The sequence below is a fragment of the Pantherophis guttatus genome, chromosome 1 (genome assembly GCF_059756535.1).
Source record: "Pantherophis guttatus breed Tessera chromosome 1, ASM5975653v1, whole genome shotgun sequence".
In the NCBI taxonomy this organism is placed as follows: domain Eukaryota; kingdom Metazoa; phylum Chordata; class Lepidosauria; order Squamata; family Colubridae; genus Pantherophis; species Pantherophis guttatus.
In genome coordinates, this window is record NC_142063.1 from 184,931,466 (window position 1) to 185,073,048 (window position 141,583).

Here is a 141,583-nt window from a genome sequence, read left to right on the forward strand (position 1 = left end):
TGTGACTGAAGAATTAACTAAAAACTAACTGTTTTACAACACTCCATATGTTATATATATCTGCATTAATATGTTCCAAACAAGCTTTGCACAATAATGAATACGACAGTGATATCAAAGAAATTCAGTGTACTACCTACACAGAACTTCCTCTTCTAAAGCCAAGTGCTACTAGCATGAAGGCATTCCAACAATGAAGTCAATTTGTATGTTGCATTTGATCAAGGAGGCAAATAGGTTTGCTGGATAGAGAAAGAAGAAATATTGTCAAGGAAGCCCACAGCTTACAGACAGTGAATTTCACATTCTTTTGCTTACAGCAATGAATACTATAAATAAGTTTGTTCTTCTGTTGCCCAGCCCCAAGCACATTTTTAAAGAAAAAAAACTAATTTAAATGTCTTCTGCTTCTCTGTCTGGACTCTTTAAGATCTAAGGAATAACCAGTTCAAAGTATTGTGAATTTCCTATTCCCTCCTGATTTGAAGTGCAGGATCTAATTTCATTCTAAAGATAAATCAATGCAATGTCTGTATTAATTATCCTGCACACATTTACTTATTCAAAAGAATGTTGCAGAATAATATTGGGGAAGGTAATTTTCCATACCTTTACATCCAAAGAAACCTGTGCAGTGTGTCACTTGCGTGGAAACAATCTGAGAACTGGCTTTGCTGTATTTATATTTTAAGGACAGAAGTTGGTGCAAAGAAAAGTCCAGGATTCATCTGATCTAACATCCTGTTTCCAATGTGGGGCAATTGGATACTTCCAAAAATTAAAGCAAGGCATGAAGGACTAGTCTCCCCTGTTGTTTTGTTCCAGTAATTTATATTCAGAACTGCATCGTCTCTGAATAGAAGGTTTCAGTAATCATCATGACCTTTGGCAGGCTCACCCGTATTGCTTTTTCAAGTTCCTTTCTAGTAAAACAACAAAATGTTTCTTTTGCAAACCCTAAGCAAAAATCCCCTTTGGATCATACATACAACCTCTCTGCAACCTTAACAATCGTTTTGTGCAAAACGACTTGCCAGCTAGCCATGCCCAATGGCATTTGGGGGGAAACGTACAATGCCGGGCAGCTGATTAACCGCGGAGCTGGGCCCTCCTGCCGCGTTCTCTGCAGAAAGAGGCAGTTCTGCAGGAAGTTCACGCGGAGTCAAGTGCTAATCGGACCATGTGATCGCTGTGCCCGATTAGAGGTTTGTTCTGGGGAGCTCCAGGCTAGAAGAGAAGATCGAAGTAGTCTAGTGTGGAAAGCATGTGATAGAAACTTTTTGTGTGCGTGTTTTAACAGGATTCGCAGCAGGAAAGAGACAGAGGTCTTGTTATTCCCAGCCAACAGAGATTAGCACCAGGTAAGAAAGAGAATCAGCCCGTGTCAAGTTAAAATGTTGTTTGTTAAACACGTTTGCCCAGTAGAACTGACCGTTGAGCGGCCGGGAGCCTAGATGCGGGGGATCGAGTGAAGGCAAGGCTCTGTGACTGAAAGTAGGTGGCGGGCAAGGAACCTTTGTAGGTAGAGGCTCTGCACCCTTCGTGTCCTTTTTCCTTGGGAACCGAGGTTAACTCTGAAATCCTCGCACCAACTGCAGTATTACACTTGGTAACTAGCATTGTTTTGTAATTTTAGGATCAGAAAAAGGATTAGCCCCTTTTACATAGTAGATTTCAGCTAAACGGGGGCATTGCGAAGAGTATCCAGGAGATCAAAAGTGGCATGTGAAAGGGTCTTTCTGCTCATTTTCTTTTCCGGAAATGAAAAACATAAATTAACTATTACTAAATGTTCATTGTATCAGCCATTTCTAATGTCTCTTGATTAATCAATGCAAAGCATGAAAACAAATCTTTCCCAAGTGCTTTATCTGAAAATCTGACTAGAGTGCTTGGAAAGGCCATCAGCAGGCCCCTGCCTATTTACAAATAAACAAGAAAACTGATCTTGCAAATACATAGCCTGCAAACAGAAAATTGAGATCTAATAAGTGTTTGCAAATCTGTCCAAATCCAATAAGTCTGAACAAATGGCCTGCAGATCCAGTACTTTTTAACTATCATAATAATACTAATTAAAAGAAAATTATTTTACTAAAATCCAGTAACATTTTGTTTTGATTATGAGTTGCAAGTGGAATTCAGCTCTAGAGACACATTCAAGTAGTTTTCTTGGGAACAAGATGGAAATGGTTTGCCATTGCCTTCCTGTGTGTTGTGGATTTTGTTTTTCTTTGTTGACTTGCGGAGCCCTAAAGGCTTCTCTCTGGAGGGACTGAACTGCTAAATTTTCTCATGGTCTCCCATCCTAGTGCAATCAAGAATAGGCTACCTCTTACTACCTAACTGGACAGAGGAAATCTTTGGCATTTTGAGTTGAAGTGTCAGTGGCATGAACTCATTTCTTCTATTCTCTTTTGATCAGCAGAGAAATGGAGTAAAATGAAGGGTTTCCTAGACTCCAGCCTAGTTAGCACAGTCTCAATATGCGTGTGCTTTATTAAACATTGCAAGGCTCTATCCTGAACATGGTTCATGTGAGTGTAGAAACTCCCTCTGTATATAGCTTGGAACAAAAGAGATGCTCATTGCAAGTTAAAGAAAGAGTTAAATGGTTAAGTGTAGTTCACTTACACTACAGTCTAGACTAAATAGAAGTGAGTAACTACATCTTTTCCACTGTAGTTATAGGATGACTTGGCCAATTCCTGGCAAGGAACAGGTTTGTGTGTTTCATTGCATTGAATTATGCCTCTGAGCAGAGAGGACCATTGATCTCCTTCTGTTACATCCATTTAGAAATGGGTATTTAAGCCATCTTTCTCCATGCAGACCATTGAAAATAAACAATGAAGATGAGTATAACACTAATCTAATCCCAAAGTCAATCTGGTGTGTAAATAAACTGTGGATTGATCTTTTCTTTAAAAAGAATGGATAAAATGTCAGCTAGTCATGATAGCCATGACAATGTTTTTATTGGATTTAAAATGATCTGCTAAAGCTCTAAAATGCCATTCTTGGGAATACTGTGTAGAGTTTATATTACAAGAATCTGCAAATAATGGCATAGTACCCACATTTTAATATGCTGAATACTGCATGGCAGAGGTACCACCAAAAATCATATTTAATATGTTTTGTGGAATTTGGACCCATGACATAACTTCTCTTATCCATTATTAACTAATTCTTATCTTCTGTGATGGGAAGGCCACATCTCCCCCCCCCCATACACTTCAACAAAACCAAAATGTTAAATCCCTTCTAACAAATAGAATATCATTGTGGAACATTTAGAATCTTAGGTGTTAAAAGATGCAAAGGAAAATCTGCAACATATGAAATGAGCTTTCCTCTTTGGGGGAAAGTTCTGTTCTATGATAAATAATTGCTATTTAGTTACTCCATGTAGTGTTCAGGTCCAGAAATGCTCATCAAATTAGGAGCAAACTCCTGATATACAGTATATTGTCTGAAGACAATGGTATTACAAACCATAATGATTATTTATTTGATGGTTTGTATCCTTTATTACTTTTACAAATAATTCAAGGTGGTGAACATATCCAACACAACTTCCTTCTCTTATTTTCCTTCCAACAACAAACCTGTGAGGTGGGTTGGGCTGAGAGAATGACTGACCTCAAGTTATCCAGCTGGTTTTCATGCCCAAGGGGGAACTTGAACTCACAATCTCTCACTTTTTACTCTGGTGCCTTAGCCACTAGACCAGTGGTTCTCAACCTTCCTAATGCCGCAACCCTTTAATACAGTTCCTCATGTTGTGGTGACCCCCAACCATAAAATTATTCCTAAAACCATTGAAAATATGTGTTTTCCGATGGTCTTAGGTGACCCCTGTGAAAGGGTTGTTCAACCCCCAAAGGGGTCGTGACCCACAGGTTGAGAACCACTGCACTAGACCAAACTGGTTCACCTTTGCTGTGAGAATGTATTGATGTAATGCAAGAAACTGACTGAGAGCTTTGGAGTTTGCCTGATTCACTTTGGACTGATCATTTTGATTTTCAGCATTGGACAATGGCAAATGTCTGTATTTTCTATTTGGCTTTATTCAGAAAAATTGAATTAACCATTTAACCATGGGATTTTTATGGCAGTTGTTAAGCTATGGGCCAGTTTCCCTGAAAAACAGAAATGCCAGTTTTTTGCAAAACCATCATAAACTGCAGTCATTGACTGTGTATGATGATAGAAACAGATATAAGTGCAATCTGGTTGCCAAGTGTCCAAAGTCCGATCATGTGACTATGGTGGGGTAACCATTGGAGTTTTAAATTTGGGTTGTTAATACCCTCCCGATATGTGCATTGAAACTTCGAACGATGGCCAAGTGACTGGTTTTAAGTTGAGAACTACCTGTAGACAGACTTAACTTTTATGAAAGATCCATTAATTGGGGGTGGGGGGGTGTCTTCTGAGCTTCTCACCTCAAACCTTTTTTTAATGTATCTGAATTTGGTTATTTTAGGAGAGAATTCAATAAAATGTGCAGTCATAGTATGATGTTTATTTAGCCATTTTTTGTTTGAAGACTTTTTGTAACAAGAGTCCTCTTTTGTGGGGAATACCCTTGCTATTGTTTCAAATAAATTATGAAGACTTTGGCAAAATAAATTACAGCTCATTTAAGTGACTGTTTGAAGGTACAATTGCACTGTAAAAAATGATTTATGACCATTTTTTACACTTACAACCATTGCGGCATCTCCGTCACATAATCAAAATTCAGATGCTTGTATGATGGTTGCAGTATTCCAGGGTTATGTGATCACCTTTTGTGACCTTCTGACAAACATAGTCAATGGGGAAGCCAGATTCTCTGAACAACTGTGTTACTAACTTAACAATTGTAGCGATTCACTTAACAACTGTGGCAAGAGAGGTCTTAAAATAAGGCAAAACTCACTTAACAAATGTCTCAGTTAGCAAGAGAAATTTTGTACTACTCTGGAGTGATACTTTACCCTGATTGTAATAAGTTGTATATGTACAGGGCACACCCTAAAAAGAATATTTGCACTATCCAAAATCTGGATCACCAACTAATACACATAGCACAATAGAACTGATTACAAATGAAAATATAATGGAAGCACACAAATATTAATGAGTTAATGGGCCTGCATAGATAATTTGCTGAAGGCTTGTAAAATCATGGAGATGAATTTCTTAGTCAGTGGCCATCTTTCTCCACAATTCTGGGAGTCTTACAGTTCCATTATTTAATATAATCTGACCTAAAACAACAAGGCTTTTAAAACATCATTGCTTTATTAGGTCTGGTTAAGCAGAGAGTGTATTTAATAAATGGCAGAAATTGAAGAACACAAAAGATGGAATTGATATATTTCTCTCTTCGTATCTAAATACAGCTGTTTGGAGTTGAGATGCAAACATTCAACTTTAAATTACTCACCAGCCATGTGTAATATCTCATCAGAAGATCCATTATGGTCTTTATTATGTGCTGTCTAATGAGCAAAAATATATTACACATAACTGCCAGCAACATCTGGCTTCCTGTTGATAAATTAGGTAAATAGGTTTCTTCCTAATCATATCCAAGTAAACAGGTAGATTGATGAATCTAAAAATCAAATTTCATGTGACATTATTTGCTCATTCAAGCAGAATGTTACATATTTATTTGTGTAGGGGCAGCTCCATATTAATAGGGGAAGAACACATGAGTGGAAAAAAATATTTCATAGATATGGTCTCCAAATAATTGTTTATACAGACTTTTCCCCCTAGTACAGGTAGTCCTCGAGTTACAACAGCTCACTTAGCGATAGTTCAAAGTTATGTCACCCCCCAAAAGTACTTACAACACAGTCCCAAAATTACAAATGTTGCAGCGTACTGCACAGGTACAGTATATGTGGTACCTCACTCAACAGTAGTAACTGTGAGAGGGATCTCAGAGTCCTAATGGACAATCATTTAAATATGAGCCAGCAGTGTGCTGCAGCTGCCAAAAGAGCTGTTAGCTTAGAGTTCTAGACTGCATAAACAGGGATAGAATGAAGATCACGTGAACTGTTAATACTACTTTATAATGCCTTGGTAAGGCCACACTTGGAATACTGCATCCAGTTTTGGTCGTTGAAACTCTAGAAAGAATGCAGAGAAAAGCAACAGAGATGACAAGGGGACTGGAGGCTAAAACATATAAAGAATAGTTGCTGGAATTGGGTATGTCTAGTTTGAAGAAAAGAAGAGCTAGGGGTGACATGATAGCAGTGTTCCAATATCTCAGGGATTGCCACAAAGAGGAGGAGTCAAACTATTTTCCAAAGCTGCTCAGGGCAGGACAAGAAGCAATGGATGGAAACTAATGAAAGAGAGAAGCAACCTAGAACTAAGGAAAAATTTTCTGAAGTTAGAACAATTAATTGGTAGAACAACTTGCCTCCAGAAGTTGTGAATGCTCCAATACTGGAAATTTTTAAGAAGAGATTGGATAACCATTTGTCTGAAATGGTATAGGGCCATTATGGTGAACCTATGGCATGTGTGCCACAGGTGGCACACATAGCCATATCGGTGGGCACGCAAGTTCAGCTCCAGCACACATGTGCATGCCGGCCAACTGACTTTCGGGCTTTCTGGGCCCACCAGAAGTTGGCAAATGGGCCATTTCCGGCCTCCGGAGGGTGTCCGGGGGGGATTAGGGAAGGCCGTTTTTGCCCTCCCCAGACTCCCAGAAGGGCTCTGGAGCCTGGGGAGAGAGAAAAACAGGCCCACTGGGCCATTGCTTTAAAGAGAGATAGTTCTCTCTTTAACTCGTCCTAAATAAAAGCTAGTTTCTACATTATTCAGAGAAAACACCATGGATGCTTCCTGTAAATCTAAACAGTTTTAAACAAAATCTAAATGTGAGACCTGCCCCAATCTTATCCCTTAGGAAAGAAAGACCCTCGATTCCATTCGATTAAAGCAAAGGGTTCTTTTACTAAAGGTGTTGGTTGCATGTTTTGAGAACGATGAGATATTTGGGGGTAATCCACATTTTTTTTCAAGGTGCCTGGCCTTGGGATGCTGGTACAAACTGGATCTGGCTGCTCTGGTCTTTATTACCTGTCATTCCCACTTCCCGATTTCCATCACATACACACACAGCTTTATTGCCCTTCCATCTTCCCCCCCTCCTTTCTAACCTTAGATGGTAGGATGCCTGTGAGGCACCAAGCCGAACCAAGTAGAGCTGATACTAAATGTGCCTTGGAAAAAACCCAAGTATCTCAAAATATAATTGTAGGCATGTCCGATTTGATTACATTTATCTTACTTTTATTTCATTTTTAGGGATTTTACTTTCTAAAAATGGGAAAGAAGCTTGACCTTTCCAGGTTAACAGATGAAGAGGCCAAACATATCTGGGAAGTAGTTCAGCGGGACTTTGATCTGCGCAAAAAAGAGGAAGAACGTTTAGAGTGAGTATTTAAAACATAGTTATTTGTCAGATGAAAATGCAAAGTGGGTGTTTAATATGCATTTTCAAGCTGGTTTTTTTATATTGAACCATATAAAAATAATATTAAGGAATATAATCCAAATTATACCATCGCAAATAGTTTATTCATATTTATAATGTTGCTCGTTTAATAAGCTGCTCTCCATTTATTTATTTATTTATTAGTTTTTTTGTTCGTTTACATATACATACATACATACATACATACATACATACATACATACATACATACATGAATCATGCAGTTGGGAAGAACTTTTAGCCAAACATGAAATACTCAACACATTTGAATGCTAGAAAGATCTCTAACAGCCATTGCTTTTTTGGTTTGTTTGATTGTTTTCTGAACCGATAAAAGAAGAATATGAGGGAGAGTGGAGAAATATTTGAAGGACGTCTTATAGTAAGGTTTGATGTGTAAAAGCGTTGTTTGGTTTGATAAAGGCTTTGGCTAGACAGGACACATTGCCATACACCACAAAATATATGTTTTTCAGTGTTGGGCTTTGCCTTGAAAATCTAATGTCAGTATGGGAAATAAGAGGGACAAATATTAAGGAGACAGGAAAGCCCAATTCAGCCTTGTTAAAGATTTTATTTATTTTGTGGGAAGAGTCTGGAAGTGACTCATCAAAATGGGAGGCTCCTTAAAGTATACATTTATATTAATAACTCTACAGTATCCATAATCAGAAAAATAATATTTTCCTATGTCCATGGTGAGCAGACTGTACTCTGAGTGGTTCAGGAAGAGGAACATTTTGGCAAAAAAAATGAGAAATCATTCTCGTCTAATCATTCTAAATCTCCCTGGGCAATTTAGACTTTGTATGTTCACATTGCAGAATAATTCAGAATGGATTCTTGTACTTAGGCTCATAGGCCTTTCTCAAAAAACCAATGGATTATTCTAGCTATCTAGAACTGTTTGGGCCCCTGGAAAGCTGCCCCTTTTGCTTCTACTGTCCACTGACTTTCAGTATTAAGATAGGCTTCTGTTCTTCCTCACATTTTTTGAGAAAAGTAGCAGCCTGAATTATAGACCCTAGATCCTGTATGGAATGCAGCCAATTTATTGATTTATTTTTGTTTGTCTCAAGTACCAGAGCCAACAAAATAGCTTACTGTATAGAATAAATATATGCAATAAGATCATAACCACAATGTCACAGTTTAGTATTAAAGAGCCAAGAGATAATACCAGTGCAACATGTAGAGTACAAAATTAAAATAATTCAAAAGTCTGCTGAAATAAGAATCCTTTCAACTGTTGGCCAAATGTCTTGGCATGGCTCCTACACACAGGGTCTGCCTTGCTTCTAAAAACAAACTCTGGTAGTGATCACTTTTGTGAGAGAAGATACTGTTTTCAATACTCTGATCAGAAATAATTGTGTTTTAGGACAGGGGTCCCCAACCTGTAGACTGCAGCCCATTGCCAGGCCGTGGCCTATTCACAACTGGGCTGCATGAGTGGTGGGCTGGCGCACATGCAACCCCAATCACACAAGTGGCGGTTGCCAGCGCTCACAGCCCTACTTATGCAAGCGACAGCACTTGGAATGTCAGGCAGCTTTGGTGAGTCTGAAGGAGCACAAGACCACAGCCCCAAAGACTTCTCGATGGCAAAAGCTTTTGCAAAGAGGAAAAGCTTGGGGGATGGGGGGGAGAGTGATCTCACACTGCTTCAGGCCTTCCGTCCTTTTGCCATGGAGAAGCCTGAAAGAGCTGTGACTGCACCTCAAAGGTTTCTCTTCTATCTTGTGTGAATGGAGCTGCGCATGTGTGAGCCAGCCTGCTGCTCATATGGCCCAGTTTCCCCCTCCTCCCCAGCCGGGCCGCCAAGTCACAAAGGTTGGGGATCGCTGTTTTAGGAAATAAGTATCACTTCAGCTGTGCCAAAATAGATTTCCACAAAAGCTAGTTCTGATAACTGAGATTTCCAAATACCTTCTACTCAGAGTATGATGTATCCAACCTGAATTAGTGATTGCAGCCAGATCCCCTCTTAATTATTTATAAGCAATTAGAGGCTGCAAATAACAAGAGACTTGCAAATAATCCAGGCCTTCCAACAAATGGCATAGCTAAATGCACCAGCCAAAGAGGAAGATTTTCTTGGCAGGAATAATGATTTGTACATTCAGATCCAACCCTGGAATAACCACAATTCCAAAATTAGTTTTGGAATCTGTATCTCTGCTTTTGTCTTTTTCCTTTCCAAATTAGGTCTCTTCTATCCTTTTTTGTCATTAGCTGCTACCTGTTGCAATTTCTGTGTTGCTGCTCCATTCATGATCTGTTATAGCAGAATATGGAATCATAGAATCAAAAAATCATAGAACTGGAAGGGATCTTGGAAGTCTATTGGTCCAACCCTCTGCTCAAGTTAGGAGATCTTATACCGTTCCAGACAAATGGTTATACAATCTTTTCTTGAAAACTTCTAGTGATGGAGCACACACAACTCTGGGACACAAGTTGTTCCATTGGTTAATTCCTGCCAGAAAATTTCTCCTTAGCTCCAGGTTTGAATTCCCTCTGATGAGCTTCCACCCATTGCTTCTTGTCCTGCCCTCGGGTGCTTTGGAGAATAAGTCAACCCCCTCATCTCTGTGACAGAGCCTCGTGTATTGGAAGATAGTTAATAATGTCACCTCTAATCCTTCTCTTCATTAGGCAAGATGTACTTAGTTGCCTTAACCTTAATTTAACTTAATCTGAATTTGAGAACAGTTCTCAATTGTGCTGAAATATAAAGAGGCTATAGTAATAATAATTTATTAAACTTGTATGCCATCTCACAACAATCAAACAAAAAAATTACAATAAAAGCAATAAAAGATAAAAAGATGGCTAATGGGTTGAAGCGAGGGGTCTCCCTTTTCCTTGCCAAAGGCAGCAATGTGAGGAGCTATCCAGTTCTCAGGGAAATCTCTTACAGGGCAGTGCTGTTTACAGAGGTGTGCTTTCAAAGTCCCAATAGATGACATTGTTAATCAGAGTAACCAATAGGATGCCAATCTTGCAGGATCAAATTGGCTGGCTAGATTGTTACCAACAACAGGTCCTAGGCCATGTACTTTTTCCATCCTAATTGTAGCTATAAACTTGATAAAATGAGGCAAAAATAGTGATGAAATGTGAGATGTGAAGTACCAGATTCCCCTACATAGAAGCAAGATTTTCTTGCGGCTGTTCAACCAGACACCCCTCCATCCATGCCCTGATCTACCAGAATTGGGTAGATGTAATGAATAAACAAACGTGGTAGTTTCCATCATGTTTACTTAAGATGCAGAAGGTCTTTTCCTACCATCTAATTATGGAGCCAGTTAAATCACTAGCATGAAATGAAGTGGGTTTCATGAGTAGACAGATAGTAGGAGCTTTCTTGAGTTACTCAAATAAGTTATTTTCTATACTATAATAAAACAGAATGTAACCTCCTCAAAGCAAAGCCCCCTTTTTTCATTGGGTTCTTTTATGGCTGTAAAAAGTAGATGCAAATGATTTGATAGATGTTACCTTACTACATGGAAAACGTACATTTTAAAGTTCAGCAAAAAGTTAAAAGTTAAAGTAAAAGTTAAAGTTCAGCATTTATGAAATTATTCACATGTAACTCTTGCATACTTACTCTCCCAAGCTGCTCATTATGTAAATGTTCTGTAGAAACCTAGGATTACTTTATTGTGCTGATATCCATAGTCGAAACAGAGTTTCAAAATATCAGTTATTTAGGCACTGATATTTTTCATATGTATAAATGCTTAACTTCTATATTTGACTTGTTGAGCCCCTAAATTAATCTCCCTTTTTGTCTGTGTACACAATGTATTTACTTATTTATTTGGTCATACCTCCAGACATTTGCGAAAACAGAAAAAGCAAACATCTCAATGCACTGTTGCTGGTTAATATACCACAGGAGCAACATTAATAACTATGTATATGAAAATTTTCCAGTTATACTTTCCAGTCCTACCCACCTGGAAATAAGTCATCAAGGACCTGTCCTACAGTGCAAATACTACATTCCTTAATCATTGCCTCAAAGGCAAACAAAAGATGGTGTGTATTTCTAACTGTGCTGAAAGCAAGCAGAAGTCTATCAGACAACCTGGCGGATCTGCGCTGGTAAAATCCAGCTTAAAAGTGTTCATTTATGTGAGATGTTGATTGGAATATATTTTTAGTTCCTACAAACTCAGATGATTATTCCATATTCCTTTACAGGGCAAAGATTTTGACTTCAGCCCAGGGCGGGAAAGGAAGATTTAAAGCCCCCCTCACTTAAGTGCTGTTGACCCTTATCTACCCTGTTTCCCCCAAAATAAGATATCCCCTGATAATAAGCCCAATCGGGCTTTTGAGCGCATGGCAATAAGGCCAAGCGCTTATTTCAGGGTTCAAAAAAATATAGGACAGGATCTTATTTTCAGGGAAACACGTTAACTCTAAGCAGATGCTGATTGTTAGTTGAGTAGATTCCTGTACATAGGCTTTTAACAATAAATCAGTTTAATTGAACCTTCATATGTGGACCTGCTCTTTCATGCCTGACAGCCACTGTGCAAGACTCTTCTGGATTTGCGCTGAATATACTCTGCAGATGCCTAAATCACTATAAGAAAGAAACAGAGCTACCCATGTTATTCTTAGTGGGTCTAATTACCGTTCAAAATTTGTGACTCAGGCATATTCTCATTCAGCAATTAAGAACCTTCAAGAGGAAGCCCCTAATTTGAATCTTACTTCTGCTAATATGACCTTGGAAGCTGTATTTTTTTACCCTTGGCCACCCACCAACTTAGTAAACAAGACAAAATTGATGATGATGATGATAGTTTATCACATAGGGCAATAATGATATCAAGAAAGTTTATGAACTTCTAAGTATTTGTTTTACAGGAAAATGTCACAAAAGATAGATTCACCAGATTTCTTCAGAGGATGTCTGCTTTATACTTTGAGATCTGTGGATTTAGAGTATGATGTAGTTAGTAATCATGTTCCATGGGAAACCCAATTTTCTCTCCTTTAGTCTAGATGACTAAGCTAAATAAATGAATGTCATTTTAAAGTAATACCCAAATGCAGTCTCTTGTTCCCACACATTCTTTGATGTGCTAAGCTACAGAGTTGGTACCTAACAAGTTAAAAAGCAAATGTAAATCTCAGGCCCAAGTGGAGGGATTGTTTCAGTGGCTTCTGTCTAGGTGTTTCTCACTCTTAGCAATTTTAAGAAGCATGGATTTCAACTCCCAGAATTCCCCAGCCAGCAGGAATTAAAATCCACATATTTTAAAATTGCCATGGTTGAGAAATACTCATCTGTCTGGATTAGTCTCCCTTTCCCTTCTAGTGTACTAAAGCCAACGCTTAAAAGTAATTCAAAATCTATGCAGAATTACATCTATGGAGATTCTCTGTGATTTTGAGAGTTCAGCTTTACATGCACAGCTCGGTGGTATCTGCCCAACCTTTGCAAACCTTAAAAACTTAAATTGAACCTGTCTACAACTTCGGGGATGACTAGGAAATGCCAGGCTTGTACACTATAAAAAAAAAATCCAGAAGGAAACTATTCTTGTTTTCTTATAGAAAAAAACTAGTTAGATATAACTATTAAACCATTAGGAGTATAGTATTTGGAGAAACAATATGAAAATTTTAAAGTGTTCTTGCTATAAGAAATATGGAGTGTGTGCTTGGAATGATTATGTTGTTGTAGGATTCTGTGGAATATTTTAGGGGAAGTCTCTTTATTCAGTTGATACCACAGAATAACAATAACCCAATTAGTGTAATTCCTGAGTCCCAAGAAATCAGATTCAGTCAGTGGCTTTGTTTACAAATTAAACAGTATGAATATAGAAGTTCAACTGTCATGAAGGCAAGAAAGGATGATTCTGTCTGTCTTCTGAAAATGGCTCATAGGTGGGACGGAAACTACTGCATTCCTGTGTTGTGCCTCCAGATGACAAAGCCATTCCAAAAATGATATTGTAGGGTCTAGAACTACTCGCCGTAGCCGGCTCATTGCCGCCAGTTGCCATTGCCAGCAGATCACTAAGTGTTTTTGGTAGTACTGACTACAATGGGACAATTCGACGTGGCCAGCTCAGCAGGGTCAGCTTACCGCAGCCAACTTGTCAGCACCAAGTCGCCTCTGCCAACTCACCACTGCCAAATCACCATATGACAACTCCATATTGCCAACTCGCTGCGGGGACAATTCGCCGTGGGCAGCCGGAGGGAGAGCCGAGCAAGTGATGGACAGAGCAGTGGCCTTTTTTTTTCCACACCCCCTGCTGCCACTCTGCGCTCTTCCCTTCTGCTCCCTCAGCCACTTGCCCAGCTCTGCCTCCAGCTGCCCACAGCGAGCTGTCCCCACGGTGAGTTAGCTGTGTGAGTTGTCCTACAGCGATTTGGCAGTGGCAAGCTGGCAGAGGCAACTTGGTGGTGGCAAGCTGTCTGCAATAAACTGGCCCTGCCGAGCTGACCACACTGAGTTGTCCCATTGTAGTCAGTATTATCAAAAACAATTAAAGATCCAGCAGGATTCACAGATTTGTATTTTGGAAGAGAGAAGTAAGGAAAGTACTAGATCACGGGTGTCAAAATCAATCACATTACATTTTTTGCTTTTGCGGAGCCGGGGTGGGCGTAGCCTGCGCAGGGAGGGAGTGTGCTTGGATGGTGGGTTGGAGATGGTCCTTGATGTCGTGGGTTGTCAGTGTCATCTCCCTTGAGCTCTCCTGAAGCCTTTAGTTGGACTGATGGTTTCTAACATCCCCCTCCCCCCTCCAAAGAGAAAGCAACAGAAAGTGGCTCCAGAGCAGGGGCTCAAACAGAAAGACAAGGTAAAAAGAGAGTATTTGGTGAATAAATAAAAAGGTGTAGTTTGGGAGGGAAGTAAATTTAATAGGGGGTAGTATGAAATTGATTTTTAGTAGAATGTTTTAATTCTTTTTTTTTTTAAGCCTTCTTAGGTAGATATAATATGTACAGTATACCTTCATATACAGAAGCCGGAAAATCCTGGTCCTATCAATGTATGAAAATTCTGATCCTTAAGGAAAAAAATTAACAAAATTTAAACTGTAGGTTGCAGAAAGCTGTCCACTGCTGCTCTGTTTCACATAAGGAATTTGAATTTTAAGTGCCCCATTATGAATGAATAATTCACCTTCTCTCATATTTTTATCTGATTAAATATCAAAAGCTTTTTTTGATACCATTTACTTAAATATACAATATGGATATTATTAATGTTATTATTACCGATTCCATTTATTATGGCCACCCACTCTAGAAGACTCTGGAGGGCTTGCAGTATTCAGAAATGCATGCCTATATGTGAGTGTGTGTACTGTGTGATAAACAGATGACAGTGTTTATTTATTTCTACCCAAAGGGATCTAAAATGCAAAATTGAAAAAGAAAGCACTAAGCGGGAGCTATTGTCCAGTCAATCCCACCTCAACGAAACACTCTGTATCCATTGCCTGCAACCCTTTAAGTTTCTATTAAACAGCAAACGCCAGTGCTTGGACTGCCACTTGTACATATGCAAAAGTTGCAGCCAGTACAACAAAAAGGAGCAAGGTTGGATGTGTGATCCATGCCGCCTAGTTAGGTAAGTGGATTAGACAAGAGTTTTGTCATCTCCTTTCTTTATTACAGTTCTGTCTACATATTAAGTGGTAACTTTGTTAAACTTTTTTTTTTTTTAATTTGATTTATATGCCGCCCTTCTCCGAAGACTCAGGGCGGCTTACAATGTGCTCAGCAATAGCCTTCATCCTTTTGTATATTTATACAAAGTCAGCTTATTGCCCCCACAACTGGGTCCTCAATTTACCTACCTTAGAAAGGATGGAAGGCTGAGTCGACCTTGAGCCTTGGCGAGATTCGAACCCTGCAGTAATTGCAGGCAGCTGGTCTTAATAACCAGCTTAATAACAGGGTGCCTTAAACCCCTTACTACCAAGGCTCTTAACTTTTAAATTTCTCATGTGAAGCATAGCTTTCATGACTTAGCAAGTCTTACAAGAATATTGTGTTTAGTTTGGTTAGTTTTGGTTCATTTGAACCAATTGAATCCTGTTAGTAATACTGTATATCCAGAACTGAGAACTAGTCATGATGAGAGAAAAATTATGAAACCTGCATGGTGATGGATTGCAAACTATACCCTTTTATCCTTGTGGCCCAGTGCTGAATGCAACTATATAAAATTTGTGTCATGCTGTTACAACGTATGTTTCATCACTTGTTATCCCTTCTCTCTCTGGACATCTGTGAGAGTAGAAATTAGAGGAAGGAATGGACGGCGGGGGGGGGGAGATACTAATATCAACATCTTCCATTATTAAGAGGAGACTCTTAAACTATAATTATCCAAAGGACACAACACATAGGATTATTCCTTGGATGTTTATTGTAATAGCCTTATAAATATGTTATGCTGAAAGATAGTGATCTCTGCAAAGATAACCGTAAATTGAGACATTGTTTTCTTTCTTTTTTTTAAGCTCCTTAGCTCCTTGTACTCATCTAAAAGCAAATTAGCTTGAAGCTGCTTTTTTTTCCCATTCTTAGAATATGAGAGTTTGATCTACTTTCTAGATTGGCAAATTTATTTATTTATTTTATTTTATTTTATTGAATTTCTATACCGCCCTACTCCCGAAGGACTCAGGGCGGTGCACAGCCATGAGATAAAACACATAAATATACAAAATTTAAGATCAAATAAAATGAATTAAATAAATTTGGCTGAATTAATACTAATTAAAAACCCATAATTTTAAAATACATTTAAAAATTTTAAAATTTACAGTTTAAAGGGAGAAGAATTAGGCGAGGCCGGCTTGATAAAATAAAAGCGTCTTCAACTCGCGGCGGAAGGTGCGCAGATCCGGAATCCTCCGTATCTCTGGGGGGAGCTCATTCCAGATCGTCGGGGCCCCCACAGAGAAGGCTCTCCCCCTGGGGGCCGACAGCCGACATTGTTTGGCCGACGGCACCTGGAGGAGCCCCTCTCTGTGGGAGCGTACTGGTCGGTGGGAGGCTGTTGATGGTAGTAGGCGGTCCCGTAAGTAACCAGGTCCTAAGCCATGGAGCGCTTTAAAGGTGGTAACCAGCACCTTGAAGCGCACCCGGAAGACCACCGGGAGCCAGTGCAGCTCGCGCAGGAGAGGTGTTACATGGGAGCTCCATGTTGCTCCCATAACCACCCGCGCGGCCGCACTCTGCGCCAGTTGGAGCCTCCGGGTGCACCTCAAGGGGAGCCCCATGTAGAGAGCGTTACAATATTTAACACTATGTTAAAAAATGTTTTAAAAGATATGTTTAATGCAGTATTTTTAAAAGTTAAATGTGCAAAGATAAGAGCTGTGCCTTGTCCTTTTTTTGGTCTTTTAAATTGCTAAAACAATAAACATTTAAAAATATTTTTAAAACCTCTATTTTTCATGGATTTTCCACTGTTATTTATGGACAATACTTCTGTTTTATCTGCCTCTTCTGCTATACTTTAGCAGCCATTTTCTTTTTGTTTCTTACTTCCTTGACCATCAAAAACTAGTAATACTAAGTAACTAATCAGATTTACCCTAATTCCTATAGCAACATCATTGCCATGATAGGCCTTAATTGATGAGTATTATTCATATGATCTGTATAGAAACACACAGGACTATTCCTTATTTAAAGAATACCAAATGTGGGACATTAGAACTTTTCTGAACAATGGCTCCTACTTTCTGACTCAATACCACATTATCTTATTTCAAGACTAAAGGCAATTCTCTTTACCTAGAATAATTTTGAGAAAATACAACCTTATGTTTGCATTATTCATACACAGATAACTAATGCATTGTATAAAAAAAAAACTTTAATCTGGATGCATGTACCTTGAGCCAAAAGTGTGAAGAAAAATGCGAGTAGCTCGTTCTTTAAAGAGTTCCTTCTTAAAATGAGAACAGTCAATATGTGAATTGTATTTATTTATTTAATTAATTAATTACTTTTTATGTCACCATCTCCCTTTTAAGGCAACTTCGGGTTGCCTTGCAGGTTATTCAAGAACAGCAGGACCCTGTTTTTTCTATTTAGATGACTACCCTGAATTTTCTATTTAGATGACTACCCTGAATAGGAGTAATGTATTGACAGTGCTCGGGTTTATTAGTTATATTTGAAAGCATTATCATTTTCTAGAATATTTTCAGTCTTCCTCACTGAAACCAGTCAGGATATTTTAACTGATAGAAAATTTGGAAGAATCGATCCTGGCTAACGTGTACTGTCTCTCATCTCTTGGGCAGGATTGTCAAAACTGGATCACTGGAATGGTATTATGAACATGTCAGAACTCGGTTCAAGCATTTTGGAAGTGCTAAGGTGATGCGATCTCTATATGGAAGGATGTCGCGTGGACAGAAAACAAATTCTACTTTGCTTGGTATGAGCTATGGTCTTAGTGAGATCTTCTCAGTAACTTTCTTTAGAGAGTTTGGAAAATTCTATAAACCACTGGATACCGAATTAAATAACACATCACTATAATTATCTCTGAATAACTGCAGTCTATTTCCACATATTACATTACTCTCAGGCCAAAGAATGTGGTTTTCCAGCTGGTTTGATCCCCATCAACTTTGTTTTAGAAAGTTAATCACCACTGGGAAATGATTTGGAAATAATGAGTTGGAATGAGTTATTTGATAGTTAGTTCATTCTAAAATTAGGGATATCCATTTGAAAGTAAAAAAGACCCACTATTCTAAAGATAATAATATGAAAAAATTGAAAGAATAAGTTGTAAAAGTGAAAATACCAACTAAGTGTTTGATGGTCTTTCATGTTTTCCAACATTCAGACTTGGTATGCCGTGCTAGGAGAGATAATGATAATATATGGAGAGATAATACAATGTCACTTTCTTGATTGCTTCAAATAAAGTTTGTGACACAATCATACTGCCTCTAATATAGTAATTGAGAGTGTCTAATTACGGTATGAGCTCCAGTGTTTACTCTTACCTATCCTTTTGATTAGTAAAACTAGGAACATTCTGTTCTAAAGAATCACTGATTTCTACCATCCTTTTTTCTCAATGACCACAGAATAATTACCAGAAATAATACAACTAAAAATTGTATCAAAAATATACTTGATTGATAAGCAGGAGTTTCTAATCAACAACATTGCAAACCATAAGAAGTTATCATTATGACGTTATGCTTTTTTATTGAAGAGAAGCATTCTTCTGTTGTAAATATAGTAGGCCTGTATATGATGGCAAGGGAAGAAAATGCTTCACTTGAATGTGACATTGCATATATAGCTCCATCAGAAAAGCTACACAATTCCAGGGAAATGTATTTTAATTTAAGAAATTTAAAATAGGTCTGTGCACTTGAAAGCATGTTTTCCCTTGAATCCAAAGAATTGCACAGCCCAATTGATAATATGCATGTTTTTAGAACTGTGGTATGGTTTTAGAACTGAAAATGTCACATTGTTTTACAGATAATCAGGGCTTAAACTGGGTGAGAGGGTGGTAGGGATATAACACTGCTAGTAAACAACCTAGTATCATGGAGTTGGATTAGAGTAAATATGATGTACTTCATACTATAAAAATATCTGCTTCTGTAAAAGCCTTAAGGATTTGTAACAGTGGTGAAAACTAAACTAAAACTTGCTACCAGTTCGCTGGCCGTGCGCCAAGTGTGTGCGCATGCACAGTTTGCACCAAACACGTGCTGTGCGCACATGCATAGTACGCACAAAAGGAGGCTTGGGAAGGTAAGTAGAACAGCGGGGGCGGGGGAATCAGGGGGCGGGGGAATCAGCTATGGCGCATGATCTTGGAAACCTTTTTTAAAACTTTTTTAAAGCATTTTTTGCTACCGGTTTGGGTGAATAGGTAGTAAAAAAAATGCTTTAAAAAAGTAAAAAAAAAAAAGGTTCGGACAATCACAGCTGTGCCGCGCAATCATCCGAGCCTTTTTTTTTAAAGCATTTTTTAACTAACTAAAAAGTAAAAAAAAAAATTCCAATGATCAGCTGAGCAACGCATGATTGTCTGAACTTTTTTTTTTTTTTTTTTACTTTTTAAAGCATTTTTAACTTTAAAAAATGTAAAAAGTAAAAAAATGCTTTAAAAAGTAAAAAAAATGTTCTGGCGATCGCGCGTCGCTCAGCTGATTGTCAGAACTTTTTTTTTTACTTTTTTTTTACATTTTTCAGTGAACCAGTAGCATTTTTTACTACGGTTTGGGTGAACCGGCCAGAACTGGTAGCATTTCACCTCTGATTTGTACCGTTTTTTGTTTAAATAGCCACAAAAGAATGGTCATATGTCTGTGTACAATCATTTATGGAACTTTGCTTGTGGTTATTTTTTTCCCAATTATGGCTCTTTGGATCCAACTTAGAATTTCATTCTCTTAGTCAAAAGGCACTGACTTTCTGCCGGTTTCTTGGGACACATTAACTTCCAATGTCTTTCCTTTAACACATTCTTCAGTATGGCCAGAGTTTTCTCAAAGCTACCTACTGTATTTGTGTTTAGTGAATATCCTATTTCTTGTTTGATGCTTGTTGTATTCATCACCTCTCATGCCACAGAGAAGCTTCATGAACATTCTGATAGTTTTCAGACACCATTTATTTTATTACTAGCTGATAACCCGGTGTTGCCTGGGTATTTATTTATCCCAATCCTGTGTTAGACAGAAAAAGCAACTTCACCCTGAGCCCTGATTTCGACGAGAATTAAATTAGTTAAAAATGTTTTCCCTGTGCCCCCAGAAGTGTCAAGTAAAACCACCTTGTTGTTTTGCTAGCTGATCCATGATCATTTGGTATGGTTTTTTCTGATCTTGATTTAGAAGTGGCTTCTTTTCTGTGATATATGCACTAAGCTGTTCAATGTTGTAGTTCTTTTCTCGCATGCAATCTGTGTGAAGTACATCATGTTGGTCTCGTAATGATGATCATGGCCATACATTTGTTCTCAAGAATAATCAAAGTCTTGTTGAAAATGTCCAGACCAAAAGTAATTTCTAATGTTGGCTTCTCCCTTGCGCTGTTTAGAGAGTCCATTGAGTGGGCTATCTCCTGTCCGATTGGTCCGAGACTGAGTAAGATGAATAAACACGCCTCCTCTTCCTGTTATCCCAGTTCTTTACTCAGTCTGATCCAAGAGACTTGTGTTTTCCTTGTGCTCCATTAGTGGAGCTTTTCTTTACAATCTGCTCTTTCTCCTCAAGGCGGGAACGGCAGTCAGGATGGGTGGTGATCGGTTGCGAGTTGTTAGGACCAAGTCTGCAGAACAAGCTTAGCCCCGCCTCCTTGCCATAGCCTCCAGTTTTTCGACTCGGTCGAGTAGGACAACGTGTCTAGGCTTCTCGCAATTCTCTGCTACAGTTTACTACCCTATTTTTTCATCTCAGACCGCGTTCCCAGCGTGAACGGCCTTTGCCTGTCTCTCCTGAAGACCGCTGACGAGTGTGGAGCGGTTGGGCTGCCGGCCGGCAGACCCTTCAGTGTGCACGAGCCTGCTCTGCCGCACTTCCTGGAAGTTTAGACCTTTCTCAGTATCGGCTGCGACTCGCTCTGCAGCTGTGAGGCGCTCCGTTTGTTTTTCGCACTTATTTAGATCGCGCTAGTGCCTATTCGGCTAGCGATCTTGTCCTTGCCGGAGCAGTTCAACGGATTGCGGAGATCCAGGCCGACTGAAGTCTTCGCTCCAGCATTTCAGCGTTGGCCATTTGGTGAGGTGCTTTGTGGACGGCGGCCTTTCTCCGGAATTCAAAATGGCGGACGCCATACTGCCGAAGGCTTCCCGCTCCTCTGGTGGCAAAGGGAAGAGAGCCCACGAGCCTGATCCTCAAGAAGGGACTTCGGGCACCCCGGGAGGGAAGAGTCTAGGTCCCAACGCCCTCCTAAATCATCTGGGAAAGGGTCCTCCTCGTCGGCCAAGTTTACTAAGGAGGACGAACGCCTCCATAAGGCTATGGAGCGTGCCTTTAACAAGGCAGCTCCTGACCCTAGCGCAGTGGCCAATCTTCCATCTTCGGTGGCTATCTCATCTTCCTGCCTTGATCCCTCAGCGCCCTTGCCTAGTGGCTCTTCCCTTCCGCTTAGTTTGGCCCCCCTGTCACCGGATATTTCCATCCAGGGGGATAATGGGTTGGGTACAGAGATTGCCACAGTATTCCCCTCCCCCCAGACTGAGGCAGATTCTAGGCCCCAAGATCAACTGGGTGGGGGCCCTGTTTCCACCGCTCAGATCCCACAGGAGGCTCTACCTGCGGTTTCTCAAGTTCCCCAGCAGGCTATTACCCCAGCCTTAGCTCAGTTGATTGCGGATTCTATCCGTCAGGGCATTGCCCAGGGCCTACAGGAAAGGGCTTCCTCTCGTGTTTCCGAATACCTTAATGACCAGGCTCTGTCCGCTAAGTCTCAGCCTTTGGTCTCTGAACCCCCCCCCTTCAGGAAGGAGACGTTTTTCCTTCCAGGGACAGCCACGAATCCATTTCAGGGGAGGAGGATGCCATTATTGAGCAGGATTTGTCGGAGGACGAGGGGTTAGAACCCGACCACCCCTCCTTTGTGGGTCTTTTCCGCCCCCAAATGTTTAGGTCCCTCCTATTTAATTTATCGCCGATTCAAGATGCAATCCCTGCAGACAATTCTTCTTTCCATCCGGGAGGGGGACCTTCTACCTTCCATCGATTTAACAGAGGCGTACCTTCACGTCCCTGTTCTCCCTGAACACCGTAAATTCCTTCGGTTTTGTTATGATGGGAACCATTATCAGTATCGGGCCCTGCCCTTTGGGTTATCATCTGCCCCTAGAGTTTTTACAAAGATTATGGCTTCCCTCATGGCCTATCTCAGTGGGTTGCCCATTAGAGTTTTATTTTACCTGGATGATATTTTAATTTTGTCCCGATCCCCTAGTCAGGCCCAACAGGATTTAGCGGCTACCCTGCACGTCCTTGAAGACCATGGGTTCTCTGTCAATTGGCGTAAGAGCCATCTGACTCCCTCCACTAGGCTTCAGCATCTGGGGGCTATAATAGATACGGTTAGTTCGGAGGTCTTCCTGTCCCCTGAACGCATTTCCAGTTTGGTCACGTTGGCTTCCCAGGTGCGGTGCCAGAGCTCATCTTCTCTCCTCACCTTGTCTTGTCTTCTTGGCAAAATGGTGTCAACGTTCGGGATCGTCCCTTGGTCGTGGCTGCACAGCAGGGACCTCCAGTGGTTCCTCCTGCCCTTCCAAAGTTCCCGCAGGGCGGCCTCGGCTACGCGAGTGGTGTTGACCCCGGCCATGCTCCACTCCCTGGCTTGGTGGTCCTCCGAGGTGATCCACAAGGGCAGCAGATTTCGCGAGCCCCAGCGTTTGATCCTAACGACAGACGCCAGCCTGTCGGGCTGGGGCGCTCATCTCGGACACCTGCTGGCTCAAGGTCGGTGGTCGCTCCGCGAATCTCGAATGAACATCAACGTGTTGGAGCTCCGGGCCATCTTCCTCGCTCTGAGACATTTTCGCCCTCACATCCTCGGCCGGGACATTCTGGTCCTAACCGACAATGTCTTGGCCAAAGCACATGTAAACTGGCTGGGCGGCACTCGCTCTCGAGCTCTCATGCACGAGGCCCGCAAACTGGGCACGTGGGCGGAAACCAACCTCGCCTCGATCAAGGCAGCGCATATCTCGGGGACGGAGAACTGGGCAGCAGACTCCCTCAGCAGGTCTCAGATCGACCACGCGGAGTGGAGTATACCCCCGGAGCTGTTCCAGGAGCTGCAGGCTCTCTACGGCCCCCTGGCGGTCGACCTGTTCTCGGCATCAAATCACCACCTGCCAAGATATTTCACCAGATTCCCTTCTCTGGGGGCGGAGGCCGTGGACGCTCTGCGGAGTCCTTGGCCCTCGGGTCTCCTACTGTACGCCTTTCCCCCGATCCCCCTCATTCCTCACGTCATCAGAAAACTCCTGGAGGAGCGACCGGAACTAGTTCTTCTCGCTCCCTGCTGGAGCCGCCCCCATGGTTTGCAGACCTGAGTGCCCTCTCGATTCAACAACCGTGGCTGATTCCGTCCGACCGGATTGTCCTCCGGCAGGGTCCTCTGACTCATCCGGACCCCCAATGGTTCAGCCTGACTGCCTGGAGACTGAGCGGCTCCATTTGACCGGGCTTCCCCTCTCCGAGGGAGTTGTCTCGGTGATTCAGGCCTCCAGAAGGGGGTCGACCTTACGTATCTATGAAGCGACCTGGGGGGCCTTCACCAGGTGGTGCCAGAAGAGGCGTTTGTCACCTTCCTCAGCCTTGGTGCGACACGTTCTGGAATTCCTTCAGGAGGGGTTCCTCTTGGGCCTTGCTCCAAATACACTTCGACGCCAGGTGGCGGCCCTCTCTTCGGTGCTGTCCTGCGGGTCCCCAGATCCTCTCTCCAGTCATCCCTTGATCCAGCAGTACCTCCGGGGGCTACCAATCTGCGTCCCCCGACTGTGCATCAATTTCCCTCATGGGACCTCCCGAGGGTTCTTTCGGCTCTGACAAAGGCGCCCTTCGAGCCCTTACGGGAAGTTTCTCTTCGTTACCTTTCGATGAAGGTGGCCTTCCTGGTGGCGGTCACGTCCGCCCGCCGTATTTCGGAGATGTCCTTGTTGTCCATTCGTAAAGAACTCTGCATCTTCTACCCGGACAGAGTTGTCCTTCGCTTTGACCCGTCCTTCGTCCCGAAGGTCAACTCTGTTTTTCATCGATCCCAGGAATTAGTACTACCAGATTTCTGCCCGAGACCGCGACACCCCTTGGAGAAGCTTTGGCACTCCTTAGATGTTTGTTGGGCAGTGAAGATTTACATCGCTCGCACCTCCTCATTCCGACAAACGGATTTCTTGTTTGTGTCGTTTCTTCCTTCGTCTCTGGGTTCCAAGATCTCGTCGCCTACCTTGGGCCGATGGATCCGTGCCTGCATATTGTCGGCATACGTCGCCCTGTCGCTTCCGGTTCCCCGGGGTATAACCGCACACTCCACCCGGAGTGCTTCCACATCCGTGGCCTGGTCGACGCGAGCGTCCGTGGAGATCTGCAGGGCGGCCACGTGGGCTTCTCCGACCAGTTTCACTCGCCATTATCGCCTGGACGCTTACGCTTTGGCGGATGGTGCCTTCGGCAGGAGGGTCCTTCAAGGCGTTCACGAGGTCTCCTAACTCAGGTCCCTTCTGCCTTGAGGAGAATGGGCGTTGGCTCTTACCTGATACGCCCCTTCTCTGGCAGGCGGGCACGGCAGTCAGCCCCTCCCTGTGGGGGCCGTCCCCGTGCAAGGTCACAGGAGGGGGGCGGTGTTCCGCTAATGTCTCTGCTTTCTCTTCCTAGACACGTTTATCTGCACTACATCCTCATCTCAAACTGAAGGCTATGGCAAGGAGGCGGGGCTAAGCTTGTTCTGCAGACTCGGTCCTAACAACTCGCAACTGATCACCACCCATCCTGACTGCCGTCCCCGCCTGCCAGAGAAGGGGCGTATCAGGTAAGAGCCAACGCCCATTCTACCTGACTTTCCTCTAGTGAACTTTTATCTGTTCACAGGATTAGCAATCAGCACGACATCCCTGCAGCTCAGCTGAGCCGAGTTCTTCTAATCGGCTGCAGTAGCTCCAAAGCTGATCAGCCTTTGAATTCATCACTTGATTATCAAACTGTGAGTTGTTGGGGTGCGCAGGCGGGGCCGTTCCGTGGGTCCCAGCGCAGCTGGGATTGAGGAGAGGCTTCGTTCCGACAAAGTCCAGCTCTCCCACACATTGCCGGAGCTGCCCTTCTTCACAGGACTATCTCGTTAGTCCTTTAATTGCAGCAGCATGTGTAAGCTCTTTACGGAGCAGTTTGTCTGCTTCGGAGCTGGTTAGAATCTTATTTAAAGAAATATTTCACATTTAAGCCTATTGACTCTGATAGCTGATTCTCCCTAACAGCAGAGCCGTTTTACTTTAATTGCTTTCCTGGCGGCTGCCATTTTGGGTGGCTTAATCTGTGAAGTCATTCTGGCGCCATTTTGTTTGCCTCAAAGGGGGGGGGGAGTCCTACTCCTGAGGCCTGGTATTACTGAAATCCATCTTTTTAGTCACATTATCAGAATTGTTTAATTGTATTCCTCTCATTCTGAATTAAGGCATACTGTGTTGCTAAATAGAGCCTTATATTATTTTAGGCTGCATTTCTAACATGGCTAATTGTAGCCGCTCAAAAAAGAGTTCTAAATCACCCTCTCATCAGGAGGACAGTTCAAGGAGTGAACACTTTTCCAAGAGACCAGCTCCTCAATCTGCTCACTCCTCTTCCTCTGCGGCTGCAGAGAAAGATGCCAAACGAAGGCACTTGGCCTTAGACAAGAAATTTGACAGAGCTGAGGCAGGCAGAAATCATCGTGCATCCTCCACCTGCCACAATACCTATTCAGTCTTCTCCACCTCAAGAGCAGCCCATTTCTTTTTTTCTTTTTTTTTTATTGAAAAAGTTTTCAAATACAAGTTTTTCCCCCTTTTTCCCCCCCTCCCCCTCCCTAACCCCCCTCACCCCCCTCACCCCCTGTGACTTCTTCATAACAAAAAACCCAATTCATAACAGATTACTTACTTCCTCCTCTAAATACTGACCTTTACTTACTAGAAATATTATTAATATTATAACATCCCCTTTTAACCATACATTTCAAAAAAAAAGAAGAGAAAAAAAAAGAAAAAAAAAGAGAAAGAAAAGATTCTACTATGACATTATATAATGACTTCTAATTTAACATATTTTTATAACCCCCAATTTAACAATAATCTGCCCTTTTTCTCCTCTTTCGAACTTTTATCTATATATTATTTTACAACATTTCAAAACCACCTTCCGCTTTAAAAATATATAGTAAATCCTGCTTTAACATTTAATCTTTTGTGTATATTAATATAACATTTTAGAGCGGCCTGCCCCATAAATCCTAATTTAACATTTATTCAACTCTGTCCATTTCCTCCACTCCCCTAAATATATCACTTAAACATCCCTTTTCTTAAACTAATCAGTCTGTAAACTAGCTTATTCACCCACTTTCCTGCAAAATTGCCATACACAACAATTCTTAATATCTTGAATCACTACCCACTCTGCTTAAAAATATATATATATATATATACGTATATATTCCAGTATATCTAAATAGAAAAGAAAAGACAATGACTTTAAGTTTATAGTCCATATAATATCTTCTTTGAAGTCTTTCCGCTGGATTATTAAGACCATCATCCATAATAGGGTAACATAGCTTCCTGATGCAACAGTTTGTTCAAAATCTTCAATCATATCTGCCCCCATCAGTAGTAAATATCCTCATATATATATAAAAGTAAAAGCAACCACCCGAGTGACATTATAGTTATATTTCATATAGTTGTAATTGTGGCTTTCATCAGGATTATTAATTCCCATCGTCCTAGTGGGTAACAACCAGATCTTCTGCATGCCCCAACGTAACTCTCTTGCCTTGTAACTCAAGATAGTTATAATATATTTATCAGTACAAAAAAAAAAAAAATCCAAAGTAGATGATTCAAATCCAACAGTTTAAGACTCTTTTCACATCCCAGAATTACGGCAATGCAGTGGTCTGTCACTGTCCTCAGGATAATATTAACCAATACTTCGCCTCCACTATCTTTTCACATATTCATACATTTTTTAAAGTCACTGGCTTCACTGTTGCTTGGTTTAGAAATTTCTATTTTTGTACGACCTATTTCTTTTTTTCTTTTCTTTTTGTGGGTTTAATTTCCATCCTGGTTTCCTTTCTACAGATTGTATATCAACTAATCGGTTTTCATTCTGCTTTATAGGTTGATCTTGTTGGTTTTGTTTTTGTATCTCGTGTTTCTTTTTTGCCCCTTGTATATCATCTGGTTGGTATCCATACTTGTCTTTGACTTGATAAGTCATCACGTTAGAGTCAGATGGCACTTCTCTCAAATTTGTAAATAATCTGGCTGGGGTATCCAAAAAATCCAAAGGCAATTTATCTGGTACAGTCTCTGTAATTCGATATTTTCCCTTTATTTCCAACTCCTTCTGCTTATCCTGTATTGTGCCTAAAGATGTTAAATTCATTTTCAAAATGTTTTGATAAAATTCTTTCGCTCTTTCAACAGTATTTAACTGGTATCTTTCTCCTTGATATCTCAATATAATACCAACTGGGATGTCCCACCTAAATGGAATATTTCTTTTTTTTAACTCAGTCACCAAAAAACCAAATTTCTTCCTTTCCGTTAATATCTTAGGTGGGAGTTTTTTGTAAATCCAAATCTTTCTTCCATACAATTGCAAATTAGAATTGAAAGAATTTTGCACAGTGTTATTCCTAATTTCTTTATCTGTAAAATAAATCACCACATCTCTAGGCAGTTGCCTTTGCTTGGCAATCCAGGAATTTATTCTGTAAACTCTGTCAATCCTACAAAACACGTCCTCAGGTTGAACCTTTAAAATCCCAGCTAGAATTTCAGAAGATATTTTCCTTAAATCATCTCTGTTATTTTCCTGCAAACCTCTCAGTCTTATTGCATATTCAGTGAAATTATATTGTACCATTAAAACCTCTCTTTCAATCCTCTGTTGCAAATTTTCTACATTGCCAGTCTTTTGATCAGCCTCCATTTTAGGTTTTTCTTCTGAGCTATTATCTTGAATATTTATCAAATCATTTTCAATTTTTTGAATTCTATTGTCCAAATTATCTTGAGTTTCTTCCATTTTAGACTCTAGTAACTTAGTATTTGCATCCAACTGTATCATAAATTCTGAAAAGCCATTAGCCATTTTTAAAATTTTTCACTCCAAAAAATCAAACTTAGATTTCACCAATTCTTTAATTTCCTGCTTAAATTTTTCAAGGTGCTGATTCACAATCTCATCCCTTCTTACAATCTCCTCTAAGAGAAATTCTATTATATTAAAATCAGGTTGCTGAGACTGGAGACTTAAAACTTGTTCCTTTAGCTTGTTAGTGGGGGAATCCCCCCCCACTACTTGTTTGTCTGACTTTATAAGTCTCAGTGCCATGTTTCCGCCCAGGCAAGCTTTGTAAAAAAAAAAAAAAAAGAAAGACTTCTTTCCAATCAGAAGCAATATCCGATCCCCAGAAAAAAAAAGAGAGAGAGAAAAAGAACACAGGAGCGAAGTTTTGTCTACAATTGTAGCCAGTGGTATTTATTCCGCTACATTGTAATAATAAAGAACGGAAGGACTTTCCCTTTCAGCCTCTTCTCAAGCCTCGGCAGACGCCATTTTAAAAGTCCTTTTTTTTCCCCCCTCTTTCCTTTCCCCTTTTCTTTTGAATAGTTTTTATAAAATAAGTAAAATACTTGCGATTCTGTATCACAGGTCCAGCTCACATTTTCTTTAATCAATCTGTTAAATTCACAGGCTTGCTCTTGTCGCCTGGCTCTGCATATAGCAGAGGTCTCCCAAAGCCCGGAGCGGCGGCTGGGGATATGGGGAAGCTCATCCGCTCCGTCCCAAAAGTAAAATAAAAACTTTTGGGACTATGCAGAGAGTTCTACCCACCCCAGCCGGCTCTATCTCCGTTTCCTCATGGAAACGGAGTTTTTTTGAGCCGCCATTCCGTTGTGAAGGCGGCTCTAACAGGCAATGGAAGCTGACGATCCCGAAGGAACATCTGGCGGCGGCCAGCAGCAAACCGGAAGTCCAAGAGCAGCCCATTTCTGATCTGCCTCTTCAGGAGACAGTTTCTTGGTCCGCCAACAGATCTACCACTGCTATGGATGATCAGTCCATCATTAGAGAGGTCTTTGCTCAGGGATCTGATGCCAGTCCACCTACACAACCTCCAGCTTGTGCTTCTCCAGCTCCTGCCACTTTCACTGCTACCTCTGCAGGCCTTCGTCTAGAAGAAGAGCCTTCCTCTTCCATTTCCCGGGAGATGTGCGATCTCATCGCTCAGACCGTGGCCAAGACCATTGATACTGCTCTCACCCAAAGAGGGATCCTAGCTCCTTCGTCTGCTCCAATTCAACCACAACGTTCTTCCAGAACATCTTCCAATCTGGACAGTGAGGTTTCCTCCCACACTGGGTCTCCATCACGCTCTCAGCATAGCGATCAGTCCGTTAATGATGAGGTGGATGACTTTGACTATAACCTTTCTGAGGAGGAGGAGGAGGAGGAGGAGTCTTCTTCAGACAAGCCCCGTTCCTCAAGCACGAACTGTTCAAGACCTTGCTGCACAAAGCCAGAGTCACCGCCAATATGAGTAGCTCCTCCTCTGCTCCAAAGGCAGCCCAGAGCCAGGACTCCAATAGCCGCCTGTTTGCAGAAGCTGTGGCTGAACAAGAGGTCGTTCCTTCGCCTAAACTGTTTCTGGACACCATCCAACATCAATGGACCCAGCCTGGCTCCATTTCCAACCCAAGTGGTCTGGAGAAAAAACTATATACCACCAAACAGGAATTCGAAGATCTTCTCAAACTGCCTTCAATTGATGCCCCCATGGCTAGTCTTACCTCTTCCAGCATCCTCCCATCAGATGCTGCTGTGGGTCTCCATTCTGAGGACAGGCACGCTGAGACATCTACCCGCAAGACTCACCAGGCCCCGGCTTGGGCCATCAAGTCCGCCACCGCGGCTTCTTTCTTTGCATGTATCTCATCTGGGTCCGTCAGATGCAAAGCAGAGTGCCTCCTGATGACACCTGGCTTCACCAGGACATCAGCAAGGTCATAGCTGCCATGGAATACATGGCTGATGCCACCCTTAACTCTGCAAAGTTTGCTTCTAGAGCCCTGGCCTCCAACATTACCTCTCGCCGACTCCTCTGGCTACACCATTGGCAGGCAGATATGAGGACTAAGTGGCGTCTTACAGCAGCCCCCTTCAAAGGTGGCAACCTCAGCGAAACGCCGACGGAGCTCCTTTTAGGCACTCCAGCCCCGTGATTCCGTATAGCCGCTAGAACAGCGAAAATCAGCTGTCTAGCGGCTTAAAAACTCTCCCCCAGGGAAAAGGGGGAGAGAAGAGCAGAAGGGTCTGGGTAGAGCTCCCCTAGAACCCCAGGCTTTTTTTTTTTAAGCCTGGGGTTTGCAGGGTGAGAGCTCCCTGAAAGCCCTTCAGAGCTCCGGAGCCAGGACGAGTCTGCTTAAAAATAAGCAGACCGAAGCGTCGCTACCACACCAGCAAAGCAACTAGAAAGATAATAAAGAATTTGGATTTTGGATTTTGGATGCTGGCAGAGTTAATCCAGGAGACTAAAAATGCAAGTATTGTATGTTAACTCTGTTTAAAAAGGGAAAGATGGCACCTTAGGGCGTGAAAATGAAACTTATAAGTGAAAGTCCTTGTTAACATCAGTAACATTGTTAAAGCTATCGGGTTATTCAAGAAAAAAGATTTAAAGTGGAAGTGGAATGGAAAAGACTGTGGTATTGATTTTAATTAACTTACATTCTTAATTTGCGTGGAAATAATTGGAGTTAATGACCTGATAGCCGAATTAATACAAACATAAAGAGACAATTGAAAAATGGCTGAAATTAAAGATGGATTATATGAGTCAGCAAACTCACAAGTAGTGACTGCGAAGGACTTAAAAGACTTTTTTTTTTTTAATTTGATTTATATGCTGCCCTTCTCCGGAGACTCAGGGCGGCTTACAATGTGTTCAGCAATAGCCTTCATCCTTTTGTATATTTATACAAAGTCAGCTTATTGCCCCCACAACTGGGTCCTCAATTTACCTACCTTAGAAAGGATGGAAGGCTGAGTCAACCTTGAGGCTTGGCGAGATTCGAACCTGCAGTAATTGCAGGCAGCTGGTCTTAATAACCAGCTTAATAACAGGGTGCCTTAGACCACTTTACTACCAAGGCTCTTAAAAAGATTTTTAAAATCTTTTACTGCTGAGATAAGACAGATAATTAAAAGAACTATTCAAGATTTTAAATTGGGGAATAGTAATGACTTGCTGGCTGGAAAAGAGGAAGAAATTAATCAGGACAATGTGCCTTTGGAGGATAAAAGAGACATTGTTGGGGCTAAAATGGAAGTTATTATACTGAAAACACAGGTTCTGGAAGAGGCTTCCATTCACTTAACTGAGAAACAGCAAGAAGACTCTTTACTGCAGGTTGATAAATATTTTGACAAGTTTTGGCTCTACAGACAGAATCAATATATAAGGAACGAACTGATGGACTACAAATGCAGGAAGAGTCGAAATGGGGGCTTCAAATTAAAGGAAACAACCCCAAGAAGAGAACTAATTCCAAAGACACACCAACTACAATTTCAAACCTAAAAAATTTTGAAAATAAAAGCAGGGGGAGGAGCAATGCTGAAGAAGAAAATATTATTGAAGAAGGACTGGAAAAAATATAGAAAGAAAGAAAGACTGGTCATATTTTGGAGATTGTCTCATGATGTTAGAAGATTTAATTAAAATTGGATAACTTTCTGAATTTTATGGTAGTTTTAAAGTATTGAAGTTTAAAGATGGATAACTTAAAATTTAATGGATAACTTTTTGAAAGTTTTGAAACTTATATTTTGGAGAACGTTCTGCTAATGTATTAAGAGATTTTAAAATGTTTAAAATAAGATTATGGTTTTGTGTTTTTTTTTCTCTTTTTTTATAAATGTGAAATGTGATAAGAGAATTTATAAAAGGAAGGTTGAAGTATAATTTTTAAAAGGGAAGTTAACAAATGTGAGTTTTGAATTCTGTAATAGTTAGCATATTTTAGTTTATGTTTGTTAAATGCTATATCCTGTTTTTGCTCTGGGAAGTCGGGGGGGGAATGGGGGAAGGGGGGTTGGGTGGGGATAAAATGAAGTATGATAATTGATTGTGTAGTGTTTGGTTGTTTGAATATAAAAAAAAACTTGTTTTTTTTTTTAAAAAAAGGGGGCAACCTCTTTGGCGAAGCATTGGATCCTGTTTTGGTCGAAGATAGGGACAAGAAGAAGGTTCTTCCTTTCTTGTTCAGACGAACCGACAGACATCCTACTTTTTCTTACCGTAGACAGTCTTTTCGTTCTACTAACCCAGGATTCCAACCACCGGCCCCTTCACGGTCTTTCAATCCTCTGTCTGACAGATTTCAGGACAGACAGCAATTCAGAGATTGCAATTGTCAACCCAGTCCAGGCGGCCATTTCGTGGCTCCGGTTCCCAACCATATTGCAGAAAGTAATACCAACCCCACCCTGGATCCCATCGACGGCCATCTTGCCCTTTTTTCTAATAGGTGGTGTTCCACGACTACAGATGCTTGGGCCATCCAGATGGTATCCCTAGGGGTCACTCTAGAATTTGTTTCCACACACACCCCGTTGATTCATCAGGTGCTCAGTTCCCTCCAACCCTATCAAGAGGTCATCCATGGAGACCAAAATTCAACACCTCCTATCAATTCGAGCCATTGAACCGGTTCCCCCAGAGCATCGGGGAGCTGGTTTTTACTCTATTCTTTTCTTAGTTCAAAAGAAGTCAGGGGGTAATAGGGCCATTCTAGACCTGAAACGCCTGAACATTCATATTAAATATAGATGTTTCAAAATGCATTTATTTATTTATTTATTTATTTATTTGATTTCTATACCACCCTACTCCCGAAGGACTCAGGGTGGTGCACAGCCAAACAATAAAACACATACATACAAAATTTAAAAGTAGAATAAAATCAAATTAAATAATTTTGGCCCCGACAAATTTAAAACCCCAAAATTTTAAAACCAATTTAAAATTGAATGTATAAAATACTAAAAGATATTTAAAAATTAAAAATCTTTTATAAAAGAGGGAGAAAATTAGGCCAGGCCCACCTGGTGAAATAGTAAGGTCTTTAAAGCGCGGCGGAAGGTGCGCAGATCCGGGATCCTCCGTATCTCTGGGGGGAGCTCATTCCAGATAGTAGGTGCCCCCCTACACTCTATCTTGGGAGGCATTAAGCTTGGTGACTTTCTGTCCTCCATAGATCTCCGGGAGGCCTACCTGTACGTACCGATCAGACCATCTCACCGACGGTTCCTTAGATTTTGCTACGGGGGGGGGTGCTCATTTCCAATACAGGGCCCTTCCCTTTGGCCTTTCTTCTGCAGCCCGTATTTTTACTAAGCTCCTCGACGTGGTGGCAGCACATTGGAGAGCTTCACCCATCAGATTGCAGTGCTATTTAGACAACATACTCATCCAGTCTTCCTCATTCCAAAAGGCTCTTATGGATCTTCAGGCAACTATCACAGCCCTATAGCTCCACAGCTTCACCGAGAATTGGGAGAAGAGCCAACTGCATCCATCCACCAATCTCATTCATCTGGGAGCTCGCATAAACACAAAGGCCGGCCTCGTGTTCCTGTCGCAGGAATGCCAACACAACATCAGATCCACAGTGGGTCAGATCAGACCTCTCCGCAAGCCTCCGCCTTTCCTACTCTCCCAATTATTGGGTCAGATGATTTCCTGCCTCTCCATTGTTCCCTGGGCCAGGCTTCATTCCCGCCCGCTCCAGTGGTTCCTTCTTCCCAGCCAGAGGGCAGGCATCAGCAATTCCAACTCCAGGGTCAGGGTTCCGTCGAGGGTTCTATCATCTCTCAACTGGTGGACATCCGCAGCTCTAGAAAGAGGCTCCTCTTTCCTCGAACCCCAACGTCTGATTCTGACCATGGACTCCAGTCTCTTCGGCTGGGGAGCTCACCTCAACGGCCAGATTACCCAGGGCAGTTGGACACCGGGGGACCTTCAACATGACGTCAACTGGCTGAAACTACGGGCAGCCCATCTAGCTCTATGGCACTTCCAGCGCCAACTTTCCAGTCAACATGTGCTTCTCAGGACGGATAACGTCACCACAATAGCCCACGTGAATCATCAGGGCGGAACACGATCAAGGACCCTCATGAGCGAGGCTGCGGAGCTGGGAGCCTGGGCACAGAGACACCTGCTCTCCTTACAGGCAGAGCACATCACGGGCTCCACCAACCCTCAGGCAGACTGGCTAAGCAGGACGGACATCGACCTGGTGGAGTGGCAACTGCACCCGGATCTTTTCCATCAAATTGTCCTCCGCTTCAGCCAGCCAAAAATGGATCTGTTTGCTACCCCGAACAACACCCAGGTACCCCGTTTTCTATCCAGTTACTGGAACCCAACGGTGGAAGGGACGAATGCCCTCTGCTGCAAATGGCCACAGGGTCTTCTTTACGCTTTCCCTCCGATTCCTCTCATACCACAAGTCGTACGGAAGATCCTGGAAGAAAGGGCAGAGGTCATCCTCATTGTCCTGTATTGGCCTCGCCGACCCTTGTTCACGGACCTCAAGGAGCTCTCGATGGGCAGTCCATGGAGGATCCCACCAGATCGTATAGCTCTCATTCAAAGAGCTGTCCAACATCCAGAACCTCAATGGTTGCAGCTAGCCGCCTGGCCATTGAGGGGGAGATCCTGAGGAAGGAACACTTCTCTTCCGAGGTAATTTCCACTCTGCTCGCCTCTTGCAGAAGGTCCACCACCCGGATTTATGATGCCACCTGGTCCGCCTTTCGTCGATGGTGCGCAGCTTCTGACATTACGCCCACTCACACTTCCATTCCACAGATACTGGGCTTCCTCCAGACAGGTTTCAAGGCTCGTCTCACGGTCAATACTCTGAGGCGTCAAGTCTCTGCTCTGGCCACCATTATTCCCTGCAAGGACTATGGTTCATTATCACATCACTTTCATGTACGAGGCTTTCTTTGGGGAGCATCCAATCTCCACCCTCCCACAGTACACAGATTCCCATCCTGGGACCTCAGCCTTGTACTTCAGATTCTAATGGACCCCCCTTTCGAACCATTATCCTCTGCCAGCCTGAAATTCCTCACCTTCAAGGTGGCCTTCTTCATCGCGATCACCTCCGCTCGTCGAGTCGGCGAACTGGCGGCCCTCTCCATCCGAAGGGACCTGTGCATCTTCCATCCTGATTGTGTAATTCTTCGGCTTGATCCCACCTTCCTTCCAAAGAACAACACCTGGTTTCATAGAGCCCAGGAGATTGTTTTACCCGATTTCTGCCCCAACCCCGTTCATCCCACCGAACGACGATGGCACTCCCTGGATGTACGTCGGGCTCTCAAGAGGTATATTCATAGGACTGCGTCTTTCCGTCATACGGAATCCTTATTCATCTCCTTCCAACCTACTTCCCTTGGATCAAAACTATCCTCGGCTACCATCTTTCGCTGGCTTAAGGCATGCATTACGTTGGCCTACAAATGTAGGAACAAGGCACTTCCTGGTCGCATTACAGCGCACTCAACCCGCAGCACTGCTACCACCACAGCCTGGGCTACTCAGGCATCCCTCCTCGAGATCTGCAGGGCTGCCACGTGGATCTCCCCGACATCCTTTATTCAACATTACAAATTGGATAAATTTGCCTCAGCTGAGGCTGCCTTTGGGCATAGAATTCTTCAACAGGTACTCCCACAGGTCCTCCCCAACCGCCTCCTCTCTATCTTCCCTCCCTAGGGATATGTAGCTTGGGTATATCACACTCAGTGGACTCTCTAAACAGCGCAAGGGAGAATGAACATTGGACTTACCTGAAGGTTCTTTCTCCTTGTGCTGTGTGAGAGTCCATACCCTCCCTTGTTTGTCTTTTCTCTTCCTTCTCAGTTCCTTTTTTTCCTATAGCATTGCGCTCAAGTCACTTGATTCTTTGGATCCGGACCTCGTTTTTCAAACTGGGATAATAGGAAGAGGAGGCGTGTTTATTCAAATTTCTTACTCAGTCTCGGACCAGTCAGACAGAAGATAGCCCACTCAATGGACTCTCACACAGCGCAAGGAGAAAGAACCTTCAGGTAAGTCCAATGTTCATTTTCCCCCTTATTAGCGGAAGCCCCTTTGTGGAGTACTGTGAAGCCGTTACCATGGCAACTCCACTGTGCTGTACAGTAGAAGCCATTTTAAGGCACAACAGGCTGTATCTTAACAGAACACACACCCCGAGGGGTGTTAGGGTTGTCTTACCTCCACAGTATTTTTTTTCAGAGAGTAAGTCATCTGTGTACCAAGTTTGGTTGAAATTGCCCGAGGCATTCCAGAGTTATGCTGGAACACACACACACATTTATATATATATATAGAAGATACGTAGTTTTATATATTTATACTTCTTAGAAACTCTAAAATGAATTAGAATAAAAATATATAAAAAGAGTAGTGTCTAAATTCATGATTTGGCAATACCAGTCCTAAGGAAATAAAAATGTCACAAAAAATAAGCAGTTTTTAGAATTCATCAGTATGGGACTGAAGAAAAAAATAAAAAGTATGATCTGGAAATTGCAGATAAGAAATATTGCATCTTTTAAAGAGGGGGCATACATATTTTACTAACTAAATGAATAACCAAATAACTAAATTTTGTTAAATAAAATAAATGAGAGCCAGTTTGGAGTAGTGGTTAAGGTGTCAGGCTAGAAACAAGAGACCCTGAGTTTTAGACCTGCTTTAGGCATAACGGCAACTGGGTGACCTTGGGCAAGTCATATTCTCTTGCCCTTGGATGCAAGCAGTGGCAAACAACTACCAAAAAACCTTGCCAAGGGACTTGACTAGGCGTCTCTGAGAATTGGATACAATTGAACAGAAGGGTGAGGAGGAAATCCCTACAGACTCAGCCAGGTTTGAAGCTGAGGCAGAATATGAAAACCCATATACAGGCATAAAGCTGCTTAAACTGGCCCTCTTCCATTGTCCTGTATCTTCTCCCTCTTTTAGTCTCTAGAATAAGAAGGATCAGCATTTAGGTCTGATAAAATGCTATTCTCATTCACTTGAATGCAGGTCAAACATGGTTTGGAACATTTTTATGGTCAAGATCAGATAGATGCATATAGTCACCTTCTTTCTATATGGTTGAAATTGGTGAAAAAATTATATCTAAGATAGGAGTGTTGGGAAATTTTACTACAATCTGAATGAAAATTTAGCTGCACTCTTCCTAAGAACTAACATTTGAAAATCTTGAGGAAATTCAGCTAAAATTCAAGAGAATATTCTGATTTGAATTAGATTTACAACTGTATCCTTCATGATATCCTTCTTAAAAATGATTTCACAATAACTTTATATAACAATTTTGAAACATTGGAATAATTTTCAGTACATACCCGTATTTTTTGGAGTATAAGACACACTTTTCCCCCCCTAAAAGAGGGTGAAAATTTGGGTGCATCTTATACACCGAATGCTGGCCCCCACCCTTTGGCCTCTGCCTCCCAGCAATTTACCTCCTTGCTGCAAACAGCCCATTTCAGCTTCAGCACAGCCTGATTAGCATAAGCAGCTGATTGTCAGTTGGATCAGCCTGCCGACCCTCAGCTGTTTCGGGTTGCAGGGATTGACATTGCCTATTGCCGCATGGTCCTCCGCTGTTTGCTGCAAGGAGGCAAATTGCTGGGAAGCAGATTTTTTTTTCTTGTGCTAATCAGGCTGTGATGAAAATGAAAATGAAACTAAAGCAGGCTGTTTGCTGTTTGCTGCAAGGAGGCAAATTGCTGGGAGGCAGAGGCAGATTTTTTTTCTTGTTTTTCTCCCCAAAAAAGATAGGTGCGTCTTACAGTCCAGAGCATCTTATACTCTGAAAAATATGGTACGTACTGGGAAATTCTAGAAATTTAAAATTTCTAGAAATCTTAAATTTGCCAAGTCAGTCTGTCCGTCCCTCCCTCCGTCCCTCCCCTCTCTCATTTATAAAGCTGCCCATCTCACCAGAAGTGACTCTGCAATGTCCAGAAATCAATAAAACCACAATATAAAAGCATTCATTATAACAGCATTATAAAATAGAAAACATAAATATAAAATATATAAAAAAAAAAACGGGAAAAAATGACAAGTACATTTCATCCATTATAAGAAAATACCCTAAAATGTCACTGATTCCCTAGGACCTCTAAACCTGGTATCACAGCCAAACCTTAACGGCCTTTTTGAATATTAACAGTGATGAAGGAAACCAAAATTTGGAGGGAAAATATTCCATAAGGTGAGTATCAAGCCCTGCCTCCTAGCATCATCAGATGTAGGTCCCTCACAAATTCAAATTTGAAAAAGTCAGATACTCTGTCCTTTTGTCAGTCTGATAATTTATTGGGTGCATTATGTTTGTGAAAAATAACAGGCTTTGAGAAAGGCTGGCACAATTTCATGGTTGTGTGTAGCGGGTGTCACTCTTGCACACATTTCATAGTGCAGGGACAGTCAGTGGAATGCAGTGATGTCCTTATCACATTCCAAGTGTGCATAATTATTGCTAACTATTTAGCACATTCCTTTAAACAGCTTGTATGGCATTTCACAGATATGTAAAAGTACTGCTATATTCTATTGCTTTTTGTTGATTAACTCTGATAAATGTAATTAGACTTTGACCCTACATCATGATTACTATAAAGTCTGATTTAAAATACTTAATTTCTTTTATTCTAGGTCTGCGTGGCAGAGTACATAGTTTGCCAGATGTCACCAGTAAGTTGTTTTTTTTCATTGTCATGTACAAATTCTTTAGACTCTAAAATAGTGTTGTCATTTTGAAAGAATCTTGAAAATTGGGTCTCTTACTATTTCAGATTTCAGACATTGAGTCTATATTATAGGCAGGAATTCATCCATTCAAAACAAACAAACAAAAAACCCAAAAACCCTAGAAATGGGCATCAGATGTTGATGTCCTGAGCAGAAGTGGGACAAAAACTGTAACATTGCCTTTGAGTTGATGATTTATATGGACACATCTGTTCAATTTTTTTGGCATGATACAGAAGTGGTTTGCTATTGGTCATTTCCAAGACGTTTGTTCAGTAGCTTGCTAATGCAAAACAGGACTTTATAGCTTTAGGGAACAAAAACAACAACAATGCTCTTTTAAGAAAGTAGCTTAAAAGTAGCTGGGGGGGGGGCGCATTTGAGAATTAGACCAAAGGGCCATTCCATTCACAGCAATTGAAGTGTGAAGTATTGATTCCTTGATTGAGATTGCTCCATGTCTTTGTTCCTAATTTCTTAATTGTGTCATCATAAACATGTTGTTAAGCTGTTATTGCACCATTATCTGTTGGTTCTGATATCTGATTTGTGTTTTAAGTTGTCTTAATTGCTTCATCTTCTTTGCAGTTTGGTTCAGCAAATGATTCATTTCATTTTTCTCTCTTTTTCCCATTCAGAGTTTTCATTAAATCTTTTCTTTTCTCTTAATTTCTCATTCCTCCCTGCCCCCAAAGCAACACCATCATATTATTTGGGAATCAGTTCTCTTTGTTGGAGATCCTTCCGTTTAGCCAGAAATCTTTTACTCATCATTCTGAAACTGGCTACAATGGTTTTCCAGAGAACATTATGGTTGAAAATGTCTTCAAATTATGTCCTCAAACAATCTAAGTACAGGCACTTTCTGTCCAAACAATCAAAAGTCACAGAAGTATATCTTAAAATTCCTAAACATGTTTCAATGAACCTTGGCAGGATGCACATTCCCTCATGCACTTTAATGTGTCTGGAAAAAATCCAAGTCTATTATAAGATAAAATTTAGAGCTGTTTATGTTGTTCCATACTTGCCAAGGGAACAAAAAACAGCCCAATTTCTGAACCTCATTTTGGATTTGGCTATTGTGTCAAAGTAGATAGACTGACTCCAATTGAGCCCTGGTCTGAGACAAACCTCTGAATGGAATCTTGTGGTCTGCTGTGGATCACTATAAGTGGTCAGGAAATTATAGATACAATCACCTTGAGGAATATCCTATTTTTTTCTGATAAAAGTCCTACAATTAACATCATTAATTTAGGTGATAATGTGCAATATTAAAGTTTAACATTAATTACAGTCCATAAAGAGTCAGCCTGTAATATAACCAGTGGCTATGAATATCATTTATCATCAGTATCATGAGATGTAAAGACCCTTTGTGGGTAGAGTTTAATGTATACTAACAAGAAGTGGTACCACGAAGAAGATCTCATTTGCTTATTATAGTAATCTGACTAATCTACAGTGGGAGAAAATGGTATCCCAGGTATCCTGCCTTCCAAGTTGCTTTCATTTGTCAGCCTAACTAGCCAACAGCAAAGACAAGTTCTTTCAACAGTGTCTTTATATGATAATACTTTTCACTAGCTGTTGCTTGCGGGGCAATTGTAAGAAGGGCATTCATGGATCAGATGACAGTAAATGAGAAGTGAAGTTATCATTGGGAATGCATATACAGCAATATCAGTTTCTAAATCAGTAAAATGAGGATGGCAGCAATTGAATCTGACATCTTCTGGAATGTAAAATGTGATCTGTAACTGAGCTGTAGCCTCTCTACTAGGTATCTGATCAACATATGTTTGTTTGCATATATGCATGTGTCTTTCTTATCCAGGTGATTATCACTTGTACAGGAATAATGAGAGTGAGGAGGGAGAAACAAGTGATGATGTGGATGGAGCAGAATCTGAGTCTTATGCCAGGGTAAGGATAATTCAGGTAATTTTTTTCCATGCATGTTTTACATAATGTGGAATTTTATTATTAAATCATACCGCCCTTTCTTTTCCTCACTGCACCTCCTCCTCTGAGTTTATCTGAGGAAAGGTGCTTCTTTTACTGTAACTTTCTGACACAAATCTCTTTTGGTTTTGAACAGTCCAAACAAAAGTTCTAGTAACTTCAATACATTTCCAAAAATGTGCTCATGTCTCATGCATGTCTGAATTCTCAAGGAAGGAATCTTTTCCACTGCCTTCTTTCAAGATATTCTTTGATTTCTCATCTACAGTCCTGATATTCCCAGGTTTAAGCAATGCTTCTTGCAAAATAACCTCTTGAGTTGAGATAAGATGAACCAGGGATAATCACCTGCAGAGGCCTGATGAAAATGAGGAATATTGTGCCTGAAGCCTTTCTCACTAAGAGTTCTATTACTATCATACAATAAATATCAGCTGTCTTGAGTCTTCGGAGAAAGGCAGCATATAAGTTGAACAAATAAATAAATAAATCAGGACGGATGTTATCCTTTATTGAAGGTCATGTGAAATATAATATCTTGTATTTGCAGTGAAATTTTAAATATTTCTCTTTTTGTGCTTCCTAAGATGCGCAAGAAAAAGCGCCTACTTTCTGTACATTCCTTTGATTTTGAAACCGACTCAGAATATTCTTCCCAATCTCGCCGTCAATCTGTCCAGCTTTCTCCATGTCCTGGGAAAGAAGACTTTCAGGTATTAGGGATCTGGTGGTGGTGTGAATCTATGATCCTTTTTTCTTCTTTCAGTTTCTTTTCTTTTCATTGAACTTTGTTAGTCTAATGTGTAGCCTAAGAGTTTTTAATGTGAGAAATATATTCAAACTAAGGCTCTTGAAAATCTATGAGATGCCTGGGACTCTTTGCTTTTTTCAGAAAAAAATAAAAATGTTCCATGTACTCAGCAGTGTGAGTCTGTCAGCAGAAACTGTATCTTTGCAGCATCTCCTGGAATGACCATCTGATCTCATTAACTGGTCAAAAAACCTTTTTAGATTCTTTCATGATGAGAAAACATAGCTTGAGTTTTTAGCTTCTTATGTCAGAGTTGCTACCTTTGGCATCTTGGATGAGTTCAGTTTTGCTACATTTTCAGAATGTAGGTAGACAGGTTGAATTTCTGTCAAATATTAAGAAGTGTGGCTTGAGAACCAACTTTCAGTTTTAATGTAGTCTTTACCCATTTCATTGACTTTGACCAGGTTCTACCATGTCTATGCCCCATGAAAATATATTCACATGTTTTTGACACACAAGGCGTATTATACCACAACTGATTAAAGTTAGACGTTAATGCTCTTGGATTAAGAAGTTGTTGGAAAAGAACAATTGTAGGTGTGTAAATGAGAGAATATGTAGCCTGCTTATTAATAGCAACAGATGATTCTTCTTAGAGCATTGAAGATTTTCCAAATGGTGAGGAAGCCTCCATGCAGAAGGACTCCATGATAGCAGAAGCAGACTTGGCTGCAGTTTTCCATCATATCTTGCAAGAGCAAGGGAAGCACACGGCTCTTCCAGAACAGGAATTCAGCACGGAAGTCCAGTTTATAGGCAACTCACAGACCAAAAACCTGGAAACAATCCCCAAGGCTGGTAGGTGCTTCTTACATTAGAGGCAATTTTAAATTGCCAGTGTTAGAGGCAGTGTTCACCTAACAATGAATCCTGTATTGTCCGGACAGTTCAAACTTTCAGAAATATATCATCTTTTGTTTACATGTAGTGATTTTATTTTTCTTTCATAATTCACGGAAAGATGTCCCATCATTAACAGTTTTCTCACAATCTTTCCAGCAAAATAAAAATGGCATATAAATGACTAATTGAACTTTTAAAACTCCAGTATTTCTCCCACTGGGATGCGGAGTGGGTCAGAAGTGGGATGATCCAGCCCGTCTGGCCAATCACTGAGTCGGATAAACTTGGCCACGCCTACTCAGGCCTCCCTTCCTCCCAGTTTATTCGACTCAGTGGTTCTGACCAGTCGCTTCGCTGAGTCTCTCACTTCTGACGGAATTGGAGATCGTTTGTTGCTAGGGGGCTTTTCAGCCTGAACACTGTCTGAGAGACAGGGCTGCCTCCGTTGTCTCTTGAACTTCAAGGGAACGTGAGTTAAAAGATATTTCAGCCCCCATTCCTTTCTAGCGCTGTGCGTGCGGGCCATTTCAGTCTTCCTAGGCTGGAAACGCCGCCGCCGCGCTCCCCTGATAGCCGCCGCCCCAGCGCTCATCAGCTGGGGGGCGTGAAGATCGTAACGCTTCAGGGACCAGCGCCTTGCTTCCCACCGCTCGCCGCCCCGTTCCGCTGTCAATCTCTCTTCAGCGCTGATCAGCTGGAGGTCGGAGAAGCCGCGGAAGCCGGAAAATCCTCTGCCGTGCTGCGAGGGTTATTTCGGCTCTATTTGCTATCGCGGCTCCTCCCAGCCACCGGGGAAGACGGAGCTCGCATTTTCGCTGCTGTTGCTTTGGCGTGGGTGGTGTCTGACGCTTCCCCGCCAATTTCTGTGCCGCCATCTTTCTGCAGCCGTTATTTGCCGCCATTTCTGCACGCCCTTTTCATCGGCTGCTGAGGCCTGTCTGAGTGCTTGGCTTGGTAAGCTTTGCACTGGCTTCAGTATAAAAAAAAAAAAAGGAGGAGAGACATTGAAAGCAGGTCTGTGTTTTTTGTGGACTTGGGGTATTTGGAATTTAATCCCAACTCTTGGCGGCCATTTTGTCTGACCCTGGATACCTGTTCCTGGGCAGCCATTTTATATCCAAACAGGGGAAAGAAAATTTCTTCGTTTGGTGATTTCATTGTGGCAGCGGCTTCCCTATTATTTGCTGGATTTATATAAAGTGGGAAATTAAATTTGCATACGCTGTCTCCCTGCAAAAATAATAATAATAATAATAATAATAATAATAATAATAATAATAATAATAATAATTGATATCTTACTGATGTCTTACCATTGTTCATTTGTGCGCAGATTTCCTGCTGTAGCACAGCCCATCCATCGTAATGGCAGACCAGTCATCTTCCAAGAGTGATTCTGGCCGTAAGGCCTCTGCAAAATCAAAACATACAAAAACGTCTCATCATCATTCTGCTGATATGGCTACGCATATTCTTACAGATAAGCCAAACACGGAAGTCGGTCTCGATTCAGGGGTTGCAGAGGAGGTTGACCTGACCAAAGCCTTCTCCCCAGAACGACAGGACAGCCTTCATGGCTCTCCAATTAGACAAGAGGGGGACCCCTTTGATTGTGCTATTCCTGTTCAGGATCCTCCACCAAGCTATCAACCTAGGTCTGATCTGGAAAATCTTCCTCAATCAGTGCAGATGTTAATTGCCAGGGCCATTTCTCATGGAATTCAAGCGGGCATCAGGGAGCATCGCTCTGCCTCTATTGTCTCTGAGAGTCTTCATTCCAGAAGATCAAGGGTTTCTCCTGATGCCAGCCTCACAGGGTCCCCTGATCACTCCCCGGTTAGATCCAGGGGCAGTGCTGATATAGAATTGGAGGATGAACCTCAAAGAGAGGTAGATTTGTCGGATGACGAATCCACTGCTCCAGACGTACCAGCCTTTACAGGGCTGTTTCCCCAGGGACTTTTTAAATCACTGCTTCACAAGGCCAAGGTAACCTCGGGCCTAGTTGACACTGATTCTGTCCCGTCATCTTCTGCCGCTTCCACCAGTCAGGGCATATTTTCTGAACCAGTAGCTGAGCAGCTATTTGTCCCGGCGCCAAAACTTTTCGCTGATGTGGTTCGTAAACAATGGACTAATCCAACTTCTCTCCCTACTCCTAGTGGCTACGATCGTAGAAATTACAACATGGATCCTGTCCTGACCAGTCTCTTGCAGGTTCCCGAGGTTGATGGCCCTGTGGCAGCGCTTTCCTCGTCGTCTCCTTTCATCTCGGGGGATACTTCTGAAGGACTTAAGCCAGAAGACCGTAAGTTTGACTCGTCTTTCAAGAAAGCCCACCAGGCTTCGGCTTGGGCGATTCAGGCTGCTACTGCGGCCTCATTCTTCTCACGGTCATCACTCCTGTGGCTCCAACAACTACAGTCCCGCTTACCAGCTCAGGATGCCAGAGTCCATCAGGACTTAAATAAGATAATAGCTGCCACACAGTTCACCTCGGATGCCACGCTAAATGCGGCCAAATTTGCCTCGCGGGCTATGGCTTCTTCAGTCACTTCCCGTCGCCTTTTGTGGCTTAAACCTTGGCACGCTGACCTCAAGGCCAAATGGCGTCTAGCTTCTACACCATACTCTGGGCCTAAATTATTTGGGGCTTCCCTTGACCCATTATTAGTGGAGGACAGGGATAAAAGGAAGGTCCTACCTTCCATTACTAGACGAGCTGATCGCAGGGCTACCCCCTACTATCGCAGGCCACCGGCCCGTAATTTCTTCCAGGAGGGCCCCAGTCAGAGACCTTACTCACAAGGTTCCTTTCGTCCCCAAGATAGAGGTTCCTACAGGGATAAATCCAAACCTTTCGCTCCTCAGAGACGGCCCTTTCGTGGAACTGGCGGACGTCAGTTCCGCCGCCAAAAGTGACTCTCGCTTGATAGCTCCTATTGGGGGGAGGTTGAGCCTGTTTCTCCCCGAATGGGCTCGCAGTACTACAGACCAATGGGTTCTTCATATCATCGAATTTGGCCTCCCATTGGAGTTCCTCTCCCGCCCTCCGAGCCGCTTCGTGCCTTGCCCTGTCTCCAGCTCCCTCAGCAAGCGAAATTTGATGGAGCTCGCCATTCAGCATCTTCTGGAGATCAATGCTGTGGAGGACGTCCCTCGGGAGCAATGGAGACAGGGGTTTTACTCGATTCTTTTCGTGGTTCCGAAGCGCTCGGGGGGATGGAGAGCGATCCTAAATTTAAAATCCCTGAACACTCATTTAGTGTACCGCAAGTTCAGGATGAGTACGCTCAAATCTATCCTGGAGGGAATAAGGCCCGGGGACTTCCTAGCCTCAATCGACCTCTCCGAGGCGTACCTTCATATACCCATAGAGCCAGCTCACCGGCGGTACCTCAGGTTCAGCTACGCGGGGCGCCACCTACAATACCGAGCCCTTCCATTTGGCCTGGCATCGGCCCCACGCAGTTTCACCAAAATTCTGGCAGCCTTGGTAGCTCACCTGCGGTCCATACCGATTCGCATTCAGGCTTATCTGGACGATATTTTAATACAAGCCTCGTCCTTAGACAGAGCCAGAACCAATGTATTTCTCACATTGCAAATATTACAGAATCATGGGTTTCTAGTCAACGAGCCCAAGAGTCAGTTGGTCCCTCAACAGCGCATAAATCATCTAGGTGCAGTCATAGACACGCAGGTGGGACAGGTGTTCCTCTCCCAGGAGAGGAAAGACAGCCTCAGGTCTCTGATTCGGCATCTGTTACAAGATCCGACAGCTCCCAAGCTAGAATTGTCCCGTCTCCTGGGGAAACTAGCCTCATGCACAGACATAGTTCCCTGGGCCCGGCTTCATGCCCGCAGCCTTCAATGGCTGCTACTCCCCTATCAGCGGGCAAAGACAGCGGCCTCCAAATCCAAGATCAGGGTCCCCCTGTCAGTACGCCGGTCTTTGCACTGGTGGCTATCCCCGGCTCTGGACAACGGATGCGTCTTCTTGGACATACATCCACTGATTCTGACTACAGACGCCAGTCTGACGGGCTGGGGCGCGCACCTGGGTTCCCAGGTCGCTCAGGGGCGATGGTCCCCGACAGAAGCAAGGTCAAGTATCAACCTTCTGGAACTCAGGGCCATTCGCTTAGCTCTTCTGGCCTTTCATCAGACGGTGCAGGGACAACACTTACTAGTACTTACAGACAATGTGTCGGCAAAGGCACATGTCAATCGCCAAGGGGGGACGAGGTCCAAGACCTTGATGCAGGAGGCTCTTCTTCTCGGGAGGTGGGCGGAATCTCACCTTCAATCCCTCAAGGCGGATCACATCGCGGGGAAGGACAACCTTCAGGCGGACTATCTCAGCCGCACCACGATAGACGCATCAGAATGGCGCCTCAGCCCCGCTCTGTTTCAGGACATCTGTCTCCGGTTCGGCCAGCCACAGGTAGACCTCCTTGCATCCCCAGAGAACGCACAGCTACGCCGATTCTTCACGCGCTATCCATCGCGGGGGGCAGAGGACACAAACGCTCTCCGTTGCCCCTGGCCCCAGGAGCTACTCTATGCGTTCCCGCCGATCCCATTGATCCCGCTGGTCCTTCGCAGAATTGTAGCCGAGAGAGCGGACGTGGTCTTCATCGCTCCTTATTGGCCAAGAAGGCCATGGTTCTCCGACCTCGTAGCCCTCTCAACGACGGACCCTTGGCGACTACCTCCGGAGAAAGTGTCCCTCAGTCAAGGGACAATCCTACACCCAGAGCCCCAGTGGCTCAACCTAACCGCTTGGCGCTTGAAGGGCTCCTCTTGAGGGAAGCGAGGTACTCAGAAGATGTCATCCGGGTTATGCAGGCTGACAAAAAGGAGTCCACCATCAGACTCTACAACATCACGTGGAAGGTATTTATTTCGTGGTGCTCTGCGCGCGAAATTAACCCTTTGTCAGCTTCTGTTCCGCAGGTGTTGGAGTTTCTCCATGATGGCTACACCAAGGGTCTGGCACATAATACCCTCAAGCGGCATGTTGCAGCTCTCGCCACGGTGTTGTCTCCCAGGGACGGCGTACCTCTGTCTCATCACCTTTCCATCCGGAGGTTCCTACGTGGGGTACGAAATCTGCGCCCACCCGTGGTACACCGCTATCCCACATGGGACTTGCCACACGTATTGTCAGCCTTGACAGGTCCACCCTTCGAACCTCTCCGGACTGCCTCCCTTAGATTTCTAACCATGAAAGTGGCCTTCCTGGTGGCCGTGACTTCGGCTCGCCGCATTTCTGAACTGGCAGCTTTATCTGTCAGACCAGATTTATGTGTGATACACTCAGATAGGGTAATTCTTAGACTGGACCCGGCATTCGTGCCAAAAATTAACTCACGGTTCCATCGCGAACAGGAAGTTATCCTGCCTAATTTTTGTCCAAATCCATCTCACCCACTAGAACGCAAATGGCGGACCCTTGATGTTCGCAGGGCTTTAAAAATATATATATCTCGGACCGCATCCTCAAGACGCTCCGAAGCCCTATTTATTTCCTTCCAACCCTCATCTTTGGGATCCAAAGTTTCTTCAGTCACCATAGGGCGTTGGATCCGAGCTTGCATTTCCAAAGCTTATGACTCACGATCTCTTCCCATTCCACGTCATATTACAGCTCACTCCACACGGAGTGCAGCTACTACCGCTGCTTGGGCCACGCAGGCCTCCCTCGAGGAAATTTGCCGGGCAGCTACCTGGGCCTCTCCTGTTCCATTCATCAAGCACTACCGTTTGGACACCTTTGCCTCCGCCGAGGCAGCCTTCGGAAGGAGAGTCCTCCAACAGGTTCACCTGGCACCTCGACATCGACCTTCGCAGACCTCCCACCCGACGAATTAACAAGCTTGGGTATGTCCCACTTCTGACCCACTCCGCATCCCAGTGGGAGAAGAGGCGTTGGACTTACCGTGAACGCTCTTTCTCCAGGGGATGCGGAGTGGGTCAGCCCCTCCCGTCTGCGATTTCTCTTGTATTTTCTAGGCTTGAGACTGTTTTGCAGATCTGCCTTCGTCGAAACAAACTGGAAGGAAGGGAGGCCTGAGTAGGCGTGGCCAAGTTTATCCGACTCAGTGATTGGCCAGACGGGCTGGATCATCCCACTTCTGACCCACTCCGCATCCCCTGGAGAAAGAGCGTTCACGGTAAGTCCAACGCCTCTTTTATATTGGAACTTACTCTGTTATGTCAGAACAGTGGCCAAAACCATAGAGAGAAAGTATTTCTTCACGACTCAAAAGTGGTTGATGTGATGGAATTCAGCAATATCAAATAGAAAGATGCAAAAAGGGTAAAATAAATAGAGGAAAAATACAAATGTATCTATTCATATACATATATACAGTGGGGCAAAAAAGTATTTAGTCAGCCACCAATTGTGCAAGTTCTCCCACTTAAAAAGATGAGAGAGGCCTGTAATTGACACCATGGATAGACCTCTATGAGAGACAAAATGAGAAAACAAATCCAGACAATCACTTTGTCTGATTTGGAAAGAATTTATTTGCAAATTATGGTGTAAAATAAGTATTTGGTCAATATCAAAAGCTCATCTCAATACTTTGTTATATATCCTTTGTTGGCAATGACAGAGGTCAAACGTTTTCTGTAAGTCTTCACAAGGTTGGCACACACTGTTGCTGGTATGTTGGCCCATTCCTCCATGCAGATCTCCTCTAGAGCAGTGATGTTTTGGGGCTGTCGCTGGGCAACAAGGACTTTCAACTCCCTCCAAAGGTTTTCTATGGGGTTGAGATCTGGAGACTGGCTAGGCCACTCCAGGACCTTGAAATGCTTCTTACAAAGCCACTCCTTGGTTGCCCGGGCAGTGTGTTTGGGATCATTGTCATGCTGAAAGACCCAGCCACGTTTCATCTTCAATGCCCTTGCTGATGGAAGGAGGTTTGCACTCAAAATCTCACGATATACATGGCCCCATTCATTCTTTCCTGTACATGAATCAGTCATCCTGGTCCTTTTGCAGAGAAACAGCCCCAAAGCATGATGTTGCCACCCCCATGCTTCACAGTAGGTATGGTGTTCTTTGGATGCAACTCGGCATTCTCTCGCCTCCAAACACGACGAGTTGTGTTTCTACCAAACAGTTCTACTTTGGTTTCATCTGACCATATGACATTCTCCCAATCCTCTTCTGGATCATCCAAATGCTCTCTAGCAAACTTCAGACGGGCCCGGACATGTACTGGCTTAAGCAGGGGGACACGTCTGGCACTGCAGGATCTGAGTCCCTGGCGGCGTAGTGTGTTACTGATGGTAGCCTTTGTTACGTTGGTCCCAGCTCTCTGCAGGTCATTCACTAGGTCCCCCCGTGTGGTTCTGGGATTTTTGCTCACCGTTCTTGTGATCATTTTGACCCCACGGGGTGAGAACTTGCATGGAGCCCCAGATTGAGGGAGATTATCAGTGGTCTTGTATGTCTTCCATTTTCTAATTATTGCTTCCACAGTTGATTTCTTCACACCAAGCTGCTTGCCTATTGCAGATTCAGTCTTCCCAGCCTGGTGCGGGTCTACAATTTTGTTTCTGGTGTCCTTCGACAGCTCTTTGGTCTTCACCATAGTGGAGTTTGGAGTGTGACTGTTTGAGGTTGTGGACAGGTGTCTTTTATACTGATAACAAGTTCAAACAGGTGCCATTAATACAGGTAATGAGTGGAGGACAGAGGAGCCTCTTAAAGAAGAAGTTACAGGTCTGTGAGAGCCAGAAATCTTGCTTGTTTGTAGGTGACCAAATACTTATTTTCCACCATAAATTCTTTCCAAATCAGACAATGTGATTGTCTGGATTTGTTTTCTCATTTTGTCTCTCATAGTTGAGATCTACCTATGATGACAATTACAGGCCTCTCTCATGTTTTTAAGTGGGAGAACTTGCACAATTGGTGGCTGACTAAATACTTTTTTGCCCCACTGAATGAGAAAACATTTGGTTGCAAAATTACAATTATAAATGATCCATTTAGTTGCCAGGTTAATTTGACTTAGAGTATTTTTTGGAAGGGAAATAAGTGAACTACCTACAGCCTCCAATGCAGTTCTCCATGTCACAACAAATATTACAATTCATTCTTTTTTTGCTCAGCCTATTGTCCAGAGTTCTGGTTACAGGGACAGATAGGAAGAGGGAATGTTATATATGCCACATTGAATTCCTGAAAAGAATTTTTAAAGATGAATATGATCCAATTTTAAAAATGTAGGTGTTCTGTTTGCAAAGAAGGAGTACAAATCCTTCCCAGGCTAAAAGTCATTTGCTTTTCACACTTCTAGCTTTATTCATGTACTGCATATTTTCAAAAATGATGAGCTTGTTACCACTTCCGTTCCTATCAGCTATTCTGCAATATTATTGGAAAAATTCTGTTCCCGGGTTTTCCAGATTTGTAGCAGGTTTTGCTGCTGAAGACAGTCTCAGTCAGCCCATTGTGTTTTTAACTGGACATGGGAAATGGATGCTTGAATCTGAATGCATCCAGATTCATGACAAAGGCAGATGGTGAAATATAATTGCTTTGATGTACCTCTCCTCATCATGGAACAGGGCAGAAATATTTTCTTATTTTCACACTGATGACTACATTGCAGAGTTTTAGAGGATTAAATTTTCTGTATGATACAATCTAGTTATGTTCCACGTCTTTGCTATGTCAGAGGGTTTAGTGTTTTACCAGTACTATAAATATCTAGGAAATGAAATTATCGGAAACCAAGTTATCCCTAATGTTGTTTCTTTTAACAAGGTGACAAACACTGGAAAGTGCATGAGCAGTGATCGGCCATCTGCTTTTCCTCGGGTTGCAAATAATGTCTTTTTAATTTGCTATAGGTTTTTTTAAACTTACAGGTGATTTGGATGACTGAGATGCTGAAAACTAGCTACAAACCTGGATTAGGGAATAAAGAGGCAAAGTTCCAGAACCTCCAACTTTCTAACAAAAGCTTTCCAATTTAGCTACAGAGATTGTAAAAATATATGAGATAACTCATATCGAGGTAAAGTATTTGGAGACCCTGGCACAAACAGATTGCTTGGACAGTTCATGTCAATCTGCTGTAAATTCCTGTCTCATATCATAGGATATTTGAGAAGTAGAACAGGGAAGGAAGAAGCTATAGGTCAAAGAATAAATTTTGCATGCTGAATAAAATAGTTTCTACCTTTTGTGTCTGCACTTTCCTTAGATGGATCACTGGTCACACTCAAAAAAAGACAGAATCATATATTCAAAGTATCCTTAAGACTGGAGCTCAAAATAGATATGCTTTTATTTGTATGATACTTCAAGGTGCATGTTTTCAAACATGCAAATGAATCACTACAGAGCCTCACACAAAGCAAGCTAAGCAGAAATGGCCATTCAAAATTCTCCATCAAGTTTATGAGCATAGAAATTAGGTGGGGGATTACTCCTAATTTCTTCTGGGAAAGAAGTTATTGAACGCAAGATTCTGATAGTGGTAAAAATATCGCTGTTGTTGAAACTGTTTTACAATTTCTTCCATTTGAATTTAACATAAGCATTGGAATCTGGGTAGTCTGCAGGCAAATAAGAGATGATTGTACAATAAAAGACAAAATATTCACATACACGAACACGTATACACATCCTGACCACCCTATAATTAAATAATAACCCCTGATTCCACTCAGGAACATTTATCTAAAACTATTTTTTTCCTCAGAGTATTTCTGAAGCAAATTCTCTTTCATCATACAAACCATAAGAACTGGTAGGAACAAAATGCAGATTTTTTTTTTTTACTATTCCAGAGTATAACTCCCTCCCCCACTTTTTCATATCCTTTGTGATATTCATAATAACTTAATTGTTTTATTCATTAAATTTGCTTGTGGCCTATCTTGCTGCAAGATGATTCTGGGTGGCTTACAAGTTTAAAAACAATAAAATGATATATACATACATAGCAATACAAATATAAATTATGATTAAAATTATGGTAAAAAGATGGGGAGGGAAGAAACTGCACATGGGGTGAAGTGGAATCTGCTATTGGTCCATAAACCAATAGAATACTCTCATAAACTTCATAGAATACTCTCCCATTGGGGCCTCAGCCAACACACACAATACCTGTCAATTGGTTCTGCCTTTTTTGAATCCCCCTCCTAAGTATTGTATACTTACTGTGGGCTTGTCAGCCAGCCCTGAGTTCTGGGAACATCTTCCCATATATAATTACTTTAACCTCTGAATAAATTACCCATTGGGCTACCTGTGTTTACCACTAGGCCACACTCTGAAATTGCCCTTTTGAATTACCCCAGTTAGCAGTGGGACTTAACAGTCACTACTTCTTTTCATGAATATCTTCTGCTAAATACTGGTACTTTGCATTTATTTGATTTATATCTCTGGGGTTTTTTTTAATTCTCTCAAACAAGACCAGGGTACAAGCCCATAGAGCACACCTCTGAACCGTGAGCATAAAGTTTAAGAATCACAAATTTAACTCTTTTGTTTCTTAACTTAGCTGATTAACAAATAATATTGAGTATTTGAAGTTTGGGAAATAATTGCACAGCTCGGTGTCTTATGGGAAGAAAAAGCGAAAAGGAAAAGAGAGAGGGAAGAAGGGAATGAGGAAAAATCTTAATAGATTTTTCTGAAAGGGCGTCTGCATTTTGATGTTGAGTTCCCACTACTTGTGATGCTTCAGTCTCTCAGAGGTCAGGCAGGTGGAAAAGGGGTGTGGAGAAAGTGGGAACCCATTGGAGAGAAGAGATTACAAGAGAGTAAGTAAACACACAATAGGGTAGGGAACACATATTGAAAGAAAAACCTGAGTGTCAATTGTTGGCTTAGTTTACTGGCAAGTTTGACCCTTGAGCCGCTAGGAAGCAAAAGAAAGTCTTTAGAGTGAAACTGATTAGGGTCTTGCCAGTTTCAGAAAATGGTCAGCTGAGAGAGGGTGCTAATCAAGTAATTAAAAGTCACAGAGCTGAGCTTGTTAACCTGCTCTTGGCATGTTTTAAGTGAGCCCTGGGTTGGGAAGAAAAGCAGTTTAGCAAGAAATACCTTATTTAAGCAATCTCTGTAAGGGGAAAAGTTCTGTAAGGGTGGGGAGGAAAAAATATGGGTCAGGTAATCAGGCATAGACCACCCAGAAAATTCAGATCTCCAGTCATACATCTTTTATTACTTCTTTACAGAAAACAGTCTTGGAAATTTTACATCACTGCCTTTATTAATGGTACTCCAATTAAAATTTATTGCTAAAAACATATTTCTCTCAATCTTAGCATCTGTAATGGGTAAAAGCATTTCTTCTAAATTGCTTGTTTGCAGATAATTGTTTTCCCCCTTTTGGTGCCTTAAAGCCACTGTTGACTCCTGGCAATTGCCCAGGCTAAGTGCCTGCACTTTTCTTGGCAAGATTTTTGGAAGTGATTTGCCCTTGCCTTCTTCCTAGGGTTGAGGGAAAGGGACTGGCCTGAATTCACTCAACTGGTTTTCTGTTACATGTGCATATATTTTTTTCTTAATTTGCATCATGGTTTGAGTTGTCCCTGATGAAAAAAGAACCTGAATCTTGAAGGGCTTACAATACCAGTTCAAGAATAATTTAAATCTCACGTGAGCCCTATAATACTATAAAGTGCTTTTGCTGATTTTTCTCTATTATCTTCATTCCCCTTTTTTGCCTCAAATTCTTGTGAAAACAGAAAATGTTACTGGTGAATCAGTTAATTATTGATCTGATCACCAATTGTCCAACCCTTTTCTGTTCCCAAAGGCAGTCCATGGATTGTGCAGCCCCAACTCCAGTACTCAGCTAAGGTGGATACTTCTGATGAAGATGAAAAGGAGGCTCAAGAAACTTTCATCTATCAGCCACGGTACACAAAACACAGGAGCAGAGCATCCTCACTTGAAAATGTAAATGGAAATCAGGTAAATTAGATATTGGGTAGCTTCTATATTTATTGGCATAGGACCTAGATATCTTCGAGACCGCCTGCTACTACCGACAACCTCCCATCGACCTGTGCGCTCCCATAGAGAGGGCCTCCTCGGGGTGCCATCAGCCAAACAATGTAGGCCGGTGACCCCAAGGGGGAGGGCCTTCTCTGTGGGGGCACCTACCCTCTGGAACCAACTGCCCCCAGAGATAAGGAGAATCCAAGACCTCGGTGCCTTCCGCCGTGCCCTTAAAACTTTCTTTTTTCAGCAAGCCGGGCTGGTTTAACACTTTTAAATGTTTTTAATTGGTTTGTCATTGTTTTTTAATTACGGGGCCAAATTTATATATATCTTTTTAATAGTATTTTAATGTTTGTAGTCTATGTTTTTATTTGGCTGTACACCGCCCTGAGTCCTCAGGGAGAAGGGCGGTATATAAATTTGATATAAAATAAAATAAATAGATTTCCTATATTTTTCTCTTTTGGAGAATTTGTTTTGGGAACTATGATAAGATTCAAATCAAAAGACACCGAGGTGAAGAAAATAGGGAATAGTAGAATAAAACAATTACAGATAGCAATATAAAGGTGGTCCTCAAGTTAAAACCACAGTTGGGACCAGTATTTCCATTGGTAAGCAAGGTGGTTGTTAAGTGAGTTGTGCCCAGTTTTATTACCTTTTTTGCCACACTTGTTAAGTAAAGCTGATGAGTACTATTTTAATGACTGGAAATGGGAAAGATTTAAGGAACCCTAGCTGAAGGTGAAAGACAAAGCACAAAAATCAATCTGATGCTCAGTATTACATAATAAACCCAATTTTATCAACTATGAGTGCCAGCTCGGTGCAAATACAAGTACTCCTTGACTTATGACAGGTTGCTTAGCAACTGTTCAAAGTTACGACGGCCGCACAAAGACAGGCCATGGTCATATGATCAAGTTTTGGGCCCTTGGCAACTGTCTCACTTTTATGGCCATTTGCAGCTTCCTGTCATTTTTTTCTTTTTCTTTATTTTATTTTCTTTATTTTTTTTGGTCAGTTTCTGGCATTTATTTCCAGTTTCTGACAAAAAATTGGGAAAAATTGTTTTGTTTAACAGCCACTACAAAAATTGTCAAAAAATTACATGTGATCCCTCAACATGCAACCACAATGACTTGCAGAACATAATTCTAGGCTCAGTTAACAGTTGTAAGTTGAAGAATACCTGTATAATAATTGTAAAAGTAGTGGAAGTAGTAACAAATATTATCTGGGCTCAAAAATTGAAAGGGAAGCTAACCATAACCATGAAATAAAGTGACATCTATTTCTTGGAGAAATACAGACAAAATTTATTATGTACAGATATTACATTCCCAACAAAGATATTTATTACCAAGGCCATGATTATTTTCTCAGCATACTTATTCAATATTATGTTATAATATCTTCCATGTATGGAAAAATGTGGAAATACAGGTAGCTCTTGATTTATAGCAGACTTGTGTCCTTCCCTGCCAGCTTCCTTACTGATTTCTGGAGAAGCTGACAGGGAAGGCTGCAAATGGCAATCATATATCTGTTCTGATGCTTCAAGTGATCATAAATATGAACTGGTTGCCAGGAGCCCAGACTGGTCACATGACTATGAAGTTGCTGGGATGGACAGAACTCCAAGGACCAGTCATAACCGTCATTTGTTTGGTGCTGTAACTTTGAACTATCACTGAACAAATGGTCATAGCTCAAAGATTATCGATGTAAAAATTCCAAGCCATTATATTATGGACAATGCTAACAAAAAGTATGTTTCTCAGCCACATAAAGAATTAAATAATTTCTGGTGCTTCTATTCATCTCTCAGATGACAAAATGTTTATAGGTTCAGAGAAAAAGAATACAGTTTATAGATTGAAATGGGCACAAGCTATAAACTGTTTCATCAGTCTTAATGTTAATCTCATTCTTTGGTATGCAGGTATTTGTTGAATTTTAATGACAACACATATATATTATGAAGAGCCACAGTGGCGCAATGTTTAGAGTGCAGTACTACAGGCTACTTCTGCTGACTGCCAGCTGCCTGCAATTTGGCAGTTCAAATCTCACCAGGCTCAAGGTTATCTGAGTCTTCCATCCTTCCGAAGTGGCTAAAATGAGGACCCAAACTGTTGGGGGCAATATGCTGACTCTGTAAACTGCTTAGAGAGGGCTATAAAGCACTGTAAAGCAGTATATAAGTCTTAAGTGCTATTGCTGTATATATATTGTAATTAATCTGCAAGAATAAATTTAATTGAACATAGATTTAATTGATCAATAAAACTACAAGATACAAAATAAATCTAGTATTTTATTGAAACTACAGGAAATAATCTGCTTTCATTCGGAATACAACCCATATAAGAAATGAGATGCAGAGTATGTTTGTAAACTAACTTTTGGAGTCAGTATACATTTAAATCAATACTATTATAATGCCTTGGAATCAACACAACTCATATTTTCCATTGTAAAACTAGATTTACAAGTTCTGTAATGAACAGTGCCAGTATAATATTATACAATGTTCATTCATTTGCCCACACATGAATTGCAGCTTGCATATGTTAAGATTTCAGAAGTTACAGCTGGTCCAGAATGTTACTGCATAAGCAGTTTAGGGGTACATATCATTATTCTAGAGTAATACTTACATTCCCCAGGCTACACCGATTACTAGTTTTCTAGGATCAGTTCAGTGTGCTGGTTATCATATATGAAGCTCTAGATCATGGGTATCAAACTGGCGGCCCACAGGCCAGATGCGTTACGTGCAGGCCACGAATATCCCAGCTCCGCAAAAGGGAAAAACATTACAAAACGTCACATAACAGCAACGTCACGCCACGAGTTTGACACCCATGCTCTAGATGGTTCAGAGCTTGGTTATCTATGGGATCATCTTTCTTCCACTGCCTCTGCCTATAAGTCTATAAGTCCTGGTAGGGTAATTAGTGCCATGTTGTGGGATCCTGGAGGCCTTCTGGAATACCATTCTCTCAGAGATCCACTCAACCCTATCCTGCTTTGCTTTAGAAAGTCACTGAAAATTTGACTTTTCAAAAATGCTATGAGCTGAGGTATTTTGTAATTCTGCCAAATCATGACTGATGAGATATGGCTGAAATTGTTTTTATGTGGTTTTCCATAGTGTCATTTCATTTCTATACTTTTTTCCATTTATGAATGTTTTATTGGGTTTTAAACTTAAGTTGCATTGTCTCTTTCTGATTTGGAACCCTATCAGTCAAACGAATAAATCAATAAAAGGAGGTCAGTAAAATGGGATGCAGAACTCCATTTCTAACTCTTAACCTAGTGCTAGTGGCAAATTCTATTCTGGAACTAACGGATCTTTGAGAATACACCAAATTACATCTTTGCTCTTTTCTAGTCATAAAAACACACCATATTTCATTTTATTTTCCTCCTTTTCTTTTTTCCCATAAATCCATGGATTTTTATAGAAATGCTCATTTGGTGGAAGCCATTAATTTTAAAGTGTGTGTAATTTTAACCTTGTGGCCTACTATGGGGAGAGCATCTTGAATAGGAGCATGATTCTTTCATATCTCAAGACCTAAAATAGACACCTAACATCAAAAACGTCATCAAAAAAGCACAATAAAGAATGTTCTTTCTGCACCAACTCAGGAAGCTCAAACTGCCCAAGGAGCTGCTGATACAGTTCTACAGAGGAATTATTGAGTCTGTCGTCTGCACCTCTATAACTATCTGGTTTGGTTCCGCAACCCAACAAGACAGACACAGACTTCAGAGGATAATTAGAACTGCAGAAAAAACAATTACTACCAACCTGCCTTCCATTGAGGACCTGTATACTGCACGAGTCAAAAAGAGGCTGTGAAAATATTTACAGACCCCTCGCATCCTGGACATAAATTGTTTCAACTCCTATCCTCAAAACAATGCTGTAGAACACTGCACACCAAGACAACTAGACACAAGAACAGTTTTTTCCTGAACGCCATCACTCTGCTAAACAAATAATTCCCTCAACACTGTCAAACTATTCACTAAGGCTGCATTTAAAGGTAAAGGTAAAGGTTCCCCTCGCACATATGTGCTAGTCGTTCTCGACTCTAGGGGGTGGTGCTCATCTCCATTTCAAAGCCGAAGAGCCAGCGGTATCCAAAGACGTCTCCGTGGTCATGTGTCTGGCATGACTAAACGCCAAAGGCGCACAGAACGCTGTTACCTTCCCACCAAAGGTGTATTGTGGCTCCGCTACCTGAGTCTGTGTCATCGGCAGGAGAGGACTCCGAGAGTGAAGAAGAGGAGTTGGCAAGGCCTCCCTCTCCAGGACCCTCCTCTCTGGCAGTGCCTTCGGTGTCCACTGAAGGGCAAGAGATAGGGCCGGAGCCAAGCACGTCCACGCAGCCACAGATGGACAGTGATGAGGGTAATGAGTCTTGGCTGGATCCATGCCAGCGTCGCAGAAATAAGTGCGTGCAACAGAAGAAAAGGCGTGCCCGAGATTAGGCTGAGTCACTGGACCACACCCCACAGGATATAAAAGGGAGTGTGGTGGCCAGTCAAACCTTGTGACGAACAAAGCTGAAAGCTTCCACGCCATTCTGCATTGCCGGACTTTTGCTATAAGACTTAGCTGGACTATCTCTGGACTTGATTACCTCCGTAATTATTGAGCTGTTTCTTTTGATGTATCAGAAGTGGGGAGAAGTTATCTCTCCTCTTTGTAAATAATAAACTCTTGGCAGGCAGCCACTAGGTTGTTGCCAAGTTCCATTATTTTAAGGAAAAGGATTTTGCCGGCTGGTTTGGTCTTTAACTCCTGAACGTCTGTTGGTGTGTGTGCATGTGGTTGGGGACAGAACAAGGTGGTTCCTATTTTTCTACTTGCATTTTTTATGTGCTTTTGAACTGCTAGGTTGTCATAAGCTGAGACAAGTAACGGGAGCTCACCCTATTACGCGGCACTAGGGATTCGAACCGCTGAACTGCCAACCTTTCGATTGACAAACTCAGCGTCTTAGCCACTGAGGCATTGCATCCCTGTTAAGGCTGCATTACTAGTACTATTAATTAATCAATTAATCAGAATAAAGTTGGAAGGGACCTTGGAGGTCTTCTAGTCCAACCCCCTGCTCAAGCAGGAGACCCTTTACCATTTCAGAAATTATTTATTTATTTATTTATTTATTGTTAAATTTGTATACCGCCCTTCTCCCTGAGGACTCAGGGCAGTGAACAGCCAGGTAAAAACATAAACTACAAACATTAAAATACAATTAAAATATATATATATAAATTTGGCCCCATGATTAAAAATAATAACAAACAATTAAAAACATTTTAAAAAGTGTTAGGCCAGCCCGGCTTGCTGGAAAAAGAAGGTTTTAAGGGCACGCAGGAGAGGTGTTGTATGGGAGCACCATGCGGCTCCCGTGACAACCCGCGCGGCCGCATTCTGGACCAGTTGGAGCCTCTGGATGCTCTTCAAGGGGAGCCCCATGTAGAGAGCGTTGCAGTAGTCCAGGCGAGAGGTGACGAGGGCATGAGTGACTGTGCACAGGGAATCCCGATCAAGAAAGGGCCGCAACTGGCGAATCAGGCAAACCTGACAGAAGGTCCCCCTGGCTACAGCCGTCAGATGTTCCTCCAAGGACAGCTGCGTATCCAGGAGGACTCCCAGAGGACTCCCAGATTGCGCGCCCTCTCCGTGGGGGCCAAAGACTCACCCCCGATAGTCAGTGATGGAGTCAACTGACTATATCGGGATGCCGGGAACCACAGCCACTCAGTCTTGGAAGGGTTGAGCTTGAGCCTGTTCCTCCCCATCCAGATCAGCACAGCCTCCAGGCACTGGGACATCACTTCAAGGGCATCGTTGGGGTGGCGTGGGGTGAAGATGTACAGCTGGGTGTCATCAGTGTACTGATGGTACTTCACCCCAAATTAGTCTTCTCATGATTCCTATCACCCATCTCCTCCCACTTATGACTGCATGACTGTAACTTTGTTGCTTGTATCCTTACAATTTATATTTATTGATCATTTCCCGATTGCTTATTTGTACCCTATGACTATCATTAAGTATTGTACCTTATAATTCTTGACGAATGTATCTTGTTTTTTTATATACACTGAGAGCATATGCACCAAAGACAAATTCCTTGTGTGTCCAATCACACTTGGCCAATAAAGAATTCTATTCTATTCTATTCTATTCTATTCTATTCTATTCTATTTTAGACTAGAAAAATGGAGCCTCTTGAAAAAAAATCTTTCCAATACAATACAATATAGTAGCTCATAAAGATTGGTTATTAATCATTCACGTTTTGTTTAATCAGACTAGGAAATTCATTTCTCCTAGGAAAGGAAAAGAAAAAAAAATTCTCTACATAGAGATATGAAGCAACTTTGAGGAAAATCTTGTTTTAATAAAAATTGAGCAAAAACAAATCATAATTCCTTTTTTTTTTTTTTTAGTTCTATGGCCTAAAGATCTCCTGAGATTAGTTATCATATATTTTAAGCATTATTTGGTTTAAATAGCCAACTGAATAAGAACATGTTTTTGACATGAATATCATTGCATTGAAATATGAAAAGTTCTAAGGTGGAACTTACAAAGTATATGACCTTTTCATGAATTCATTTGAGCAGGTTAGCTGTGATAACAAATGACTGGAGAAAGTTTCAGTCAGAATCAAGCTTCTATTATATACTTAATGTACCTCATAATTTAGATTTATGAGCAAAAAACAACCTTGTTTTTAGCTGCAGAGATACAGATGCTAAGATCTAATGAATTGTGTTGAGGTAAGGCTATAATTCTATTGTTCCTGCTCCTTGTAATGTTGTTAGTCCTCATAATGTTATTAGTGTTTAGGTGTACGTAACCATATTATTCACCATGTTCATCATTTAGCTAAAAGCACCACAGGCAATTTTGCACTCCAGATGTTCATTAGGGCCCCTTCACCTATTCAAAACATTCCAGATTGAAGTGAAAGAAGAGCCTAAGAACTAATCTTTATGGTTTCAGTTACAGATGCATGACAAACATTCGCTTGATTTTTCTCCAGCCTAATAGAATCCATCAATTGGGTGAATGGTAGACTTTCAGGGAATTGGTATTTGCAAGTACTCAAAGCTCACCCATTGTGGGAGACTTGTTATTGAGTATCTCATCCCTCAGAAAGAAATAGTAACTTCTGGTGATATTGGCAATCTTTATGACATTCCTGTCATTCTGGGCATGTTCCCCTTACTACGGCAGAATTGTTCCATTTCTCCAGCTATCATTGTTCGAGTTCTCCAAACCAGAAAAGAGGAAAAGAAGCCCCAATCATAAAAGACAAACCTCTTTCTTAATTCACATTTGATTTTAAAATTAAATCTGTTAACCTTCCATTTTATAAACCTGTGTGAAGAACTGAGATCATGATGCGAGATTAGCTTGACCTAAGACCTTGGAAAATGTCAGCTCCATAAATAATTATTATTTAATATTAAAGTGTAAATATAACCCTAGTGGATGTTGCCAGTAGTGTCAGCTACAAACAAAAGTTGTTTGTAGAGCAAGACACAAGATACAAAGCTGGCTTGTTACTTGACAAGTGAGCATGTTATTTCTATCCTGCAAAGGAGAGGTCTTAATTCAGAGGTCATGTACAAAAAACAAAATGGGAAATGCTGAGAAATACATTTAAATGTGTATATTCAGTATATACAGCCTTCCTCCTTAATAGTTATCTAATGGTTACATTCTGTTATTCTTAATTATTATAGTGTTCCAGCATTTTCCAAAATGTTTCTTTTGTATTCAATAAAATCGTGATCTTTTACGAGAGCTTTATGAGAGCTAGTATTGCTACGTATTTGGATAGGATAGGATAGGATAGGATAGGATAGGATAGGATAGGATAGGATAGGATAGGATAGAATAGAATAGAATAGAATAGAATAGAATTCTTTATTGGCCAAGTGAGATTGGACACACAAGGAATTTGTCTTTGGTGCATATGCTCTCACTGTTCATAAAAAGACAAGATACATTCGCCAAGAATCATAAGGTACAACACTTAATGATTCATAGGGTACAAATAAGCAATCAAATCATACTAGGAAACTATCAATATAAATCGTAAGGATACAAGCAACAAAGTTACAGTCATGAAGTCATAAGTGGGAGGAGATGGGTGATAGGAACGATGAGAAGACTAATAGTACTAGTAATGCAGCCTTAGTGAATAGTTTGACAGTGTTGAGGGAATTATTTGTTTAGCAGAGTGATGGCGTTGGGGGAAAAAACTGTTCTTGTGTCTAGTTGTTTTGGTGGGTAGGAGTTGAAACAATTTATTTCCAGAATGCGAGGGGTCTATAAATATTTTCACAGCCCTCTTTTTGACTCGTGCAGTATACAGTTCATCAATGGAAGGCAGGTTGGTAGTAATTGTTTTTTCTGCAGTTCTAATTATTCTCTGAAGTCTGTGACTGTCTTGGGTTGCAAAACCAAACCAGACGGTTATAGAGGTGAATAATTCCTCTGTAGAACTGTATCAGCAGCTCCTTGGACAGTTTGAGCTTCCTGAGTTGGCACAGAAAGAACATTCTTTGTTGTACTTTTTTGATGATGTTTTTGATGTTAGGTGTCTATTTTAGGTCTTGAGATATGATAGAACCTAGAAATTTGAAAGTCTCTACTGTTTATTTCTCCTTTAACTGCTAAGAAAAATTGTGGTGGTGGGCTCTGTCCTTTGCTATCTTCTTTCTTCTTTCTTAGATACTTCAACTGAACAAACGCATCTCTGTTATTGAAAGTATGCTCAGCTGCCTTGAGGAAAAGATCCTAGTTCACTCTGAGAAGGTAAAATGAAGAACAGAGTTATACATACGCCCAAGTTGCTATTTACTTAGCTATGCTCAATCAGCCTGATCTGACTGCAGGGCTGATCAGACATTTTGGGCTGCTTTTTAATAGATCTAGATGCCAAGCTGCTCATTATTCCTAGCAGTGCTTCAGCATCTTGCCCACTTACTGTATTTTTGGACTATATGACGTACCTAAATTTAGAAGAGGAAAACAACAACAACAAGTTTTTGGCCTCCATGTGCCCCTTTTTCAAGGCTTTTTTCAGTCCATTTGGGGGGCTTTTTTAGCCCATTTTCGAGCCTTTTTGGGGGGGGGGCATTTTCAAGGCTTTTTTCAGGCTGTTTTCAAGGCTCTTTCTGCCCGTTTTGGGGGCTTTTTTCAGCCTGTTGAAGCTTTTTCGCCTTGTTTTTGAGGCTTTTTCCAGCCCATTTTCAAGGTTTTTTCCGGGCCTTTTTTTTTTTTTTTTGAAAAAATGGGCTAAAAAAGCCTAGAATATGGGCTGAAAAAAGCCTCAAAAACAGGCAAAAAAGCCCCCAAAACAAGCCAAAAAAGCCTTGAAATCAGGCCAAAAAAAGCCTTGAAAATGGGCTGAAAAAATCTCCAAAACGGGCCAAAAACAGGGCGTGCGGAGGCCAAAAAACAGCAGATGGGCGGGGCTTCGACAATATTTGGTCTATATGACGCACAGACATTTTCACCCCCTTTGGGAGACAAAAAAGTATGTCTTATAGTCCGAAAAATATGGTAATTAGTGCAGACGCCTCAGGGAAATTGTCTAGTTCCATCTTCCTCTGAAGAGCCTCAGGGCCAACATTTCTTAGTGCTGCTCACAGAGTTAACTAATTCTTTCAAAAAAAAATGGGACTTCATTTTTTAAACTGGAAAAGTAAAATGTTTTTATAGTATAAATAGAACACATCGCCAGGATGGAGACAAGAGGTTCCAAATGTAAATAGGTGCTTAACCCACTCTTCCTCATTATGGATCTTTCATTTAAAGTAGATGATAGAGAAATATTGTACATTACTAGACCTCATTGTGTCATTTCTGCTGTTCATATGAATGGATGTCTAAGACACTAATCCAAACAGTCATGGAGGGTAAATTGATTAGTTAATTCCTACCGCATGGTGAGATTTAGGTTTCCTTAATCCCATGTTAAAAAGATGCACATATGTTTACTCATGTGTATGTAGACTTAGAATAAGCCAGTTAGAACATATGACTGAGAATGACTTGTTTTTATTTCACTAGCCTCTAGCTATTGATTCCTACATTGATCGTAGCATAGAAGAGAAGGAACTGAAGAGAAAATTAGAAGAATTGACAAGTAGCATAACTGAAAAAGCTGTTTCTACTGATGAAGAAAATGCAGGAAAGAAGAATGAAGAATCCAAACCAGAAATGGATTCATCCAATGATGACCTTCCTCATGATGCGAAGAAGGTATTGTCCTCTGTTTCATATGGTGGTCTTTATTCTCCTTTCAACAAAGCTCTGTTCAGGCAACCACCTTATAATGTGACCTATTTTCCTGTAAAATCCCACTCCTTGACACCTCATCGACAAAGGCATCTATCTGTGTTCAGTGAGAATGTGTGGACCAAAAAAGCATGAGGATTCCATTTCAACTTTAAAAAGATAACATTAGGATTTGAAAAGACATATAGCTGTATTATGGTGAAAGGTTTTTTTTTATGCAGATATTCTTGCTGAACATGGGGCTCTCTTTGTAGATTAGATCTCAAGCTTAACTTTGAGGAATAGGGCTCAACCCTATTGTGTCTATGGTTGATGTTAAGCATTTTTGTAATGTGTTCGAGTTTATGTGTCTTGCTTGAAGAGTAATTAGCTTGCTTTGATTATATAATTCAGCTAACTATGGCAATCTCAGTGTGAACTATTTATAATGTTACTAACAACAATTGAAAAATTCCATTTAATTTTTGTTATAATAAATTTTATTAAAAGTTTTAAAAAACATACAAATTAGCACAAACTAATGCAAAATAGAACAAAGAAAGAAAAGAGAGAAAAGAAAAACAAGAAAATGCAGAAAGAATAAAAAGAAACAGAAATAAGCTTCCAGGTTCCTCTGCTACAAATATATGGTTGATTACAAAATTATATCTTAGTCTATGTTTACAAAAAAAACCCTCCTTTTTTCTGTTATCCACTTTTTCCAGCCATTAAAACCACAAGTCATAAGTGCATTTGTCTGCAAATAGTCTATAAGGGTTTTTCATTCGATCATAGATATAGATAATGTCTTTTTCTATCAAAGGAAATTAATTTAACCATCTTTGCAAACTCCAACAACTTAACCAACCATTCCTCCATCGTGGATAATAGACCTTTCCACTTTTGAGCACATACTCACCTTGCTGTAGTTGTCATATATAGAAACAAAGTTTCATGATTTTTTTTCTAATTGCCTGTCCATTAGTCTCAAAAGCAAAGTCTGTGGAACTCTTAATTTTTAAAGCTTCTGAATTTATATACGTATTTGTATCAAAAAAAGTTTGGCTTTTTTATATGTCCATCAAACATAATAAAATTTTCCTTCATGTTCACATTTCCAGCAAAGATTCAAAGTACCTTCAAAGGTTAGAGCACAAAGTAAATTTCAAACCTTTCAGTCATATATTTCCCATTGTTCCATTTATATATTTTAACTTAAAGTTTTTAGCCCATTTTTATCATACATTCTTTCACTTATTTTTCTTTGTATTTATTCCATACTCTGAGAATGGACTGCCTCACATAATGATTTTTATCTACATTCACCTTAGCTTTGTCATATAATAAATATTCTTGCCACCCAAATCTTAAATCATGTCCTTAACTCAAATAACCTTCTATTCTTTAATACACACTCCTTTATCCAAACTAAACATCAGATAGCAAAATATAATTTCAAATCTGTTACACCCACTTTTCCTTTATATCTGTATACATGTATCTTTATATTTAATTTGGGTTTTCCCACCCACCATACAAATTTCCCCAGTAGTGACAATTGTAATTGGTCCCACCTTGACATATATTTTTTAATTTTATTCAGTGCTTAATATAGTTATTTTGAACTAACATACAGTTTATATTTGTTATAGTTATATTCAAATATTTTATCTTCTAAATCTTAAAAATCCATTTTGTTAATTTTATTTAATATTTTATCTTCATATTTTTGTTAACTGCTTTGGTTTATTAATCTTGATACCAACTAATGCCCCAAATTCTTCTAGCTTTCTCATTAAAAGTTCAATTCTTTTTAAAGAGTCTTCCAAAATTCATCTACAAAAGTTCTCTTATGACTCTTTACATCTTTATGCCTATAATCCTCTCATTTGCGTCTCTATCCAATATTTCAAGAACTAAAATACTGTTTGAAAATTTCTTGTATCTGTTCTTAATTTTTGCAAATAGTTCTTAAATCTAAATCACCCTTGTTGGGTTGTTGGTTGTTTTTGTAATCTTATAAGAAGTTTAACCCACTGCAAAATTTTATCTTCGCTGCAGAAGAAATATTTCTTCATCTGTAATTAATTACTTCCTGAAATTATTAAGAAGTGGGGAAAAGCAAGATTTTAATGTCCATTTCTGCTCTAATGCAGTGATAGGTTTCCCAGCATCTCAGCTCCTGGAATGACTGCAAAATCTTTTCCATTTCTTCAGTTAGCTCTGAAGAAACTACTGTCCGTAGCACACATAATTTATCTCATCTTCTTTGATTCAAGAAGATTGCGCTAGGTAAAATATGCATTCTAGTCAGAGTTCACAATTGTGGCTGCTGTCTAGGCAGCAGCCCGGTATAATTCCCCATCAGAAATTCCAAAAATCCATTTTATTTTAATCACCATGTATACAATATAGTTTGTAAATCTAATTCTTGTGTTCCACTGATACATAACAAACAAAATTTAACATTGGGAAATCCATGATCTTGCTCTTTACTTTGTCAAATTTAATAGCAGCCAAGAATGCTCAGGGGATGTCTTTTCAATTATTCCCCTTGCTACTTTAGCTGTGAAATTGCTCATTCATTGCAGTCCAAGAGTAGAACTTCAAAACACACTTCTTTCAATCCAGTTAACCTTCTGGAATCAAAATGAACAGGATTGTGTAAAACCAAAGCAATAATGAATACATAGTAACCCTTCTGCAGCATAATTTTTAAAATGCTAGTCAATTGCCTTGCCTTATCCATTAGTCAAGATTTGCCAAAGCAACATTATTTACTATTAATACTTCAAGCAATGATTAATGAGATATTTTCATCTTTGATTCCAGGAATCTGTGGACATGCCTTGGCAATTTGGCAAGATCTGTTTCTGATTACAGTAGAATCAAATTTAATTGTAGGATGGAAGAATCTTTGCATCTTTACTACCTCCTAGCCTCTTATAATATGCTCATCTTTTTGAAGTAATCTATTAACAAAAGATATGTGTATGCTTTTGTGTTCTAATGGTTTTTCTCCCTATTACTGATGTTTCTAATTAACAGCTTTAGCATGTAGAAATTGGTCTTGACTTGGGCTGTCTACCTCCATCTAGGAAAGATGTCTACTATTGTCTACTCTGCCACTAGGTAGAAAAAACATTTTTCTTCTATGAGATATTTTACATTGCACCTCTGTCTTGTGGAAAGATGGTAAAAAAATTGTTGTTGTTTTTAAATGCATAAATCCCTTAGAACAGTGGTGACAAATTCAATTTCATTGAGGGCTACATCAGGGCTGTGGTTGACCTCGGGGAGGGGAGGGGGGCTGGCGGGCCTAGCCGACTAGGTGGGCGTGGCCAGCTTGACACCATTCCCAAACTTCTGGTATGTTTCCTCTTCGCATTGGGTAGACTGGGCCGAAGCCACGCTGGCCCGATGATTCCTCTTCACATTGGGTAAACGGGCGAAGTGACGCGGGTAGACCGGGGCGAAGCAACATGGGTAGACCAGGCTGAAGTGACGCAGGCTGGCCCCTTACATTTTCTAGGACAGCCCCATGGGCCGCATTGCGGCCCAAATCTGGCCCGTGAGCCTTGAGTTTGACACCCTTGCCTTAGAAGATAAAGCAGGTCCTGCTGCACAACACTCACATCATTGCTGCATTCCAGCTCTTTAGGACTCTTGAAGTAGAGGAAAGGGGGGAAATATGTCAGGCAATCCAAAATGCTGATCTGAATTTAGTACAGAGTCTTTGGTGACCTCTTCAGATCATCTGACTTATTTCTGAATTACAGGGATGATTAACAAGACTGTCGGTACTAGCAGTTCATTAATACTCTCTTTAACTTCTCTCTGATTTGTCTTATGCTCAAGATTATGGCCAGTCTTGTCAAGGATGTGACATTCATTCAGACATCTTACATTTGTGACATAACATTGCTCCACGTTAACTTAAAGAAATTCTGAAAACGTTTGTGTGATTATTGTATTGTGACTTTTGCATCTTCCCTTAGTTCATTAATCATGCTTTATTCCCATTGCAGTTGTAAACTGATGTGAATATGGACAGTGAAAGAGAAAAGGCAATCATTTTGGAGCATTGAATAAAAAGCCAACTATGCTGGCAGTTAAGGCTTTCAGCAGCAACTGTTATGGCCTATATAGTCTTCTCAGTAATTACAGTCTTATAATAGACACAGATTTCAACAACTTATTAACTTTGATCATTCATCCCAGTAGAGGCTCTGCACATTGCAAAAGCAAGATGGACTTCACTATCTTTATCTTTGTTTCTGTCGCCTTCAAAGGACTTTGTTTGTGAACAGGTGGGCTATAGCCCTGAAACATGTGTTCTATGAGAACTAGACATGAAAAGGTTCTGAAGAATGGATATAAACCGTTCTGGCCTTCCTGAATTCACCCAGAATCTCAAGATATGGAAAGAAGGCAAAGCAGCTAGAAAACAGTGGTTAAACCAGGCTCATCAATCTATTAATGATTGTACCGAGTGCATTGTTAAACTACTGCTGGCTGACTGACTATATTACAAAATAATACATAGAAGCCTAGTGGAGATATATAGAACAAAGCAAATTCTAAAACATGATTTTTAAAAAATCAGCACATTAAATGAACATAAAAGTGAAGATAGTATGCTTCAAATAAGACACTCTGACTTGAATTCCCTTGTTTGAAGATACCTTAAATTTTACTTTATTGGCACTCATTAAGTAAATGCTTTCATTCCATTTCCTGTAGTTTGGTTTTCATTGCTTTCTGGACACATCAATTTGTTCATTTATCAGCATGTCCTTGTGAACTTTAGCTCTTCCACCTGCCTCATCAGCACAGAGACTACATCAAGAAGAAAAATCATTGAGAGTAGCAGAAAGGCTCACACATCCTTTGGACAATGGTAACAAATGCTAAACTTTCCAATTCTGAAACAGAAAACCTATGATGTTCACAGCTATATGTTTAGCATATTAGAATGTCAGGTTCTGTGTATATATGTACACAAACAAAGAAGAGTATTTCCTTTCTCGCTCCAGAGGTATACTAATCCCATGAGCTTCATATTGTTCTATTATGCGCTGAAATGCACCTTTGTGCATTTTATTTATCTGGCATTTCCCAATCTTCTGCCTTGGTCTAGTGACCAGCTGTGTTCAGCCAGCCTCCTGATCATTTTCTTGTTCTTGCACTGGGGAACTACCTAAGGACTGGAAGAGAGCTGATGTGGTTTCCAAATAAGAGAAAAAACAGATGCAAGAGACTACAGACCAGTCAACCTGACATCAATACTTGGGAAGATCCTGGAAAAGATAATTTAAAAAAAACAGATTTCCAAACATCTAGAAGCAAGGAAAGTTATAACCAGAAGCCAACATGGACTTGCCAAAAACAGATCATGCCAAACAAATCTTATTTCATTCTTCAACAAAGTGATTAAATTGTGGACCAGCAAAATGCTGTGGAGATAATATATTTGGATTTCAGCAAGGCATTCAACAAAGTAGATCACAACCTACTTCTTGGTAAGCTAGATAAATGTGGGATAGATGGTATTACCACCAGATGGATTTGTAACTGGCTGACAAACTACTCAACGAGCAGTCCTTAATGGTATTACATCTGCAGAGAGGGAAATAAGCAGTGGGATATCACAAAGTTCTGTCTTGGACCCAGTACTCTTCATTATCTTTGTAAACGAATTAGATGAGGGAATAGAAGGGGAACTCATCAAATTTGCAAATGATACTAGACACTAGGGTGGACTAGAAGACCTCCAAGATCTCTTCCAACTCTCTTATTCTGTATTCTTACCATCTTTCCATTCCAATAGAAAATCCCAAGAACAGGAGGTCAACAGCACTGCCAATTTCCACAGGTTCTTTTCATTCCAAAGTAAATATTAAAAATCTAAATTTGCTAATATTGACTAGTATTATTGTACAAAATACTAATGAATAGTATCTTCCAGAATGTGAGACAATTACTTTAAAATGTTACAGAGTAGCAGAGGATGCCTTTGAACAATGATCATTATTTGCAATTGATGTTTCATAACCTACATTGGCTATGTAAAGATCATAATAGCATTTAACTCCTTTTCATCAAAGTAAAGCCACACTAAGAGTTATCTTATAGTATAGATGCAAAGCATCTGTCAGTTCAGTGTTCATATTGATCATTGGAGGAACGTGATTCTTAAAAAGCTAGCTGGACCAGACACAACAAGTTACCTTCACTGAATAAGCAGCCGCAAGTTAAAGCACAGTGAACCCCATCAGAAATCACATCAAGACTGAAGAGCACAAGCTTATGCTGAACCCAAGAACCCATCCTTGCCATAAATTGTGGGTTGTTGGTTGGTTTTTTTTTAAAAAACCTCAAATTGAAAGGGGGTGGGTGTTTCAATCTGATCACAGTTCACATTCTGACACATGGTTTCCTAAAATAAGAACAAGTAATATGCAGATTTGCATACTGGTAACACTGAAACTGGAGTGATGAATGCTCCTGTACTGCTTTTGGAGAGATGGGAGAGTTTGTCTCTGTCATGAGTTGGTCAGAGTGGATAGTGTCAGGATTCCTTCAAATGACTGTTTTCTGGGTTATACAAGAAGGAAGCAGGCACTTAAGACACCCTAAGTTTTAGCAAAGTACCATTTTTTTCTCCTGAAGATAAAGTTAGGCCTGTTATGTGGTCACTTTTTGCAAATACTGTCCATAATCAGAAAAGTACCCACCCAGAGTTTTAGCAGCTTGGAGGAGTCTATAAATCCCATACATAAATGAACCTGTATTCTCTGTGAAGGACAGTCCACACATCTAAAATATTGTTCTTTATTGCTATGAGGATTTAAATGTGTTGCAGAAGAACAGGTAACAAATAACTACTTAAGGCTTATTTAAAAATATTAATAATAGAGATAAAGGGTTTTTTTTAGAAATATACCACACAAACCATGACCTGTTGGCTCTTCCTTTAAGAGTAATTATTTACCTAGCACTCTTGCACCCTCCCCAATCCTCACTGTGCTCCTTAAGATTATCACACACCCTCCTCAATCCATGCTGCAACCCTGCATGTTGGCACCGCCCTTGCACATTGATTCTCACTCCTGTACACTCTTCCCAACCCATACAGCACTGCTCAGAGCCTCCCAAACTCACGCAGCACCTGCCATGAAGTCTCTTGCACCCAATGCAACCTCCCTGACCCAATGTAGCATCTCTCTCCCACCCACCCACCCCCGTTACTCTCCCCAATCTAAGTGGCACCTCTTGTACAACCAACCTATGTGCCACTTCCCACACATCCTCTCCCTCCCTTGGAGTCATTTATCTGCTTGCCACCCTGGGACTTTTGACTTCCTGCCAACTTCCCCACTGACTTTCATTATAGGAAGCTGACAAGGAGCATTGGAAATGACAATCACATGTCTGGCAGCACTGAAGTGACCACAGTTTCACAATTTTGTGAAATATCAATCCCATAGAGTCATGGATCGTGGATTTTAGTCTCATTCTTTAATTTGGCAGATTTGAGCCAACATGCTGCCCCATTTTGCCCAATTGAAGGTTACAACAAGCAGACACAAAAGTTCTAGTAGCATATGCATTTATGTTACTCTGTCACGGTGCATAAAATGAACTCCATATTTAGCAATGTGTATTTTAGGATGATATTTAATTTCAGCAAACCCTTTGATGTTATATTTATTCTGCTAACTTGCCAGCATTTATTAAATAAAAATGTAGCATTCCAGTTTATTGATTCCTGTTGGCATTTGCCCATTAATCTACGAACTAGGAACTTAATGTATGTTTCAAATCTGAAAATACATTTTTAGCCTGAGAAATTATGGAGCTTGTAACTGATGTTTCAACAATCACAATCATAAAATATAAAATAGATGGAGAAGATAAGCAAGTATTACGATAACCCCTTTTCAAAGGCAGTCAGTCTCCTGAACCAGTGTGTACCCTAGAACTTTGGTAGTGTTGTGCATTGACCAAAGAAGAGTCCTTAGTATCTCAGTCTTCAGTCCTTAGTATCTCAGGCAATGGAATTGATTAAAAACCTCTGTGTGGTAGCTTTAAGGACTACAGTCAACAGAGTCCTGAGCTGACAATAAGTAACAATATAATATAACAGAAGACAGCCTCCTATGCCTCATTCTTCAGTGAAAATTCTATTCCTGATATAACAAGTTTTGATGTAACCATGTTATCTGTTTTGTAACTTACAGAATCTAGATTTAGCAGAAACTAGATTTGGAGCAGTTACACATTTTCTTTATTAAAATACAAGAATATACAAAAGGAAGATGATTTATATATGGAAGATGAGAATGTTTTTTGACCTTTACATTGATTTACATTACATATTGGTAAATTGGGGGCAAATATGGTTTCTCTATTACTGTCTCTACAGGTAGTCCTCAACCTACAACCATAATTGGGATTGGATTTCTGGTCATAAATTCTCATGGTCATAAGTTGAGACACCCATGTGATTGGACTCAGTTTTATGGCTTTTTTGCAGCAGTTGTTAAGCAAATCACCACAGTCGTTAAGTGAATCTGTGGTTATAAGTGCGAACCCATTCTTCTGAATGGAAGGATTTTGCAAGAAACTTGCAAAAAACTTCACAAATTGCAGTCACATGACAACTACAAGCAGTTGTAAAGGCAAGCCAATTGCCAAACCGCCAAAACGCAATAATGTGATCACAAGGAGGGTGCACATGACATTTTACAATAGCTAGAAGTGCTTTACACACATGTTCTGGGTCCATCTTAATTTCAAATGTTTGTTAAGTGACCAGTCATAGGTAGTTCACCAATAGCAGTACATTTACTTTTGCTGTCCAACTTGACATGTACTGATGGATCATAATGCCTTCTACTTCAGTATCCTCCCCAATGATCCTTTCCCCTCTTGTTTCGATTGCTTACTTTCAATATCTAGTTGCCAAGTGGTGAGACGATGGTCCCTACTTATTTAAACAAACTTTGGCTATCAAGGTCACCAGATGATCTATGACCAGAGTGTCAAACTCAATTTCATTGAGGGCCGCATCAGGGTTGTGTTTGAACGTGGGGTGGCATGGCCAGTGGTTGTGGCAGCTTGACGTCACTTGTGTCGGGGGCGCCTGTAGTGGCCCGAGTGCTCCGCAAGCGAAAACAGGCTCCTGAGCTCCATTTTCGGCTGCGATGGCTTCTGCAACCCTCTGCCAGTGAAAACAGACCTTGGTAGGGCCACCGGCAGCCCTCATGAGCTCCATTTTCAGCTGTGACAACCTCCTGCAGCCCTCTGCCAGTGAAAACAGAGCTCATGCCCGTGGCCCTCCCGAGCTCTGTTTTTGCTGGCACAGGCATCGTGGGCCGGTCCTTTGCTATTTCCAGGGTGGCAGTCCAGATATAAGCACCCCCAGTAGCCGGAGCCAGCCCCTGGGCCTTAAGTTTGACATCCCTGATCTATGATTTCACCTCCCTTAAAAATAAATTGCACATACAAAACGCAAGTTCTGCTGCCCAGTCTTAATTCTGATGGGGTCATAGGCTGTAGGCAAGGTCATTCCTCTTAATTGTCATCTTTAACAAGGCTTACTTTTCCTGTCAGGTTAGCAGGAGCATAGGTTTGATATGAAATGCCCTCTGAGCAGAAAGCTTTTCATGTAATGAATCATCACATGGTGCATCGAGTTGTTCTGAAAAGCATTTTCACAAAACAATGGTGATTTTGTTGGTCCAGGAAAATTTACTTCCTTATTCCAAAGATTAATCTGCTGGGTCTGTTCCAGCCCAGTTCAAAAGAAAGGCAATGTAAAGCAAGGCAAATCATATCTATACTTCTATCCTTCTCTCCCACCAACTATGTATTCATGGCACTTTCTAAATGTGTAATAAGATGAATTTGAATTTTGGGGGGGAAATGCTTGATTTTAAATTCAAATAGCCAGAAACTATTTGAGATACAATATAAATTTTAATGTATACTGTTATTCAATATATTAAGACAACTACACGATACTACCTTATGAAATAAAATCTCATATTTTATACCAGTACTTACACAAATACAATTCTTCTATGTTAAGTTTAAAGTCTAAACGTGTTGTATGTGGAATGTGTGACTTCTCATATACTTTCCCAGTCCTTCCCCCCCCCGCCCCCGCCTCCATGGACATCTCTTTCCTGAGACCATCTTGCTTTCTCAAGAGCAGACAGACCCAAATAAAATGTACCGTACTAAATAGGATGGTCACCATGAACAGTCCCTTCATATCTTCTGCTTCTGAGGCAAAAAGTGCTTCTCACACATAAGCTATTATCCTAATGAGAGCTTTTCACTTGCCTTTGTCCCTGCTTTATTCTGCGAAGCATTATCCAGGATCAATGTATTATCTGGGTGTTACTCTTCCTCAGGTTAAGAGTCCTCCATGGATAATGAACCCTTTAATTAAATCAACCTTCCTGCTTCCCATTTTCTCTAATTCCCCCATTTCCCTTCTGCTGCACACAAAGTAACTGTTGAGCATAGAACCGAGAGGTCATCAGCCAGGGCTTTTTGTGGCATTACAGCCAAAGCACTTGAGACCCATTAAGAACAATGTAGAAATCCTTGAATATCTTCTTGAAAGGATGAAGATGTTGGATGATGATTCAATCTTCTATGGAGCTTGAGAAATAGGAAGCAGGTATCTCAAACCTAGGAAGTATTAGAAAGAAATGTATGAAAGCACAACTCTGTCTCCCTCATCCCACAAGTTGTCACTGAAGTATAAGTTACAACTGATATTACTAATAAGGAATAAGTTGGAAGTATTAGATGAGCACATTTGGAGAACTGGAGGGAAAAACACTGCCCCCCTCAGAATAGATAGTTACAACAATAAGGACAGTTGGGCTGTGCAAACTACTTTCACCTTAAAAGTTTGAAAGTTTGTCATGAGAAAGTATTATACAGGAATCATGTGTTTATACAATATATGTATGTGTACCCTAATCAATATACTGTTGAATGAAGACCTCTTTGTTGAAAGTATCAACTGTTTAACATTGGTCAAGTACAGTTCAGTCAATAGATTTTTTTTTTACTTCGCAGTCTAAGACAGAGTGACAGAGTGGATCAAAATCATCCAATTGGCTTCCATGCCTAAGAGAGGACTGGAACCTAGGTTTCTCTACTCCTAGTTCAATACCTTATCTACCGCATCACAATGTTCTCTCATATATGTATCAAATCCATAAAATTAAGCATGTGGAAAAAGAGGAAGCCAGCTAATTTATGGTGGCCAGTTTGTCAGGAAATTTCAAGTTTTAATCTTTTGAATTTACTAGGTTGGCTTATTCAAACAATTCTCAACGTTTATCCCATCCTGTGCAACATAGATATAATAAAATTGTCTATCACATAGGTTTCTTACCAGATTTTCTGGGATATGTAAATTGTTGCAGTGTAGGATGAGTTGGGATTCACATTTGCCACAAGATTCAATTCAGTTCCTGCTTCACTTCAAAGCAATTTGGTAGCCACCCAAATCTTAGTTGGAAATCAAAAATTCTGTATCCTATTTCTGCTAACTAGAAATTAACAAATGATTATAAGCTCCTTTTTTTCTGTTTGATAGAATTTGATCATACTCAAAGGCACATTAGCTCCTAAAGAAATGTTTCTGAGATATCAGAGAAATTAATAGTATACTGAAATATAAATCTTTACATTTTTGTTTTGAAAAGAGAACTATTAATAACTGTTCTTGGGTACTCAGGCATATACTTACCGGGGATGACTTTAAAGTTTCAGATGATAAAAGTACAGATCAAAAGTACTGTGGTTACAATTTGGGAGTGTCTCCCAAACCAATGTGCATAATCACATGATGTAAATGAAATGGAATAATATTTAGATCTCAACTGGACTTCACCCAGTTTGCTGTGGCTCTGCTGATTTTTCAGGTGCTACTTCCAATATGACACTCAAATGAGAAGTGTGAGCCACAGATTTGAAAAAGATGTAACCCCGCTTTATTTTACACTTCTGTATAATTATTACAAAAAAGACAGTTGCATAGAGGAGGCTTTGTTTTTTTTAAATGTGAACTTTCTAAAGTCCAATTGGCAGTAGGGACATAACTGCAATAGAACTAGTGTGTAATGACAGGGGCAGGAATTTGAACATCTTAACATTTTTTCTGAACAAAATCTTATGAAGATGTCACAAATTCTATTACAGCTCTCAATATTCCTGCTCTGAACTAGAAAAGGGCATTTAGTCTCAAACAAATCACATCAACATCCATGTCTCATAGCACTTGATTGGGCAATCCTCATTAAACTATTCACTATGATCTGTTTAGTCACATAGACACATACACACACACTTTTAAAAAAAAATACGACAAGTTAATGAGGAAATCCTCTACACCATCTGGAGGGTGGCTCAGATTGCCTATGGTTTAACAAAGCAAAGTGCAATTCAAACAAAGACGGGTTCTTTCATCAACAGTGAAGCATTGTCACAATTGGGGGAACAGCCTGTTCTGAATAGGATTTGATTCCTTCTGAAAGCTGAGGACTATAGTTTGGAACTACCTTCTGAATCAAACATAGTTCATGAATGTTCAAATGGGTATTGCAGCTAGGGATATTTTTATAGCTTTGATTAAAATGCCTGGTATATTTCTGAAAAAAATGACCTGGTCAAATTCTTAATCAACTTCCATTTAAATGAATGAATTATCCACAATTTCTTTGCCCTAATGGACAGGTTTAGACATCAGAGAACATTTTGCAGAATGCATTTCAGCAAGGTAGAATCTGCTTAAAGCACTGCTGTCCTAGCAGAAAATCTGTTATGTATTTGTAAACAAAAGTTTACCAATCCATCAAGCTAATGGGATCCCATCTGCAATTCAAAAATACTTACCTCCCTATTTGTTTAAATGTTTTAATGCAAATACCACTATTCCCAAACTAGATATGGGAAAGGCAGGTACCGAGTTGCAGTCTGACATTAAAACTTTTCTGGGTTGTTTTTTTTAAAAAAATCAGTTTTAATGATAGCATTTGTAATAGCCTGATAAACCAAATCATCCAGAAATATTTTTATAAGTAAATAACAGAAAATTATTAAATATGCCAGAGAGTGAAAATACCCCTCTAGGTAGCCTTTCCCCTAGGCTGGCTCAAAGCTGATAATAACTCCTTGGGGACTAGGATTGATTTCATTGCCCCCTTTCCTCAGATTCCCAACCTTTTTTAATGTTTCATAGCATTATGAGGACCCAGATTGTTGGAGGCAATATGCTGACTATAAACTGCTTAGAGAGGGCTGCAAAGCACTGTGAAGTGGTGTATAAGTCTAAGTGCTATTGCTATTCTTTATGGGACGTGATAGTGCTCTGTCTGAAGGCCAAAACTGACACAGTATGAGATAATATGCCTCAGACTAATCCTTGAGGGCAGAGGCATGGCACTCTGCTACATAAAGCATCTGGTGAGGCTGATATGTTTTGACCAGGTGCCTCACCTCAAAGGATGGAACTTTTGTGCTGCAAATGCAGAGAAGTCACTATTTTGGAATCTACTAGTGGGTTTGGTTGAAATTTGTGTTCAACCCAGAGCTTTTCTTAATGACCCACTGAAGCAAGGCAGTCTTTCCAAAGTATAGCACCCTCCAGCTGTTGACTTTTTGTAATATTCATAGCTTAGTAAATGTGTTGAGAAATCCAATTGTGTCTGGTTGTTTCTATCTGAAATTGGAAAATGGGATGACACAAGTTAATTGCCACTAGCTCATTTTTATATGTGATGTTGGAATGGTATCTAGGTAAACTTTCCATTTCTGTTCAACTTTTGAATTACTGTCATACACAGTTCACCACCATCACTTTTTTCTAACTAAAAAGTCATATTTTTCTTTTCGGCTTTCTTACAACCTTGAAACTAGCCAATTCCACATTATTCCAAATGTAATTATAAACTTGATTTTAGGAACAGTGATATGGTGCTGACAATTTTATTTTCCTTTCCTAATAAACTCCTGGTTTAGCAAAGGGGGAAAAAGTCCCGATACGTCGTGATGCCACTGTGACGACCTGAGTTTGACACCCCTACTCTAGAATTTAGAGAGATCATTGACAATAATCTAGCTGGAAAGTAACTAGTACTGCTGATTACAGGTGCCTACTCCTATGGAGAACATTTATAGATTGCAGAAAAGGCGAAGAGAGTTGGAGGACCAAACCCATCACAGTGCAACAACAGATTCAGAACTGTCAGAGTTGGAAGACAAAGTGGCTTTTACTGTGGCTGAAGTACAACACAGAGAGACTGAGGTAAATCTCTGTTGTCTTTTCATAAAAGGCTGCTTGGGTTGATTTCTAAGCAAGAATTCCCCATAAAATTATCCCATACAAAAATTGAGCCCATAGAATAGTTTTAAATATTTTAACCATGGTTGAAATGTCCCTACCTAAACTTTTTCATGAGCCTAAAAAACTATATTTCTTTACATTGTTCAGATAAATTTTATATATATAATTGACTGATGTGTTTTTATTTAATGATTCAGTAAAAAGAAGGCATTTATTAATAGAATAGAAGCAACTTTGGTCTAAGATTATAAAAGGAGATTAAAATAAAAGGCAATTTCTTAAGCCAAGAAAAATAACATATAATCACTTTCCTTTCTTAATGTATTTCTCTTAATTAAGAGAGAAGATAAGTCACAATAGGAATTGATCTTGCCTAAACTTTATTCTGCAGGCTAGCTCAACACAACTAAGGCAAAGTAATTTTGCCTCAGAAATCTGGGAACTCATTAATGAAGGCAGAGAATAATTGGTTCTGAGAAAAGTACAATTTTTTTCCCTGCTAGTACCTGATTTGTACATTGTAATGAAATCAGGGTGTAGTCTGTTAAAAAAAAGCCTGAGAAAGTCTGGAAAGCTATAGTCACATTACATAAAGCATGGCATGCTTGTTCAGTTTATTATTTTCTATAGCACTTAAATAATTGAAGACAGTTATCCCCAGATTCCAGTTCATTGGCATGTCGAGTGCCAAATGAAATAGTGCTATTGCTGCACTGACTTAAATTAGGGATAGATGTTTGCCTCTCCGTGTGTGCATATACAGTACAACCATGTATTGGTTGTATGCTAGGAAAAAGTCCAGTTGCCTTTGTGATGGAATAATGTGCTACTTCCTATAAAGGTGTCTGATATAGAATCTCGAATCGCTGCACTGAGTGCTGCTGGGTTGAGAGTTAAACCAGTGGAAAGGCCTAAGAAAAAAAGAAGCGTCCAGGTGAGCATACCTAAATTTTACAAAAAAAAGCAATGATGTGCCTTAATGAAATTGTATGGTCTCTGAATTCAAGTTTATAATTATAAAAAGTTGAGGAGCTACCAATACTGCCCCGCTAAGCAAAGCAAGAATTCTAAGTACTCTTAATAGGCAGCAAATCTCATTTGTTGATATTATTTTTATTATTTCTGTGTTTGTTATCTGGTATCTATATCTTGAGGATATAATAAAGGAAGAATGCCCCAGACTCTGCTCTTTCTTGGTCTTTAGTTTGCCTTTTTAATAGTTTGTAGACTAGATTTTTTTTTTCCTGTATATCTGATCTGTTAGAATTCCAGGCCTCTAGGAACTCCCTTATATTTTTGGATTTTTCTTGATCTAAAGTGGCTATAGTCAACTTGGTAGTTAAATTGGTCCATGTATCTAGTAAAAAAAATCCAGCATGTCTTCTGGCCGCCAACTAAGTGTGTTCTATAATCCTTTGCCTGTTTGTCCTACACAGTAGCTTTCACAGTCAACACATTCTCTGTTGTAAATAATTTCACTTCATGTTTGTTTAAGATATTTTGGAAGGATTTTGTTGATTTGTGTGGGCTACTTTGATACTTAGCAGTTGACGTAATCTGCTGGTGGTTTTTGAGATATTTTTAATGTATGGAAGATTTACTCTTTTTATAGGTTGTGGCAGGGGTGAAATCTAAATTTTTTTGCTACCAGTTCTGTGGGCGTGGCTTGGTGTGGCATGGCTTGGTGGTTATGTGACTGGGTGGGCATGGCCAGTTTGACATCATTCACGTCACTCTGCTGTGCATGGGGTGCTTGGAGAGAGAGAGAGCAAGACAGCTTTCCAACCTCTGTGTGTGTGTGGGAGGGAGGGAGGGAGCGATCTGAAGCCGAGGCACCCAAACTTCTGGCAGCAGTGGGGGCAGCTTCTGAGCAGCCAGCTCCACCTGACCTACTCCCTGAGTCTCGCTGTTCTCCTTGCCCCCACCCCACTCAAGCAGTGGCTTCCCTGCTCAGCCTCAACAAGCTATGCATCCATGGTGCCCGCACCAGCATCCCGAGAGAAGCAGAGAAGATCATCACTTGCAAGCAGACAAGCAGAGGTAGCAAGTGTATGCCGTGCTGTAGGAAAAATGAGAGGTCCTGTTGTCCCGCAGAGCCTGCCGCTGCTTGAGTGGGGGGGGGGCGAGGAGAACGGCGAGACTCAGGGAGTAGGTCAGGTGGAGCTGGCTGATTCAGGGCTGCTCAAAAGCCGCCCGTGCCACTTCCAGAAGTTTGGGTGCCTTGGCTTCAGATCACTCCCTCCCTTCCTCCCTCTCACACACACACACACACACACACATACAAAACAGAGGTTGGAGAGCTCTCTTGCTCGCTCTCTCTCCAAGCGCCCCATGCACAGCCCATTTGAGGAAAGGGCACGCACGGCTGGGCACGTTTGGCTGCAGAAGGAGGTGCAGCGCAATGGGGTTGTTTTGTTCACCAAGGTGGTACTTCGGGAGGGCAGGCGGACGTCTGCAGCTGACAACTATAATGGATATGTCCACCTGCCTTCCCGAAGCACCACTGCGGGGAACAAAACAACCCCATTGCTATGGATGCATAGCTTGTCGGGGCTGAGCAGGGAAGCTGCTACTTGAGTGGGGGGGGGGCAGTAAGTTGCTAGCTCCTTCCCCGCAGCCCTGCCATGCTTGCCTGCCTTCCACGTGGACTTCTGCTTGCCTGCCTTCGCAATCTGGCCACCAGGATGCCAGGAAGGCAGCATGGAAAGCAGGCAAGCATGGCAGGACTGCGGGCCGTGGACCGGTTCAGGGGCGTGGCCAGCCAGCCATTGCTCCTGGTTCGGCGAACTAGCCTCAATCTCCACTACCTATTCACCCGAGCCGGTCCAAACCGGGAGCATTTCACCCCTGGATTGTGGTGGTTGTGTTCTAGTTGGTTGCATTGAAAAGCACTTTTAATAATGTGAGTACCCAATGTAATGGGTACCCATTTCATTGAAGGATACTATAAAGGTTGTCTTATTATTTCTCTTTGGAATTCTTGGAATATACAGACAAGCCTGGATATTCAGGCTTGTCTGAAAGCCCTTTTATGTTGGGCAACTGGATTGTTGCTCTGGCACTTGGTTTGTTTATATTGCTTTTCAGTATACCTGAATTTGAAGTCTGCCATTATTATTTTGGTTGATGAGAATATATAGGAATGGTAGTCTGTTATTCTTTTCTTCCCTTATAAATTTGATTCTGTTAAAAACTGAATTTATTGTAAGTATTTGGTTATGACAAAAAATAATGTCCACCTAACAAATTCACATTTGGAGTTATTTATGGAGGAGGACTATTATTTCCGGACGCTGCTTAATTGTTTCTGATTTGAATCCTAAAATAGGTGATTCCATAGATGTTCCTTTGATTTCTTTATATATCTAAGCTAAAAATAAATGGTGAGGCAGTAGTCTATAAGTTCCATATTTCTAAGTAAATTCCATTTTTGTTTCCTTCACTTATTGTGGAGCTTTGTACAGTAAGGATTAAGTGGTTTTTGCCAGTTTTGGATCTATGGATGCAGGGTGGATTTGATTTAAATCAAACTGATTTAAATCACGATTTAAATCACTAGTCAGTAAGGCTTGATTTAAATCATAGTTTTCTACATAAAGACTAATTCTTGCTGGTATAACTTTAATATGTAAGTAGATTTTTAGATTTTTAGAATAACAACTTTTCATATTAGTTTTTTTATCCCCAGTTTAATAGGTTAATCATTCATATTTGGACAACTTTTCTGTTGTATTTAGGAAGGAGAAAAATAATCATTACCTTAATAATAACAATTTAAATAGATTTATTCAACTGAAACAATAACATTACAGCATATATTATTTGCTTAAACAAACATCCATGTTTGTTAACTAATTTGGCTAAACAATATATATATATATTAAGAAACTTAGACTGTCAGCCCAGCCTACACATGAAAAACTTAAATACTGTCCTCTGTAGCTCACTCGTCATCTTCATCTTCTTTGTTCATAATCTGGAAAAGAAAAACAAGCTTTCCTGCTTTATCGGGTCCCAAACGATTTCTCAATTTAGAATAAATGAGTCCAAAGGAAGAGAATATTCTTTCAACGCCTGCAGAAGAAGCTACTGCTGTTAAAAGTGAAATCATTACTTGAACAGTCTCTAAATCCAAGTGCTTAAGTGACTTCCACCAGTTCACTGGTGTGACTTTCTTTAAAATATCTTCAGCAAACATATATTTCTTGAATGGTTCCCCCTTAGCTTTGAAGTTTATTATAGTTAGCATTACAGATGGATGATTGCTGGATACCCATGTCATAGCTAACTCCTCTTCCTCAGCACTTAAGTTTTGACCCTGATACTGGATATTGACAATATTTGCCAAAAAATGAGCTGGAGACAGTACTTGTCCCATTCGTTTTTTTAATGCTTGTAATTTAATTCTGTCCATGTGTAGTTCTGTTTTTAAGTGTTCACTCAGATCCTTCCAAATTTCAACAGCATCAGCAATAAAACAGCTATTTTTCTGTATTTTGTTTAAAGCTTCAGAGATGGGTTTCAGGATGCTCAGCATATGTTCAACATTTCTCTTAAGCCCAATGTTGAGGATTTTGGCCCTGACAGTGCCATCTATTTTATCTCGATTTTCTTCACAAACTGTCATCAGGATAGGCCAGTTCTTGATATACTGCTCAAAACAGTCCACCACAGAGTTCCACCTAACATCTTGTGGGAGCGTTAGCTTGGTTCCACCCATCCTTTTCAGAGCTGCTGCAGCAAAATGATTGTTACGGAAGTATATAGCAATTTCAACAACATTAGTCTTTATTTCTGGAACACTTAAGTCTTTGGCTAAGAGGTGCAGCAAATGAGCACTGCAACCATATGTTATTAGCTTTGTATTCCCTTCTTACTCTTCTAAATTTCTTCTCATCTTGGATACATTTGCAGCATTGTCTGTGACCAAACTGCGTACTAGACATTTGAATTTTTGTTCACATGTTGTTATAGCTTTTACTGCCACTTCTTGTAAGTATTCTGCTGTGTGTGCATTTCCTGACGTATCAATTGTTTGTGCAAGGAAGACTTTCCCTTCTTCTGTTGTTATACAAGCACATACAATAGGATCATTGTGGACATTACTCCACCCATCAATTCTTAGGTTAACAATTCTACCCTCCAGAGCTGTTGCACATTGCTCCATTTCTCTGTCATATACTTTATCCAGCAGTTTCCCTGCAACATCTGCTCTGCTGGGTGGACTGTATCCTGGTCTCAGTGACTGAACCATATTAATGAAATGTGGGTTCTCAGTCAGACGTAAAGAAGAGTTCGTTGCATAAACAAACTGCGCATATTTTTAACTATTAACTCTTTTTCTAATCTGCTAGTTTTTATCACAAACTTATCTATGGTGGTTCCAGGAGGGAAGGGTTTTTTCTTTCTTTTAGGTGACAGTGCTATGCGGCTGTGGGTGTCTGATGATGATGATGCTAACTCATGGATAACTCTGAAACTGTAGAACAGGAGGATGGTGATCTTGAAGGTGGATAGTTTCCAGAATCCATGAATTCCCCTAAACAAAAAAGTCAATGCTGTTATTTTATTGTTTATACAATTTCTGCTTATTGTACACAGCACTGCCCCAAAAGGAATATTTGCTTTTCTTCATAACTGTACCAAATGACAGTAACATGCAGTAATAATAAGAAATATAATTTTGCTCAAACATGACAGTTCAAGGCAGTCTTTAGAAATATGATTCAATAAAAATGTTTACCAACCTGAAGATCCTGCCTGTTCAAATGTGTTTCTTTGGTCATCTTCATCACAGCACTTCTCATGATGTTGCCTCATTTGGGCCACCAGGCCTTGCATTTCTTTGTTGCAGTGTTTGCAGTTTGCACGCATGCCTGCCTTACCGATAGGTAAAGGAACTTCATTAAAATATTGCCAAACTGGGTCTCTTTTATGGCCTGCTGCCATTATAGGTTTTTTCCTCCAAGGAAAGAATGTGATAAACCTCAGGTCATACACACAAAAAGATCCAAAGATTTGTCTGTCGGTGGCTGTGCAGTATTGTGCTCAGAAAGTTTCACTTTCATTTTGTACTGCTTGTCTGCTTGCCCCTTCCTCCTCACACTTAGTTTCACTTTCTTCTTGTGCAGATCTATTCCACTCCAAACAATCAGAAAAATATTGTTTCTATTCTATTCACTGAACTTCTTGAAACTTAGCACTGAAGGGGTTGATTCTGTATTCATAGGTTTGTAGAACAATAGGATTAAGGTCTTTTTCTCAACTCTGTTCATGTTATAACATTTTTGCTGTGAAGAAGAGGCATGTGATCTCTGCTGAGTCAAATTCAGTTTTGAGAACTGCAAAAGTAAACCAAGCATCTGTGATAATATCTTGTAGGCAGAGAAACTGCCCAATAATCTTACAAAAACCTCTGGAAGAGCATGACATTGTGAATGGATTAATGGAATTTATTTACCAAAAAAATTAAACATATACAGCCTTATTCTACATAATTAAAAAACTAATCTTTATTTCATGATGGAATAACCTTTGGATGGTAATATATTTTCCTCAAAAAGCATTTTATTTAAAAAAAATCCAATTTAAATCAAAAAAGTCCGATTTAAATCAAAAAAATCCGATTTAAATCAAAAAAGTCCGATTTAAATCAAAAAAATCAATTTAAATCAAAAAAATCTGATTTTTTTTAATTTTTTTTTTAAATCATTGATTTTTATACCCCCTGTATGGATGTGAAGAATGCTGTGTTATTGGTGAGTTCATGAATTTATTAAGTTGTATGTTGGGGTGCCCAATAGTTACACAATTAGGTAGAGTGGTATATCTGGTCTGTGTATTTTTGTGTGTCCATAAAAGCATGGAAAATGAATCCATAGCTTTTTGAACATGATAGTTGTTTTATAATTTGTCCTACCTTGGCTAGATCATTGAGACTTTTTTGACTGGAATAATTTCTAAATTGAGCTTGTGTTTACAGATTAACCAATTAACAGAGTTGGAGGGGACCTTGTAGGTCATCTAGTCCAACCCCCCACCCAAGCAGGATACCCTACACCATTTCTGATAGATGGCAGTCCAGTCTCTTCTTGAAAGCCTCCAGTGATGAAACTCCCACAACTTCTGCAAGCAAGCTGTTCCATTGGTTGATTGTTCTCACTGTCAGAAAATTCCTCCTTATTTCTAGGTTGAATTTCTCCTTGATCAGTTTCCATCCATTATTTCTTGCCTGGCCTTCAGGTGCTTTGGAAAACAGGTTGACCACCTCCTCTCTGTGACAGCCCCTCAAATATTGGAACACTGCTAGTCTCCACTGGTCCTTCTCTTCAGTAGACTAGTCTTGCCCGGTTCCTGTAACCGTTCTTTCTATGTTTTAGCCTCCAGTCCCCTAATCATCTTTGTTGCTCTTCTCTGCACTATTTCAACATCTTTTTTATAGTGTGGTAACCAAAACTGGATGCAGTATTCTAGGTGTGGTCTTACTAAGGCTTTATAGAGTGGTATTAGTACCTCACTTGATCTTGATTGAATCCCTCTGTTAATGCAATTTAGGATTGCATTGGCGTTTTTGGCTGCCACAGCACATTATTGTCTCATATTTAATTGGTTGTCTACTAAGACCCCTCTCACAGTTACTGCTATTAAGCCTGGTATCACCCAGTCTATATGTATACTGTCAAGCTTTGTTGTTATCTCCAAATAAATGAATTTCCAGATGCCCGATCTTTGAGGAAATTTTTCTCTTTATTGGGCATAACAAACTGACCCTGACTCAAGCGTAGTTAGCACTGAACTTTGGCCCCCCCAAAACCTCCCTTTCCGGTTCCCAATTCTCTGCGTCTCATTGGCCATCTTCCAAGCCACTCTATTCATCCCATCTCTGTCATTTCACAGCAATGCCCCCCTCCCATCTCTATCTCCGTGGAGACAGTTCTTCAGGGGAAAAAGTAGGTGAAAGTTCAAACCTCTCCTCCCTTCCTTATGGCAGCTTGGAAGCTGACATATACTTTTGGTTTTTCTTTCCTAAGTGCAAGACTTTACTTCTCTCTACATTGAATTTCATTTTGTTAGATAGGGCCCAGTGTTCAAGTCTGTCAAGATCCATCTGGATCTTGAGCCTATCATGTAGGGTGTTGACTATTCCTGCCAGCTTAGTATCATCCGCAGATTTGGTAAGTTCATAATCATAATCATAAGTTTATTTGTCAAGCATATATAAGATAACAGGTAAAAATCTAAACATAATTTGAATACATGAAAAGAGTAAGTAAAAAGGAATATTAGGACAGGGACGGTAGGCACGCTGGTGCACTTATGCACGCTCCTTCTATATTCTGCTATTTTCTCCTTCTGTATTCTATATTCTTCTATATTCTATATTCTCCTTCTATTCCCTCATCAATGTCATTTATGAAGATATTGAAGAGTACTGGGCCTAAGATGGAACCTTGTGGTATCCCACTGCTCCATATAGACGTAGTACTGTTAAGGACTACTTGTTGAGTATGGTTTGTCAGCCAGTTACAAATCCATCTGATGGTAATGCTATCTACAGTATCTCACTTTTTTCTAATTTACCAGTACCAAGAAGTAGGTTGTTGTCTACTTTGTTGAATGCCTTGCTGAAGTCAAAGTATACCATGTCCATAGTATTTCACTGGTCCACTAATTTAGCCACTATGTTGAAGAATGAAATAAGATTGCTTTGGCATGATCTGTTTCATCTTTGCAGATTCTGGCTATCTGCTGATATTCTGCCTTAGTTATGTGTCCCTCTTTTAATTTTTTGTACTTGTCCTTTTTGTCTTTCAATTTGTCAGAGAAATCTTTGTGCAGCCATGCTGGTTTCTTCTTGGATTTCTTGTTTTTCTTTTTCAGTGGTACTGTGCTGGACTGGGATTTTATGATCATATTTTTCAGAGTTTCCCAACCTTCTTCAGTTGTTTTCTCCTTTAGGATTTTCATCCAAGGAATCTTTCCCAAGTTCTCTCTGAGTTTGTTAAAATCAGCTCTTTTAAAATCTAAGACTCTGGTGTCATATTGTATTGCATGTGTTTGCATTACATTGAATTCTACTATGACATGGTCACTCTCACTCAAGGTTCCTTCAGTTTCAGCTCCCTTTATATCATTTCTTCTCTGTTTGTAAGAATTAAGTCTGGCTGTCCCTCTAGTTCCCTCTTCTACCTTTTGGACAACAAAGTTGTCGTCTAGGTTGGTCAGGAACCTATTTGATTTCTCACTTGGTGCAGAATTAGTCTTCCAGTTGATGTCAGGGTAATTGAAGCCCCCCATTACTATTGTTGTGTGTTTCCTACATATATTTGTTAATTGGTTAGCAAAAAGTACATCTATTTTTTCTGCTTGGTTGGACGGCATGTAGTATACACCTATGGCAATATCATTCTTTTTTTTTTTATATTGACCCATAGGCATTCTAGGTGGTTTTTGTCTTTGGTTTTGTGCATTTCTGTAGCAATGTAGTGGTCCTTTACATACAGTGTAACTCCACCTCCTCTTTTATGGGGTCTGGTTTTTTTGAACAATTTGTAACCTTCTATCAGTATGTTCTAGTCATAGGTTTCATCCCACCAAGTTTCTGTGATTGCAACTATATCATATCTACCTTCATATATTAATAATTCGAGTTCATCCTGTTTGTTCCCCAAATTTTGTACATTAGTATATAGGCACTTGAGATTTTTATGTCTGACTCTGGGTATGCTTCCTATTACTCCCATTTGGTGTTTGAGTTTGTCTTCCTTCCCATCCCTCCTTACCTCTTTATTTGATTTGTTTTCTAGGAGTTTGATTGGAATTAGTTCCTGGAGATTTTAAAGATTGGTCACCCTTCCCACCAATTTTAGTTTAAAGCCCTCCTAATAAGTTGAGCTAATCATTTTCCAAAAACATTCTTCCCAGTCTTTGTGAGGTGCAGCCCATCCCTTGCCAAAAGCCCATCATGTATGTAGTGCAGACCATGGTCCAGGAATCCAAAAGTTTTTTGGTGACACCAACCCTTTAGCCAGCAGTTCACTTCTAGAATCCTTTATTCTCTTACTGGATGTTGACTTTTCATTGGCAGTAGAGATGAAAAAACTACTTGTGCACCTAACTCCTTAACTTTCTTGCCTAGCTGCTTGTAATCACTCCATATTGTTTTCAAATGTTTTTTTGTGTGTGTCATTCATCCCTACATGTAGTAGTAGAAAAGGGTAGTAATCTGTGAGTTTTATTATTTTGGTTTGGTTCTCAGCTCTTTGATCTTTGCTCCAGGGAGACAACATACCTTTCTGGGTTGACTGTCTGGTCTACAGACAGCTGGTTCTGTTCCCATGGAAATTGAATCTCCTATCACCAACACTCCCCCTTTTTTCCCCCTAGGGAGGTTTGGAGTATTTTTCTACCTATCACAGAAGCACTTGATTGTGCTACTTTTAAAGCGACATTTGATGTTGCTTCTTTTCTAGGTGACTGCATATTTTCTTCCAGAGAGATGTAAGCATCTTTGATCTTCAACACTTTATTAGTTTTTTTTTTTTAATCTGTTGTTCTCTATCCATGAGAACTGTCATTCAGCCTTTGTCTGCTGGTTTTTGGTCCTTCTGTAACATTTTTTATGGCTAGAGAAGGGCAGTTTGCTTTAAGATCATTCTGTTTATGTGTTGCTTTGGTCAGAGGTAGGATTTTGGATACCTTTTCTTGGATCTCATTTGAGAGTTTAAGTATTTTGAATGCTCTTTCTAATGCTGTGAAAAATTTACAACAATGTCCTATATGCTACTTTACAAAGTGACAAAACAAACATATATATGCTAATAACTCCATAATGGATCATTTCTGAGCCATGAGTCTTAAACCATTACATATAACGTACTATAGGAATTAGTAAATAAAGTCCACTAGTAAAAAATTGTCACTGAACTGAACAGCAGAGAAAATAGGAAAGTAAAGAGATTAGATAAAGGGTCCAAGCCATAGAATTCTGGTGGAAGAAGATATTCTTTCTTCTTCATTATAAATTCAGTTGTATCTTATATTTAGCCTTTCTAAGTGGCTTGTTTTGTCACTTTTGAATGAATTAGCCCTAGAGCAGGTAAAGATATGCAAAGCGGGTGCATACTCATCCAACTATTTTCTTACCACTTGATTATCATAAATAAAATCAATGTTTTTCCTATCCTTCATTCCAAGGATTTAACCTTCAGCCTCCCAGGAATGCATATAATTCTATAGAAGACTCAAGCTTTCCTGATACAATATCACCAGGTGATTTGAAAGTATATGCAAGTACAAGATGAGACATAGCAACGATGGAAACTGTCATTTAGCTGCTCATTGACATTTAGCCAAAGAAGATTTTCCCCAATTTTATAATCTAATCTTGGATGACTTCAGGACAAGAGACAAGCACTTTCTTCCTAGGCTCATTTTTTGAAACAAATACTCTACTTGCTCTGAAATATACAAGGATTGCCTAGTTAATTTTGAAGATATCATCATAAAAGTTTAAACTCAGATAACAATAGCTTTTGCCATTTTTAAATTTTCATTAAATGATTTTTCTAACATCACCAGCAGCCAATGATACTAATGAAAATGCTGATCATATATCATGTATGCCAATAAACTCTGCTTAATTAAGACTACATACTTAAAATATAGATGGAAAAATAACATTTACCAAGTAAAATTCACAAAAGATCAAAATATAAATCTTGCCTGTTTTAAATTTGTACATACTTCTACATGATATTGAACCTGGAGAAGCAGAAACATATAAATCTCTGAAACTGGGATCTACAAATCAAACTGTGTTCTAGAAATTCAAATACTAATTTTCAAAACCTCTTTCAATACTTATTGATGGTGCTTAGTGGTAGACATGATCCTGTAGTCCTAAGAAATATTTCCCTTGGGCTTTCTGGTATGACATTAATGACTGCATATTGCAAATGACATTTTGATGCAAACAATTGGCTAAATGGTGTACAGTTGAAGAGTTGTGGGGAGAAACAGGATATTCAGCTTCTTAAAAAAAAGTCTAATCCAAATAGAAGAAATATTTTAATGAACTTCATTTACTTAATGAATTAATGCAGGCAAAAGAGTACATCAGCAAAATAGAATTATCCACAAAATAAATGAGTGAACTGACATTTATTTCTGGGCCAAAATGCTGTCTTGCTGAAGAAAGTTGCAATGGGGGAAAATACAGCCAACTCTTATTTACATGTTAACAAGATTTTATTCTTTTTAGGTCATGTCTGTGTCCCGTGTGTTGAGGAAGAAATTCAGTATTTCCCATGAAACTGCAAGTAAGATCTTTGCTCATTTATGCAAGGAGGAAAATGCTCAGTTGATTGGCAGCCTCTGCCTAGTAATAGTTGCCTTGGTTAAAAGCAGAGTTGAGTTACTTTCTGCATGTGTGCATACCTGGAATGTATGGATCAATTTTACAATGTCATTTTCATACATATTCAGCTATTACTCTGCCAGAGTTTCTGCATCATGCTGAAAGGATCTTGAAGACAATTCTTTTATTTCACTCACCCTGCACTCTGCTGCCACTCACCCTTGTCTCGACCTATTGCCCCCAACTGATCTTTGCTGTTTTCTTCTTCCCGGTGCTGAGGCCCAACTGGCAGAAGAAGCTGCTGGACCATTGCATGGCCTCATCATCAGTGGGAGAAAATACACTTGGGGGCTGGGGGGGAGGGGGCAGCAGGGGGTAAATGGCAGTGGTAGAATACAGGGCAGCTGAAAGGTTAGAGTTGGTGAGGGGGAGTCAAGCAACCTCTGTGATCATAAATGTGGGCAGGCTGCCAAGTGCCCAAATTTTAATTATGTGACTATAGGGTCACTGCAACAACTGTAATTTCATTCAGTGCTGTTGTAACTTTGGTCATTGATCAAGTGTCATTAAATGAGGACCTTTTGTTTTTCCAGGTGTATTTTCAACAGATATTAATATTTAAGCAGAAAGTTATACGGATAATCTTTCAGCAACATTTGAAAAAGTAGCTTTGCAGTCAATGCTCACATTTATAATCTTTGCAGAGCTGTAAAGGAAAGGAAAGCTGAAGAAGATCATAAGCACACTTACAGTTTCACTCAGCAACCGCTTCACTTGTTGACCAAATTGCCAGTCCCAGTTGTGATGCTAAATGAGGACTACCTATATATAAAGACAACTTCATAGATTATTATATGTAATTATAAGGACCTGCCTCAGCTAACCCCTCAGGAAAATAGGACTCTTGAATTCATCAAGTTGAATCAAAAGAACTTTTACTGAGAGAAAATGATTGCAAGAGAGCAAGGCGAAATCTGAAAAAGCCTGTGCAAAGCAACCAGCATTCTTTCATTTCCCAAAACCCAAACCCCCTGTCAGCTGTCCAGCTAGCGAATCCAAATCAGGAATTCTTGGGTCATTGTTCTTCCCAAAAAGTAAACTTTATTGAATACACTATATTGGCACAGTAGAAGCGAAACCAGCTCTAAAGTTCCCGTGCCAAAACCCACATAGTTAAACTTGATTATCTCCATTGGCCATCCCCCTCAGTTCATTGTGTTGTCCAATCAAATGAGTTCCTCTAGTTATGGGAACAACCTGCCTTATTCAAACATTTGGAGGCAGCAGGGTTTCATGATCTACAAAGGGGTTAGGGTTGGCATTCCCTTCCCCCCAGACATTCCAACCACTCCCCTCCTGATTGTTGTCAAGCAGAAAGCGAAGAAGTAACTGGGTGAAAGAGCAATCTACTCTTGACATGCCGACCCCCAGGAAAAAAGATGCATCTGTAATACATGTAAACATACATAATCATAAGCAATCCCCCCATTGTACAAAGTATTCGTTTCACTTTGGCCAGTTAGGGTATCAAGAGTGAAAGCTTTTTTACCAGCCTAGCTACTTCTGTTGCTGCTACCCGCTCTGCATCTGCTACAGGGTAGCCTTTCCACTGCACAAGGTACTGCAATTTCCCCTTGTGGAGTCTAGAATCCAGGATGTCCTTAATTTCGTAATAGTCTTCCCCTTTATGAAGACTGGGGCAGAGGGGGCACCCAAACTGGCCTCAGTTTAGAATCTCGGAAGGGTTTTAACAGGCTGCAATGAAACACCGGGTGGACCTGCCTAATACTTCTTGGCATCTGAAGTTCCTGGTTAATAATCCACACAATGGAAAATAGGCCTATATACATTGGACCCAACTTCTTGCAGGGCTGCCTCAAGTTTAAATATTTTGTGGATAGGTACATTTTTATCACTCATCTTAAACTCTCTTTGTGGGGCCCTCTTTCAGTCTGATTGTTTTTTGTGGCCCTCCCTTGCTTTCTCTAGTGCCCTGTGCACCGTAACCCATGTGCCTCTCAGAGTGTACATCCACTCTGCTAATGTTGCTTAGGATGGGGTTTCCTGGGGAAGCTCTGGCATGGCTGCAAATTTAACCTCCGTTGCCACCTTGAAAGGGGTAAACCCAGTGCTACTATGCACGGAATTGTTGTTTGCCACCTCGGCAAATGGCAGCAGCTCAGCCCAAATAGTCTGCTGATAGTTTACGCAGCATCATTAGTATTGTTCCACCATTGAGTTAGCTCACTCTGCCGGTCCGCTAGTACTAGGATGGAAGGCAGAGCTAAGCCCTTGAGAGGAATCTATCAAGTTCAAAAACTCCTGCCAGAATTTTGCAGTGAATTGTACTCCCTGGTTTGAGATAATAATTGGCAGTAGAACTGAACAAACAGTTTTGCTAAGGTCTGGGCTGAAGGAAGTTTCAGGCACGGTATGAAATGCGCCTGTTTTGAGAACAGGTCAACAACAGTCCATATTTCAGTACTTTCGATACTTTCAGGCAGCTCAACTATGAAGTCCATGGCTATCTCCTCCCACAGCGTAGTCAGGCTTGCCACAGGTTTCCCTGCCAAGCACTTCATAGATGTGCATACAAGGCAGCTTGCCACATAGGGTTCTATGCAGGGGTGAAATGTAAAATGTGACATTTGTGTGTGTGGGGGGGGATAATGTGACTGGGTGGGAGTGGCCAATGTTTTTTTTTTTTTAACTTTTCAAAGCATTTTTTCTACTTCTTTGAAAAGCCTCTCTGCCGATCAGGCAACTCAGCTGGGATTGTCAGAGAGGCTTTTTAAAAAATGCTTCTCTGCCGATCAGGCAACTCAGCTGGGATCGTCAGAGACTTTTCAAAGCATTTTTTTTAACCACCTCTTCGGCCAAAAGGTTGCAGAAAAAAATGCTTTGAAAAGTTTTTGAAAATCCCAGCTGAGCCGCACGATCATCAGAAGCTTTTTTTTTTACTTTTAAAAGCATTTTTTCTACAACCTCTTCCGACAAAAAAATGCTTTTAAAAGTAAAAAAAATAGGAGGGGGGGCACAGGGATTTTTGCTACCGGTTCTCTGAACCACCCGCCGCCATCACTACCAGATCAGGCGATCCGATCCAAACCGAGAGCATTTCACCCCTGGTTCTATGTCCTTTTTCATCCTCAGCCACCAAAATTCTCTTTGCAAAGTGCAGGATTTTTATGAACCCAAAATGCCCTGCTGGCTGTGCATCATGATTCCTCTGTAGAACCAAAACTCTCTGGCTGGCTGGGACATACACTTTACTCCCCTTCCACGCTAAGCCTTGCTTCAGCATCAAGTCACTTTTATGTTTTTGAAACCAATCATTTCCCTTCCCCCCCCCCCCAGGCTTTTTTCAGATGCTGGATCAACAAGACTTCTCCAGGGCTAGGGGGGTTCTTGGGCTGGCGCTGCAAGCTCTTTAGAGGGGATGATGAAATTAACTGTCTCTTCTCTAGTGTTTTTATATTGAGGCAGGCATGAAAGCGTGTCTGCGAGGAAATCCCCCCCCCAGCAAATAGCACAGGGTAAAGTTGAACCAGTTAAAGTACTGACCTGCTTAGGGGACAATTTCATTGGGGCCTTCGGTGCTTCCAGATGTTTGTGGTCAGTTCAGACTTCAAATGGGATTTTGCTACCCTCTTAAGAATTGCCTCTAGATGAGGAATGCCCAGCAGACAGCATAAGCTTCCTTCTTCCAAATTGCCCACTGCCTCTTGGTGTTGGACAGCTGTGTCCAGCACAGGGTTGCAGTTCTTTGCAATAACACTGCCCCCATGGCCATGTCACTAACGGCTGCCTGGATCACAAACGGCTCTCTGGGTTTGGGTGTTTCAAGACTGGCTCAATGGCAAAAAATCTATTTAGCTTCTCAAACGCCATTTGGCATTCAACAATTCAATTCAAGAGTTGGCTTGGTTTGGGCTTCACCCCCTTTCCTGTTTTTAATACATTTGTGATGAGCAGGGCTATCTGTGCGGAGGTAGGAATGCATTGCCTATAGAAGTTTGCAAACCCCAGGAAGCTCTACAGCTGTCTCCTGATCCGTGGGGCTTCCCATTTAAAATTGCTTTCACTTTCCCCAGGTCCATTTCCACCCTCTCACTGGAGATGCGGTACCCTAGGTAGTCTAAACTGGTCTTGTGAAAGTCACATTTGGATAGCTTCGCATATAGCTGAGCTTTAAGCAGCTTTTTTAACACAGCCCTCACTAGCTTCACATATTCTTCCATGGTCTCAGTGTAAATTAAAATGTCATTCAGGTAGAGCTGTACCCCCTTATATAAGTACTCATGTAAGACCTCATTGATTAGTTGCATGAACACAGCCGGTGCCCCCTGTAACGAAAATGGCATCACCCAGAACTGGTAGCACCCAAGGGATAGTTGAACACTGTTTTCCATTCATCCCCCTCCCTGATTCTCACTTGGTAATACGCTTCCCTCAAGTCCAGCTTAGTGAAGACTTTCAGGGGAGGGGGTACATGTTTTCCACGCAAATATCATTAATCCCCCTATTATCCATGCACATCCTCAGGGACCCATCTTTCTTTTCCTTGAAGAGTACAGGGGCTGCCACTTGTAAATTAGCCAATTGGATGAAGCTCCTGGCCAAGTTCTTATCTATAAAATTTCTAAGTTCCTCCATCTCTCTGGGCTTCATGGAATACATCTTTGGTTTTGGAAATTTGGAGTTTGGAACAATCTCAATGGCGCAGTCTGTGGGCTGGTGGGGTGCAAGCACATACAACTCCTTCTCACTAAATGCTTCAGCAAAATCGCAGTACTCTCTTGGAATAAACAGCTCTAGCTCCTTGCTCTCTGTTAGTTTCACTTTCCTAACCGCAGGCTCATGGCTCACGGCTGCCGTTTTTCCCACTTCCTGCTGCTTAGCCGCTCTCCTACTCATGTACCACTTGTTACTGTCCCAATTTACTGCCTGGTTCCACTTCTTCAGCCAGGCTAGCCTCAGTCTCAGTCATTCTCGGGGCCACAATAAAGCGAATAGTCTTTACATGATTCCCAAGCCTTAGGCTCACTGGATCCATTAAGCAGGTCACTGGCACCCCCTCTTTAAGGGAACTGTCTAGTTGTTCAAATCCATGGGCCTTCTTAATTTCCTGAGTCTGAACCCCAGCTTTTCCATCGTCAGCAAGCTAATTAGGCACTGGGTGCACCCTGAGTCTAATAGGGCCATGAGGATGCTCTTTACTCCCACTTGACACCACTTACTATTAGGTTATCTTCCCCCTCACTGTTGCTCTCGTAAAAGACCAGACCAGGTTTGTCGGGGCCCTCCCCCTTGCTAGATTGGGGAGAGGACTCCATGGCTTGCTGTCCAACCCACAACTTCGCTGGCAGCTTCTTTGCCTTTAGCCTGGTGGGAGCCCATAATGCAGACGCTGGGTGCAGAATGGGGCAGTCAGCTGCTCAGTGGCCTTCCTTCCCGCATCAGAAGCAGGCTCCCAGGATTCGACGGGGCTTCTCCTTTGGGTCAGGAGGAACACCTCCTTTCCCCCTGCAGGCTGCAGGGCGCCTCCCAGCCATTCGGCGGGTTGATTCTCGTGCGTGACATGCTGTCAGTACTCCATCAGGCCTAGCTCCTTATTAGTAGCCACACCCGGTACCACACCCGGAGATAGGCAGTTGAGGTACAACTCTCAGTTCAGGCTGTCCCAGAACCTGGTAGACCAGCAGGGGCTCAGGCCATCCTCTCAGATGGGCTACCAGGCTGCGGAACTCTCAAATGCATTGTTCAACCATTCGCTTCCCTTGCTGAATAGAGAGGATCCTGGCCTCTACTCAGTGGGCTGTCCTCAAATCTGTACCGCATCTGTTGCACAAGGACATCCATATTCATCAGCTCAGGGGCCTCTTCATCATAGAGCGACACCAGCCACTCTACAGTGTCTCCTTCCAGGTTTGATGTAACCGCATTCACACAGGAGGGCTCCTCAGGGTACACTGCACCGTACCACTCCAAATAATTCCACACTTGAGTCAGGAAGTAGGCTAACTTTTCAAGCTGGCTGTCAAATTTTGCCCTCAAGGGGGGGAGGCTCAATTCTGCTGAATGTAGCCTGGCGGTAACCCTACCACCTTTGGGACCGCCTGTGTGGGGGCTTACTGCTGCCCCTTGCTGTGTGGGTCCTATCGATATAGTTGGGTTTGATGCCATTGATTGTGGCTGAGGAGGGGACGGGGTAGCCAGTCGATTGGCAGCCCACACCCCAGCTCCCATTACTGCCGGCCTCAGTGAGGGAGGGCTACAGACCTCTAGCCCACCAAATTTCTCTCTGAACTGCTCCATCAGGAACCTCCACTCTGCTGGTTCCTGCTATTCGGCTGCTCTCCTGGCTTTCCACTTGCTTCCCTGGACCACCGTAACTCCGGAGGCTCTGCCTTCAACATGCCGCTTGCCCACTGCCCCTTTTTCCCGGGGCAGTGCCCCTCCTTGGCACACAGGTGGCTGCTCCAGCTTCTCAGCTCCCTGTTTAGGGGACATGCTGGCCCTGTTTAGGGCACACGCTGGCCGGTTGACAGCAACCCCACTTGGGTTGCTGTCAACAGCTCCCAGAGAGGGGCTTCTCCCAGCTTCGCCCTGCCATCTATCTTCTTGTCAGCCACCGACATCTCGATGTTGCAGCTCTCCTGGAGGGGTCCAAGTAGGCTGCAGTAGTGAGAGCTGGCTTAATGTCAGCTGTCCAGCTAGCAAATCCAAATCAGGAATTCTTGGGTAATTGTTCTTCCCAAAAAGTAAACTTTATTGAATACACTATATTGGCACAATAGAAGCGAAACCAGGTCTAAAGTTCCAGTACAAAAACCCACATAGTTAAACTTGATTTTCCCCATTGGCCATCCCCCTCAGTTCATTGTGTTGTCCAGTCGAATGAGTTCCTCTTGTTATGGGAATAGCCTGCCTCGTTCAAACACCTGTGCGTCGTGACCTTGGCAGCAGAGTCTCACAGTCTGCAGACAGTTTTAGCATTCCATTCCCCCCCAGATGTTCCAAGCACGCCCTTCCCAATTGTTGTCAAGCAGAGAGCAAAGAAGTAACTAGGTGAAAGAATGATCTACTCTTGACACCAGCAGCCAATGTGATGCCACAAGGTTGCTATGGAAACTCTCAGATGCTAGGCAGATAACAGTTCACCCTCTGGGCACAATGGCCTTGAAGTCAGGCTGGAACCTGAGAGGGAATCTGTTCCATCTCTGAAGACAGTCCACTTCCACAATTCCCAAACAGTTACAGTCAAAGCAAAAGCATCCAAAATGCCAGCAAGCCTCCTCCCCCACCTTCCAACAGAATGGCAAGACATGATGGTAGACCTCACAGTAATAAACATGGGATAACTTATACTTGTGGAAAGTGGAATTAACTTGCTTAAAGGACTTTTATAGTTAAAGAACTATCTGCTTAATAAAGTTTTAAGTATTTATTCCACAATTTTCTTTCCTTACAGTTATTTATACCAGTCCCAAATGCCCCCATTTGATTAGCATATTCTCATTACTAGATGTAATCTACTAGGGTAAATTTTAGAGTTGTGATGCCTCTGAAAATGATAAGGAAGAATTGATTCTACCAGTCACTGAAGTAGCAGCAGACTTCTGCAGAGTTCTCCCATTTTATTTAAATTTAACATGTCTCTTAGAGTAGCCACATCTTTTATTCAGATCCACATGGAAGCAGAAAAGCTGAGCCAGTAGGACTACTGGAACTGCGATTGTTAAGTTACATGATGTTTTGTCTAACAATTGCTTCACTTAGTGATAGAAATTCCAGTCCAATTTGGGGTCATTAAGTGAGGACTACCTGTACTGGATTCAAATTTTGCTTCTAGTATGAATTGAGGGGGAAGGAGGACTTAGAAAATATTATTGATCACTCATTCAACTGCTACGGCATTAAGGCAATAATTCTTACTTACATTTATTTTTATTTTATTTTTTTTTTATTTCAAATTTATATACCGCCCTTCTCCCTGAGGACTCAGGGCGGTGTATAGCCAGATAAAAACATATAATACAAACATTAAAAACAATTAAAAGAAATATCTCTGTTTGGCCCCAAATTTAAAAAGACAAAACCAATTAAAATTATTAAAAGAATTTGTTAAGCCAGCCCGGCTTGCTGAAATAAGAAAGTTTTAAGGGCATGGCGGAAGGCACCGAGGTCTTGGATTCTCCTTGTCTCTGGGGGCAGCTGATTCCAGAGGGTAGGTGCCCCCACAGAGAAGGCCCTCCCCCTGAGGGTCACCAGCCTACATTGTTTGGCTGATGGCACCCCGAGGAGGCCCTCTCTGTGGGAGCGTACGGGTCGATGGGAGGTCGTCTGTGACAGCAGGCGGTCTCGAAGGTAACTAGGTCCTATGCCATGGGATAGCATTGTAGGTCCAATGCCATGGGAGAGCACTCTACATTGTAGAGTTATTGCAAAGTTCACAAAATAATTTTAAAAGTGCAGTGTATTTTCTCACTATTAAAACAAAGTACAACACATTGAACATGGAGATTTAAAAGAAAAAGAAAAATTGAATAGAAATCAAGAGTCATTAATGTAATTCTTATGTTAATACAATTTTTAATAACAAGCATTGGTCACTAAAGCAAAAAGGATATCATTAAATGGTTTAGATATAATATCGTGTCCAAACTTGGAGTCAATGTGAATAAATGATAATGTGGGGAATGCCAAGTAATTCATAGAGATAAATTCTCTTAAATATAGAAAAAGATCATTGTCTAACTTGTACAGTACATTAAAAGTGTTGCAGGAATTCTGGCCGAAAGAATTAAATTAGTATTAAATACATATATACACCCAGACCAAAATGGATTTCTGCCGGGACGCCAAATAAAAAACAATATGAGAACAGTACTTAATACTTTAGAATACTATGAATCGCACCCGGAGAAACAGGCGGCGTTGGTTTTCCTTGACGCCCAAAAAGCCTTTGACAACCAAAATTGGAAATTTATGATTAGACAATTACAAAATATGCAAATTGGGGAAAAATTTGGAAAAATTATAAAAGAAATTTATACAAACCAATCAGCAAAGATAATTATGAATGATGACATAACAGATAAATTTAATATAACAAAAGGAGTTAGACAAGGTTGCCCACTTTCTCCCTTACTGTATATTCTATCATTGGAAATCCTGCTGAAAAAAATCAGAGAAGATCAAGGAATTGAAGGTTTAAAGATCAATAAAGAAGAATATAAAGCCCAGGCCTTTGCTGATGATTTAGTGTTTATAATAGAAAATCCTATGGAATCTATACCCAATTTGTTTCAAAAAAATAGAAGAATTCGGAGAAGTGGCCGGACTAAAAATCAATAAAAGCAAATCGAAACTAATTGTAAAATATCTAATGAAAAATCAAGAAAAAGAATTGTCAGATAGTATACAAATTCAAACAACGAAAAAAATAAAATATCTAGGAATCTGGTTGTCCATGAGAATGTCAGCAATAAAAGAAAATAATTATGATAAACTAATAGAACAAACAAGGAAAGACTTAGAAAAATGGGAAAATTTACACATCTCATTCCTAGGAAGAATTTTGGCCATTAAAATGACTATACTACCTAAATTCTTATATCTGTTTCAGGTTACCCCAATAAAAATAGATAAATCGTTCTTTGAAAAATTGAATAAAATGACATCTAAATTTATATGGCAAGGGAAAAGGCCACGAATAAATTTTAAGCTGCTCCAGGATACAAAAGATAGAGGAGGAGCTGCACTCCCAGATTGGGAGATATACTATCAAGCAGCAGTACTATCGTGGGTTAAAGACTGGATAGAATTAAAGAATTCTAGAATTTTAACAATTGAGGGACACAAACTCCAAATTGCCTGGCACTCTTTCATGTGGGATGAAAAATACAAAACACATTCATACTTTAAAAGACACACAATAAGAAACTCATTACTACAAATTTGGCTTAAAATCAAAAAACAACATTACATGAAAATACCAAGTTGGTTAGCGCCGGTAGAATCAATTAGACATCCAAATTTAACAGATAAGACAAAAATAACTAGATATAAAGATTTAATCGACCACCAAGGTAAACTAAAAACAAAACAACAATTGGATACAGAATCAGATAGAGAAATAGATTGGTGGACTTATACCCAAATACAATCTAAATACAGAGAACATATAAAAACATATGAAATTAATAAACAAAAACAAGAAATAGACAAAATTATATTAGACTCAGAAAACAAATTAATTAGCAGAATCTATAAATTTCTTTTACGCTATAAAATGGAAGAAGAGACAGTCAAGGAAACGATAAAATGGGCTCAAAACATTAAACATACAATACCTTTGGAAAAATGGGAAAAATTTTGGCAAATAAATATAAAATTAACAAGAGCAGTGGCTTATAAGGAAAATCAACTTTAAATGTTTTATAGGTGGCACATGTCTCCAACTAGACTGGCGAAAATACAGCCCAAAAATAGCCCGATCTGCTAGAAGTGTAAGAAGACACAAGGAACCTTCTATCATTTATGGTGGACATGCCCGGCAGCAAAGAAATTTTGGTCTAATATTAGAAAATGGTTGGAACAAATAACAGAAACACAGATAAAGAACCAGAAACATTTTTACTAGGAATCTTTAATAAATCATATCCTAAAGATATCAAATACCTTACAATTCACATACTAACAGCTGCAAGAATAATCTATGCAAAAAATTGGAAGCAAAAAGAACGCCAAACGAAACAGAATTAATAGAAAAAATTCTAGAATGCGCTGAAATGGATAGGTTAACCAAAGAAATACAAGAAAGAGAAGAATCAGACTATTACAAAGTATGGAACAATTGGTATAATTGGTTAAAAACTAGAAACAAACAAAAAATATAGGGGGAAATATTACCGGTATAAAAAATGTTATTAGATTAAGGAGAGGTGAAGAAATGTATTATAAGCAGAATGTCACTTTGAAATAATGCTTAAGAAGGAAACATAATCCTTTTCTTTTTGTTTATATGTTGTATAAATGTTTGTTGTATGTTATGTTATGTTTTTTTTAATATTTATACTTTAATAAAAATTTATTTTATAAAAAAATAAAAAATAAAAGTGTTGCAGGAAACTTACTTTTTACCTGCTGATTTAATTATTATCCTAGAACAGGTTTGAACTTAAACATTCTCCTTCCATTTAAACATTGCATGTATACTTTGGTTCTTTCCCCATTCTTACCTTTTAATACTAGCTAAACATGAATAATTTTATTGCGACATCTTGCCATCCTTATTATTTACTTTAACTTTTCAAGGCAATGCAGAATCCTTTGCTCGGAACTCCTATTACAGAGGATCACTGACCCAACGAAATCCAAATGGAAGAAACAGAAAAACAGATCACATCTTCGCGGCAAGTATTCAGAATTTACTTTACTGCTTTCATCCCGACTGAGAATAGATGGCAGAATAAGGATAACAGCAGATGAATAGAGAAGTTCATTACCTTGAAATGCCAAATTTCAATAGAAGACCACTGTTTTTTGTAGGAGAAAGATATGTGGTCATTTATAAAGAGGAGGCTGTTATTAATATGAAAACATGTAAATTAAACAGAATCCAGAATCAGACAAATGAAATAACAGCTAATAGCAGTATAGCATGCTTTTGGGTAATCAGTCATATGATCTTATTATAATATTATATGTTATAATAATCATATATAATCATATAATCCCAATAATTCATGCAACCAGATGACTGCATCAACAATAACTTTATCTATTGGCTGATTTCTTATTTTAAAATTGAAATATAAAAGTAACTAGCTATGGTAGAGCTAGCCTACTTGATTGGCAATTTCACATCTCTCTCTTGCTCTCGCTCTCTTCTCCCAGGCAAAAAAATATTTCTGTTCCTGCTTTTTCTGTTGCTGTTTTTCTGCAGCAGTATATTTGCACCAGGGAACATTCTTATTTTTTAAAAGATGTGTACGTTTCAGCAGGAGTACATAGTTTACATTTGAAATTGGAAACATGACAAATCATAACAAAACTAGTTGACTCTGGATTCTGTGAATTGGGGGGAGGGAATGCACTGGGGGGGAGGCATGGCAGTTGTCCTTTAGGGAGTAAATGAGTGAGTTAGTCTTACTTCTTGAGAAAAAGTCTGGGTTGGAAATACTTTTGAATTATAATCCAAAATAATGATCCCAAATCTTTCTAATGTCTTTTATTATTGATGAATATTTTTAAAATGTTACAGATAAAACAACCACTTTTGGATTAATTTCTACAGATGAACATACTCTTTTCATCTTACCCTAATGTAGTTTTCTTCCAACATAATACATATACTGTATGTAAGAATCTGAAATCTCCTTATCATTTTTTTCCCCTGTCATTACTCTGGCAGTTCTTTAATATTTTAGGGGCGAGCAGCAATCATCTCTTTTTTCCATGAGACATCTGCAGTTGGAAAATGTTAACCTCACTCTCTTTGGTTTCATGACAACATTTTGCATTGTTCTGAAGCCAGTCAAAAGAAAAACAGTGATTGCTATGAGCCATAGGAGCATCTAGCAGCATTTGTGCTCAATCTGCCTGAAACTCCTAAACTTTTTTTTTTATTTAAAAAGTTTTACAAATACATTTTCTCCCGTTTCCCCCCCCAAGCCCTCCCTAACCCTCTCCTCCCCCCAAGACTTCCTCAAGATGAAATCCAAATCAAAATCACATTTTATAAAACTTAAACCCCTCCACCCCCTGTGTACTGTTTATATCTTCATAAAATTCAGTTAATCTATCCCTGCATAATACATTCAGCTAAAAGCTATCTGATATTTCTTAGTTTGATATTTATTCTGCACATAATCTATCCACTTCTTCCACTCCCAAACATAAGTCTCTTGAGTCCGATCTTTTAGATACACTGAGATCTTCGCCATCTCTGCAAAACTGGCCATCTTCACAGTCCATTCTTCAATAGTAGGCATAACATCGTTTTTCCAATATTGACCTATCAATAATCTCGCTGCTGTCACCATATACAATATCAGCTTTGTTTCACCCAATGTAAAACCTTTAACTATATCCAATAAAAACAATTGTGGAGAAAACTGAAACTCCTAAACTTTTAACTCTATAAATGGCATGGGAAAAATGTATGCACAATCTCAGTCCAGCAACGTTTATGTGTGATTGTTACTTCCTGATTTTGATTGAGATACCCAGAGCTGAATGGAAGATGAGCAGCTATATAAATGTTTTAAGTAAGTAAAACTTCAAAGGCTCACATTGGTGTTTTGATACTTTACAGAAACCTGTGATGACCCATCGTTCTTGAAAACAGTGGAATCTTCTGAGATCAACACTGCAAAATCCTGGCTCAAGTTTTCATTTTTGTTGCTTTTCTCTCTTTTACCAATCTACTTGTTCTATAAAAGAAGGAAAAGGAACAAATTACATCTGAACAGCAATCTCTGAAGAAGAATCCTATGACATTTGAGCTCTTTCTCTAGCAGAGCAGCAGGTCTCAATGTATGTTATGGAATCCCTTTCTCAGCTTCTTCACATATCTTAAGGAGAACTGGCTCAAGCATTTTTCTTTCTCTTCCACTCTTTTATATAGTTCTATATATATATATATATATGGCCAGGTGAATTAAATATATGTTTTCTAGACCACTAAGCCCATTGTTTAGCTTTATGGGTCCCATATATACATTTTGTATTGTATTGTATTTTTTGGAACTGCCCGAGATTCATGTCATGCTGCTATTACTAAATCATTGGGTGGTAAGGAGAAGAGTTTGATTTACTTTACAATGTAGAAAAATCAATAATTCCTGCAAGTAGCTTGCACTTTTTGAATTAAATCTTCATGTTCTATTTGTTAAAAAAAAAGATTCAGAAAGACTTTGTAAAACTAACTAATTAGCCTAATAAATAGAGGGAAACTATTTTGTCTAATACAAACATAATTCTGTTGACCACTGGATTATAACTCCTGGAAATTTATGCCATGGTAACTATAGACTTCCCTCATTTTTTGCTAGGATTATGTGTCCCCAAAACCTTGCATAAAGAGTGAGACGCTGAACCAGTGGAAAAGGGGGGTTGTTGAGCATGGTGTCAAATTTTATAATCCAAAATGCATGAGTAAAGAAGATGACCTTGTCAGAGATTTGCAGGATCTGTTGCCTAGGGAAAAGGAGCTAAAGCATTTTTAAAGTCCAGAACAAGATAGCATTGGAAAATGGCTCAGGCAGACATCTTCTTAATTCAAGGAGGAGGAGGAGGCACAATGCAATCAAACCTGCAAGATTCTGCTACTACAGCCAATTTCAATAAAAAATAGTTCTAGCCTTTCTGTGGAGTTGATTTCCTGATTTGGCTTACCTGGTGGGGCTGATATGCACTGACAAATGTGCTCATAAATATTTAAAGCCTTCTTAAGTACCACATTACAATGGAAGCATATTCTCCATCTTTCTTATAGCTGGATTTCATGGCAAACTAGGGGGCAGAATGCATTATAATTTTTGCTAGCATTTTTTTTTAATTTAAAAAGTTTTAACAATCATTACAACAATTTTCCCCCGCTCCCACCACCCCCATCCCCCCTCTCCCTCCAACCCCCCTCCCATCAACACCCACCTCCCGGACTTCCCAGAGCAAAAACAGGGTATAACATAACAAACATAAGCTAAAATAAGCTAACTTTCTGTGGTCTCCAAACTCCCCTTTGCTCTTTAACTCCCCTTTCAATTAACTAAACATATTAAAAAATATATATATATAGATTTCATTCATGAGCTATTTGAAACTTTTTAGTCCGATATTTGTTTTGAATATAGTCAATCCATTTTCTCCATTCCAATATATATCTTTCATTTGAATGGTCCTTCAAATTCGCTGAAATTTTAGCCACCTCTGCTAAATTCACTACTTTTAGTGTCCATTCTTCAATAGTAGGCAAGTCTTCCTTTTTCCAGTACTGTGCCACCAAGAGTCTGACTGCTGTTATTAAATTTAAAATCATTTTTTTTTTAATTTGATTTATATGCCGCCCTTCTCCGGAGACTCAGGGCGGCTTACAATGTGCTCAGCAATAGCCTTCATCCTTTTTGTATATTTATACAAAGTCAGCTTATTGCCCCCACAACTGGGTCCTCAATTTACCTACCTTAGAAAGGATGGAAGGCTGAGTCAACCTTGAGCCTTGGCAAGATTTGAACCTGCAGTAATTGCAGGCAGCTGGTCTTAATAACAGCTTAATAACAGGGTGCCTTAGACCACTGTACTACCAAGTAGTACAATTTAGTCTCTATAACAGTACAATCTGTAATTATGCCTAACAAAAAGAACTGTGGAGTAAATTTTATCTTCTTTTTGAGAATATTTTGAATAATCCACCATATTTTTATCCAAAATGCCTTAATTTTTTTACATGTCCACCATATATGATAATACGTGGCATCATCACATTCACATCTCCAACACTTAGGTTGCACGCTTGGATACATACAGGCTAGCTTTTTAGGATCCAGATGCCATCTATAAAACATTTTATAAAAATTCTCTCTTAAGTTTTGGGCTTGCGTGAACTTCACATTTCTAACCCATATTTTTTCCCATGTTTCCATCATTATTGGTTCTTCAATATTTTGTGCCTACTTTATCATACAGTCCTTAACTAACTCCGTTTCTGAATCTATTTCTACCAACGCATTATACAACCTTTTTATATGCATTTGACTTTGATCTCTAATCTGTTTTACCAAGTTCTCCTCATTTTGCAGAAAACCAATTTTCTGATCTTCTCTCCATCTAGTTTGCAACTGTACATATTGAAACCATGTTCGAATTGTCCTTTCTTCTCTTAGTTGATTCAAAGATTTTAATTGTAGTATACCTCTTTCCTTGTTAAGAAGCTCTTTATATGTAATCACATCCTGCCTTTGCTCTACACTTATATTCTCTATCGCGTGTCTGGATATTGCCCACAATGGTAACTTCTCGTTTAGTTTATACTTGTACTTTTTCCAGACACGCAATAGAGCATTCCTTAATATATGACTTTTAAAAGTCTTGTCCACTTTCTTATCATATAATAAATAAGCATGCCACCCGTAAACCAAATCATATCCCTCAATATTCAATATTCTTTCTTCTGTTAAATTCATCCAATCACTCATTGCTGATAGAACAGCTGCCTCATAATATAGTCTTAAATTAGGCATTTTGAGACCTCCTCTTTCACGTATATCCTGCATTATTTTTTGTTTTATTCTCGGTTTCTTCCCTGCCCAAACAAAATTATTAATACCCTTCTGCCATATCTTCAAATTCTCATCTTTTTTAAGTATTGGTATCATTTGAAAAAGAAACAAAAACTTAGGCAAACATTCATTTTTACTGCTGCTATTCTTCCTAACAAGGATAATTGTAATTTTTTCCAGTTTTCCATCTCCCTCTGTATTTTTTGCCACAACGGATCATAATTATACTTAAATAATTTCGCATTTGATGTCATAATATAGACCCCTAAATACTTAACTTTTTTTAGAATTTCAAATCCTGTTAGTCTTTCTAATTCTTCTTTTTGATTTATAGTCATATTTTTAGTTATTATCTTCGTTTTCCCTGCATTTATTTTAAATCAGGATACTTGTCCATATTGATTAATTACATCCATTAGACCTACAACCGACTGTAATGGTTGGGTTAAAGTAACAACCAAGTCATCTGCGAATGCTCGTAATCTATAGTCATACTGCCTAATCTTAATTCCACTTATTTTGTCCGACCCACGTATCTTATTTAACAAAAATTCCAAAATTAAAACAATAATGAAGACAAAGGGCATCCTTGTCTTGTTCCTTTTTCTATATTAAAAGTATCTGTTAAACTATCATTAATTATTATTTGCGCTGTTTGTTTCTGATATATTGCCTTAATAGATTTTGTGAAATGTTCCCCAAACTGCATCTTTTCTATTATTTTCAATAAAAATTGCCAACCTGAAGCACTTGGAGCATCTGCTGGAAATCTCCATGCATTTTACTTTTTGGCCTTGCTCCTCCCACTGCTTCTGTTTTTGTAGTATCTTGAGTCATTTGAAGTTGCTGCACTCTTAATTCTTTGATCCTTAGGTTCTTCTATCTCCAAAGCTTGAACAGTAGTCGGAAATTGTATTAATTCTTCTTGAGTAATCAAATCACCCTTTTGGGCCTGTGCCAACAATTCTTCTTTCTCCCCCTTTCTTGCCCCCTCTATTTCCGTCTTCCTTCTAGCTTCCTGGAGCTGTGGGCATCCAGCCTTTAATACATTGGTATAGAAATCTCTTGCCTTCCACACTGAATTGAGACAGTATCTTTCTCCTGAATAATTCACCACTAGACCAGCTGGAACTTCCCATCTATACTGTATCTGACGGTATCTCTGTTCTTCCACCAGAAAGGCATAATCCTTTCTGGCTCTCAACATTTTGGGGGGAATTTCTTTCAGTGTTAAAACGTCCTGCCCCTGCACTTGAAGTTTATTTTTAAAAGTAACTTGTAGGATTTCATTGCGTAGTCTCCTTGTAAAATAAACTACAATGTCTCTTGGTAAATGTTTCTGTCTGGCCACCCATGAATTGACACAATACATTTTGTCAATTTGCCATTCAAAATTTGCTTTTTGATCTCCCATTATCTGTGCAAATGCTTCTGAAAAGATCTCTCTCAAATTCTCTTGCTTATTTTCCTTGAGGCCTCTTATTCTCAGAGCAAATTCCATGTCTCTATATTGTATCATTATCACATCAGCCTCTGCTCTTTCCATCTTGTCCTGGACCTCCCCCATTTTATTTTCCAAGTTCTCATTAGACTGCTTAATTTCTTCCACTTTTTCATCTATTGCTTCAATATGCCCTGCCAATCCTTGTACTGCCATAATAATATCTTCTCTAATTTCTTGGTTTCATTTTTGAATAGTCTCTTTGACTTGAGCTATCTCTTCAGCAACCTCTCGAGTTTGCTCCTGAAACATTGAAGCAATTTTTTTTTCTGTAACAGAGGCTTGTGTTTTGAGGGCTTCCTGCAACATTTCAAATGTTAATATTGTTGGTTCCGTTGGAACAGAGAGAGATTGCAATCTGGACATTTGAGCTGGCGAAGTCCCAGCACTTTTTGGGACAATAGCCTTAATTTGTTTTGAAGCCATTTTTAGTTTCCAATTTAAATTTAATCAGCTGCCAGAACAATAGATCCACCAAATCCAGAAATCAGTCTTTAAATAATATCAATCCTTTTTTTAAAATCACTGCTGTAATCTTTGATCATCTTCTTTTTTTAAAAAAAAACACAAATCTCTAATTTTGAACAGGGGCTGCCAACACTAAAAGAAACTTTCCTTTTTAACTTTCGCTTTCACGCCCCATTAAAGCTCAATCGCCATCTTGGTTTCACTTCTCCCCTTAATAAGTCAGAAGGAAGTAATACACATTTGGAGTTAAAGTTCAGTACTTGCAGATCTAATCTCTCCTGAGTTTGCTCAGCCTGCTTCCGAATAATGTTTATTCCAAGCGTTGTTTGCAGGGGTGGTCGCGGCGTCTTCTGCTTAAAGCAGAAACATCCTGGATCCAGAGCTCTGTCGGGCTTCCAGGGAGCTCTCACCCTTCGAGCCCCAGAATTGTTCCTGGGGCTCCTTGGGGAGCTCTACCTACGCCCGTCTGCTCTCTTCCTCCCCTTTTCCCCGGGGAGAAAGTTTCCAAGCCGCTAGACAGCTGATTTGCGCTGTTCTAGTGGCTTTAGGAGATCGCGGGGCTGGCGCTCAAGAAAAGAGCGCCCTCGGTGCCTGCGGTGCCACCGGAAGTCCGCTAGCATTTTTCATCATTTTATACACAGTAGATTTGCCCAGGTTAAAAGCTTGTCTTAGGACTGAGGATCCTTCACCCATTTCAGGGCAACATAATACAGATAGTCCTTGAGATACGACAGGCCACAGGTTCAAAGTTACAACAGACACCCCAAAACTATATATGACCCTTTTTCAAAAATGCAGTGGTAACCCCATGGTCATTCATCCTTATGAAACATTCATGGGGATGCTTCAGTGCCCCCCACCTCTCTTCTCTCTTCATATTGTATTTTAAATCTAGAATTATGTTTTCAAACTTTAAAATTTGAATTTCTATGCAAGTTGTCTACCAAATATTTATCATGGTGGGTTTCATATACAACTTCAAATTTTGTGTCATGTATAAGCACAGACCTTCAGAAAATTAAGATATTACTGAATTCTCTGAAATAAAAAAAACTTGAACTCTTGTTGGCAACAGTGACCTATATATCAAGCAGTCATTGAAACTGAAGTCATTACTGTTCGATATTCTTAGAATTTGTTTCATGATAGAAATGCAAAGTTCAGGCATCTTCTATCGCAAGTGTTTGAGTGTCTTTATTCCAATGTAACCAAGTGGCATCATTTTGATTCTAATATTGTATCCAAACTGTATCTACAACATGTTTATTTAGGGCTGTGCAGTGCTTCAAATATGATTCCCAAGGTGTTTTGGAGCACATGGGAATGCAAATACAGCAACTTTCTGCAACTAAAATGTCAGGGCGCTAATTAGTCCCATTCTGCTTCTGGGTAATCGCACCTTGATTTAGAGACGTGGATTGAGACTTTTCCCTTGAAGCATACTTCTGCAAGAAAATAAACACCGAAGATATTTTTTTCTAAGAAAAACTCATTTATTTGTTATAAAGAAAAGAAAACATCTTACTATCTAAATAATTACATTTTGGCAACGTTCCTGCCAGCCACCTCTCTGCGGCTGGACCTCTTGGCAAGAGAACAAAGAAAGATAGAAAAAAAGTGAAGGAATGCGGACATTCGTAGTGGATCAGAGATAAGGACTTAGCAAGCTACGGAAAGTCTAACAGTCCAGAAATATGAGCTCATCTGGTAAATACAAAAACGCAGTGCCATAAAAGCCATAGTTGTTTTTTTTTATCACATGACTGCTTTAAACAGTTGCAGAGAGGTGCTATAATAATGCCTTTGGCTATGTAGCCTTTTGAAATCAAATCTAAAGTGTTGATGGCCCTAATACTTATGTCTTTGGCAATTACTGTATTTTTCGGTGTATAAGACGCACCTTTTTACCCCCAAAAAGGGGGTGAAAATCTGGGTGCGTCTTATACACTGAATGTAGCCCCGCCCACCCGCCAGCCCCCACCCTTTGGCCATTTTCGGGCAGTTCCAGGCGGCAGGGATCTGGGTCGGGGCACACCCTGAGGAACAACTGGACTACTGCAACGCTCTCTACATGGGGCTCCCCTTGAGGAGCACCCGGAGGCTCCAGCTGGCGCAGAGTGCGGCCATGCGGGTGGTTATGGGAGCAACATGGCGTTCCCGTGTGACACCTCTCCTGCACGAGCTGCACTGGCTCCCGGTGGTCTTCCAGGTGCGCTTCAAGGTTTTGGTCACCACCTTTAGAGTGCTCCATGGCTTAGGACCTGGTTATTTACGGGACCGCCTATTACCACAAGCAGCCTCCCACCGGCCGGTACGCTCTCATAGAGAGGGGCTCCTCCGGGTGCTGTCAGCTAAACAATGTCGATTGGCGGCCCCCAGAGCGAGGGCCTTCTCTGTGGGGGCACCCACTATCTGGAACGAGCTCCCCCCAGAGATACGGAGGATCCCGGATCTACGCACTTTCCGCCGTCCTCTTAAGATTCTCCTATTCCAGCAAGCTGGCCTGGCCTAATTTTCTCCCCTGTTTTAAAATTCTTTTAAATCGAAATTTTAATCTGTTTGAAATTATTGGGTTTTTTTTAATTGTCTCTGGCTAAATTATTTAATCTGGTTTTAATTATGTCTTTTAACTTTTGTATCTATGTATTTTATTTTGTGGCTGTTCACCGCCCTGAGTCCTTCAGGAGGAGGGCGGTATATAAATCTAATAAAACAAAATAAAACAAACCCTCTTCGGGATGGTCTGGGGGGAAGGTATCTGCCCGGGGAACAAGGCAGGTGCCACGATTTGCGGCTGGTCACCCCTCTGGCTGCCCAGCAGACAGCTTAGGGCAGGCAATGGCTACAATGACTTCACTTCCCTGCAATGTAGGAGCTGCCGCCTAAGCCCTCTGTGCCCAGGAGCCAAGCAAGCCAAATGAGAGCTCCTAAAGAGAAATGCCCCTCCTTTCCAGCCACCGCTGCCCGGATTCCCCAATGCAATAATCAGAGCCGTGTTTCAGGCGGCAGGCAGCCAGTTTCCCTGCAATGTGAGGAGCTGCCGCCTCTCTGTGCCCAGGAGCTGAGTGAGCCGAACGAGAGCTCCTAAAGAAAAACGCCCCTCCTTTCCAGCCACCGCTGCCCGGATTCCCCAACGCAATAATCAGAGCCGCGTTTCAGGCGGTGGGCGGCCAGTTCTCCTGCAATGTGCAGCGGGGAACTGGGAACCATTTTGGATTCGGGGGGGGGGATTGCAGCGCTTCTGCCTGAAAGTGCTTTTCTTCCCGTTGGGAAGTGCTGCTTGAAACGTGGCTCTGATTATTGCATTGGGGAATCCGGGCAGCGGTGGCTGGAAAGGAGGGGCGTTTTTCTTTAGGAGCTCTTGTTCGGCTCGCTTGGCTCCTGGGCGCAGAGAGGCGGCAACTCCTCACATTGCAGGGGAACTGGCCGCCCGCCGCCTGAAACGCGGCTCTGATTATTGCGTTGGGGAATCCGGGCAGCGGTGGCTGGAAAGGAGGGGCGTTTTTCTTTAGGAGCTCTTGTTCGGCTCACTCGGCTCCTGGGCGCAGAGAGGCGGCAACTCCTCACATTGCAGGGGAACTGGCCGCCCGCTGCCTGAAACGTGGCTCTGATTATTGCGTTGGGGAATCCGGGCAGCGGTGGCTGGAAAGGAGGGGCATTTTTCTTTAGGAGCTCTCGCTCGGCTCCTGGGCACAGAGGGCTTAGGCGGCAGCTCCTACATTGCAGGGGAGTGAAGTCATTGCGGCCATTGCCTGCCCTAAGCTGCCTGCCAGAGGGGTGACCAGGCGTAAATCGTGGCACCCGCCTTGTTCCCCGAAGCTGCCAGGCAGATTCCCCCCAGACCGTTCCAAAATGCTGGTAGGCAGAGGTAGAATTCTTGTTTTCTTGATTTCTTCCCCCAAAATTAAGGTGCGTCTTATACTCCGGTACGTCTTATACACCGAAAAATACGGTAGTTACAATACATACTTATTTTATTAACATAGCTAAAGATGCACAAAGAAACTGAAAATGTGAGTTCCTATATCTGTTTATCTGATTAATGTTTTTTTCCAAGCTCAGAAAGAATCTTGAGTTCAGACCAAAATTTCTACTTTTAATGCTAATAAATCTTTGCTGAATTATTTTCAGTAAATAACCAAATTAGAAGGCATTTTCCAGTTACAGCTGTGACTTTTCAGTATCCTGAACTTTTAATGCCTCCTGTAAGCTATCTTTCATTACTATGTTCTCATCAACCGTTATGTGTCCAGATCTCTTCCAGTTAATGTAAATTAATTCCATTGATGCAATCAGGAAGAGAAGTCTGTGTTACGTGCAGTTTTATTCTTCTTCTTTAAGGGCTATGTTTTCTCAAATAAAGCAATTCTGGGACAAGGGATTCTGAAGGAAAAGATACCCACACCCCACATCCATACATATTGGCAGGACTTCATTCCAAAACAATCATAGCTACTGGACCCCTTAACAAAAAGGATTGGGTAACCCCACCTAATGCGTCCCTTTAGGCAGACATTATACTTTGTACATCTTACGCATCAGCTTTTATCTTGATTCAGAAATATAGCCAGGTAGGCTGCATTATAAATGGATGGTTTGTGTTCCCCACAGCAAAATGTCCTGTTTTCCTTTCTTGCTTGAGAGAGAAGGGCTTTTTTACCACTCTGATGGTCTGATTAACTAGCTAAAGCCTTGAAATCACTGCTGCCTCAGGTCTACTTCTTTGGGATGTGGAAAGCAGAGCCAATTAGCTCAGTCCTCGATGAGGGCAAATGTTAGAGAGCTTTTCCAGCATTTTCTTTGAAACTGCAGGGTAGATTTCCTGGGTGGGGGTGGGGGAATTCCTGCTTCCAAGTTCTTGACACTTCTTCTTTCCTGCCATGTGGACCTTGCCACCATCACCCCATTCCCCAAGGGATAGGGGTTTGTTGCTTTCCTATAGAATGTGAATGTGGGCAGCTAATGGTGGGGGAGGCGAGGCCCCTTGTTGAACACTGGGAAAATCTTATGCTTGGGAAGCATTAAAGCCAGCAGCCCATGGAAAGGACCTTAACCAGAAAAGAAGGTAAGATTGTAACGTCAAATACAAATGAAGATAGAATTTCTGGAGTTTTCCAATTTGCTTGGAGAGAGGTTGCTGTCATTATCACTTGTACTTAATATTGTTGTGAACCTCCTGTTATGAATTTTTTCATAGAAAGAAAACACCAGGTAATAGGGATAAGATGCTATTTTGTGATTAATAGCTCTGGCTTCCCACAAGAAATTACATTAAAATAGCTCTCCTGGATCTTCCAAATCTAGTGATTAATAGAGATGTAGAAATGCAGAAACAGAAGATTATGTAATGAATTCTCACCTGCAAAATTCTGGACTGCTTTTTATCCTACATCCTGATCACTATACTTGTCCTTCCAAAAATCATCTGGCTGTAAAGTTATGTTCCTTCACTGCTTTATTAATGCTAATTGCTCAAAAATTCCACAGTAAGAATAGGATATCTTCTTTTTTTCTTTTTAAAAAAATGCTCAATTCTGAATGTTCAAAGCTGCAAGCCTATGCTTTAATTGCTTTGCCTTACTGGGCAGTAGCCTATCCTGATGTGGATGCTGAATTATTTTTGAATCCCCAAGACCAAATAATGGCATTTTCAAATGAATTAAGTATTCCTATTGTTTACACTAATAAATGGAATAAGAGTCAAAGGTGGTGAACAATTCCCGAATACCAGAAGGCGGTGCTTAGATCAAGTGAATCTGAATGAGTCCGTCCACATTGGTCACTCCCTTTCAACTCTCTTTCCAGCATCCAGAAAGACTGTATTTGCTTCAGTGCTTGTGGAATCTTTACATGTTCAGGACCTTTGATATCACAGTTCTGCTTGCATACCAGTGGTGGGTTTAAAATTTTTTTACTACCGGTTCTGTGGGTGTGGCTTGGTGGGCGTGGAAGGGGAAGGATACTGTAAAATCTCCATTCTCTCCCCACTCCAGGGGAAGGATACTGTAAAATCCCCATTTCCTCCCAATCAGCTGGGACTTGGGAGGCAGAGAATAGATGGGGGCAGGGCCAGTCAGAGGTGGTATTTATCGGTTCTCCAAACTACTCAAAATTTCTGCTACCGGTTCTCCAGAACTGGTCAGAACCTGCTGAAACCCACCTCTGTTGCATACCCCCTCTCCCATTCAGCTCTGCAAGGCTAGGCTCAGGAAGGGCAAGGCTCAAAACACTATGGGGCAGAATCATTTTTCATGGTGATGTGCCCCTTATTCACTTTTGTGATACTTAGTTGGAACATAATGGCTAAACAAAGCTCTAGTGAAACAGTGAAAGACCTGATACCCTAATATTTGGTTATTTGGTTGTTTACACTTATAGCCACACTTAACAGCAATAGCAATAGCACTTAGACTTATATACCATTCCATAGTGCTTTACAGAACTCTCTGGGTGGATTACAATGTTAGCATATTGCCCCCAACAAACAGGGTCCTCATTTTACTGATCTCAGAAGGTTGGAAGGCTGAGTCAACCTTGAATCTCATCAGGATCGAACTCCAGGCCATAGGCAGAGTTAGCCTGCAATATTGCATTCTAACCACTGCGCAACCAAGGCTCTTCTTTATAGGCCACCATGTGATCTGTCACTAGGGTGATCTGAAGCATAACGGATTCCCAAACCTGAAGAGAGAAACCTTCTAAATCAGTAGTCTATTTTCTAATGAGAAGTTATTGTAGACACAGTTTATGCTTCTTGAATTGCAAATTGATATGCATTGGAACTACAATAACTGGATCAGGAAAAATTACAAGTTTTCTACACTACAACAGTGACTCCTTTTCTCCAATGTTTTTATTTACAATGATCCTATGTTATATATACTATGAGGTTTATAAGCTAGTTTGTCCAAGGCAAATCATTGAACCATAAAACTGAACAGGAATTTCTTTGAAAGATCCAACCCACAGCTCTAGCACCTCATCACGGTCCTCTGTAAGGGAATCCATAAGATAATGGGCAGCTGGCTATTTTCTTGGTATTTTTTGATTTTCTGGATATTTACATGTAATTGCCAGTAGCTGCAAAGGTAATAGGAGGAGCCCATGTTAGTGCAGATGAATGGACATCACTTTCACTTGTTGTACACACTGTATCTGCTGTTATTTTAGGGTAGAACAGAAATGTAAATGTCACTATTCCATATTGACCAAGCTAGCCTTTTACTTTTTTTAAAAAAATGAGATTTTTTTAATACTATATGCTAGTATAAAGGGCAAAACCAAGGAGATATATTTTATGATTAGGGAAATTTGGAATACCCATATATTTAGTTATGCACATATACAATCTACTTGTTCTGACTTAGGCTTCCCCAAAAAACATGAAGCAGAATCCTGGTCCCAACAAAACCCCTTTTATTAAACAAACAGTGAATTCCTCTCATTCACCTTCAGCAAAGTATTTCAAGAGAGAATTTACAGTCACAGACCTTATCTGGTTTGGAGAGCTGCCAGGCCGATATCTTCAAAACTTGGCAAAGAATTTCGGAGAGTCACAAACCAATTAGGCAAACTAATTGTCTCCTGCAAACTCCACTCCCCTTTTGCTCCTCTTTTATTCTCTCTGGGAGGGGCCATTCATCATCCACCTGTGGCCTTACTCCCAAATCGACCCTTGTCTTTAGCTGTTCCCTTTGTCTGGCAACTCTGTGTATGCACACACTGGGAACAGGCTCCAGCAGCTTGTCTGCCTTGCTGTTGTCTGACTCTGAAGGCTGCTGATAACTGGCATCTTGCCCTGGCCCCCTCTCTGCCTCCGACACAGAGTCCTCATCAGAGCCTTCCCCAGACTCCAGGACTGGCCCATGTTCCTCCCCAACCTCCTCACTGTCTGAATCTGCTGCCAGCTCCACTGGCTGCTGGCAGGCCACAACCACCACCATCACAACAAACAGGAAGAGGGAGGCGTATGACTCCTTCATATAACCCACCATGCTGAGTGAAGAGGAATGCAATTTCAATGGGGGGAAAAATCCACATTTGAAGAACAAAAGGAATTTCTCAGGTTGAAGATAAGGCAGTCATTCTGAGAAGTCATATGTGAAATCCTGTATTACATTGGAACAGAAGCCAGAATGTATTTGTCAGGGTTCCAAGTAACAGCCCATATGAAATCAAAACTCCAAGGCAGGGTTCCTCAAAGTATAGATTTATTAGGCATGTCATATTGGCACAGCTGGTGAAAACCCGACTCTGAAGTTTCCCAGGTTTTCCCCACCCAGTTCAAAATCCAAAGTTCTCCCTCCCCCCCATCACTCACAACCATCACATGGCCCAATCAGGTCTCTCTCCTCATCCCAGATGCCTCCCATCCACGCCCCTCCAGGTGCTGGTGAGAGTGTCCTTGGTTCCCAGAAGAAAGAATGTTATTTTGACTACATATTCCCCCAACTATCTCTACTCCCCTCTCCCTTTCCCACAGCTTCAGCCAGCCTTACTGTGGCAACCCTGAAGTTGCTCAAAGATGGCTCCAGGGTTGACAGTATTTCTTTCTATTATTGTGTTTCATTAGTGACAGCGGAACCATAATAAGTTTTCAAGTTCTAGGATATCAACTATCCTGACTACAGTTGGAGGATGCACATTGCACATCTACCTCCCAGACCAAAACCCCTAGGAAGAAAAGTGACCCTGGACTCTTGTATATGGGTCTTCCATCCAAAAGAATAGCTCTGAGGTCCACATATGCAGAGCTGAAAATCAAATAGGGGAAAGCTGTCCATAATCCCACCATGCATCCTGTGCCTGTTAGGATCAATGTCACTGAATGCTTCTCTATGTGCCTCTGACACAGCTGTGACCAACTGTCCAGGGAACCACAGTTCAATCAGAACTAGAAATTTCAAAATCCAGAGCAAAATGTGCCATTTTATTTTACTTATTTTATTTATATGGTGTAACTTAACTGGACATAAAATACAGATAGATCAACATTAGAGGCTCAGAGATTAAGTCAGATGCAGAGTCAATAAAGTCAGAAGAAACGGAGGGAGGTTGAAAATTAAGGATTTAAAATTTAAATGTTTTTAATTATTTTAGAATTCTATATGCTCCAGAGGCATTGGATTGAAATAGGTGACTATAGAAATAAAATAAATATCAATATTGTCTTTTGATAATCAAAATGATCTTTCAGAACATCTCAAACTTGTAAAATCTCAGTGAAGGCATACAGCCAATCTAGTTTCCCAGTTCTTTGCCTCATTTGCTTAAAGGAGGAAAGTAATTCAAAATAAGAAAACCTCCTTCCTTGACTTGAGGGAAAAGAGCTGAAGTTGTAAAGGGAGGAGGGGAGAGCCTGTTGAGATGCCCTGTCCCAATGCTGATGTCAGAGGTTGCCATGCATATACAAAAGGAAGACATAAAAAGGGGGAAAGGACCACCAGCTTGCACTGAGCCTGACCACTGAAGGCATAACCTGGATGTGCCATTCTTCAGTCCCCTTGACAAACAAGTGAGTATTGCCTTCAGTGCAGTCTGTCAGCTCTATGAATGTCTGCTTTTGGGAAAGGTGGGACTAAGGAAGGCAAAACAAAGCATGGCATGCATATTCTCAGTAGCCCATTCAAGTTATTGGGGGAAATGCTAAATAAAATCATCTTCCAGATCCATTTTTCCCACTGCATTGTCTAGTTTTTTAGGGTTTGTGTGTGTTCGTATTTTTTGTGTGCTTTATAAGCAAGTTTATTTGACTATTACTAATTGTTTGCTATTGTATTCTACTAATGTGATAATTTCCTGTTTTCCAATTCCATTGGTTTTTAAACAAAATAGTGGCATTCTTTATAAAGAACATTGTAGATGAAACAATTTCCAGTGTGCTTATTTCAGACACACAATCTGTGTCTGTGTTTAAAAGACAATTTATTCAATAAGTAATAAATGTAGATCATGTTATCCCAGCTTTCCAGTTTGGAAACTAAAGTTTAAAGAAACCAGCTTACCTCCAGCTTGCTAGTGAACTCCACCATAAAACAGACTTGATATCAACTTTCCATTCATTTTGCTTTTTCTTAAAGGAGATAATGATTTACCTGCAGCCACTATACGGGCTATTTATTTAATTAATTTAGATAATGATGCTCCAAAAAGATTTAAATAATTGTGAGATTATTTTGTAAGTTTTTCTTGACAATAAAAAAGTATTTTAATTTATATTATGCATTTATTTCATTTTTATCTGTTTTATTATAAGCCATAAAATGTAATATACATATAATAAATTTACACAGTCATTTCTTCCTATTTGCTATTTCCTATTTGGAAAACAGTTATTTATTTTATTTATTTATTAGTTCGATTTATATGCCGCCCTTCTCAGGAGACTCAGGGCAGCTTACAATGCATTAAACAATAGCCTTCATACTTTTGTATATACCTGCTTAGTAGGGCTTTTTGCCCCCCCCCCCAAGCGGTGTTCTATTTATACAAAGTCAGTTTATTGCCCCCACAAACCGGGTCCTCATTTTACCTACCTCGAAAGGATGGAAGGCTGAGTCAACCTTGAGCCTGGTGAGAATTGAACTTGCAGTAATTGCAGGCAGCTGGCAGCTAAGTGCTACTTTAACAGCAGCAGTTTAGTCTGTTTAGTTTCGCACCAGTTACCTTTGATTCTGAATGGGGTGAATTAGTTCAAACAATAGGGAAATGTTTGCTTAATAAAATTTACATTTACAAATGATGATTAGCTCAGGTAAATATTAAACATGTACATAATATTTTCTTGTGCGAGCAAAGAGAAGAATGTGAGAAGCAATCAGTCAAATTACAAAAGATAAAATGTTCAGTCTAGCTGTAGATTCCTTAGTGAGTGATCAAACACACTTTGATGTTTGATATAATAAAGACAGCAAGGGGTGGAGGGAGAGGCACAGCCAAAGATGGCACTAGGCAAACAGCAAGATGGGTGGTTGGATGGACACAGGCAAAACTGGTTGCTATTGAAAATAAAAAACACTTTGAAGTACAGGGGAAAAAATAGGACTTGGACAAAATTATCCAACCAATCATTGACAAAATCTGACTTGTTTCTTGATTATGCCAAGCTTGGCATAATAGATGCTGAAAAATGTTGAGTTATCCTGGGCCTGACAGTGGTATCCACTTGTACTCTATAATTCTGGGGTGTTATGGATTCTAAGGCAGACAGCATAGCTTGTTGGTAAACTTGTCATCTTGTCATCATGAGATGGTTTGTGCTGGGAGGCAAGCATGGCAGCCAGGAAGAGAGGACTCGAGGTTTCCAGAACTAAGAAATGAAGCCATGAATTAAACCTCTGATCTTTTGCTCTATTGGCTGCCAGGCTAACATGGTTCCTTTATGCAGAACAAACATATTTCCTTATGGATATAGCCCAGAAGGATGCCCAATGATCTCATTCCCAGGGTGAAAGGTAAATTCCTATGGGTGTTCATGTTGGTCTTTGTGAGAGAACCACTGAGAAACCTCAGGGTAAAAAGATGCTAGAGTTGCTCACAGACTGATTAGCTTTGGGGAAGGTAGGTAACATACACAAGTCAGATTCAAGAAACTGCCTGGTAGCACAGCTGATAGAAAGATGGGTATGCTGAGCATGGAAATGGCAACAATGAGCCGCTGGTACAGCACATGAGTCTGGTCTAGCACACCATACACTCTGGTGTGCTGGACCAGACAGGCTGGCACAAGACTACAAAGGTAAGTCCTGGGAACTGATAAAAGGAGAATTAGAAGAACACATCTTTGTGTTCTTCTAAATCTTTGCCCCTCTTCAGTGAGATTGCTTGTAATAAGTAAAAGACTACCAATTTGAAGAAGTCTGGGCTTTCAAAGAACAAATATTCCTGGACCTAATTGTTGCTCCCTTTTCTTCAGTTCCTGGCTGTGGTTTGACAGAGGTGAAAGTGAGTTTGCTAAAAGTTAATTCTGATGAAAAAAGGGCAGGATCAAGGAGCTTTCTGATGCTGGGCCATAATAGACATGATATGAATTGTAAGTTTCTAAAAGTGTAACTTGGAATGCTAAAAGAGACTCATACAGCAGTGGAATCTAGGGTGGAGTGGAATAAAGTGTGCTTTGATTATCTATTTTCTTCCTAAAGTTTTCCATGAAGCTTCAAAAGCTCATTTTCAGCAAAAAGAAACCACAAAGCAAATTCAGATTGAAATACAATAATTAAAGAATGATATTTAGAATATGAATCTAAAAAGAAACAACCCAAAGCAGAAAAAGCAACTTAAGCAATCAAAACAATGGACCATGCTTTTTATATCAGTTTGATGGCAAACTGATATAACTTAGTACTTATTTAGTACTAAGTAATTTTTCAGGAAGTATTTTTTTCTTGAAATTCAACATTCAAATTTGCTTTGCTGTTGTAGAATTTTGCAATGACTCTCTACTTTACTAAAGCTATCTTTTCCAGAGTGCTTTTCTTGTATGAGGCCAGTAACATACTTTTTGTTCCCTGTTGCTTTAGGTCACCTATTTTTTTCTTTGTTTAAAATCAGATATCAAAGTGCTTTGAAGAGTGGGGGAAAAGAACCTGAAAGGAATGAGGCTGCTAGTTATCTGCCTTCTGCTGCTGGTCTTTATACCTGAGACTAAATGCCGAATCCTTGAACGATTCATGGAGATCAGGAGTAAGTTCCCACAGCCAGGTGATTGCATGGATAGAGATATTTTTCATGAGCAAAATGTCCAGCATATATAGAAACCTGAACACGGGCTGAAGGTAGAATCTGGGGTAGTACCCAGTGGATGTTGGTTTTGTCTCATTTCCCTCTCAAGACCTTCTAAATGGAATGTATTACAAACTGCATTTGGCAGCAAAAATCTAGAAGACCAATAGATAGCATAAACAGTTAGATTTGATCCAGATCTAGTGGTTGTCCAGATTTTTGACATCTAGATATTCCTAATATCTGTTACTCTGGACATCTTGCTATGCAACACCTGCAAAAAAAATTTTTTACTTAATCTAGACTAATCTGTTCCAGACTGTGGAAATCAACCACAGATGTTCCCTAGAGTCTTCTTTTGTAGCTCTCAAAAATCTTATTGCTGAAATCTAATAGCAAAACTTTAAATATGATGAAGACATTTTCTAGGCACTTTAAAAACATCTCTCTCCCTTCTACCCCACCCCCCCTTCCTCCCTCTCTCATTGATTTTTACTTCTTTTATTAATTCAAAAGCCTTAAAAATTCTACCATTGTTTTTGTAAAGTTGCTGCCACATCACCTGATGGTCTCAAGTGCTGGGAAACAAAATAGAAAAAATTAATGTCCCTGGTGGGAAAAGAACATTGTCCACCCTTGCCCTACACCACAATGTTTTTAAACTTTACAAGACCAAAACAACCAAACAAAATATTATAAACATATGTCTCTCATGTGTCTTTTCATCATTTACCTCCATTCTGCAACAGCAGTTGTACATACATATAATATTTTCTCCAGAATTACATTCAGGCATCTAATGATCTCAAGATATGCTATGCTATGATCCATTGATTAGGCCAAGACTCCTTTCTTAATTCACACACTTCGATGTTCCAAATACAGCAACGCTAGCTAGCAAATGCAGCTTTGGAAATAAACATTTTGAATCCTAATCTCTTCCTTGTCAAATTGTTGCTTAGTATCCGAGCTGTTGTTGTTAGTTGCGAAGTTGTGTCCGACCCATCGCAACCCCATGGACAACTTTCCTCCAGGCCTTCCTATCCTCTACCATCCCCCGGAAACCATTTAAGCTCATGCCGACTGCTTCAGTGATTCCATCCAGCCATCTCATTCTCTGCCATCCCCTTCTTCTTTTGCCCTCAATCGTTCCCAGCATTAGGTTCTTCTCCAGTGAGTCCTTCCTTCTCATTAAGTGGCCAAAGTATTTCAGTTTCATCTTCAGGATCTGGCCTTCTAAAGAGCAGTCAGGGTTGATCTCCTCTGGTTTGATCATCTTGCAGTCCAAGGGACTCGCAGGTGTTTTCTCAATTCTTTTCACAACCATACATTGCAACTGGGAAAACCATAGCCTTGACTATACGTACTTTTGTGGGCAGGGTGATGTCTCTACTTTTTAGTATGCTGTCTAACTTTGCCATAGCTTTCCTACCCAGGAGCAAGCTTCTTTTCATTTCTTGGCTGTAGTCCCCATGTGTGGTGATCTTGGAGCCCAGGAAAATAAAATCTGTCACTACCTCCATTTCTTCCCCATCTATTTGCCAGGAATTGAGAGGGCCGGGAGCCATGATCTTTGTTTTCTTAATGTTCAAACCAACTTTTTCACTCTCCTCCTTCACCCGCATCAGAAGGCTCTTTCGTTCCTCTTCACTTTCTGCCATTAGAGTGGTATCATCTGCATATCTGAGGTTGTTGATATTTCTCCCGGCAATCTTAATTCCAACTTTTGATTCATCTAGCCCCGCCTTTCTCATGATGTGTTCTGCATGATGTGCTCTGCAAGTTAAATAAGCAGGGCGACAGTATGCACCCTTGCCGAATTCCTTTCACAATTTTGAACCAATCAGTGGTTCCGTGTCCAGTTTTCACTGTTGCTTCTTGACCTGCATATAGGTTTCTCAAGAGACAAATAAGATGGTCTGGTACTCCCATCTCTTTGAGAACTTGCCACAATTTGTTGTGATCCACACAATCAAAGGCTTTAGCATAGTCAATGAAGCAGAAGTAGATGTTTTTCTGGAACTCCCTAGCTTTCTCCATGATCCAGTGTATGTTGGCAATTTGACCTCTAATTCCTCTGCCTCTTCGAAATTGTGCCTGCATTTCTGGTAGTTCTCCACATACTGCTGGAACCTAGTTTAGGATTTTGAGCATAACTTTGTTAGCATGTGAAATGAGTGCAAAAGTGTGATAGTTTGAATGATCTTTGGCATTGCCTTTCTTTGGAATTGGAATGTAAATTGCCCTTTTTCAATCCTGTGGCCACTTTTGAGTTTTCCAAATTTGCTGGCATATTGAGTGTAGCACTTTTACTGCATCATCTTTTAAGATTTTGAATAGCTCAGCTGGAATACGGTCACCTCTGCTAGCTTTGTTGGTGCTCAGACTTCCTAAGGCCCATTTGACTTCGCATTCCAGGATGTCTGGCTGGAGGTCAGTGCCCACCTCATTGTGGTTATCAGCAGTGGTGGGTTTCAAATTTTTTTACTACCGGTTCTGAGGGCATGGTTTGTGGGTGTGGCATGTTTGGTGGGTGTGGCTTGGTGGGCGTGGCAGGGGAAGGATACTGTAAAATCTCCATTCCCTCCACACTGCAGGGGAAGGTTACTGCAAAATCCCCATTTCCTCCCGATCAGCTGGGACTTGGGAGGCAGAGAGTAGATGGGGGAGGGGCCAATCAGAATTTTTACTACTGGTTCTCCAAACTACTCAAAGTTTCCGCTACCGGTTCTCTAGAACTGGTCAGAACCTGCTGAAACCCACCTCTGGTTATCAGGAACGTTAAGCTCCTTCTTGTATAGTTCCTCTGTGTAATTTTGTCACCTCTTCTTAATCTCTTCTGCCTCTGTTAGGTCCCTGCCATTTTGGTCCTTTATCATGCCCATCTTTGCATGAAACGTTCTCTTCATATCTCCAATTTTCTTGAAAAGATCTCTGGTCCTCCCTATTCTACTGTTTTCTTCTATTTCTTTGCACTGTTCATTTAAGAAGGCATTCTTATCTCTTCTAGCTATTCTCTGGAATTCTGCATTTAATTGGGTGTATCTTTCTCTTTCTCCCTTGCCTTTCGCTTCCCTTCTTTCCTCAGCTATTTGTAAGGCTTCCTCAGACAGCCATTTTGCTTTCTCGCATTTCTTTTTCTTTGGGATGGTTCTAGTTGCTACCTCTTGTACAATGTTGTGAACCTCCGTCCATAGTTCTTCAGGCACTCTGTCTATCAGATCTAATTCCTTAAATCTATTTGTCCCCTCTACTGTATATTCATCAGGGATATGGTTTAGTTCATACCTGAATGGCCTAATGCTTTTCCCTACTTTCTTCAATTTAAGCCTAAATTTTGACATGAGAAGCTCATGATCTGAGCCACAGTCAGCTCCTGGTCTTGTTTTTACTGACTGTATAGAGCTTCTTCATCTTTGGCTGCAGAGCACATAGTCAATCTGATTTCTGTGTTGACCGTCTGGTGACGTCCATGTGTAGAGTCGTCTCTTGGGTTGTTGGAAAAGAGTGTTTGCTATGACCATCGTATTCTCTTGACAAAATTCTACCAGTCTATGCCCTGCCTTATTTTGTATTCCAAGACCAAACTTGCCTGTTATTCCGGTTATCTTCTGACTTCCTACTTTAGCATTCCAATCCCCCATGATGATAAGGACTTCATTTTTTGGTGTTAATTCTAGAAGGTGTTGTAGGTCTTCATAGAACCAGTCAACTTCAGCCTCTTCAGCACCAGTGGTTGGGGCATAGACTTGGACTATTATGAAGTTGAATGGTTTGCTTTGGATTCGAACTGAGATCATTCTGTCATTTTGGGGATTGTATCCCAGTACTGCTTTTCCTATTCTTTTATTGACTATGAAGGCTACTCCATTTCTTCTTAGGGATTCTTTCCCGCAGTAGTATACCTGATGTTCATCTGAATTAAATTCACCCATTCCTGACCATTTTAGTTTGCTGATTCCTAAGATGTCAATGTTCAGTCTTGTCATCTCTTGTTTGACCACATCGAGCTTGCCTTGATTCATGGATCATACATTCCAGATTCCTATGGGGTATAGATCTTTACAGCATCGGACTTTCCTTTCACTACCAGATACATCCATAACTGAGCGTCCTTTCGGCTTTGGCCCAGTTCCTTCACTCTTTCTGGCACTACTAGTACTAGCCCTCTGCTCTTCCCCAGTAGCATATTGGACAACTTCCAACCTGAGGGGCTCATCTTCTAGCATCATATCTTTTTGCCTTTTGGTACTGTCCATAGGGTTTTCATGGCAAAGATACTGGAGTGGGTTGCCATTTCCTTCTCCAGTGGATCACGTTTTGTCAGAGCTCTCTGCTATGACCTATCCGTCTTGGGTGGCCCTACATGCAGTGGTGGGATTCAGCCAGTTCGCACCACTTCGGGAGAACCAGTTGTTAATTTTCTGAGCAGTTTGGTGAACTGGTTGTTGGAAGAAATCATTAAGGCAGATAACCGGTTGTTAAAGTATTTGAATCCCATCACTGCCTGCATGGCATAGCTCATAGCTTCATTGCACTGCGCAAGCCCCTTCACCACAAGGGAGTGATCCATGAAAGGGAAGGCAGTGATCCATGAAAGGGATCCAAGCTGACCCGTGTACAATTTCCTGAGCAGTGGCGAATCATTTAGCTTGGCCTTTTTTACAGACAATTGGGACAGTGTTCCCCAAAGTGATTTGTATTTACCCCCAAGAGTTGATGGAACTATCCATCACAGGTGGTCCTCGACTTATGACCATTCACTTAATAACAGTTCAAAGTTACAATGGCTTTGGAAAAATGATTTATAACCCGTCTTTACAACTTGTGATTTACAACAGACCATCGCAGAGGCTGTAGTCATATGATCGCAATTCAGGTACTTGGCAATTGGCTCACAATTAAAACTGATTGCAGTATCCTGCAATCGTGTGATCATGTTATTGACCTTCTCAGCTGGTTTCCAACAAAAAATATCATTTGGAGAAGCTGGATTCATTTAATGACCATGTGATTCACTTATCAACCATTGTGATTTATTTAACAAACATGGGAAAAATGGTTATAAAATCAGGTCCAGTCACAAGTTAACCCATTACAACAGAAATTCTGGTCCCAATTGAGGTCATGTTGAGAACTACCTGTACTGTTCTTATTATTTCTAGTACTATTAGATAAAGTAATATTTATTACCTTCATTTCATGCAAGAAATGTTGGGAGATTGATGAACAATCTAAAACTTCATGGGAGGATCAATGAGCTTAAGAGTTTGGGGACTCCTGGTATAGACCAACTTTTTTTTTATCAAAGTTCTAAAGTCTAGTAAATGGCTAATATTATTTCTAGTGACTGCTTAAAATACACAACATACTAATAAAATTATGCAAATGATATACACTTGAAGAAACAAGTGTGAAGAGCATCTGGCATCAAAATAGAAAATGAGGAATTGTTTCTTCTAATTTTTTTTCTCCATGACATGACAATGGCTACATTTTAACACTGCATAACAATTGCAGAAGAATATTCAGTTCACACTTATGGATAACAAATGCCCATATTTTTAAGTATTTTCTTTTTGTCAATTATGATAACTATTAGCATTATTACATACAATAATCATCTTTATATTTTATGAGTTATTTTATGAGACTGACCTGATAGAAATAGTCCCACCCACCTACCAAAACTGAGACATTTTTCAGAATACTGTAATACTAATACTCCTCTAATGAGTGCCTCCATGTTTTACAATATGCTAGGAACCACCCAGCTGTTTCAAGTACACTTTCCCTTTCCACTGAGTTCTCACTGTCTTCTGGGTTTTGCCTTGCAGATCCTGATATTGATCCTTCTTGGTACACTGGGCGAGGGATCCGACCTGTGGGGCGGTTTGGCAGACGAAGAGCAGCTGTAGAAAATGTCCAGAAGTCTGGCAACAGGCATCTGCAAGCTTGTTTCCCTGTAGAAGAAAGCAGTGAATCTTTGCAAGATGAATGAAGCTGCATAAAAATTTTAATACAATGGTAACCAAATATATATATATATATATATAATGCACATGTGCACAGACGTAATCTATCTTCATCGTCTATCCTTTCTAAACCTTAATAAATATGTTGGATCTTGCTTCAGTCTTTATTATTGTTATTATACAAATCAAATAGAATGTCTTTTGGCTAAAGAATTTCATTAGATCATATTTCTCACAAATACATTTGTATTATTACAAGGCATAAAATTCATTTTTGGATTACTGTACTTATACTAAGTAGTGCAATTCCTCAATGAACAGATATTATTGTAAATAGTTTTGATTTATTTACTTTGCGTAGCTACGTTTTGCATTTTTATCCTTCCTTTTCCATTCCAATATGTCATTTTATCTATTAAAATATAAGACTCACCTTCCAGGAGTTTATAGTGTAAAATACAATTTTATTCCATTATACACAATGATACAACTTTAATTCTTGAAGTTACTGGAAATAATAATAAGTGGATATGGCAATACCTGGAGACATCAGAATAGAAGAGAAAGAATTAGAGAAAATCACAAAAACCCAAAGACCTGCAAGGTGAAGTAGAACAACTATGGCAAAAGAAACCAAAGATAATACCAATAGTAATAGCTGCCTTGGGTGCAATTCCAAAACATCTGGAATACCACTTGAATACCACAAGCACTGAGAAAATCACAATTAGTCAATTGCAAAAGAAGCCTTATTTGGAACAGCTTACTTCCTGCAACAATACCTTTATATGACCATCAAACAACCAGGGGTGGGCTTCAAAAATTTTAGCAAGGAGTTCTCTGCCCGGTTGCTGGGTGGGCGTGGCCATGGCCTAGTCTGCCTCCTGCACCATGGTGGAGGGGGGGCATTTTTGTCCTCCCCGAGCTCCGGAGACTTTCTTCAAGCCTCCGGGAGGGCGAAAACAGCCTCCCCAGACTCTAGAGGTCCTCTGGAGACTGGCCCATTTCCAGCCTTCCCAAACTTCTGGTAGGCCCATTTTTCGCCCTCCCCGAGCCTCCGTGCGCACCCTGCACTTACCTGCATCCAAAATGGGCCACATGGGGACTCCTGGGATGCAGTGGGCACGGCCAGCTAGGAGTGGGATTTGGGGGCTCTCCGAACTGCACAGAATCTTAGTTAGAGGTTCTCCCAAACCCCTGTGAACCCCAGCAGCCCACCCCTGCAAATGACATCTTTCTATCCCAGGTCCTTGGGAAGGATGTAATAGGTGGATAAAAATGTCAAATTCAATCTAAACATCTGTGCAACTAACCATAATAATAATTCATTCTTGTACTAAAAATGCATAGTATAATTCATTGTCATAGAACTGGACAACACTAGTAGTAAAAATATTAATATTCTTAAAAGACAACATAAGCACCACTTTGAACTGCCAGTGGCAGTGAATGTAAAATAGTATACAAAATTGGGTGTCACATATTCAAAGCACATGGAAATAGTTTTGGATCAAAGAAAAGAGAAAGACTGCCAAACCGATTTAAATTAAGAATGGAATTGTGCTATCACAAAGAAGATCCTATCTTTTGTGCATATTCAGTTAATGTCAGCCAGCCTGCTGCTTGCTGCCATGGAAATGGGGAGAGAGGTTAGTGGAGAAATTTTCATTGCAGCTTTGCAACTACGGTCTGGGCTTTGCTTATCTCTCCAAGATCATTTCTTCTAGCTTTGGTATGCAACAGCCAGAGACTATGCACTTGAATCAAAGACTTTCTCAAAACATTTCTCCGGTTGCCTGGCTACCAGGGGTGGGGTGGGGTGTTAGGTTTTATGGTTTGTTTCAATTTGCCGCCTCATTCGCTTTTGCCTCAGATCTTGCCTGAAACTTGTTGCATTCAGTTATCTCCTAATAAAAGTATCTTTTCCCTGAATCTATGGAGCCAAGCGTTTTCTTTCCTAAGAATTGGACGGAGGTAGCCCTGACATTTAAGCTCCTGGGTACTTGGTGCTGTACTCAGAGCAGGCCTCTCCTGATGGTCAGGCAGCTCTATATGGAAAATAATTTGTTTGTCAGAAATTGAACCTAGGCATCAGTGGTGAAATCCTCTGCCAGTCGCCACCAGTTCGCTGCCCGCACATGCATAGTGCACGCCAGAAGCATGTTGTGCACGCACATGCACAGTGTATATCGGATGCATGCTGCATGCGCACACCAGATGCACACTGTGCACGCTTGCACAGTGCGCACTAAACATGCGCTTTTGGATTTCCTGCTCTTTTTTTAACTTTTTAAAGCATTTTTAGCTACCGGTTCCGGAGAACAGGTAGTAAAAAAATGCTTAAAAAGTAAAAAAAAAAAGTTCTGAAGATCAGCTGAGCAACACACGATCGTCGGAACTTTTTTTTTTACTTTTCAAAGCATTTTTTACTACCAGTTCAGGCGAACTGGCCTGAACCGGTAGCATTTCACCTCTGCTAGGCATACAAACTGAAAGAATTGAGTCTGCAAACAAACTGGAAACAAAAAAAGCTGAAATAAAATGTACATTATATACTCTGATTCACAAATGCCAAACAAAATCCTGATTGCTGCATTTTCAACTACAGAATCTTCTAGATTCATTCAAACGCTGTGCTATGAATTCTATTAGTCCATTCTGGAACTGAGAAATTTGATAGATAAATGAAACCAATTCTGCTGAAAGTGAAAGAATCTGCTTTTTAAAGAACTACTAAATCACTTCTTCATGATTATTCAGTCAGATTGTAAATTTTGTCTAGATTGGGCTTCTGCTTGTTAACTCCCATAAGGATGTGAACAAACTTCAAATGACATTTTAACTCTTCTCCTGGTACCAAATTATAAAAGTGAAATTTAGAGCCTTGTCATTATCATGCTTGTAACATCTCAGTTTATGTCATCAAAGATCTCCTAGCCACTCAAACTGACATTAAAAATCTTGAGAGACAAAATTGAAAAGTCTTCAGTATATCACTTTCTTCAGCACCACTTTCTGAGTGCAGCTTTCCAGACAGAAATAGTACAACTTTAGAGCAATAGCATATGCCTCTCTCCAATAATGGGAATTAGAAACTGATGAGTGTCTAGTAAAAAGAGCAGAGTACTCTTTCCCTTGTCACATCCTGTTGCTGGATATATAGTGAAGTATTTTGGGCAGGTTTTTTTCCAGAATCGGTCCTAATAACAGGGTGATTCATGCAGATAATTACTTTCCCACAGAGAACCCAGGAACCAAAGTATAACCATGAATTTGAAAGTTATGAAGAGTTGAACACAAGACAATTTTGGGAAATGTTATTTAAAAAATAAAACTTTCATTGTATTGTCTTTCAAAATTATGAGAACCTTTCTAAGGAGGCATTGACTATCACAAAAAGTCTAAATAGACAAGCAGTCAAGATAGTTTCATTTATCCAAAAAACCAATCCCTATACTTAAGGACAACTGCCGATCAAATTTCTAAACTGTAATTCACATTTTAATGGAAATAAGGAATTTTATCTATAAATTGCTATAGATAAGGAGATCACTATTGAGTCTGCCCTAGACAAATTGAAAAGATAAGCTGCGTAATATCCACTAGAGCCCAAATCCTTATAACAAGCACATATTTCTCTCTTGCTGTTTCCACATTCTACTCCATTCTGCCAATTCCAAGGGTACTCTCTGCCAAATGCTTCCCAATGTTTCAAAATGCAACACTGTATTTTAATGGGCTGTGTTTGTGGGTTCTTTTTCACTATCATTTGACTTTTATCTGGATGCATGTCTGAACAAAGGTACATTTAAACAAATTACAGTATCCTTGAAGCTTATGAATATCCTCTCCAAATAAAATGTATGTATGTATGTCTGTTCCTCAGATTTTCAGAATACCAGGATTTTCTGCCATTCTAAATACTATGAATTGTAACTAACACATAAAGAGAACATACATAAGGCAGCCAGGGCAAAGCAGAACATTGTGCTGGAGAAGGTGGAACAGAGTGGATTTCTGTCCCAAGGCAAAGTGCACAGGACTCAACCTCAGCAAACTATTTTGGCACTTGAAGGAAAAAGCCTCACCTCTCCCATCCCAGAATCTAAATATGTAGTAATAACAAATTCAGTAACAAACAACTTGTTGTCCTTCCATAACCCTGCCAAGAAACAACTTCCTGCTTTACTTTCAGCTTGGAGTCTTCCCAGGGGCAACTAGGCAGCCTTCTGTAGAGTTAAGGCCTGGTCAATGTATGCTGGTATGGAGATATTTCTAGTATAACTTAGGAGAACTGTCCTTGCATTCCTATAACACTGCTTAAGATGTTTCCTTCTTATATACTTTGATAATCTATACTGCATCTTGATAAAAGAGCCATTGGATAGACTTGCCAGTTATTTTGAATATAATGCTACAATCAGGAGCATTATATAGCATAAAAAATTCAATAAAACATATGAAGAAATGTTTTCCTAAATTGCAGGAATGAAGAGAAGAACTAGAGATGACATGATAGTGGTCTTCCAATATTTGAGGGGCTGTCACAGTGAAGGGGGGGTCAGCCTATTCTCCAAAGCATCTGAGGGCAGGACAAGAAGTAACAGATGGAAACTTACCAAGGAGAGATCCAACCTACTTGGACAGCCATTTGTCTGAAAGGGTATAGGGCAGTGATGGCTAACTTTTTCCGTACCAAGTGCCCAAAGCACGCACACATGTGTGCGAATGCGCACGTGCCCGAACCCCCAAAATGCAATGCGCAAATGGCCCCCGCACATGCATCCTGCCCCCACACATGCGCACCCAGCCCTCCACATGCCCCACGCGCATGCATGGCAGAGCTGAACTGGGGCGACGGCTCACGTGCCCACAGAGAAGGCATTGTGTGCCACCTCTGGCACACATGCCATAAATTCACCATCGTGGGTATGGGGTCTCCTGCTTGAGCAGGAGTTGGACTAGAAGACCTCCAAGGTCCCTCCCAACTCTGTTATTCTGTTATTATTCTAAAGAAATCTTATCCCTATCATTAAACACTGCAATCCCAGAAACTCCCAGTATTTCTGGCAGCATTTAATGCGATGAAAAGTTGTTTCTTACAGATCTTCCAGCTTGGAGACTGTTTTATCACTTTCTCTTGCCCTTCATGAACTTGTGGAGGAGAAGGGAAAGCACAGTTTTCCTTTGGGATTTTTTATTTGTTTTTAAAACTCATCTTTTATGTATATGATATAAGTTCTAATTAAAACCATTTGTTTCCCTATGTACTAATTGCAAATTGATAATTGCTTTTGGTAAATCTCATCATTTTCTGGTGACATCTCACCATTTTCAGAACATGAATATTTACAGAATTCAAAAGATTGTTGGAATAAGGAAGATATGCTTTTTTTCAAAAAAAAATATTCTTCAAACCCTGGAAGACACAGTAAGAAAGACCATGTAGTTGTGGGGCAGCCTATCTTCTAAGTTTTAGTTTCACTTATACTACAGAGAAGAATGACTTCAATTTATTGTTTGTTAAGTAATACTCTCTGCTGACACTTTGAAGCCAAACAAACACATATGACAGCTGGAAATAAGTCCTGCAAAAAGCTGAAAGTTCTCTCATTCTTGTATTTTGATACATACAATAATATTTGACTATTAAAAGTAGGTGGTATGCTTATTTAATGCATAACTAACCTCAATGAAATTATGAGCTTTACCCATGCAGGCCAGGAGGTTTATACAAACCATGTATAAACCTCCTCGCGAGCTGCACTGGCTCCTGTTGGTCTTCCGGGTGCGCTTCAAGGTTTTGGTTACCACCTTTAGAGCGCTCCATGGCTTAGGAACAGGATATCTATGAGACCGCCTTCTGCCACCAGTAGCCTCTCACCGACCAGTACGCTCCCATAGAGAGGGGCTCCTCAGGGTGCCGTCAGCCAAACAATGTCGACTGGTGGCCCCCAGGGGGAGAGCCTTCTCTGTGGGGGCACCCGCCATCTGGAACAAGCTCTCCCCAGAGATACGGAGGATCCCGGACCTGCACGCTTTCCGCCGTGCCATCAAAACATTTCTTTTCCAGCAGGCCGGCCTGGCCTAACCTCTCTTTCAAACTGTTTTTAAAAAAATTTAAAATTTTAAAATTTTAAATTTGTCTTATGAATTTGGGGTGTTTTAAATTTCATTTTCTGGGCCAATTATTTAATTGTATTTTAATGGGTTTTTTAAACATTTGTATTATATGTATTTTATTTGGCTGTTCACCGCCCTGAGTCCTTTGGGAGTAGGGCGGTATACAAATTCAAATAAATAAATAAAATAAATAAATAAATAAGGGGTCATGGTATGAGATAGTTGGAGGACCCAAGCTGCTTCCCCATCGGCTTCACTGCCACCGCTGCTGTCGGTGTTATCCAAATGCTCTGTGAATGACAGAGATGGGAGGGAGCATGTTTAATATGCCAGGGCAAAGACAGTCTGGCAATCTAAAGAGCCTGCCTCCACTGGGCTAGAGGTTGTATCATTCTATTAGAGTCAAAAGCTAACAAGAATCTAGAATCATAGAATCATAGGGTTGTAAAGGATCTTCTACTCCAGCCCAGTGGTGAGATTCAAATAATTTGACAATCGGTTCTCTGCCCTAATGACTGGCTGGGTAGGTGTGGCTGGGTGGTCATGTGACTGGGTGGGCATGGCCAACTCGATGTCACTCACCACACCCAGCCCCGCCTCCTGGCCACTCGCCTCAAAGGCCTCAACAAGATACAATTTCCCTCTCTATTTATTTACTACTACTGAACATCCAAAATACACTATTTAATCCTATGTACTGTATATATGCCATATGTATACATACATATTATATAGTATAGAGTGTGCATAGGCACACAAAAAGATACATTATGTACATACAGTTTGTGCCTATAGGCACACAAAAAGATACATTAGGTACTATATATACTGTATGTGTATGTACATACACACAGAGCTCTTCAAAAACTATACACATTCAACCTCACTTACTGAGTTTGGAAAAACATACCCAGAGTCCACTTTCTGCCATACATTTAGCTATAACTTTTGTACATTAGAACATTACACACACTTTCAGATTTACTTCCCTAGCCTGCACATGACCATTAGAGCCAGGAGATATCATGGGCATTGCCAGGAAACTCTGGGCAACGAAGGGGGTGTCAGCCGCTGCTGGTAGTAGGCAACCAAAAGTGCATGACTGGGGCATACACAGCCGCCCTCCCCTCACCTTAATGAAGCCGATGTCCTCAGTGTACTGGAAGAAGTACTGGCAACACATTTTGAGGCCATAGTTGCCATCCATGCCAGTTGGAGGACACACAGCTGAACTGGACTCAAACGCTTCCCGGCTCTCCTCATCCCAGAAGCACCACTCTCACTGTCTTCTCTTTGCTAGTAGCCGCCCTCTTCTCCCTCTCCATCCCTGCTGCCGGGCAATCCCATATTCCCTGCCACTGCTGCTGCCACTCCAGAGGGTGGGTGCAGCTGGGAGGCCAAGCATTCCCACAACCTGACCGGGTGGGTGGGCTGGTGGGAGAGGGCCAGATAGCAGAGGGTCAATCTGGGCAGTGCAATCTTGCAGCCCCGGGCCGCTCCCATCTGCTAGCAGCTGCGGCAGGCGAGGCCCAGCAGCAGGTGAGGCCCCGCACACACCCCCACCCCTGCACATGCACATGCACGGCAGAGAACGGAAGACCAGCTGGCTGGCAGGAGGTGCACACACATGTGTGGCAGAGCTGAACTGGGGCGACAGTTCACATGGCCACAGAGAGGGTGCTACATGCCACCTCTGGCACACTTGCCATAGGTTCGCCATCACGACTATATACCATTTCTGACGAATGGTTGTCCAATCTCTTCTTGAAAACCTCCAACAATAGAGCACTCACAACTTCAGGAGGCAAGCTATTCCACTGATCAATTGTTCTCCCTGTCAGGAAATTTGTCCTTAGTTCTAGGATGGATCTTTCTTTAATGAGCTTAAGTGGATCACCACTTAAGTTTGAGCCAGCAGTGTTTTGCAGCTACCAAAAAAGCCAACACAGTTTTAGGCTGCATCAACAGAGGGATAGCATTCTGATCATGAGGAGTGATAATAAGATCCCTTTCAGCCCTATGATTCTATGCACCCTTGATTACACATGTGAAGACTGCCTACTCAGCCTGTGCCCTTGGACACCCCTGATATCTTTGGTGATATCCACTGTAAAATTTTAGAGACAGAGGGACTGCTCTCCATTCCTTAAATTGACAATATTACCTGAGTGGGAGTCAACTGTTGTAAGGAAGCAAAGCTCTATATTACATTGTGTGCATAGTAAAGAAGTCTAAAGAAGGAAGACAGGACTGCTGTGGCTACAATGCTGTTTCCCACAGATATTCATCAAGTAGTAATTTTTATCTTTTTTGGTAAGTTTGACATCTTTCAGAATAAGACATTTTATCTATATATATTGTGTCAATTGCTTTGCTTGTTCTTTGCCTGAGAACTTCAATTCAGGTTAATCTTTATGGAGATTTTTGAGATTCTCAACTGCTATTGTGAACATTCCATCATCCCCTCAGAATATCCTATTTCACTGTGTCAATGGAGGCATTTTCCCGAAGTAAAAAACATGGAATTACCTCTTTCATCAAACCAAAATCATGGTTAAAGCAAACATACATGCCTGCCCAAACAAAAATAAACAGACACAGGTCCTTTTATCATATAGTGCAAAAAGTGTTTCACTTTTTTGCCTCCTCAATAATGTATATGGAGAAACAATGGTAAATTGTATCACAGATTTTAAATTTAATTGCAGCAAGATTTCCCTTGAATCAATCGCAAGTAGAGTATCCCCCTCTTTCCCTTGAAGCACTAAAATCTCTCTCCTTATGATTTAATGGGGATAAGACACATCAGTTAATACCAGTTAGTATTGTTTCCCCAAAAATAAGCCCTCCCCCAAAAATAAGCCCTCCCCAAAAATATTTAAACGCATGTGTAGCAGGTCCCCACCATTTCCTCTGGTTAGGGTTAGGGAGACAGAGCTGGAAATCAGGTAAGATGGCAAGAGGAGCCCTGTCTTGCTCCATGCACCCCAAAATAATAAGACCTCCCTGAAAATAAGGCCAAACACTTATTTCGGGGTTCAAAAAATATAAGACAGGATCTTATTTTGGGGGAAACTTGGTATTAAGATGAGTTTATTTGTTTAACTTTGATTTTAATCTCAATTCATATAGTTTCCTGAGTTAATTCATTTAATTGGCTGTATTTTTGCAGTTTTCTTTTATAGGCTTCATTAATAATCCTCTGAATATAGGGGAGAAGTAATGACAAAACAGGTTTACTTATTGTTCCTGGCACTGTCCCTACTTACAGGCCATATCAAAGAGTCTTCCTGCTAGTTTCCATCACTGTCTTCCATCTGTGATTTTACTCTTCATTTCCTCAGACTTTACTGACACTTTGAACTGTTTTTATTTTCATTATTCTAAGCACTTTGTTGTTAAGGCCATCTCTTTACATAGGAGATAAGAAGGCCTCCTCCAGTTACCTCCTCTCATCTTTCCACTGACAGCAGGTGTAGGGAAGGGGACATGGAGATATGCCATGCACTGGTTCACTGTGTACTGTGTTGGTTATATCACTTGGTGTCACTCTGCTTCCACAATTTTAACAATAGAGACTGTTTCATCTTGTGAGCTGGACTTACACATGGTTGTTATGGAAACATCCAGGTAAAATACAGAGAGCTAAGTTATGAGTGCTGGAATAATTTTTAAACTATATTTGTTTATTCTTGCACCAATCTATGCTTGAGGCTGACATTTTATAGTACAGAGGTCAACCTTCCCTAACCAAGTGTCCTATATTGATTGTGTAACAAGTTGTGTCAACTCTTAGCAACCCCACTGATATATTTTCTCCATGGCAATCTATCCCAAATCTGGTCTTTCCAATCTTCCAGTGGTGCACCCATCAATAATGTAACTGAATGCAATTGCTTTACTGCTGGTCTTTCTCTTCTCTTCTCTTTCCTTCCCTTTTCCAGCATAGAGCCTTCTCCAGAGAATTATCTTTGTATAAGATGTCTGAAGTAGATAATTTGAACCTGATCATTTGTGTCTTGAATGACATCTCTGCACTGACTTTCTTCAGTGATCCCTTTGTTTGTTTTTTTGGCTGTCTATCCATTCTTAGGAATTTTCTCCAACACCAAAATTTGAAATTATCAATATTCATTCTAGTTTGCTTTTTCAAAGTCCAACTTTTGCTTCCATAGAGTGTCACAGGGAATGCCATGGCTTGCACAGTTCTGATCTTTGTTTTGTTTTTGTTTTTTAAACAAGTTTTATTAAAAAATTTCCCTTTACATACATATTTTATGAATACAGTATTGACTCGGTCTCATCTTATACAACTTATAACATATTATATATATTTTATAATCTATTCCAATCTTCTTTTTTGGTTTTTCCAAATACAATTTACATATTTCAATTTCTGCCATAATATTCTTTTTTCTTTACTTTTTTCTTTTTTCTTAATCTCTTCTTAATATCTAGGGTATAAACAATATTACCATCCACCCTTCACATCCTAATTCTTAACATTATTTCAATTAATTATCTTATTTCTCCATTTATATAAACAACATATTTCGTCCTATTCAATTTTTATATTGAAACCCTTTAACTTAAAACAATATCACTTCCCATCCTTAATTCCTGATTTCTTATTATAAAATTAATTATCTTATTTCATCACTTACAACACTTCCTTTAATTTCAATTCTTTTTATATATGGACCAAATTATCATTTCATATTTCATCTACTGTTTGTTTTTTACTAAACAATATACCTCATCATTCTGATTTTTTACATCACATTTTTTACTACAAATAATATACTTCATCTTATTCTATTTTTACTTTGAAATCACACTTTTTTACTTTTCAAGTTTATCTCTTAATTTCAGTTATTTTCATACACAATATATATCATTTTTATTTATTACATTCACAATTACTAATGTTAATACAATTCTCTTAAATTTATACATATATACATTATTTCTCTTCCTCCTTTCCTCTATTCTTCCTCTTTTATTCATTTTCTCTTGGTCCCTCCAGAATTCCTTTGTCCCATTCTCTTTTAGAAAACATTTCCCCCTCTCCATTCTTTCTTTTTCATTGTTAATCTCAGTGTAATCATCTAACTTTTTATTACCTACCGTGTTTCCCCGAAAATAAGACCCTGTCTTATATATTTTTTTGAACCCTGAAATAAGTGCTTGGCCTTATTGCCATGCATTCAAAAGCCTGATTGGGTTTATTATCAGGGGATGTCTTATTTTGGGGAAAACAGGGTAGTCTCTTCCCTTTTCCTTTTCTCCCCTTTGCTCACTTCTTTTTCAGAAAACATTTCTTCCTGTCCCTTCTTTTTTCCCCACTGTAAATCCCAATGTAATCATTTAACTTTTCATCTTCAATAATTTTCTCTTCAACCTTGCATTCTTGCTTCTCATTTTTATTTTCTTTATCCTTTTTTTAAATTTTCTTCTAACCAGGCTTCTGCTTTTTTTATTACTCCTAAATGCTTCATGCATATTTTTAAGCATCTCTATTAATTTTTGATACTCTCTATGCTCCATGTTGTCTTTTCAAAAAAAAAAATAATAATAATTCCAAATAATATTCAGTTCAAATATTTTTCTAGTCCACTCCAATTTAAAGTTTTGTTGCTTTTCACTTCCTTTCAAAGTTGAGATCCAACAGTTCCGAAAGAAATAAATATTCCTTAAATTCTCTCAGGGTTGTCAAGGTCATTAAAGTTTCAATTTTCAAAACAATCATTGTAGTACTTTTTTTCTACCAGCAATGTCTCTCTCCAATCCACAATTCCCAAAGCAACAAAAAAGTATCACATTTGTCAAAAAAAAATATTTTAAATCCACATAAAAAGTACTTTCTCTTTGGTTTCTTTTCTTTATACTGTTTTAATTTTCTCCAAGTTCAATTTTAAATCCAATTATAAATTTTTTCTTATATTTATATATTTAACTTTTTCTTTGTTCTTCCTTCCAGTGTCACAACTTCAAAAATAGTTTAACTCTTCATTAACAAATGCTTTCCCTCGGGTTTCTTTTTCTTGTATTATTTTTAATTTCTCCAAGTCCAATTTTAAATCCAAATAGAAGTTTTTCTTTTTAGGCTTTAGTACTTTAAACTTCCTCTTTGTTCTTCTCCCTCTATTAAAATTCCCAAGTGCCAATTAGCCACTTATTTCCACCCTGGGACCACTTTGAAGATTTTTTAAAAATTCCTTTTTATCTGTGAGTTGGCCAATCACTCACTTGGTACTAATACTCCATTCAAACACCGCTCCTGCACAAATCTTAGTCCGGTTGCCCTAGCTTCAGAGCAGTTGTAACGGCCACCACCCCCGCCACTGGTCCGAAGAGCTTGCCTCTGACCCTTCGAGGAACTTGCCTGTTCCTCTTGGTCGTCAGAGGCGCCTCTCCTTCTTCATCATCTCTACAAGACAGTTCCGGTCCAAAGACCCCCCCAACAATGGTTTGTCTGGCTGGATTTTCACAAGGCTTGTTAGAGCCCACTATTTTCCAGTCAGTCTCGCTGCGACACTTCCAGTTCTCCTCAGTTCTGATCTTTGTAAGTATAAACACAGTAAGAGATTTGAATGGCTTTTCCAGGCCTTCATGGCTACTCTACCAAGTGCTAGTTT

The 141,583-nt window shown here is 40.4% G+C and overlaps 2 protein-coding genes across 9 annotated transcripts; both read left to right on the forward strand.

Moving 5' to 3' along the window:
- The first annotated feature begins 1,103 nt into the window (after positions 1-1,103).
- MLPH (melanophilin) lies at positions 1,104-106,244 on the forward strand. Of its 7 annotated transcripts, XM_087885866.1 has the most exons (17): positions 1,106-1,205; positions 1,301-1,361; positions 7,336-7,463; positions 14,928-15,149; positions 17,848-17,984; positions 39,080-39,118; positions 41,016-41,104; positions 41,731-41,856; positions 42,554-42,755; positions 54,611-54,768; positions 63,584-63,667; positions 64,928-65,119; positions 79,317-79,472; positions 80,353-80,445; positions 91,774-91,831; positions 103,192-103,289; positions 105,194-106,244. In XM_087885866.1, exons 3-17 carry the CDS (start codon positions 7,354-7,356, stop codon positions 105,218-105,220), a joined length of 1,791 nt encoding a protein of 596 aa, XP_087741992.1. In that variant the 5' UTR covers positions 1,106-1,205; positions 1,301-1,361; positions 7,336-7,353; the 3' UTR covers positions 105,221-106,244. The 7 variants fall into 7 exon arrangements, with proteins under 7 accessions (XP_087741998.1, XP_087741992.1, XP_087741990.1 ...); XM_087885872.1 differs by lacking the exon at positions 63,584-63,667 and having other exon boundaries at positions 1,104-1,205; XM_087885864.1 differs by having other exon boundaries at positions 1,181-1,361.
- Positions 106,245-115,000: 8,756 nt separating this feature from the next.
- Positions 115,001-128,965, forward strand: PRLH (prolactin releasing hormone). Of its 2 annotated transcripts, none has more exons than XM_087891886.1 (3): positions 115,001-115,192; positions 122,677-122,826; positions 128,685-128,965. In XM_087891886.1, exons 2-3 carry the CDS (start codon positions 122,721-122,723, stop codon positions 128,846-128,848), a joined length of 270 nt encoding a protein of 89 aa, XP_087748012.1. In that variant the 5' UTR covers positions 115,001-115,192; positions 122,677-122,720; the 3' UTR covers positions 128,849-128,965. The 2 variants fall into 2 exon arrangements, with proteins under 2 accessions (XP_087748012.1, XP_087748016.1); XM_087891890.1 differs by having other exon boundaries at positions 122,677-122,808.
- Positions 128,966-141,583: the final 12,618 nt, after the last annotated feature.

What these genes read in the sequence shown, in the direction of transcription:
- PRLH (XM_087891886.1), top strand. Translation starts at nt 122,721, where the DNA reads ATGAGGCTGCTAGTTATCTGCCTTCTGCTGCTGGTCTTTATACCTGAG. An exon ending in GAGTAAGTTCCCACAGCCAG is followed by an intron (nt 122,827 to 128,684) that starts GTGATTGCATGG and finishes TTTGCCTTGCAG; the next exon opens with ATCCTGATATTGATCCTTCT.
- MLPH (XM_087885866.1), top strand. Translation starts at nt 7,354, where the DNA reads ATGGGAAAGAAGCTTGACCTTTCCAGGTTAACAGATGAAGAGGCCAAA. An exon ending in TAGTTTGCCAGATGTCACCA is followed by an intron (nt 39,119 to 41,015) that starts GTAAGTTGTTTT and finishes TTTCTTATCCAG; the next exon opens with GTGATTATCACTTGTACAGG. An exon ending in AATCTGAGTCTTATGCCAGG is followed by an intron (nt 41,105 to 41,730) that starts GTAAGGATAATT and finishes GTGCTTCCTAAG; the next exon opens with ATGCGCAAGAAAAAGCGCCT.